Source organism: Lactuca sativa, chromosome 2 (genome assembly GCF_002870075.4).
Source record: "Lactuca sativa cultivar Salinas chromosome 2, Lsat_Salinas_v11, whole genome shotgun sequence".
NCBI lineage: Eukaryota > Viridiplantae > Streptophyta > Magnoliopsida > Asterales > Asteraceae > Lactuca > Lactuca sativa.
In genome coordinates this window covers 142,630,685-142,774,863 of record NC_056624.2, presented here as the reverse complement: position 1 = coordinate 142,774,863, position 144,179 = coordinate 142,630,685, and the positions used below count along the sequence as shown (strand labels likewise).

The following is a 144,179-nucleotide window of genomic DNA, read 5'->3' as shown; positions in this document are numbered from 1 at the left end:
TCAAGTCACAATCTTGACTCTAAGACTTGATATTGGAACGAAGTATGATTGACTTCTTGATTTAACCATTTCTACAATTCTCGATTCCTCTTCTTAGACATGCAATTGCACTAAGATTCATTGAGAGGATCAATTAAGACATGGTTCTTAATCATTAAGACCTATCATAAAACACAATAAAAGTTACTCTCCCTTCTTCTTAGAATAGAGAAAATTTTATCTTTCTGCCTTCTTGATTCTTCTTATTCGTTCTGCCATTCATTGAAAAATTTTCAATTAACTCAGAGTTACACTTAATCTTATAAGTATAATCATATTTACTAAACTTTAGTAAATCATGATGAATATCTTTATCACTCTTGTGGTGGACTTGATTGATGCACAACATTGTGAACTCGATCTCCTAGTCCTTCACTTGACTCTTTGTCAATGAATTAGTCTTGAATTTCCAATTATAAAGATTCTCATTCATCACACAATTAAGTTGTATGATTCCAAGTTTATGTCCAATTGAAACTTGGGCGATGAGAAACTCTCCCTATTTGGCAAATTCTTTTCATTTCCACAAATAACATAATTAAGAATCAAATCCATTATTGTTAATAATAGAAACCTTCAAACATCAATTTTTCATACATGCCATTGCAAGGATAAATAAATAAGGTAGAATCAAAATTTATTTTATTGCGGAAAAACTTGTCCTTACAATGCAATTCAACTGAAAAACTATGCTATTACATATTTCTTAGCAAACTACCCTAACTCTAAAGTAGCAACTCAAAAATCCGATCTTTGAATCCATGCGATCGAAATCCATTTCTTCGTGATCAGATTCAGCACGCTTCTTCCTTAAGCTTCCTTTATTTTCTTCGATCCTGCAAAACATCAAAATGTAATCTTATCACATCGTGTATTAAGAATCAAAAATAGGAACTTATAAATTTAGTTAATGGATTTTACCTGAAGTAGAGTCATACGTCTTGGCTCTCCCATCTCTTAGATCTCTCAGGTAAACAGGGCAACTTCGTCTCCAATGCCCCATTCTCTTGGCAATAAAAGCAAATGGACTCCTTTGGCATGATACATGGGACAATCTCATGATTAGTACTTTATGGACTTCCAATGTTGCCAACGTCCATTGATGTTTGGGAGTTTGATTCATCAGACAATTTGCTTGACCGGTACGCCAAATCATTGCTGATTCAGCAGCTATAAGCAAATAAGTGAGAACAATTTGGGTCATGTCGTGTTCCATCATATAGTACTCTCTTACGAACTCACTATATGATTCAGGAAGTGACTGAAGAACCCAGTCAACAGCTAACATCTCTGAGATATCGACACCCAACATCCTTAACCTATCAATGTGTGACTTCATCTCTAAGATTTGTGCACACACAGGTTTCCCATCTTCATGTTTACTTTCCAAAAGGGCTTGAGTGAGCTTGAACTTTTCAAGCCTTTGAACTTGTGGGTTAGGGAGAACAATTGGAGGAGGTGGAGGAAGTGAAGCATGACTCTCATTTCCTTGATCGTATCTCGGAACGCCATCTTCATTTGGAAAGCTTGTTCCAAAGGATTTGGGAAGACCATTGTAAGATTCAGACATCTACAAAATGGGAGAAAATTCAAGTCAGTTGATAAGAATCCTTGATGTAACACCCAAAATGAAACATCAAGGCTAGGATCCAACACAATACTCTACAACCTAGAAGAGGGATGCCGTAATCTAGTTGCAGAATATTTGAAGGTAGGTAAATGATGATTTACCAATTTCCACCATGAAAAATGAAAATAAAGTTTAAGTTTTAAATGAATTGAAACTCCTAGATCTTTTGAGATTCATTGAACTTTTCAATGGATGTTTAATCTCGATTATACCCTTCAAGTTTGCGACTGGCATGCCGAGGATCACAAACAAGGTGTGAATAACCAGACGAATCTACGTGGTGCACTCAATGCTACTATCACCTAATCAATGTGCCGGTTAGCCACACACGCTCCATTGATCTATGACAAGCATTGAGTCACCCTTCTCTACCAATGCCATCCCCAAATTAGTGTTCCGGTTTACCACACACGCTCCACTAACGTTTGACAAGGGTACGAAGTGTAATTCCATGGATTAGCATACAATTTCACATTTTGCCTAAAGTAACTATGATTTGGGAATTTGTAAAAGCATTTAGTTACTTTGTACTTCATTATACTTATAATGGAAGGTTTCTGTCCTATTCTACCCGTTTGGCTAACGACCCTCCACTAGTCAAGAGTGTGGTTGGTAAGAGTGGATATCCATTCAATCGCCATTTTATAGGCAATTTCCTTAAACACCCCTTATAGACCAGTTTCGTGAATGAGGCCTACTAACGGTAAGACTGACTGTTTACTCATACATCTATATAATATTGGATTTTTAATGTTATATATAGTATAGGGTGTATTTTACACTTTTAAAATACTAGGTGGTTTAATTCAGTAAATTATACTTTTAATTTAATTAAATGTAAACCAAAACTTTATGGGTTTATTAAATCTCTTTTAATTATACACTTTAATTAATTAATAAAACCATAAGGGTGTGATTTGAACTTTTTCAAATTACTAGGCTTTTAGAATTTAAAATTTCAAATTAAGACTTTTAATTAATTTTAAAATCCATAACTTGAGGGCAAGTTTTGAAACTTTTCAAAACATTAGGGTTTAACTTATTTAAATTTCAAAAAAAAAAACTTTAATTTCAAATTTAAACTATAAAAACTAAAGGGGGTAATTTGAAACTTTTTCAAACTTTATCAAGAACATTCTAGATCAAAAATTCAAATAAGGCAATTAACAACTAATTGGTGGTTATCTAATTTTGACCTAGTCCAATTTCTTGCAAGATAATTCACCAAATAATTAAATTTAATCATATAAGGAAGTAATTATTCAATTAATATGAAGATATCTTTTATTTTGGCAGGGATAATCACCCAATATCATAAAAATCCGATTTCTATCAAGCAAAAATGTTTTGGTAATTATCCCATAGCAAAAAAAAAGCAAGAAAATCGCGAAATATAGCTGTCAGACTCGCTGACTCGTCGAGTCAGCACTAGACTCGTCGAGTACCCAGTGGACTCGGCGAGTTTAGTCATGGACTCCGCGAGTCCAACCCCAAAAGGCAAAAATTTCGATTTTTTTCATTCAAATAAGCATCAAGTTCACTAACAAACATGCCTAGGCTCTGATACCATTGATGGGTTTCGAGCAATCCATCAATCCTATGATGTACATGCAAACCCTAATAGCTTTTGGATCTTGTTTGTCTAATGAACATGCAATTGAATATCCAAAGCTATAAACCCTAGATCTAGCAAATAGTTAATCATATTAACATAAAATAGGGTTTAGATCTGACCTTAGATTGTTATATTGCAATAACAATCAATCCTTAGCTTCAGAAAGCTTAGTGCCTCAAGTGTTGCACCTCTAATGGAGTCACAAACACCACTAAACAACAAGATGAAGAAGAGAAGAGAAGGGAGGCACCAAAAACGGTTGGAAACCCTAATCCAAGTGTTAGCCATGTTTTTGGTGCCTAAGGGCTCCTTATATACTTAGGCAATTAGGGTTATCTAACAAGGAAACCCTAATTTGACTACTTAAGCCCTAAGCAGCCTATGGACCCCTTCTTTAGAAGCCGTGGACGATTTCTAATGGGTTTCCCCATAGAATTCATCCACTCCTCCTTCTATGGTGTCCATAAGCCCATCTATGTAATTATATTATAATTACACAATAAGTCCCTTAAGTTTAATTAATCTCTTTTAGACACAAAATTAATTCTTAATTAATTCTTGACTAATATTAATTAAAAATTATGATTTCTCCTTTAATATATTATTCTTATAATATATTAATAAATCATAATTAAACCTTTCTTGTCACACCCCAAAACCAGGAACGACGGAAACGTTCAGGGGTGGAGGACGTCATGTACAATATCACAACAGTGTAATATAATAAACAAGCAACAACATCATCCATTGCATTATAAGTAGAGTTTCAATACATATGTGTTCTTTCATAATGTAGAACAATAAAATGAATAATCAAAATAAGGCGAGTCTTGTCTGTGCTCCATCTTCTCAAAAACCTGACCACCGCACCTGTCTAACTGATGACCTGAGAATACAAGTTATTTTGAAAGTGAGTATCAGCTTTAAAGCTGGTGAATTCATAAGAAATTAAGTGTCGTTGTCTTGCTTATGAAAATCTATTATGAAGGCCATGTAAACCTTTAAATGAAAATGTTGAGGTAAGTATGAAATCCCTAGAAAAACCCTTATTTTCTATAAGTATGAAATGTAGTCTTCTACCAAGACCCGAATGTTTTGTAAGTAAAATGATAGTTTTCCCTTGGTTGTTTAGTACTAAAGTTCTTAGTCTAACTCATCGTTTATGTGAATTTATCACAAAATAAAGTAAAATAGGAAAATGATATGATAGTCTTCTACCAAGACCCTAATGTTCTGTTATGACTAAGTAGTCTTCTACCAAGACTCGAATGTTATGTTATGACTAAGTAGTCTTCTACCAAGACCCGAATGTTCTGTTATGACTAAGTAGTCTTCTACCAAGACTCGAATGTTCTGTTATGACTAAGTAGTCTTCTACCAAGACCCGAATGTTTTGTAAGTAATATGATAGCTTTTCCTTTCTATTGACTAGTACTAGAGTACTTAGTCTAACTCATCGTTTATGTGAAAGTATCACAAATTAAAGTAAACAGGAAAAATATAATCATGTAAGTGTTAGCCGGAGGTACTGGTGCTAACAATACATCGCGGTAAGCGAAATAAATAACCTAATGAACCTCCGAAGATGGTCCAATTGTCCTCTGTAGCAGCAGCAGGTTGGAGGAAGGGTTAGTCCCGTAAAGGTACTCCTAATATAAGTAATAACCGTAGGCATCCGTAGATGTTCATCACCCACTGTTGCTAACAGATGAGTTCCGGAATGGTTAGTCCCGTACGTATATCTCGAGGTACTGTGGGATAGAGGCCCATCTAGGTATCCTGAGGTACTATGGGATAGGGTCCTGTCTTAGATATCCCGAGGTACTGTGGGATAGGCAGGAAGATTTACACAGAAGGTACTAATAAATCATCCTCATAGTTCTAAGTACAAGTATCCAGGTAAGTAAATACATGATAATGCACCTAAGTAACAGTCTTCCTGTATGGTATTCATGTAAGTGTGTTCATGTATCAAGTAAGTATATGTGAACATATTCATGTATCAGGTAATCCTAAGTAAGTGAACTCATGTATCATGTAAGGTATTGGTATGGACTCATGAATGAACTGACTCTTGTGTGATTCCTTGTAATTAGTAATAATGTTTGATATCTTCTGACTATCCCTATGATAGCTAACTGGAAGGTAATTGGTTGTTTACGTAGGTTTATGCACTCTTGCTACCCAAGAGTATTGGAAACTAAATGAAGGGTGAAAACTATAATCTCTAACATATATATGAACATATGCACATAAGTATAGTTTGATTCAAGAAGGTAAAATAATGGTTTTGCAAGATATCTAGGAGTTTTGAACAATAATTTAGAGTGACTTGATATCATTAAACATTTCAAAACTAATACTTTTGTTATCAAGGTATTTTAAGATAGAAAACCACTTCATGTGTCACCTTTTGAAATATGTGAAGTCTACTGAGTGAAAACACAGTTACACAATACATAAGATTGATTTAATAACATATTGTTTTCTACTTGTATTCCCCCCCCCCCCATTAAAACATTTAAAATCATTTAAAACATGTATTAAGGGGTATGAACTCACCTGCTGTAAGTGACTGGAATTGAACGGACTGTTATCATAAGGAAGGATCGGGCAAGTGCTTGGTGTCAAGCGAAGACTTAGACACACACAATGATCCTAATTACATATGAAACATATGTATATAGATAATTAGTGATTAAAACACTAATTATATAAGTATAAACATTTAAACGCGAGGAAAACACTTTTGGTCAAGTGCTAGGAGGCTAATGGGTTGCAACAAAGGAGTGCAATGCCTCTAATGGGAGTTTAAGGTCTAATGACCATATTCATTGGAGGTTAAGGCCCAGGGGAGTAAACTCCTGGCCGTAAACTCTCAACCAAGGCTTTAAATGGTGCTTAGAATTACTACAACTCTAGTGGTGAATTGTTTCAAGGCTATAACAAGTGTTTGGGTACCATATTGACTCCTTTGGGGAGTTTACGGCCCAAAGACCATATTCCCTTGGAGTTTACGGCCGTAAACTCCCTTGGGAGGGTTTTATGGTGTTTTCAAGTCTCAAACATTTCTAGGAATTAAACCAGGCTTTTGTACTTGGCTTTAGAAGAGTTTATGGCACCATTTGGCACCATTTTATGGAGTTTACGGCCCTGGAACCTTTTGGGCCGTAAACTCCCTCACTCATGGAGTTCTAAGTGTTTTAACTAGTCCTTAACTCATTTGGGTACATGCCCAAATTTATCTCTTGGCTTAAGGAAGGATTTAGGGTGTCATTTGACCCCTTTATAGGAGTTTACGGCCTAAGAACTACTCTTGGCCATAAACTCTTCAACACTTGTGCTTTCTTATGTTTTCTAGGTTCTAAACACTTTAGGGTACATGTCTATAATAAAGTGCAAGCCTTAGGTGCCTTAAAAGCACCATTTGTGCATGTTACAAGGGAGTTTACGGCCTAAGCTATTCTTGGGCCGTGAACTCCTAACTTGGGTGGTTTTTGGATGATTTCTTGTCCCTAACACACCCCTATACAAGTCCAAGGTAGTTACTAATCACGGGGGACAATCTAGGCTTGGTTTCGGGAGTTTACCGCCCAAGAACACCTTGGGGAGTAAACTCCTAAATCGGATGATTTAGCTATGTAATCTATGTTATGAACACATTTAAAGCTTTCTAACACTACTAGAAAGAGTTACTCACAATTTGGGATAAAAACCCGAAGATCCGTGAGAGAGAATTTGGCTTTTCTCTAAATGGAATTCAACTAATGAACCAATTTGGTTCAGAATTCTATTTATAGTCCTGAGATTTTTGGCAGAAAATATTTCTATTCTAGGAATGAACTCTAATGTCCTAGAGTATTGGAATTACAGTGTTGCACAAAACCCTAGTGCATCCGCTCTCCTAATACCTTCTTAAGTGTAAAATCCTGAAACTGCCAAACTTATATTCGAAATCTGAGTTTTCACTGTAACCTTTCTAATATCTATTGGATTGAAATGGTTTGTTCAAAATGGAATTTTCGGGTTGTCACATTTCTCTCCTTAATTCATCCTACATATTGCTATGGTGAAGGCAACCCAAAAGGACCATGCTCATAATCGGGTCAAGTACATACCAAAATAGTTATGGACTTAGACACTAATCCAACAAATACGACGTGTACGATCAGTCGGAACGAGTAAGTAGACCCCAAATTACCACACAGTTATTTGAGATTATGTTTTGATATGTTAGAACAACATGCTAGTGTTAGGATATGGATCTTTAGGAACTATATAATAGAATTGCTTGATATATGATGCCTATCTCTTATAGAATCCTTGATTGATTGTTGTATGACTCTTTCACATGTGAACTGGCTATTGTATGGATATGCTAAGTCACATGCTACATGGTTTAAATGAAATTAGGATAAGGAATTTGGTCCTGCTATGCAGCTTTAGTCTGAGTCCAACCGTTGTGGGATTGAATCTTTTAGCCTAAGATTTTTAATATTATGCAACATGTGATTGTATTCATGCGATAGTCATTTGGCACCAGTGGAGGGTCGTGTGGAAGTTAGTGGTAGGATGGGTTGTGTGGGGCCGGCCAGTCTCGAGATATGTAGCCTTCCTCTAGGGTGTAAGTATTTCATGTGTGCGCATGCTAGTATGTATTGTTAGGGTTGTTGTGATGATCCTCGAGACAAATATGGGTAGGTTTGGAAGGTAGTATGGGCCCGTACTACTTAAAGCACAGGACCCGTACGTGTAGCAAGGAAGTCACAACCCCTAGGGATGTATTGGGAGTTGGTTACCCTGTTATGATATGAGTGTTATCTGATATCTCCCTGGTATATTTTTAGTATGGTGACAACGAGATGATTTGAGACTGGATCTGAATTGGGATCGGGAACTTGCAGTCAGGGTGGGCCAGTTGTGTATGGGGACAGTATCAGGGAGATCCTTCACGAGGAGGTTATGGATATTGTCCGGGGTCAGATACAGGAGCTTTTTGGGTCTATCAAGACCGCGATGATAGGGTTCTTTGATGACAAATATGATGCTTTGTATGAGGCTGCTGCAGCCGTTGCGGCTGCATGGATTGGCACTGGGCGAGTTTTTCAATATCGGGACTACGACAATACGAATCCCCCCGACTTTCTATGGAGTTTAGGACCCAATCGTAGCCATGGGGTGGTTAACTGATGTTGAGGGATGCTTTTTAACCTGCTCTTGACCAACTGACCAGAAGGTCAGGTGCGTTCTGAACCTCCTGAGGTCCGGAGCAAAGGATTGGTGGAGACTTGTTATGAGATCATATTCTGCTGAGTACAGAGCTACTGTATCTTGGGAGTAGTTCTCGAATATGTTCCTTACTAGATATGTGCCGCGTGTGGAGCACGAGAGGTTGGCCCAGGAGTTTTTAGACCTGAGGCAAGGGACAGAGTCGGTGACGGAGATCACCAAGATATTTACAGAGAGGGACATGTTCTTCCGTGAGTTTGCTTCGGAGCAGGCTCATATGAAACGTTACTTGAGTATGCTCAATACGGATATCAGGCAATTTGTTTCCACCCAGCGATATGATTCTTTGTTGGAGATGCAGGAGGCCACGAAGCGGTGTAAGATTGAGATAGAGTTGCGGATGAAAAAGCAGAGATCGGCCATGGCGCAGTCGTGGCCATTGCTGAAGAGGTTCAAGGCCACTGATTCTAGATCTAGGGGTCAGATAGGCCGCACTTGTGGGAAGTATGGTATGGTTCATGATGGGGCTTGTCGATCATGAGCTGGGTGGAACAAATGTGGTAAGGAGGGGCACTATGTGAGGGATTGCCGCCAACTGGCCCTAACTCTGAGTACCAGGATCTGCTATCATTGTGACCAGGTTGGCCATGTGAAGGTCAAATTTCTATTGCTTTCCACCAAGCCGACATAGGCCCTAGCACCAGCTACTTTGAGGATCACAGATGGGCGCCAGGGGAGGGTAGAGTCCCCGAGGGCTTGAGGTCGCACTTTTCAGCTCACTGCCAAGGAGGCCAGAGCAGCTCCAGATGTTGTGACTGGTATGTTTCTATCTGTTATCTTGTTAATTATGTTTTGTGTTATGCTTATATATGTGCCTCTGTTAGGTACGTTCCTAGTGAACTCTTTTCCTGCTCTTGTGTTGTTAGCCTCGGGTGCGAGTCGGTCCTTTGTATCTCGTTCATTCTGTAGAGAGTTTAATATGCCTATTGGAGAGTTAGAGTGTCCGTTGTGGGTTTCTATCGCCAACGAACATTGGGTTTCTGCATCATCAGTTTCAGGGTTGTGTATTGGAGATCTTCGGGGTGCCTTACCTGATCGATTTGATCCTTATTCCCATGGAGTATGTTTGTGTGATTGTGGGCATGGATTGGCTTAGCCAGTTTGGTGCTATGATTGATTGTGAGGGCCAGAGGGTGGTGGTTCAAACCCCAAGTGGGGGAGAACTAGTTATCTATGGAGAGGACACCAGGATGAGTTCATGGTTTTGTTCTGTGGTTAGGGCTAGTCAGTATATTCAGCATGGGTGTGCGGGCTACTTGGATTATGTGGTGGATAAGCGTGTTGGGGACCAAATTACAATTTTCAAGGTTCCAATGGTCAGAGAACTCGTAGATGTATTCCCAGAGGAGTTGCCCGGTGTGCCTCCCAAGAGGTAGGTCGAGTTCAGGATTGACCTTATGTCATGTGCGACCCTGATTACCAAGGCGTTGTACCGTTTGGTACCGCTTGAGATGCAGGAGTTGTCAGCTCAGCTGCAGGAACTGCTAGGCAAGAAGTTCATCAGACCGAGCAGTTATGACAACCCGAAATTTTCATTTGTACGAACTCTATAGTCAAACACTTCAATTAAAAAGTCAAATTCGTTTCTGCTAATTTTTAGCTCGGTCTAAAGTCTGTTTGGGTGTTTTAATATTAATTCTTCGAGAGAACAAACGAAAGGAAGTATACTTTAGGATTATTTGTGCATCATTTGAGTCGCAAAACTCCAAGAGTTTGGAGTTTTCGGCCCAAAATAGTGTTAGGGCCGAAAACCCTAAAGGGTATATAAAAGACACTTAGTCATTTTTATTATTTTTCCCATTTCCAAGTCAAGAACAATTCTCTCTCAAGTATCATCCAAATTTTTTTCGAGATCTTCAAGATTGTAAGTGTTTCCTTCCTTGTTTGGTCAATCTCTTCCATTATCTAGTGATCTTACATGATTTCATCCATGAAATCATTCCGTTTTCTTACATCTTCAAGTGTTCTCCAAGAACACCAGGAAGACACACTAGTCTTTTGGGCCAAAAACACCTTTCTTTGCTTCCATATTGTAAGTATCTATCTCATATACTTGTTATCTAGTAATGATAATTGATTTAGGGCCTAGAAATCATCATTTACCCAAGAACAATAGGGATTTTCGGTCTAGTACATCTCCTTAGACCAAAAACCCTCATTAAGGGGGGTTCTTATAGCCTTAAACCTTCCTAAGGCTAAGCTTGAACCCTAGAGACCGATCCCATTGAGCATAACCCTTGAAAAACATCATTGTTACAAGATTTGATGAGTTTTCGGTTGAACCTCCTTAGACCGAGAACTCCATGACCGAAAACCTCTTGGACCGAAAACCATATGGACCAAAAACCATATGGACCGAAAACCACAAGAAACATACCACTTGGACCGAAAACTCCCTTAAGTGGCTATACAACCCTTAGATGCAACCCTTGGTACTTCTAGCACTTGATTCAAAGTGTTTTTCATGTCCTAGGTTGTCTTAACTTGGTTAATTAGTTGTTAAATGACTAATTGGATACATATATGTGTTATTATATGATAAATAGGATCCGTGTGTGTGCTCAAGTCTTCACTTGACACTTAGCATCCTATGCCATCCGTTCATCCAAACCACTCACTACAGGTGAGTTCATACCCCTTAATCAACCTTTTAAATGATTTTAAATGCTTTTATGGGGGGGGGGAATACAAGTTGAACTATTATAGTTATTATATCAATCACATGTGATTAATAACTATCAAACATATGGATTTGCTTACTTTTCAAACTGTGTTATCAAACAAACTACTTCAAACTGTTTTACATGTTAAATACTTTCATTAAACTCTTTTAAACTTATACTTTGTCAAAGGTGTATCTATATAGATATAGTTATATAAGTAGGATTGAAAGGACTTAAGACTGCTAGCTCATCTTACTTCCCGTTCCTTGTTTGGTTGTGGACTTAGGGTATCGGTTATTTGTCCGAAGGTCGTTTGATTTCTTAGTTATATATTATGTATATGTGTATAGATATAAAAGTTCCTTCATTCAGTTCAATACCTTTGGGTAGCAAAGGTATACAAACATGTTCATATATACAAACAACATTGCTAGTAAACTATAATAGGTATAGTTTAGGAAGTTACAGTACTATTACTAGAATAATGAAACATACAATGAGTCAGTTCTTACATGAGTCAGCACATACTATAACGAGAAACAGATAGAGAATACTATGATGAGAAACAAACAATAACATATAGAGAGAACCTACATACATACTAGACAGGGAGAGAGAGAGAGCATACATACATACTAGACAAAGGGAGAATATATACATACTAGTACATACTATACATTATACAAGAGAACATACTATTATGAGAAAGAGAGAGAACATACATACATACTAGACAAAGGGAGAATATATAATACAACTAGTACATACAATACATATATAAGAACATTACAACTGTTATGTGAGCCACGTAACGGGGCATGGCATCACCTGTCATGGCTCGTTTTGTATCCAGAATCTCCTTAACTGGAGAGCGTTGAGTTTGTGTATAGATCTATACTGAATTGACTAACCTACACCTTGCTGCTCGCTATAGTGGGACTTGCAAGTCTACGGGTGCCAAATGCCATTTCTTCCAATCTCTTTCATCGTCGTGTTTTTAGTCAGTAGTATGGTACATGCATATCACATGGTACTTTAATTAACAATTGGATTAAGGTAGTTAGTACAGCAGTAGTTACCTAATACAACACTACAGTACTATTTTATTTACCCATTGCATTTACTTGTGATCTTCTCACAATGAATAGTAATGTAAAAACTATATTTTTGGTTAATGATAGTCAGAATTGGGAAAATACATACTCTTACAAGAGATATACATACAAACATTTGATGCCTTGGTATAAGGCTACTTTTAGTAGAAAACATAGGGTTTTCTAAGAGAGTTCAAATATTTACAAACTTATACATCAAGTGCATACAAACACTTTTATACAAACAATGACACTAAAATAATTATGATCTCACCAGCTTTAAAGCTGATCAACACTTTCAAAATAACTTGTATTCTCAGGTCATCAGTAAATAGGTACCAATGCCAGGCTTTTGAGAAGATGGAGCACATTCATGACTCATCTCATATTTTGATTTACTTTTGGTGTCTATTAAACTTAAAAGAACACACTTGTATTAAATTATATTTTTAATGCAATGGATGATGTTGTTGCTTGTTTACTACTATGCATTGTTGTCATACTGTACATGACGTCCTCCACCCCTGAACGTTTTCGCCATTCCGGTTTTGGGGTGTGACAGCAGTTCTCCGTGGGGAGCGTCAATACTGTTCGTCAAGAAGAAGGATGGTTCACACCGGATGTGCATTGATTACCAGAAGTTGAACAAGTTAACAGTGAAGAACCGTTATCCCCTCTTGTGGATTGATGACCTCTTCGATCAATTGCAGGGTACATCTTGGTTCTCTAAGAGAGATTTGAGGTTTGGGTATCATCAAGTTAGAGTGAGGGAGGAGGACGTGGAGAAGACCACGTTCTAGACTTGTTATAGGCATTACGACTTTGTGGTGATTCCATTTGGGCACACCAATGCGCCTGCGGTGTTTTTGGATTTGATGAATCAGGTATGCAGGCCAATGCTCGATCATTCAGTTATTGTGTTTATCGATGATATCTTAGTGTATTCCAAGAAAAGAGAGTAGCATGAGGAGCATTATCTCAAGCTTCTAGGGGGTTTTGAGACGAAAAAAGGCTCTATGACAAGTTCTCGAAATGCGAGTTCTGGTTTTAAGAGGTCCAGTTCCTTGGGCACCTCGTTAACCAAGAATGGATTTTGGTCGATTCAGCCAAGATCGAGGCCGTGATGTAGTGGGTGGTTCCGAAATCTCCCTCGGATATCAGGAGTTTATTTGGTTTGGCATGGTATTATTAGAGATTCATTTAATATTTCTCCAAGATTGCAGTAGCCCTAACTCGTATGGTGAGGAAGGGGTGGATTTTTGATGGGGCCCTGAACAGCTGTCGGCATTTGAGACCCTTCGGTAGAGATTATGCAAGACCCTCGTATTGACCTGTCACAACTAGAATTTTGGCTAGGAAATTCAATCTATATGTAATCAATTCTTGATGTATCATGTAACTTCAAGTTTAAGGATATACATGTTATTCATTTCAAAAACAACTATTCAAATCAAAACTCACTCATGAAGCCCTAAACCTAATTCAATATACTACATTCACTCGACTTTGAGTTGTAACCCTAACTTCCCGGTTCAAACGTATCATTGGGCGACGAATCATTTATTGGGCCTAATGGGCCAATAAAATCTCAATTGGATAATTTGGGGCTAAGAATCCTCATTTGGGCCCTAAATGGACCAACATTCATTAAACTATAACATTTTGGGCCATAAGACTTTTTATGGGCCTTATTGCACCTAAAATGTCTCACTTTGCTTTCATGGGCCTTATTGGGCCGTAAACAACTTCCTTGGACCTCAATGGGCGTAAAACCCAATTCTTTTGTCATATGGGCTGTAAACACCTATGTGGGCTCCCTTGGGTCAAAACTCCATAATGGGCAAATTCCAAGAACAAGCCCAAGGCCCATATTTTCCTTTTTCCCTCTCATCCTCGGTTTTAAAACAAAAAAATAAACAAATAAAAAATAAGAGGATAAGTAGGGTGTTGTCACCTCACTGATGTATAGTGGTAATGCAAGCACCAAATCCCATATTTCTAGAGCTCAAACCCTTCATGTAATAACCACTCCATTCTCTCTCTTTCTCTCTTCTTAACTCTTGGTTAAAGTGCATCCCACCACCCTCAGTAAGGATCGACCAGATGAGAAGTACATGAGGGTAGGATCATTTTAGTATATATCCATTTTGAAATCCAACAACCCAAGCAATAGTTCAACTAGTCACCTCTCCTGTAAGTAGTCATGAAGTGGGGCAATTAATATTAATACTTATTATTAGGCTTAGAGGGCTAAACCTAATCAAAGTGTAGTCCCAGATTATAGTTCTATATCCTAAGGAATTACTAGTTTGCTATAATCTATAGCTCTGATACCAATCTGTCACACCCCTGGACGGCAGTGGAAGCGCCAAGCTTTGCAACGTTACGATGTTGGGATTTCATGCCAAGATATGCATTGAATAATACACAGGATGTACTAGACAACATAGTTATTTATTCATTAAATAAAAGATATTACATAATTGTTCGAGGTACAAGTAGGTTACGAAAGAAAAGTACAAAAGTAAAGCACATAAGTTCCAAGTTGCATCACCGGGATTATCTCATCCTTCAGTCAGGTTCATTCTCTTGAGAATACAAGTGGTTTGAGAGGTCAACATAATGTTGGTGAGTTCATAGGTTTTATTGTTATAAAACATGTGTAGGTATTTTAGTTATTTTATTTATACTAAACTCACATCCTTGAGTTTGTGAGTACTATCACTACTTCCATAGTAGGTTCCTAGTGGTAGTCTTAGATAGTTAGAGGTTGGTTGACATAAACTCGCTTCCTCGAGTTTGTGTGTACTATCACTATTTAGTTAGTTCCTAATAGAATTTAATGATAGATAGTGTTACTTTGCCAAAGTTACAATGATTTCCTATACTCGAGCTATGATTGTTGATCCCAAAAACTCATGACACTTCATCGGACGTCGTTGTGTTCAGAAAGTTATGCCAGCTTCGACTTACCGTCGGGTTGTAGTTAGCAACCATAGGTGGGAGTGTCAATTACATATAGATCTATACATATCTCTCTTGCTCACTTAAGAATTAACGATTATAGGTCGGGTGTTAGCTGAAAATATATCAGCATGTTGATGAATCGTGTCTCATCTAACTCTTTTCGTGGGGGTCTCCCCTGGTCGGTTGTGTTGTTATTTACCGTGAAGTCCCGGAATTTAGGTCAAAGACTGTAAACGGTCAAGTTCATCGTAAATCTCTTAGTAATTTGACTCATTCACTTTTAGTGAATCTTATGTAAAATAAATTAGTACATTTCAATTATTATAAGATACTAGATGGTATCTTACTTCCAAATGTGTAGGCTGACAAACGAATCAAACAGCTCAAACTGAAACAATAGTTAATGCGTCTAAAAAATTAAAATTTCGTACAAAGTAGTTGTGAACAAAACAAACACTCTACTCTCGTAGTACATGTTTCCCTATTTCCAAAAATAAAAAAACATCCAAAATAGAGTTTGTATGCAAAATATACGACCGTTTTAAGAATTCAAAATAGTATGATACCGTTTTTATTAAAACTGTAAAAATTGTTTCTATCCGTTGAGGGACTTGCACACCTCAGATGGAAATTCTGATAGCATTTTTGGACTCAGGTCATAGTCTATTATTTAATTCCACATTTGTAATATTTTTAGTAAATATATTAGACAAAATTGCAAAAACGGTCCCTATGGTATGAACTTTTTTGGGTTTTAGTCCAAACCACGACTTTTTTGGATTGGTGTTCCTTTTGAGCTAGTTTCTTTGCGTTTTTGGTCCCTCAGTAAACTGAAAAGACTATTATGCCCTTCTGATATATTTTTTTTAAATGTTTTTTCTATTTAATTTAAATGAAAAATAAAATAATTACCTAATTTGGGGCCCACATCTCTCTCTCTCTCTCTCTTTCTCTCTCTCTCTCTCTCTCTCTCTCTATATATATATATATATATATATATATATATATATATATATATATATATATATATATATCTTGCAGAGTTTGTACCTTTAAGTAATTGTTGTTGTTCTTGTTAGTATAATTGTTCAATTTTATCTTTAATTTTTTTTGAAGAGGGATCAGGAGTCAACACAGGGGAGAATGAGGGGATTTGGGGGCAGATTCTACTGGGGGAAGAAAAAAGAAGAAGAGGACCAGACAAAAGTGTCACACCCCAAAACCACGAACGGCGGAAACGTTCAGGGGTGGAGGACGTCATGTATAGTATCACAACAGTGTATAATAGTAAACAAGCAACAACATCATCCATTGCATTATAAGTAAAGTTTTAATACATGTGTGTTCTTTCATTGTAATAAGACACCAAAAATATACAATCAAAATAAAAGACGAGACTTGTCTGCTTCGTCTTCTCAAAACCTGGCCACTGTATCTGTCTACTGATGACCTGAGAATACAAGTTATTTTGAAAGAGAGCATCAGCTTTAAAGCTGGTGAATTCATAAGTATTTAAGTGTCATTGACTTGCTTACTAAAAGCTGTTTTAAAAGTCATGTAAACCTTTAAATGAAAATGTTGATGTAAGTATGAAAAGCCCTAGAAAATCCCTTATTTTCTATTAGTTTGAGATGTAGTCTTCTACCAAGACCCGAATGTTTTGTTATGACACTGTAGTCTTTTACCAAGACCCGAATGTTTTTGTTATGACAATGTAGTCTTCTACCAAGACTCGAGTGTTTTGTTATGATAATGTAGTCTTCTACTAAGACCCGAATGTTTTGTTATGATAATGTAGTCTTCTACCAAGACCCCCGAATGTTTTGTTATGATAATGTAGTCTTCTACCAAGACCCGAATGTTTTGTTATGATAATGTAGTCTTCCACCAAGACCCGAATGTTTTGTTATGATAATGTAGTCTTCTACCAAGACCCAAATGTTTTGTAAGTAAAATGATAGTTTTTCCTTTCTATTGACTAGTACTAAAAGTACTTAGTCTAACTCTTTGTTTAGGTGAATGTATCACAAAATAAAGTAAAATAGGAAAATGATATGATAGTCTTCTACCAAGACTTAAATGTTCTGTAAGTAAAATGATAGCTTTTCCTTTCTATTGACTAGTACTAAAAGTGCTTAGTCTAACTCATCGTTTATATGAATATATCACAAAATAAAATAAAATAGGAAAATGATATGATAGTCTTCTACCAAGAACCTAATGTTCTGTAAGTAAAATGATAGTTTTTCCTTTCTATTGACTAGTACTAAAAGTACTTAGTCTAACTCATCGTTTATGTGAATATATCACAAAATAAAGTAAATAGGAAAAATATAACCATGTAAGTGTTATCCCTGGTTACCAGGACTAACACGCCATCGTAATAAGCGACATGTATAACCTAATGAACATCCGAAGATTGTACAATTGTCCTCTGTAGCAGCAGCAGGTTGGAGGAAGGATTAGTCCCATGGCCGACTCTTAATACAAGCGTTAACCTAATAATCATCCGAAGATTTTCATCTCATCCACTGTTGCAACAACAGGATGGAGGGATGGTTAGTCCCGTTACTGACTACTAATATAAGTAACAACCTTAGACATCCGTAGATGTTCATCACCCAGTGTTGCTAACAACTGGGTTCCGGAATGGTTAGTCCCGTCTTGACATCCCATCGAACAGGGATAGGCAGGAAAATTTACACAGAAGGTACGAATAAATCTTCCGTAGATGTTCATCACCCAGTGTTGCTAACAACTGGGTTCTGGAATGGTTAGTCCCGTCTAGACATCCCATCGAACAGGGATAGGCAGGAAAATTTACACAGAAGGTACGAATAAATCTTCCTAATATAAGTGATAACCTTAGACATCCGTAGATGTTCATCACCCATTGTTGCTAACAGTTGGGTTCCGGAATGGTTAGTCCCGTCTAGACATCCCATCGAACAGGGATAGGCAGGAAAATTTACACAGAAGGTACGAATAAATCTTCCTAATAACTCTAGGTACAAGTATCCAGGTAAGTGAATACAAGATAATGTATCTAAGTAACAGTATTCATGTATGGTATTCATGTAAGCGTATTCAGATAAATGTATCTATGTAAACGTACTCATGTATCATGTAATCCTAGGTAAATGTACTCATGTATCATGTAAGCATATGTAAGTGTACTGGTATAGACTCATGAATGAACTGACTCCTGTGTGATTCCTTGTAATAGGAATGATGTTTGATATCTTCTAACTATCCCTATGATAGTTAACTGAAAGGTAATTGGTTGTTCAAGTAGGTTTATACACTCTTACTACCCAAGAGTGTTGGAAACTAAATGAAGGGTGAAAACTATAATCTCTAACATATATATGAACATATGCATATAAGTATAGTTTTGGTTCAAGAAGGTAAAAATAATGGTTTTGTAAGATATCTAGGAGTTTTGAACAATAATTAAGAGTGACTTGATGTTATTTTAATAAACATTTCAAAACTAATACTTTTGTTATCAAGGTATTTTAAGATAGAAAACCATTTCATGTGTCACTTTTTGAAATATGTGAAATCTGCTAAGTGAAAACACAGTTATAAAATACATAAGATTGATTTAATAACATACTGTTTTCTACTTGTATTCCCCCCCCCCCCATTAAAGCATTTAAAATCATTTAAAACATTGATTAAGGGGGTATGAACTCACCTGTAGATGGTGATTCGGATGAACTGAACGGTGTAGGATTGTTAGGTGTCAAGTGAGGACTTGTACACACACTACGATCCTAATGAACATGTAATCACACATATATGCACTCAATTAGTCTTAAATTACTAATTGATAATGTTAAGACATCCTAGAACAATAAACACTTTATATAAGTGTTTTAATCCCTAAGGATTGCATCTAAGCTATTGTGGGACAAGGTACTTGGGTTTAGGGTTCCAAAGGACCCCATATATGAGTTTACTCTCCATATAGCATCACACATGGAGTTTACGGTTGTAAAATCCTGAGTTTACGGCCTTAAACTCCCAACCTTGGTGGTATTTTGTGTTTTGAAGTTCTAAATGATTCCTAGAATTATTCCAACTTGGTGGTTAAATCCTTGGAAGGGTTTAAGGCCTAGAAACACTCCTTAGAGGAGTTTACGTCCCCAAGGCCATTTCCTTTGGAGTTTACGGCCGTAAACTCCCTTGGAATGGTGTTTTTGTTGCTTTCAAGTCTCTTGCATATGTAGGATAGGTTCTAGACTTTTACCTAAAGCATATGAAGGCATTAGGCACACTTTGGTGCCCTTCTTTCATGTTTATGGCCCAAGAACCATGTCTTGGCCGTAAACTCACTTTGGAAGGTGATTTTGATGTGTTTTGGTCCTTGATTTAAGTGGGAACAATTCCTAGTAAATGTCCAATGCTTTAGGTGTCTTAAAAGCACCCTTTTGTGCATGATTTTGGAGTTCACGGTCCAAGATCCTCTTGGGCCGTGAACTCCCATATATATGTGTTTCTTTGATGTTTTCATGTCCCAAATACACTTATAAACAAGCCTAAGGCAGTAGTATATCGCAGGGGAAAGTCTAGGCTTTGTTTCGGGAGTTTACCGCCCAAGAACACCTTGGGGAGTAAACTCCTAAATCTCGTTATTTAGCTATCTAATTCATGTTATTAACACATAATAATCATTCTAACACTACTAGAGAGAGGTACTCACGATTTGGGATAAAAACCTGAAGATCCGTGAGAGAGAGAAAATGGCTTTTCTCTAGTTGGAAATGTGAATAATGAATGAATTTGGTTCAGAATTCTATTTATAGTCCTGAGATATTTTTGGCAGAAAATATTTTTATTCCTGAAATGATTTCTCATATAACAAAGTGTTGGAATAATAGTGTTGCACAAAACCCTAGTGCATCCACTCTCCTGATATCTCCTGAAGTGTAAACCCTGAATTACTCAAACTTACACGAAAAGTCTGAAAATTAACTGTGACTGCTATAACTTCTATTGAAGTGATATTGTTTGTACAGAATGGAAATTTCGGGTTGTCACATCATCCCCCTGTTAAAGGGAATTTCATCCCGAAATTAGAATTTAGGCAAGGAAGTATGTATGAATGATCGAGTCGTTATGTGAACTTCCTAATCGATTGGTTCTCGCACTCCTAAGTGAAATCGGGTTCTCGGTTGGTATCCCAACGAACCTTCGCTAACGGGCGATGGCGTTGCTTCGTCCGCTTGGCCACTCGGTCGAGGGTCACTATGGTTCTAATACGAAGGCAAGGATCTCCTAAATCTCGATCTCATCGAGAGGGATTACGCAAGTCCTAACGGAAAGATATTGTTTCAAGTTCGAGACGTGAAGGGGAAAATGTATGTTATTGCGTACGTTCGCGGAGTAGGTCTAATTTGTGAGATGCAGGACCGATTCTGGTAAGAATCTCGGAGGTCCTAACTATATTGGATTTAACTTTCCACGCTTTACGAAGAGTATTAAGCCGTTCCAGAGTGAGGTTTCCTAAAGAATTTGGTCTCTCACTTGGAATTCCAAAGGTTCTTCCTCTCGCTTACTTCCCAGTCAAGGGCCATCCCTTGCTGGGTCAAAGTCGAAAGGGTTCCTGAAGTTTGTGGGGGATTCCGAATGGACTATGATAGTAGGTCTGTAAGACCTAGAATTTGGCAAATTTTTCCGTCGGTGACTACGGTGCCGACAAATTCCCAACGGTTTTGGATAACTTGCCAGAGTACTCAAGAATTTCCACAACACTAAAAGTGTAGCTCAGGAAATTTGACTCTAAATTCCAAAACTCTTGTTCAGAGAACTTTGCGGAAAGTATCTCCGAGGGTAATGTTTCTATGGGCTCTTTCTTACTACGAGGGTAGATAAGTAGGTCATTTCATGGAGAAATGACGAACTAATCCCAGTAAGAAAGACATACTCCACTCATTTAGGTCATGAATACTGTGGGCGTATAGATCCTATTCGAGGGGTATCACTACGGACTTGAAATGTCCGCATCGAGTTCGGAGGATAGTCTTCAGGACATCCTTCCCTATCACTCGAACTGGTGATATTCGGATCTCAGGTCCATTTCTGAAAGTAACTCTTTCCCTGTGCTTGCTCAGTTAACTCGCCTAAGCGACGCAGAGACAACGATTTCTAAAGGAAATTGAAATGAAGTCCCCGATCGTCGAGGTACATATGATGCACTCCTTCGACTTCTGGTACGAATAAGACCGGAGCTCTCAAGGGTGAAAAGCCTGGTCTTCTAATTCTATTGTTAAGTAGTTCGCTATATTGTCCGGGCTGTTCTTGTATCTTCCGTAGATGTTTAGACTGAAAGCGATCTGGTTATAAGAGTCATACCGGGTTCTAAGTTTGTTCCTATGCCAATGCAATTACTCGTACTCCTGGACAGTCTCCGTCCTGAAGTTCATATTAGAATTCATACGTGATTCAATGATCACAATTTCGTGTATACGAGTTGTATATAATTACGACTGAAAAGGTAGTCGAATAACTGATTCTTCCTTAATCTCACATCCCATCGAGGGAAAAGAAGTTAAAGTGGAATCATCAATTCTAAACCTGTAGAACATTGATTATATATCACTCTCATGTATACATTCTTCAGTGATAGATCAACCGTATGAATCCTGGAATTGAACTTGACGTACTGCACGAGTAATACTGTGGGGATTCCTTCGGAAAGGAAAAGAACTATAAGGTACTCCTTGTATGAGTACTTCGGTGTTCTGATATGACGGCTTCGCTAAGAGACGATTTCTGAGAAAGAGATGTACTTATGAAGCTGGTATTGCGAGGATCGAATTTACTCGAGTCACATGATAAAGTCGGAATCGTATGGAAACTAAAGACATTAGATTTTGAACATAAGGCGTTACATACAAAACACAATAGTGCAACCATTAACATAGTTACTGTACTTAGGATTTACTACAAGACTATTGCTGCGAACAAGGTATACTACAAAAGACAAGTATACGTAGCACGAGCATCCCTAAACGGGTGGGATCCCGTAAAAGATAAGACTCTGGTTGCACTAGTTTTGGGATGGTTCATAAGTCTGTTACAACGAAACGTCTAAATTACATTAACGTGGGTCCGGAGTAGACTCTGCTGCGGCGGTGGTCGGTAGCATACTGCCGTGTGTGCCAGGATTTGCTGCCTCTGGGTAGTTCCTTTTGTAATGACCTACCTTGCCACAACCGTAGCAAGTTTGGTTCACACTGGTGTTTGGCACTTGGGCAGGCTGAACTGCTGGAGTCTTGCAGTAACGGGTTGTATGCCCTTTCCTGTTGCAGTGTGAGCACTGCATCTCCCTACAAGGTCCATGGTGATGAAAACTGCATTTAATGCATTTTGGGAGATTTCCAGCATAAAGCTTGGCTGGTTTAGGGACCATTGGTATGCCCGAAGGGATGGTAGTTGGAGGTGCTGATGTCGTGGCTATGAAGGTTGTTACTGGTGGTTGTTTCCTGTTTTCCCTTCGAAGCGACTTGTCCTTAGGTTTATTCCAAGACTTCCGTTTGTTACTTGGATTGGAATGATTGTTAACAATCTCGCTAACACTTGCGTTGTTAGCGTTCAGGTGGGTCAGAATAGCTAACACGACAGCCGAGACTACAGCTTGAAAGGTAGTTGCATCAATCTGAAGAGTTGGTGTTTGGTTGATGGGCTGATCGTTTTTCTTGGGTGACATGATTCTGTTACACCGAAAGAAAATGAATTTGTGAGCGAGAATGGTTGAACCTAGGCGTAGTTTGATCGCTCATGTAAAGAATAGAAGTATGTTCTCTAAGGTTCGACCTACATCCCTATGATGCAATCCTAGCACGGAATGGAAGTATGTACATGAAGGTTTGATCTACATCCCTATGATGCAGTCCTAGCAAAGATCGGAAGTAAGTTCTTACAATGGTCTCAAGATGTTTGTTGTGCGAGTCGAGGTATCGTTGGTTGGTGAATAACATGATCCAACCGTTACCAGAGACTTGGAGATGTCTCCGGAGTTAAATGGCTATAGTCCAATGATTTGACTAGAGCATGTTTCAAATAGACTCTAATGAAAGTATGATAAGAGTATTTTAATAAAAAATGACTTAGAAGTTAGCCGACTATCAATATCTTTGATATTCATGACGTACAGGTTCGGGAAAATGACCTTGTAAAAAGGGCTTACATCATATCCAGAGAAGATAGTTCCTGACAGTATAAAGACCTAACTATAGTACTTACAGTACAACATAGTTTCATAGAAAATGCCACACCGGGCATAGACATGAACACGATTCCTTTCTAACAAGGAATATAAAGTAAAGCATCTACTACTTGCGACGGTCATCCCTCTGGTGAACTCTCAGTTCAGCCAGTTGGCGTTCCACATCAAGTATGTGTCTTTCGTACACTCTCTGGCGTACTCGAAGTTCCATGACTTCGGCTAGTGATTCAGCCAGTGCTTGCAGTAGGGTTTCATGGTCTCTCTCAGACCTCTCACGAGCATGTTCAAGGCGACTGGTGCGAAGCATATGATGGGTTTTGGCCATATGAACATTCCTATGTGCACATACAAACCCTAATGCTTGGATCTAGGTTTCTCTAATTAAACATGCATTGGATCCAAGACTTCTAATGGCTAATAGAGTATAAGAACAATACAAAATCAGAGTTAGAAGTATACCTTGAAACACTTGTTTGATCTTCTAGTTCTTGGAGCTTTAGAGTCACAAATGTCACTCCTCTAATGGCTTACAAACACCAACTAGCAAGAGGATGATTTGAGAGAGAGGAGAGGGAATAGAAATCGGCCAGGGTTTCTTTGCTTTAGCAGAGGTGCCGATTTCCCTTGCCCCAAGGGTCTATTTATACTTGTAAGGCTCCTAAGGTTTTACCCTTAAACCCTAGTTGGATAATCTTTACTCAAAGCAATCCAAATCCTTTCCAAGATAAGCCCTCGGACGATTGATGGCTTATCCTAAGCCCTAGAAATCGTCCAACCCTATCCATGAAGGATTTACAGCCCAAAGTGTAACTATCAAACAATTGACAGTTTATACCCTCTTATTTAATTAATCTCTTTAAGTCTCCAAATTAATTCAAATTAATTTATGACTTATATTAATCAAATAACAATATTATTATTCCCATAATATATTAATAATATTTATTCTCTCATAATAAATCATCCTGTCAAGTTGCTATGGTGAAGGCAACCCAAAAGGACCATGCACAATCGGGTCAAATACTTGCTTAATATAGTTGCAGCCTTAGACACTATTCCAACAGTCTCCCACTTGGATAAGTCTAGTAACTATATGCACAAGTACAATTCGATTTGCAATCGTAGCTCTCAAAGGCGCTGTCAAACTCTGATCTAATCAATCTTGTCCTTTAGATAAGGGATAGTACAGTCCTCTGTTAGATATCATGCTGACAATTCTATGGAATAATTAGTCTAGCATTTTGGTTTCTCGATCTCCGATTCATTTGACATAGAACTTAATCGAACACATCAATTCAGTTCTGACCGGGCCCGGCACATAAGTAAAATCAAATCATCGAGCGGCCGAGATATCGCTTTTACCCTCTTGGGATAAAAGTTACAGATAAACTTCGACTTATATGCATTTACTTATTCATTAATCAACTATACACAACAATGCATTTTATGACACCGAGTTACTGATGCGTTTTCGCATTATCAATGTACAACCAATTAACAAATAACAAACCATATATCTAGGTTTTAAGGCTATATGATATTATCGTCTTGCGATCACCCTTTTATATCATATTCCATAAGGTGATTCCAGCGAGCACGGGTTTGTTCCAATGCTCAAAACCAGTTCATAAGCACTCATGAACGTTGCCGCAACCCTTTGCTATGTCTAAAACCATTTAGACAATCTACACATCGATTCATGACAATCTTCATTCATATCTACTTCCAACATATGAACGATTGTGTACAATTTGAATAATTCGATTATTCTTAATAAACTCAATTATTCTGGAAGTCAAAACATGCAAAATGAAACAATAGTTAAACAATTAACATAAGACAGTAACATTACTCATAAATAATACTCTTTTATTTAATCATCAAATGTTAATTACATTTATCTATTACACGTTTCTACTACTATCTAATCTATGCTAATATCATCCTTCAGCCCAACACTCCTAGCATGCTGCAAGTGCTTAACCCTACTCAGTCCCTTCGTAAGCGGATCTGCTGGGTTATCTTCTGATGATATCCTCTTCACTACGAGTTGTCCTTCTTCTACAGGATGTCTAATAAAGTGATATTTTATGTCGATATGTCGAGATCTACCATGATCCCTTGGTTCCTTGGTCAAGGCAACCGCTCCTTCATTGTCACAGAAAATCTCCATGGGCTCCTTTATGGCAGGTACAACTCCAAGATCACCGATGAAGTTCTTCAACCATTTTTGCTCCTTCGTTGCTTCGCTCGCTGCAATGTACTCTGATTCGCACGTTGAATCAGCTACGGTTTCCTGCTTGGAACTTTTCCAAGTCACTGCTCCTCCATTCAGGGTAAAGACCCAGCCCAACTGCGAACGGTAATTGTCCCTGTCGGTCTGAAAACTGGCGTCACTATACCCTCGCACCTTCAAGTCATCACTCCCTCCGAGGACTAAGAACCATTCCTTCGTCCTCCGAAGGTACTTAAGGATATTCTTCACCGCAATCCAATGGGCTCTGCCAGGATTCCCTTGATATCTGCTAACCATGCTCAAAGCAAAGGCTACATCAGGGCGAGTACAAGTCATAGCATACATGATTGAGCCAACTGTGGAAGCGTATGGTACTCGGCTCATTTCTACTATTTCAGCTTCGGTACTCGGACTTTGAGTCTTACTCAACTTCGCATTACTTTGTATCGGTAATTCTCCCTTCTTCGAGTTTTCCATACTAAAACATTTTAGTACCTTCTCTAAGTAAGTGTTCTGACTAAGTCCTATTAGTCTCTTACTTCTTTCTCTTACTATCCTTATTCCCAAAATATAAGAAGCCTCTCCGAGGTCCTTCATAGCGAAGCACTTCCCGAGCCAGGACTTAACCTCCTGCAGAGTCGGGACGTCGTTTCCTATGAGTAATATGTCATCGACATATAGAACAAGGAAGCTTACTATACTCCCACTGGCTTTGACATATACACACGATTCATCTTCGCTTTGTACAAATCCAAACTCTTTGACTTTCTCATCGAATCAAAGATTCCATCTGCGAGATGCTTGCTTAAGTCCATAAATGGACTTCTCAAGCTTACACACTCTATTCGGATGCTTCGGATCCACAAACCCCTATGGCTGAGCAATGTAAACATCCTCAGCCAACTTTCCGTTAAGGAAAGCGGTCTTGACATCCATTTGCCAAATCCCATAATCACGAAATGCGGCAATTGCTAGCATCACTCTAATAGATTTTATCTTCGCAACTGGTGAGAAGGTCTCATCATAGTTAACTCCGGGAGTTTGAGTAAAGCCCTTCGCAACCAATCGCGCCTTATATGTGTGTACGTTTCCATCCACGTCGGTCTTCTTCTTTAATATCCATTTGCACCCAACGGTCTTACGTCCGGGCACATTATCAACCAAATTCCAAACTTGGTTATCATACATGGATTGGATCTCACTATCCATCGCCTCTTTCCATTTCGCAGACTCCGGGCCTGCCATGGATTCCTTATAGCTACTAGGTTCATCAAGGTTTATTAGTGTACCATCACTAATATACGTGTCCTCTTCGGTAGTAATATGAAAACCATAAAACTGGGGTTGAACTCTAACTCTTTCAGAACGTCTAAGAGGTAAGGATTCATTAATCAGTTCAACCGGAGTTTCCTCCTCGGGTTGAGTGCCAGTGGTAGAGGTTCCTTCATCTATCGATTCTTGAATCTCTTCAAGATCGATTTTCCTCCCACTGTTTCCTTGGCTTATGAGTTCTCGCTCTCGGAAAACTCCTCTCCTCGCAACGAAGAAAACATTGTCCTTCGGTCTATAGAAGAGATATCCAAATGATTTCTGCGGGTAGCCGATGAAAATACATCGCTCACTACGAGCTTTGAGCTTGTCGTGAGTATCTCGTCTTACGAAAGCCTCGCAACCCCAAACCTTGATATGTACCAACGAGGGAGTTTTCCCTGTCCACATCTCGTGAGGTGTTTTGGCAACCTTTTTAGTAGGGACTCGGTTAAGGATATGGGCGGCAGTCTCTAAGGCATACCCCCAAAAAGAGATTGATAGTGAAGCACGACTCATCATAGAGCGAACCATGTCCAACAAGGTTCGATTACGCCTTTCTGCCACACCATTCAATTGTGGTGTCCTAGGTGGCGTCAATTGTGAAACTATTCCACACTCCTTGAGATAATCGTGGAGTTCAAGACTTAGGTACTCTCCTCCTCGATCGGATCGAAGCATCTTGATTTTCCTGCCCAATTGATTCTCCACTTCATTCTTGAACTCTTTGAATTTTTCAAAAGTTTCTGACTTTTGCTTGATTAAGTAGATATACCTATATCTACTATAGTCATCGGTAAAAGTCACATAGAAGCGGTTCCCATCCTTTGTGGTTGATCTAAACGGTCCACATACATCGGTATGTATTAGGTCCAATAGACCCTCACCCCTTTCACATGTACTTTTGAAGGGTGACTTAGTCATCTTTCCAAGTAAACAAGACTCGCATGTGTCATCTTCCCTAAGGTCGAATGACTCCAACACTCCATCCTTTTGGAGTTGGGCTATGCGCTTCTTGTTGACATGTCCAAGACGACAATGCCACAAGGATGCTCTATCCATACTATTGGAAGAATCCATGCATAAAACATCATTTCCTAAGTTATCTACAATCATAACGGTTTCATAAATTTCATTACATGGTATAGCTTCAAAATAAAAGACACCATTTAGATAAGCCAAAATAGAACCATTCTCATTATTAAAAGAAAATCTAAAACCTTGTCTAAACAAACCATGAAATGAATTGATGTTTCTAGCCATTTCTGGCGAGTAGCAACAATTGTTCAAATCTAAAGATAACCCATTCCTAAGGACTAAAGAATACACTCCAATCTTGGTTACAGGCGACGATCTTATGTTCACCATGATTAGATTTATCCTTCCAGGCTCCACATCCCTATTTCTTCTTAGTCCCTGCACATTAGAACAAATGTGGTAACCACAACCGGTATCAAGAGCCCAAGAAATAGCATGAGATGAATCGTTAGATTTAATTGTGTATATACCTGCCAAAAGACGGCTTGATCTTTCCTTCCTTGATGGCTTGCAGGTACTCTGGGCAGCTTCTCTTGCAATGTCCTATCTTGTGGCAGTGGTGGCACTCTGCCTCCTTTGGGTTACGGCAGGGTTTAGCAGGATCAGCTTTGGTCCCACTAGAAGAGGCACCATCTCGGGACTTAACCTTGCGATGGTTCTTAGATGAAGCCTTCCTCTTCTTTCCCCTTCCTTGTCCAATAGCCAAAACAAGAGCAGCGGGTGGATTGGGAGTTGGTGCAACAGACATGTCCTTGAAGTTGCTCTCAACGACCCTCAAGAGACCTTGGAGCTTGCTTAGGGTGACCTCTTCTTTGTTCATGTGGTAGGTCATCCTAAATTGATTGTAACTTGGAGGCAAAGAGTGAAGCACCATGTCGATCGCCATGTCTTCCCCAGATTCAACATTCAACTTGCAAAGACGGTCGACATACCTTTGCATCTTTTGCAGGTGCACGGTAAGAGACTCTCCATGACCCATTTTAGCGGAAATCATGTTAGTGAAAATCTCATCACGCTCTTGTCTCGCGTTTTGGTGGTATCTCTCCAACAAGTCTTAGTGCATCTCGTACGGGTACATGTCCTCATAGGACTTTTGGAATTCGGAGTTCATAGTGGCTATCATGATGCAATGTACCTTCGTTGCATCACGCTCGTGAGTTTCAAAAGCGGTCATTTCAGCCGGAGTAGCGATTTCAGGGTTGATTTTCTCGAGATTCTCACCGAGGACATACTCCTTGTCCTCATAGCGAGCAATAGTGCGCATGTATCTTATCCATTCGCTAAAGTTCATCCCATCGAAAGTGACCTTTTGACAAAGGCTCATCAATGTGAATGAACTAGCAGCAACGTTGTTTGCGTTCGACATCTACAAATAGAAAGGACAAAGATAGATTAGAATATGAATCCCTAATTATCACCCAATAAGAAAATTAGGGCTAGGATCCAACAACAATATTTACATATTAGAAAAGGGATGCCGTAATCTAACATGCAAACAATTTGAAGGTAAGTGAATGACGATTCACTAATTCTCCACCACAAAACATAACTTTAAGTTCTAAATGTATTGAGAATTCCTAGGTTTAGATGAGATTCATTGAAACTTTTCAATGGCATTTTTAAAATCCGATATGCCCCTCTTGTTTGTGACTGGGATACCGAGGATCACAAAGCGGGTGTGAATTACCATGCAAATTTACATGGTGCCTTCATTGTAACGATCACCTATTCGATGTGCCGGTAAACCACACACGCTCCATCGAACTATGATAAACAATGAATCACCCTTTGCCACCTTTGCTTAGAACCAATTAGTATGCCGGTAAACCACACACGCTCCACTAACTTCTTAGCAAGGGTGCAAAGTGTAATTTCATGGGATTGCATCAATTCACTTTTCCTAAAGTAACTAAGATTGGGAAATTTTTTTAAATACATGTAGTTACTTTGTATTTCATATTATACTTTTAATGAGAGATGAGGTTGCCCTATCCTACCCGGTCGGCTAACGACCCTCCACCGATCAAGCAAGCGGTGGGTGTGAGTGTACACCCATTAAGCGCCATTTTATAAGCAGCAACCTTATACCCACCTTATAGACCGGCTTCATGAATGAGGCCTACTAACGGTAAGACTAGCATTTTAATTTTACATTTATATATATATATATATATATATATATATATATATATATATATATATATATATATATATATATATATATATATATATATATATTAATCTTGTAATATTATATTAGTATAGGGTTGGATTTTAAACTTGTAAAATTCTAGGGTTTGAAATTTAAATTGTCTAAATTAAACTTTTAATCACAAAACATAAATTTCAAAACTTGAGGGCAAGTTTTAAACATTTAAAACATGGAGGATCAAATAACAAATAAACTTAATTAACAATTAATTCCATAATTATCCATATTTGATTTATTTAATGATTTCTTGCAAAATAATTTACCAATTTAATCAAAATAATTAATTAATTATCACATAAGGAAATTAAATATTTTATTAATTGATAAATATCTTTAATTAGATCAATATTATAGTCATATATATCAAAAAATAGGATTAGGGTTGATCTAATATGATAAAGGCAAGTTTCCATAAGATAAATATCAAAAAATCCCGATTTTGGCCCTTCCTGACGGTCGGACTCGCCGAGTTCCCAACTGGACTCGTCGAGTCAGGCCAACTCGCCGAGTCCACCATGGGACTCGTCGAGTTCATGACACAGAACCACAAAATTTGAATTTTTCAAGCAAGAAACAAACAATCATGCATCAATTTAATAGAAACCAATCTAGGCTCTGATACCACTGATGGGTTTTGGCCATATGAACATTCCTATGTGCACATACAAACCCTAATGCTTGGATCTAGGTTTCTCTAATTAAACATGCATTGGATCCAAGACTTCTAATGGCTAATAGAGTATAAGAACAATACAAAATCAGAGTTAGAAGTATACCTTGAAACACTTGTTTGATCTTCTAGTTCTTGGAGCTTTAGAGTCATAAATGTCACTCCTCTAATGGCTTACAAACACCAACTAGCAAGAGGATGATTTGAGAGAGAGGAGAGGGAATAGAAATCGGCCAGGGTTTCTTTGCTTTAGCAGAGGTGCCAATTTCCCTTGCCCCAAGGGTCTATTTATACTTGTAAGGCTCCAAGGGTTTTACCCTTAAACCCTAGTTGGATAATCTTTACTCAAAGCAATCCAAATCCTTTCCAAGATAAGCCCTTGGACGATTTGTGGCTTATCCTAAGCCCTAGAAATCGTCCAACCCTATCCATGAAGGATTTACAGCCTAAAGTGTAACTATCAAACAATTGACAGTTTATACCCTCTTATTTAATTAATCTCTTTAAGTCACCAAATTAATTCTAATTAATTTATGACTTATATTAATCAAATAACAATATTATTATTCCTTATATTATTCCCATAATATATTAATAATATTTATTCTCTCATAATAAATCATCCTGTCAAGTTGCTATGGTGAAGGCAACCCAAAAGGACCATACACAATCGGGTAAAATACTTGCCTAATATAGTTGCAGCCTTAGACACTATTCCAACAGCATATGCATTCCTCCATTTGTATCAACTTCTGCGATACGTTGTAGAGTTGTCATGCCCTGAATTTCGTTTCGGGCAACTCTTCGGATCAGAATTGGCATGATTCTATCTGCTGAGCCCCCATTGCTCAGGTCATAGAAGCTTCGGTCACCATTAAATGGCATGGGATGATCTTGTCCTTGGCTCCATGCCTGTGGTAGGTTCTTAACCTCGGGTTCGGAGATGGCATCGCCTGAAAGGCCGTCAGCATGGTGATCATTCAGAGGGATTGGATGATCATCATCTAGTTCTTCTCCAAACCATCCAGCAATAACCGCGTTCGAAAGGAACATGTTGTCGTGGGGATGGAATCCAGCCATGTTATCTACGCGAGAATTTGGGGTAAGAAAATAATTATTAGACGAACTATCTAGATAACTATTTAGGAAATCTTCATTAGTTCCATTGCTACTTGTAAAGTGCATACCGGTTATATGTAATCAACATAGGATAGGCCTTCGAATAAGTGACCTCAACTCCAAATTCACAAGGAATAGGGGTAAAGCAAAAATTTCAACTATTCTAAGTCTATAACATCCTAGTTACATATAACTTTAGCGTATCCACTTACCAATGATCAACTTAGAAATGAAGATTCCATTTTAGTTCTCAAGTATAAAGTACTTATAGGAACACAAAACACCCCTATGGTATTTTAGACTTAGGTTCTATTAAAATGTTCTCATTGTGGTAATTTTGGTAAGTTTTGAGACTTGTTGCCATATCACAACCATTCTTGGGCATGTGCTAATCACTCCTTGGAACAGCATAGTTGATCAGGCTATGCCACTCCCAAGACTGACCATACATCCCCGAGCTTAATTGTGATATTCAACAATAGTAATACTTTTGTTCTTGTCATTGTGACACTGATTTTAGTATGAAAGCAGGCATGTATACTTACTTAAATATTTTATATTTAAAAGTATAATTCTTAGATAGAGTGTTTTAATCCCCATGTATTTATAGTTAGTATATCTTTTATGGGTTAATATACTATATTCACTATAAACAATGCTCTGATACCAATCTGTCACACCCCAAAACCACGAACGGCGGAAACGTTCAGGGGTGGAGGACGTCATGTACAATATCACAACAGTGTATAATAGTAAACAAGCAACAACATCATCCATTGCATCATAAGTAAAGTTTTAATACATGTGTTTTCTTTCATTGTAATAAGACACCAAAAATATACAATCAAAATAAAAGACGAGACTTTCTGCTTCGTCTTCTCAAAACCTGGCCACTGTATCTGTCTACTGATGACCTGAGAATACAAGTTATTTTGAAAGAGAGTATCAGCTTTAAAGCTGGTGAATTCATAAGTATTTAAGTGTCATTGACTTGCTTACTAAAAGCTGTTTTAAAAGTCATGTAAACCTTTAAATGAAAATGTTGATGTAAGTATGAAAAGCCCTAGAAAATCCCTTATTTTCTATTAGTTTGAGATGAAGTCTTCCACCAAGACCCGAATGTTTTGCTATGACAATGTAGTCTTTTACCAAGACCCGAATGTTTTGTTATGACAATGTAGTCTTCTACCAAGACTCGAATGTTTTGTTATGATAATGTAGTCTTCTACCAAGACCCGAATGTTTTGTTATGATAATGTAGTCTTCTACCAAGACCCGAATGTTTTGTTATGATAATGTAGTCTTCTACCAAGACCCGAATGTTTTGTTATGATAATGTAGTCTTCCACCAAGACCCGAATGTTTTGTTATGATAATGTAGTCTTCTACCAAGACCCAAATGTTTTGTGAGTAAAATGATAGTTTTTCCTTTCTATTGACTAGTACTAAAAGTACTTATTCTAACTCTTTGTTTAGGTGAATGTATCACAAAATAAAGTAAAATAGGAAAATGATATGATAGTCTTCTACCAAGACTTAAATGTTCTGTAAGTAAAATGATAGCTTTTCCTTTCTATTGACTAGTACTAAAAGTGCTTAGTCTAACTCATCGTTTATGTGAATATATCACAAAATAAAGTAAAATAGGAAAATGATATGATAGTCTTCTACCAAGACCCTAATGTTATGTAAGTAAAATGATAGTTTTTCCTTTCTATTGACTAGTACTAAAAGTACTTATTCTAACTCATCGTTTATGTGAATATGTCACAAAATAAAGTAAATAGGAAAAATATAACCATGTAAGTGTTATCCCTGGTTACCAGGACTAACACGCCATCGCAATAAGCGACATGTATAACCTAATGAGCATCCGAAGATTGTCCAATTATCCTCTGTAGCAGCAGCAGGTTGGAGGAAGGGTTAGTCTCGTGGGCGACTCTTAATACAAGCGTTAACCTAATAATCATCCAAAGATTTTCATCTCATCCACTGTTGCAACAGCAGGATGGAGGGATGGTTAGTCCCGTTACTGACTACTAATATAAGTAACAACCTTAGACATCCGTAGATGTTCATCACCCAGTGTTGCTAACAGCTGGGTTCCGGAATGGTTAGTCCCGTCTAGACATCCCATCGAACAGGGATAGGCAGGAAAATTTACACAGAAGGTACGAATAAATCTTCCTAATATAAGTGATAACCTTAGAAATCCGTAGATGTTCATCGCCCAGTGTTGCTAACAGCTGGGTTCCGGAATGGTTAGTCCCGTCTAGACATCCCATCAAACAGGGATAGGCAGGAAAATTTACACAGAAGGTACGAATAAATCTTCCTAATAACTCTAGGTACAAGTATCCAGGTAAGTGAATACAGGATAATGTATCTAAGTAACAGTATTGTCACACCCCAAAACCGGAACGACGGAAACGTTCTGGGGTGGATGACGTCATGTCAAGTATCACAACACATGCATTATAGTAATCGAAGTACAACAAAACATTACATTAATAGTAATAGTTTTACATGGTTACATTACAACAATTCAAGGTATACAAGTAATAGAATAAATACAGCGCAGTACTAAGCTATCTTCATCAACAGCTCCGGGATGTACCTGTCTAATGCTAACCTGAGAATACAAGTTATTTGAAAAGCGAGTATCAGCATTTTTACAAATGCTGGTGAGTTCATAAGCATTTAGTGACATTTCATTCAAATAACTTTATAAAGTAATAGTTTAAGTGTTTACAGTGTATTAGAGTTCTTTCCAGAAAATCCTATATTTTCTTTAATCAAAGCAGCCTTCTACCAAGACTGGTCAGTGTTATGTGGTAAAAAGTGGTTTTCCCTTAATTGCTATCATTATCAAAATACTGAATTCAATTATTAAAGAAGCAAGGGACGACAGGGAAATAACATATGCCTCAGCAGTGAGGACTGCTGACTAAGGCAAAGAACCATAGACTCCAGGAAAGTATCAAACGAACGACATGCCTGGTTCAGTCTAACAAGTGGAGACACAGACCCCAGAAGGTACCAAATGAAAGGTACAACTAGTAAGGTCTACAACAGTGAATACAGACCGCAGACAATATCAAACGAAAGATACGTCTAGCGAGGTCTAAAACAGTGAACACAGTGAATTCTATGAATACAGTGGATATAGACCCCAGATAGCATCAAATGAAAGATACGTCTTGTAAGGTTAAAACAGAGGAGACAGACCCCAGACAGTATCAAATGAAAGATACGTCTTGTAAGGGCAAAACAATGTGACTCTGAAAATGAATTACCAGCATACAGTGTAAATTGCCAGTGAAATACCGTTACCTTAAAGCCATGAATTATAAGGTAACCCGGGATACTCGTAACCATACTAACCGACACTAGAGTACCAGACGCCCTACAAGCGTCTATATAATGTGACATTTGTCACCCCTTGGCTTGGTGAGCCGTGGACTGTAGCTAGCAGTCAGGGTGCAGGGGTGTCAATCCCGTATAGATCTATACACACAATGTCCGCTCTCCCTACAGGAGACTCTGGTTACCAACTAGACGACAGAGAAGGCCGTGTCCTGAAGATGCATCCCAAATAGTGGGTTTCTAATGAAAGTGTTGAACTAGAGGTAGAGACTTCCCAATAATGGGTTTCTAATGTAAGTGTAGACTTGAGGTAGAGACTCTTAACTGAACTGACTGAAGTAACCCATATGCCTAAGCTTGTATACATAGTATATAACTAATGAATCAAATGACCTTCGGATGGACATCCGATCCCACCAGACCACATCTCAACGAAGAAAAGGAAATAGGGGGGACAAACCTTCCTAAGTCCTTCAACCATTATTTATATGCATCTACACAAGCACAAATATACATCTAACTATGCTTGAGTGGGTATCAAGTAAAAGTGATTCTCGTGAAGTAGGAGTGTCTAACAAGTGAAGTAAGAGCGGTCGCAAGTGAAGTATAAATGTCGAATAAGTATAAGCGTATCGCGAAGTAGAGACGACAATAAGTGAAGTAAGAGCGGTCGCAAGTGAAGTATAAGTGTCGAATAAGTATAATCGCATCGCAAAGTGGAGATGACAACAAGTGAAGTAAGAGCGTATCAAGTATAAGTGAAGTAGAGTCGATCTCAAGTATAAGCGAAGTAGACTTGTATCACTAAGTAAGAGTGTGAATAAGTATAAGCGTCATCAGGTATAAGTGACTTCAGGTATAAGTGAAAGCGTTACAGAGTAGGAGTATAAAATAAGTAAAAGCGAAGCAGCAGTAACTAACAAGTAAAAGTATACATGAAAACCTTGGAAAAACCTTTATACTTAGGAAAATCACATTTGTATTCTTTGGTAAAATAAGTGTGAAAACCTTAGAAATCTTTGGGAATCTTTCATAAATCAGTTTGAAAATGGAACTTTGATAAAGCAATAAAAGTAAGAACTTGAACAAGTGAAAACCCTTTTTGAAAGCCATTTATAGTGTCCTACTCGGTAAAAAAGTGTTCAGTGGTAAAATCTTGTGCATGCAGGTTATCAATCACATGTGATTGGTATGATAACTGGCATGTTTAACTTGTATTCCCCCCCTATAAAACATGTAAAAACATTTAAAAGGTTCATTCAGGAGTATGAACTCACCTGGTGTAAGTAGGTCCGACGAAAGTGTCGTTTGGGCGTTCCGTGTCACGCAAGGACTCGATCACACACAATGACCTATTTAACATATGATAACATATGATAACATATGTTCACATATAATTAGCATATATAATACTAATTAAACATATAAACGCGCTCACAGGAGCGGAAAACACTTTGGCTAAGTGTTTGGGTGTCCCGGGTAGCGTTTAAGGGTGTGTATGGCTAAGGAATGGAGTTTACCTTCCAAGAATAAACCCTTATAACATAGTTTACGGCACAGGGACTACTCACCATGAGTTTACAGCCGTAAACTCATGGTGATGGGTTCTAGGGTGTTTGATGCTTCTAGCTTGTTCATTGAATTATTCTAAGCATTTTTCCTAAAGGGCATGAGTGGTTTTGAGGCTTCTAAGGGCACTTTATAGGAGTTTACGGCCTAGAGACACTCCCATGGGAGTTTACGGCCGTAAACTCTCAATCTTTGAGTTAAGTCAAGTTTTAAGCCCCTATTACCTTTCTAGCAATTTCTAATGAAGTGTGATGCTATTTTGGGGGATTAAAACAATCATTTGAGTGTGTTTTGGGGAGTTTACGGCCTAGACACTAGCTTGGGCCGTAAACTCCTTTTTACCCCTCTATTTCATGTGTTTAAGTGATCAAAACCCCCATTATTGAGTCCCTAAATTAAGTGTTAAGCCCTAGTGTGGTTTGGGAGTGTTTTTGGGACATTTTGACATGATTAAGAGGGGTTTACGGCCTAAGCATGTGCTTGGGCCGTAAACTCACTTTTATACCCCAATTCATTGTGTTTTGATGTTTAAACACTCCTAGGCTAGATCCCCTATTAGTTTCCAAGCTTAAGGACAAGTTTAAAGGCATGTTTGGCACCATTTTGGGGGTTTACGGCCCTAGAGTGTTCCTGGGCCGTAAACTCCTTATCTCATGCCTTCTTGGATGGTTTTTGGGCTATAATTACAGCTAGAAATGTTTAGAACTAGCTAGGGTAAGCGGACTTGCAATTTGGAAGCGTTTGGTTGCGGATTCGGGGCGAAAACGGGTCTAGAGAGAGAGTTTAGAGAGAGAGAGAGTGTAAAAAGTCTCCAATGGACTCCACTCACCCTTATATAGGTTTCACAGTCGGGGCTCAGTGGAATTTTACCCGATACTGCCGTTAAACGGGGCTTTTGGTCGCACCCGATTTAGTGGTCGTAATAATAAAACTTCACATTTTCCCAATAAATGGAAATGTGTGTCCTGTGTTTTTATTTCCTTTTATCACGACTTAACGGCATGCTAAATGTAACAAAATGGAATGCTTATTAATATTGACGCCCTCTAATTAACGGAACTTTTATACAGTGGAATATTCCGTTAACGGTAACGGGAAATGTAACGGGACAACTTGGGTTGTCACAAGTATTCATGTATGGTATTAATGTAAGCGTATTCAGACAACTGTATCTATGTAAACGTACTCATGTATCATGTAATCCTAGGTAAATGTACTCATGTATCATGTAAGCATATGTAAGTGTACTGGTATAGACTCATGAATGAACTGAATCCTGTGTGATTCCTTGTAATAGGAATGATGTTTGATATCTTCTAACTATCCCTATGATAGTTAACTGAAAGGTAATTGGTTGTTCAAGTAGGTTTATACACTCTTACTACCCAAGAGTGTTGGAAACTAAATGAAGGGTGAAAACTATAATCTCTAACATATATATGAACATATGTGTATAAGTATAGTTTTGGTTCAAGAAGGTAAAAATAATGGTTTTGTAAGATATCTAGGAGTTTTGAACAATAATTAAGAGTGACTTGATGACATTTTAATAAACATTTCAAAACTAATACTTTTGTTATCAAGGTATTTTAAGATAGAAAACCATTTCATGTGTCACTTTTTGAAATATGTGAAATCTACTAAGTGAAAACACAGTTATAAAATACATAAGATTGATTTAATAACATATTGTTTTCTACTTGTATTCCCCCCCCCCCCCCCCCATTAAAGCATTTAAAATCATTTAAAACATTGATTAAGGGGGTATGAACTCACCTGTAGATGGTGATTCGGATAAACTGAACGGTGTAGGATTGTTAGGTGTCAAGTGAAGACTTATACACACACTACGATCCTAATGAACATGTAATCACACATATATGCACTCAATTAGTCTTAAATTACTAATTGATAATGTTAAGACATCCTAGAACATAATAAACACTTTATATAAGTGTTTTAAGCCCTAAGGATTGCATCTAAGCTATTGTGGGACAAGGTACTTGGGTTTAGGGTTCCAAAGGACCCCATATATGAGTTTACTCTCCATATAGCATCACACATGGAGTTTACGGCCGTAAACTCCCAACCCTGGTGGTATTTTGTGTTTTGAAGTTCTAAATGATTCCTAGAATTATTCCAACTTGGTGGTTAAATCCTTGGAAGGGTTTAAGGCCTAGAAACACTCCTTAGAGGAGTTTACGGCCCCAAGGCCATTTCCTTTGGAGTTTACGGCCGTAAACTCCCTTGGAATGGTGTTTTTGTTGCTTTCAAGTCTCTTGCATATGTAGGATAGGTTCTAGACTTTTACCTAAAGCATATGAAGGCATTAGGCACACTTTGGTGCCCTTCTTTCATGTTTACGGCCCAAGAACCATGTCTTGGCTGTAAACTCACTTTGGAAGGTGATTTTGATGTGTTTTGGTCCTGGATTTAAGTGGGAACAACTCCTAGTAAATGTCCAATGCTTTAGGTGCCTTAAAAGCACCCTTTTGTGCATGATTTTGGAGTTCACGGTCCAAGATCCTCTTGGGCCGTGAACTCCCATACATATGTGTTTCTTTGATGTTTTCATGTCCCAAATACACTTATAAACAAGCCTAAGGCAGTAGTATATCGCGGGGGAAAGTCTAGGCTTTGTTTCGGGAGTTTACCGCCCAAGAACACCTTGGGGAGTAAACTCCTAAATCTCGTTATTTAGCTATCTAATTCATGTTATTAACACATAATAATCATTCTAACACTACTAGAGAGAGGTACTCACGATTTGGGATAAAAAACCGAAGATCCGTGAGAGAGAAAATGGCTTTTCTCTAGTTGGAAATGTGAATAATGAATGAATTTGGTTCAGAATTCTATTTATAGTCCTGAGATATTTTTGGCAGAAAATATTTTTATTCCTGAAATGATTTCTCATATAACAGAGTGTTGGAATAATAGTGTTGCACAAAACCCTAGTGCATCCACTCTCCTGATATCTCCTGAAGTGTAAACCCTGAATTACTCAAACTTACACGAAAAGTCTGAAAATTAACTGTGACTGCTATAACTTCTATTGAAGTGATATTGTTTGTACAGAATGGAAATTTCGGGTTGTCACAAAAAGCATAGTGGTTATATTCGCTTGGATGTCGAGTCCAGATAAGCATTTGAAGAACTATGTTGACCTTTACTCCTCTATTGGTTGGGATTCCCTTATCTTCCATTCGCAATTTCTTAATTTGTATGTGTTCTCCAACCCTAATTAGATTCTTCTATATCCTAATCTTCATCTAGAGTTAGTCCTAATTCCCAGTTTTGAGTTTGGTACTCCAATTTTTACATAATTAATATCAGATCGATGGTCCTGTATCCCTGGAACGTTCTTTCCTTGATCAACTTCATGGTTTAACCTTCAAAGTATCTCGGTTTGAACCTTCATCATCTGGGTTTCAAAATTCTAATCGATTCAACAAGCCTATTCTTGTTTTAATCGTGTAAATCGAGGTGGGATTTGAAGTCAGGTGGTAGATTCTTTTTAATTTCAGTTATCATGCTTAGATTTTATTTATAATTTGAGTTGCAGGTTAGATTTTAAGTTTAAGCTCTTGTTTTTTATATGAGGCCAAAATTAGATTTCAACAATGGTGGTGGATGTCGTGATTTGTAATGCCTGTGTTTCGGGGCTAACCATTTTTAGACGATGTAATAGTCTAGGTCAACTATTGTAACTCTTTTGAAGTAATAAAGATGAAATATTTGAATACTATGTGAATTATATGTATTTATGTGCTTATTACTTATTTATAAACCTATAATAAATAAAGAATAAAAATAAGCATCAAAATTAAAGTGTGAGATAAGCCTGATATCTTTACATAAAGTCGTAGTGGTCGAAACAAGGATTCTGGGGATATAAAGAACGCCGAAATCCGAGTTATAACGAAGAAGATATGACTTGTCGAAGTTTCGCGACGGAACCGACACGATATTGGGAAACGTAAATAGTGAATATATGATAGAGCGATTTTTAGCCTTAGCGATCTCAACGAAAGTCGTAGAATACTTTAAACCGAGAGTGTCCATAAAAAGAACGCCCAAATCTAACTTCGTATGTGGAAGTTACGATTTTTTGAAGTTTCGGCTTAGCAGTGTACAGCCCGAAGTTTGAATATTAGATCGAGCGGTTTTTAGCCGACACAACCTAAACGAGAATCGAAGATCTCGTTATTTTTCGCGTAACAATAAAAAGACAGACGAAAACGGACGTCGGAGGAAGAAGTTATGAATTTTTAACGGGCCAATCCTGTCCCGGCCTGTTAAAAATATAACTTTTAAAATAAATTCAAAATTAGCCAATAGAGTCTAAACGAAAGTTGTAGAGTACGTTCCCGCCTACGCGTGGATATAAAGAACGTCAAAAACGAAGCTCGTATTTGAAAGTTATGATTTTTTAAAGTCGAGTGGACAATTTGCGAAATATGATGCAAGATACGATAACATGGCACGATCCCAGCCTTCCCTTGCTCCCCACGGTCTAGCTTCGGATGAAGGACATGTCGCCCTTCGCTACGCCCCGCTTTTGAGGTTGGGTACGCCCAGTGTACCTCGGCCTTATCTCTTAAGAGCCACATGCGAGATAGCTGGATGCGAGGTGGCACCCTTATTCGAATTACCCCCAGCGTGGTCCGAAGTTCCAGCACTATAAATAGGAGTGCGAGGATGCCATTATGCTTCACTCATTTCTTCATTCTTTCTCTCACTAATTTCTCTCTCTAAGGTTCCTAAACCTCTCTAAATCCTAGGTGAAAACCCTAGCACCCGAAGGAAGCCCCGAGGCTCCCGGAGTCCCGAGAAAAAGGGTCTTTTGGTTTAGAAACGTTGCTCCGAGCAAAGCCCAATTTTCTTTAAAACCCGCTGTAAGTGAGCTACGCCTATGAAATTTTTAATATAGCTTTTAAATAATTATAGTAAGGTTATTAGGTCGTTAGAATATTTAATTAGGCTATTATTATGAGTTATATAATTCCGTTATAATATCTTTTAACCACTCGCGGTACAGAGGTTCCGGTTTAGAGGGTCGCTTGGGTTGCTGGATTCAGAAGTGCTTATATGCCAAAATGATCCTGCCCAGCGGTGTTCCATGTTTGGCCTCGTCTGTATATAGTGGGTGAAAAGTATTGTGTTGCGCTTATATAATAGTAATAATAGTTAGACTATTAATTAGTCGTGGTTAACGTCAGACTAAACCCTAGTGATACTGATACTAGGTTTTGTCGAGGGATAACTATTTTGAGATAACGAAGCATTGTTCGAGTACAGAGTCACCACCTTTTAGGTGAGTGCATAGTTACTTTCAGCTTATACATAGATATGAAGTATTTTATATAAATTAGGTGTTGTGTGTGCATATTATCTGTATACTTGCTATCTATGCTGGATGAACGATTTTATACATGTTTTAAATTGTATATCTATTTTATATCTACAAAATCTGTTGGGTAAAACATGGGTAGATGTAATAGTTGATGTGTGACAAAATAAAATAATAAGAGGCCTCGTTATAGCGGAGTATAGATGACGACCACAGACTATTCTAGACAGTCCAGTGGAACGCTAGCAGACTCGCAACTTGTAGGTGTTTATTTGAACTATGTGTTTACCAGCAGTACTCCATCCCCCACATGGTTACCTTATTTGATATGAATTGTTGAGGAATCCCCGAAGCTTGTCTTTTCACCCCAATAAAAGTCCTTAGACTAGGTCCCTTGTGTTAGATGTTTTAGGGACGTAAAGTGAGGATAACGGGAACGGGTAATCGGGTTTGTTTGGTTTGGTAAAGTTAATAAACTTATTTATTGTGGGTTGAAAACCATATGTGCTCACCAGGCTCCCAAGCCTGACGCACTCAGTTTCTTGTATTACAGGTAGTGGCGCATGAGCATAGATGTTTGCATGAGAGATAAGGGATTATAGGCCTGTAAATACAGAATAATGTAGTAAGGCCTATGTTGTATTGTTTATGCTTATGATCAGTATCGAACATGACATCCCGAGTCTTTTAATGAAATACATTTCTATGGAAATGCTTTTGATAAATCTTTATCATATTTTTGTATTGGGACAAATTCCGCAACTCTTTTATTTAAAATGTTAGTATGATTTTCAAACAAGCATAAACAAAATCGGTCTTTTCAGGCCGTGAAAATGGGGATGTCACATGATTGGTTGTTGTTGGCGGAGGTGAACTGTGGTGTTTGTTGGAGGTAAACAATGGTCTTGTTCAGAGGCGAACGGTTGTCGGAGATAGTTGAAAAGAGGTTATCGGGGGAGGTGAACGATGGAGGGGAAGGGGATTATGGGTAATGGTGGAACCATATATGGAGGTGGCAGACGGTGGTAGTGATAGACTAAGGTAGTGACGTACAGTGGTGGAAGCAGATGGTGGTGAAAGGGTGGTGGTGGTGGCGGACAATAGTCAAAGGGTGGTGGTTGTGGAAGATATTCTTAAGTTCATGAATATGTTCTTAAGTGTTCTTGAGATTATGAAGATGTGTTCTTGAGATTATGAAGGTGTTCTTGAGTGTTGGGAGAGAGGGGGGGTTCTCTAATATTTTTTTAATTGTTAAAATAAAGATTAAATTTTAAGAAAAATGAAAAATAAATACCCCAAGGGTATTATAGTCATTTCAATTTTCAGAGGGACTATTTTCACATACAAACCATTCCAAAGGACCATGAATCCAAAAAACTCAAGGTTTGGACTAAAACCCCAAAATTTTGCATACCACAGGGACCATTTTTGCAATTTTGTCAATATATTATAAAAGTCGAAAAATCAGATGTTTTTGGATTAACGCAAATTGTTAAACGCGCTTTCACAGAGTTCTATAACTTAAAAAATTAATCCGTTTGAATTTTTAAAATTCTTGAACTAAACTCTAACATTCACCATTTTCAGGTATATATTTAAAATTAGGATCAACGACACACAAATAAAAAAAAAAGAAACTGTTTTGTAAAATTTTAAGTGTCACGAGTGTGGCATTACCTATTTTGGTACCATAACTCATAAACTTTGACACAAATATTCAACCATATGTTATTGTGTATTCTTTTTACATAAACTTTATCCCTTTTTCTACCATCTAATTTTCAAAAAAACACAAAAATAAATGTTCAATCCTTTCTAATAAATGAAAATAATTTTGTCACTTGTCAATCTCTTATCATTTTTGATACTTGTCATTTTATGATACTTTTTAAATAAATAATATCCACATGTTCAATCCTTCCTAATACACGAAGAAGAACGAAATCAATCCAATTCCAATTCCCAAATAGCAACCAAGACAACACTCAAACACAACCCACGTATACTTTCTTAACAAAATCAATCCAATTCCCAAACTTAAATCACATTTAAACGATTTCAGTCCCTCCCTTGATTTAATTTAACCAAAGTAGTCCTATTTTGGTTAATTAAATTACCCCCCCCCCCCCCCCCCCCCCCAATAGTTTAAATTCGTTACGAAACGGTCCCAGAAATATTTCAAAGTTCAAGAAACGTGACTTTTTTGTTCCTCACTTAAATCCAACGACTCTTACATATCCCTGTAGGTCTCGTCATTCTCTACAACTTTCCTTTTGGCTGTTTTGTGTAGTTTTGACTTTTATTTTTCGACATTTTTTATTACCATTATAATTTTATAAAAATCATAACTCTCTCGTGTTTTTATTACCAAACACGCAACATAAACAAACTTTACGACCTTCCGAGTTAAAAAATAAATAAATTAGAGATAAAACGTATAAATTACCCAAACCCTAGGAACCATTCGTGAATTGTAAGACCTTCCGAGTTAAAAAATAAATAAATTAGAGATCAAACGTATAAATTACCCAAACCCGAGGAACCTTTCGTGTAATTTACTCTAACTGTTATAACAATCAGAGAATAAATGATAGAGAGGAAAAGATTATACTGTGGATTTTCATAAAGATGAATGTTGGCTTGGGTTTTATTGGCTAGTATGAATCAAAATTCTCCTGCACTAGGGATGGTGATCAATTAATTTGTCCCTATAGGGATGGTTGTTAATTCATCTCCAATAAGAATGGATGGTTTTTGTCCATACGGGAGATGGTAGCTCATGAAACACTTGAGACAACGCTGAAGAGTAATTACCTTATAGATTTTTTTTTGTCATTAGTAAAGTCCATTTAGTTGACGTTTCAAAATTATGCTCTTTTTCAATACTTTTACACATATTGCATAGATTGTTTTAAAGTTACTCACAAGCTTCATATAACTTATGTCGTGGTTGTATTCCGTGAATGTTGGTTCATGTAGTAAATGTAAAGACTTGGCTTAAGTACAAGTAGATTATCTAGCCGTAGAAGCTAGATCCTTTATAGTTTCTTTCATAAGTAATGTAATGTAACACATGGTTTGGGTTGCCACATAATATAAATAATGGTTGTGATGCACTTATATACTTCTGTTAGTACAAGTATACCATATATGCATATAAAATGTTCTAAGATAGAATTTCCTTTTTGTGTATTTTCTTCTAGTTTCGGGTGTTACGAATTTCAGACAAAAAACTATTCAAAAATTTCAAAAAAAGTTGTCCAAAATTTGAAGAATGGTTTCAAAATTTCGATAAAATACTTTCCTTTTAGACTGAAATATGTTAAAAGAGCATAACAAATAGTAGAGAAATATGATACAAGGCATAAAATATGAGTTTTGCTTGAAAAATGGATGATATTAAACATTTTTCCAAAGATAGGTAGAAAGAGTTTTCCAAAACGTATAGTGTTATCGAGAAAAAAAATTTATATTATATATCATTGAAATCAGAAATTATCATTTAAAAAATGATGACAATTTTCACAAAAGTTTAAAAATCCCTCATTTCTTTTTATTTCCCAAAATTCCGTGGTCCTTTTGGTGAATATTTCTACTATGGACAAAATTACATAAACGGTCCATGTGGTATCCTAAATAGGCAAGTTTTGTCGAAAACGTTTTTGTTACATATATGGTCACCGTGGTTTCAAAATATTGTGCGATTGATCCCTACCCCATATAAAATGAATTTTATACCTTTTTTGTATTTTATATTTTCTTTTAACTAATTTTAACAGAATAATTAAGAAACCCTTATTAAACCTAACCCAAGAAACCCTTATTAAACCTAACCCTACCCAGGAGACAATGTCATCTTCCCCATCTCAATTCTCGTCCTTTTTTGGGTTTCCATCAGCCCCATATCTTCTTTTCCTCTTTACCAAAGAAACACTACAAAATTGATCAAACAGATGGCTGGCATTCAAAATTAAAGTCTAACCACTTCATTCCATTAATCGATCTTCTACGATGTACGTTCATCGATCTCAAAAGACTAGGTAATTTTAATTGATGTATCCTCCATCGATCTTCAATCAATCTTGTTTGGTGTTCCATCATCAATTTAAAAAAATAGGTAATTTTCTTGTCACGAATCACCATATTGCTCCCTCCTAAAACGTCCCTATCAAGCATCTTGATCTATTTTCATTTTTTTTTTCAGTTAGGGTAGATGATTGACTCATAAGTCTAATGGAGAAATAGTTGTTTCGTGTTTCCTTTAAATCGAACGCTAACGCCTTGTTCCTGAATTTTTTTTTGTTAACTCAATAAATGAAAGGGATGGAAAATATTGATAGAAAGAAAGGGAGATGAAGGAAAAAATTTCTTATTCTGTGTTCATGAGTTCGAAGAAAATTAAAGGAAAATTTTAAGTTTTTGTGTTCCCGTGTTAGGAGGGAAAAAATAAAACTAAATTTTTTTCCTTCCCCTCACATTCTTCCAGAATCCGCTTAATTTTAGAGGAAATTTTGGAAGGAAAATATGGCTTCAAAATTCTTTCATTCCCATCATTTTCCTTCCTTCAATTAAACTCGGGAACAAAATTTTCCTTCGACATCTCTCGTCTTCCCTCCATATCCATCCATATCCCTCCTTAAGTAGAACTAGGGAACAATGCGTAAGAGATGACCATGTATGCTTTACCCTTACTGTGACAACCCGAAATTTCCATTCTGTACAAACCATATCCAGCCAATAGAAGTAGAACAGTTACAGTGAATCTCCAGACTTTTGGGTATAAGTTTGAGTATTCCAGGTTTTACCCTTAAGGAGATATGAGGAGAGAGGATGCACTAGGGTTTTGTGCAACATTGTTATTCCAAAACTCTATGATATTAGAGTTCATATCGGGAATAAAATATTTTCTGCCGAAAATCCCAGGACTATATATAGAATTCTGAACCATATTTATTCATTAGTTACATTTCTCGCTAGAGAAAAGCCGAATTCTCTCTCAAGGATCTTCGGACCTTCGTTCCGAAAAGTGAGTACTTCTATCTAGTGTTGTTTTAAATCTTCTTATATGCTTAATACACTAGAATCATAGGAAAACACTAAGATCTGAGAGTTTACCGCCCAAGAATACTTTGGGGAGTAAACTCTTTTAAAAGGGCCAAAGTGTGCCCAATGTCCCTCCAAGCCTTGGAAATCAACCTAGAAGCTACCATGACATGTTTAGACCACAAAATCATTAAGAAACAAAGGCTAGAAGTGAGTTCACGGCCAAGGATGTTCTTGGGCCGTGAACTCCATTTTTAGGTGCCAAAACACCCTAAAAGCCTTCCTTAAGCCAAGAGACTAGTTTAGACATGTACCCTAATGAGTTTAGGACTAGAAAACACCATTAGAACACCAAGAGTAAGGTGTTCACGGCCCAAGAAGTTCCAGGGCCGTGAACTCCAATCAATAGTGCCAAAGGGTGCTATAAACTCTTCAAAAGCCTTGTATACTAGCATAGTTTAGTTCCTAGTTAAATTAGGGACTTGAAAACACCAAAAACACCCATCCAAGGAAGATTACGGCCGTAATATCCATGGGATTTGGTCCTAGGGCCGTAAACTCCTAAAAAGAGTTATATAATGCCCTAAACTCTTCCATAGACCAAGCCATTAAGTAAGAATGCTTCTTAGGGCCTTATAGTGCATCAAACATCAAATGGTCACATAAGTATGAGCTTACGGCCGTAAACTCATGAGTTTACAAACGTAAACTCATTTAGTAGGATCATTATGGCCGTGAATCTCATGGTGGAGTTATCCTTGAGCCCTACACACAATAGCTTCCCCTACAAACACTTAGATACAATCCTAGAGGCTAATAACACTTGATAAAGGTGTTTAGCATGTCCTAGGGTGTCTTGACTTGTTTATTAGTTGTTTATAGACTAATTTGTTACATATATGTGATATTATATGTTAACTAGGATCATAGAGTGTGTTCAAGACTTCACTTGACACCTAGCAGTCCTACCTCTTCAGTTCATCCGTATCACCCACAACAGGTGAGTTCATACCCCTTAATCAATGTTTTAAATGTTTTTAAATGCTTTATGGGGGGATACAAGTAGTATCATGCTACTTATTATATCAATCACATGTGATTAATAAGCAGCATTCAAATGATTTACTATTCATTAGCCATTTTACCAAACAGTTTTCTTCAAATGTGTAACACCCGGATTCCCAGGTATTATTTTTTTATTCTTTTATTTTTGGGTGATGTGAGGAGACTCGGCGAGTTGGAGTCTAAACTCGCCGAGTAGGATCGCGGTTTTGCACGCGGGTTCGCGTCTGGACTCGGCGTGTCCAAAAGTGGACTCGGCGAGTCCACGCTGTTTAATGAAACCCTAATTTCCAGGGTTTGAGACCTATTTAAAGGGGCTTAGGGCCGTCATTTGCGGCCACCAACCCCAGAGAGAAACCCTAAAGAGATCTTGAGCGTTTTGGGAGAGAGAGGAGGCCATTGTTAACCTTTGAAGCATTGTTCGGCAAGGCAAAGGAGATTCTAGCTAAGAGGAGGCAAGGGAGGTGGACATCCTTCGAATTTGGAGCTCAAAGCATCACTTTGGAGGTATATTTTGGCTCCTTTTTCTATTATTATGATAATCATGGGGTTTTAAGGTTTCTTGACCCCTTTGTTGGTTAGATTTGATGTCCATTTCATCCCTATTTGTGATGAGGCTTAAAATGGGATCCATAGAGATCCAGATTTATGAGGATTCATGGGAGTTTTGACCAAGGGTTATGAGATATGGGGCTAAAACATCATATAGGAGCAAATAGATGTTATTTGAGCATCAAGTTTTGGACTTTACGTGATTATCATGCTTGGGGAGGCCAGATCTATGATTTCATGGAACAGATCTGACCTTAGAAGTGGGTTTGAGTTTGTGCATGGCATGAACTTGCAGAGTCTGAAGAACAGACTCGGCGAGTAGCATGAAGTTTGCCCATAACCACTCAGTGAGTGGTCTTGCCGAGTTAAGGGAATGACTCAGTGAGTCAGGGTAAGTCGGGGGGACTGAGTCAAGCCGGAACTTGCCGAGTTGTTCTTGAGACTCGGCGAGTTGAGTCGTGGTGGCCCCGTGATTCTTGCCAGGTGGAACTCGTCGAGTCAGAGAAGTACTCGGCGTGTCAAGAGAGGATCCAAGAGAGTCAGTGGACACATATAGACTCGCCGAGTCGCCCTAGTGCACTCGCCGAGTCCGGTCAAAGTTGACCGTTGACCTTGTTGACTTTTAGGGTTGAGTGCAGTTGTATTTATGAGTGTATTACTTTGTGTGATTAGGCGGAGGCTAGATCACATTTATTTCGAAACAGATACTTACCGAGACATCGAGGTGAGTCTTCTCACTATACTTACCTAGAGTGGTATATTGTGTAGACCAGAGGGTCTTATGTGTTATGTATGAGATTATGTGTTATGTGTATGTTGTTATAGACTGGACCGAAGGGTCCAACGATACAGACCGGGCCGGAGGGCCCAACGAGCTATGACCGGACCAGAGGGTCCAACGAGCTACGGTACTAGAGGGTCCCGCTGAGACATATCGACCGGAGGGTCTTATTATAGCCTTGAGTGGCGTATGTGTTGTATGCGGTATATTTGGGGAACTCACTAAGCATTTATGCTTACAGTTGTTGTGTGATGCGTTTCAGGTACCAGTGATGAGCGTGGGAAGGCGCCGGCATGATCCGTACACACTTGAGGAGTTTTATGTTTTGGATTCTGGGGAGATGTCCTTGTGATAAAAACAATTGAAACAATATGTTGATGTTATTTTGTGAAAAATGATTGTTTTGAAAATGAAAATTTTGTTTTGAAAATTTACGTTGTTACAAAATGATTTTCATAAATACTTTATATGTTTAAAACTCCTTATTAAACTGTACATTTTACTCTGTATGTTTCATTTCAAACTCATTTACAATTGTGTTTCAAACTAATGTTTCTTTATACTTAAACTGTTTTATCAAACCCATGCTTTCAAACCATTTTATAGATTGACATCAAGTCGATCTTTTCTTAGATAATAATTATATTCAAAGGTTTTACAAAACTTCTTTTATGCTTTTATATTATAAATTGCATGCCTATATATGTATAGTTATATAATAAATGTTTAAAAGACTTAGGAAGGCTATCCACCCTATTTCCTTTTCGCGCTTGAGATGTGGTCTGGTGGGACATCGGGTATCCGTCCGAAGGTCGTTTAAATATTAGTTATATATCATGTGTACATATATAGTCATAAAGGTTCACCCAGTTCATTCAATACCCTTGAGTAGCAAGGGTATACTTCCATGTTCATATGTACCAGTTACATTACTAGTAAGCTACCATATGGATAGTTTAGGAAAATACTAGAATGTGATATCATACAATGAGTCAGTTCATTCATGAGTCAATACTTGCTAGATAGAGAGAGAACACACATTACAGTTAGTACACGCAGTACATTACTATACATGCTAGATAGAGAGAGAACACACGTACAACTAGCACACGCAGAACATTACAGTACATTTACATTAGTACATTTACATGAATACGTTTACATATATACGCTTACATGAATACATTTATAGATGTATAGATTATGTTGTATAATCCTCATCCCTATCTTCACTTTGTGATACAATCACATAATCGCCGAGATAGGTGGGATTTAATTTCCTAGTACCAAAGGATACTTTGCGGGACTAACCATTCCTAGAATCACTGTTAGCTACAGAGATAAAAGCACATCCACGGATGTCAACGGTTGATACCATTACAGGTATACTTTAAGGGACTAACTATTCCTATACCCAACTATTAGCAACAGAGGTAAATGTACATCTACGGATGTCTTCAGTTGGCACTGTTAGTTATCCTAGTAGAAAAGGACAATTCTTAGTTTATTTATATTATTACCTCTATCTTGTGACTCATTCACATAACTGATGAGGTGAATTATTTGAGCATCCTAGTACCAAAGGATACAAATTCTTATAATAATAATAATAATAGCACAGTTGGGTCTTGGTAGAAGACTACATTTAGAACAGTTAAGTCTTGGTAGAAGACTACATTAGAACAATTAGGTCTTGGTAGAAGAATGCCTTTTATACTATCAAGAATCATAGGGATTTCTAGGGTTTTTCAAACGTTTACAGTTTTTTACAAATATTTTCATACTTACACGAACTTTCTTTCAAAACATTTTCAAGTCTTTCATTTCATGTCATACAAACACTTATATTTCAAATACACACAGATACTTACATTTCATTCGTACAAATTCTTACATACAAATTAAGAAACTAAAATACTTATGATCTCACCGGCTTTAAGCTGATACTCGCTTTCAAAATAACTTGTATCCTCAGGTCAACGATAGACAGGTACCGATGCAAGGTTTAGAGAAGATGGAGCTCGTTCAAGACTCATCTTTCATTTTCTTTATTCTTTAGTGTCTATTATATATTGACAGAACACACTTGTATTAAAATTATATGATTAATGCAATGGATGATGTTGTTGCTTGTTTACTACTTTCCATTGTTGTGATACTGTACATGACGTCCTCCGCCCCAGAATGTTTCCGCCGTTCTTGGTTTTGGGGTGTGACAGATTGGTATCAGAGCATTGTTTATAGTGAATTAAGTATATCAACCCATAAAAGATATACTAACTATAAATACATAGTGATTAAAAATACTCTGACCAAGAGTTTATATTTTAAATAGTAAAATATTTAATTAAGTATACGCGCCTGCATTCATAATAAAATCAGTGTCACTAGGACAGTACAAAAGAATTACGATTGTTGGGCAACATAGGTGGACTTAGAGACATATAGTCAAAACTGGGAAGATATAGCCTGATCAACTATATTATCTGAGGGTTGACTAGCATGTGCCTAAGTGTAGTTGTGTGGTTGCAACAAGTCTAAAATCTTACCAACAATACCACAAGGAGAACAGTAGAACATAACATTAAACTTAAAATACTATAGGAGTATTTGGTGTTACTATAAGTACTTTATACTTGAGAACTAAAACGGGATCTTCATTACTAAGTTGATAGTTGCTAAGGGGATACACTAAGGCTATACGTAATTAGGATGTTATAGACTTAGAATCTATGAAAATTTTTGCCTTACCCCTATTCTGTGTGAATTTGGAGTTAAGGTCACTTATTCGAAGGTCTATCTTGTTTCGATTACATATAACTGGTATGCACTTCACAAATAGCGATGTAAATAATGAAGATTTTCTAAATAATTATCTAGATAGTTCGTCTGATAATTATTTTCTTACCCTAATTCTCGCGTAGATAACATGGCTGGACTCCATCCCCACGACAACCAATACCTTCCGAATGAGGTCATTGCTGGATGGTTTGAAGAAGAGCCAGAGAATGATCATCCTATCCCCGTGAATGATCACCATGATGAAGACCTTTCGGACAGTGCTAACTCCGAACCCGAGGTTGAGAATCTACCCCAGGCAGCTCCCTTTCCAATTTCTAGCCCTCGTCTGGCTTTTCATGGCCCGACGCCTGAGTGGGTGGAATGCTTAGAAACATGGAGCCAAGGGCAAGATCAGCTCATGCCATTTAATGGTGACCGAATTTTTTATGACCTGAGCAATGGGGGCTCAGCAGACAGAATCTTGCCAATCTTGGTCTGCAGAGTGGCCCGAAATGAGATTCAAGGCAGGACAACCCTACATCAGTTCACTGAATTTGTCACCGAAGCGAGAATGCATACCCTCCGCACCATTCGTCTAGAAGATGCTCATGAGAGATCTGAGAGAAACCATCAAACCCTACTACAAGCACTGGCTGAATCACGAGCCGAAGTCATAGAGCTCCAAGTACGCCAGAGGGTGTACGAAAGACACCTACTTGATATGGAACGTCATCTGGCTGAACTGAGAGTTCACCAGAGGGATGACTTTCGCCAGTAGTAGATACTTTACTTTATCTTCCTTGTTTGAAGGAATCGTTTTTCTGTCTTTGCCCGATGTGGCATTTTCTATGAAACTATCTTGTACTGTAAGTACTTTTGGTTAGGTCTTTATGCTGTCAAGAACTATCTTCTCTGGATATGATGTAAGACCTTTTACAAGGTCAATTTCCCGAACTTTTACGTCATGAATATCAAAGATATTGACAGTCGGCAAACTTCTATATCATTCTTTATTCAAGTACTCTTATCATTCTTTCATTGGAGTCTATCTGAAACATGCTTTAGTCAAGTCATTTGACTATAGTAATTTAACTCCGGAGACATTTCCATGTCTCTTTTAGTGGTTGGATCATGTTATTCACCAACCAACAATACCTCGGCTTGAACGAAAAACGTCTTGAGACCATTCTACAAACTTACTTCCACCCAGTTCTATGACTGCATCATAAGGATGTAGGTCAAACCTTCGTGAACACACTTCCATTTCGTGCTAGGACTGCATCATAGGGATGTAGGTCAAACTGTCAAAAACATACTCTTACTCTTTTCCTGAGCGATCGAAGTACATCTAGGATCAACCAGAATCACTCACAAAATCCTTATCTTTCGTGTTACAGAATCATGTCGTCATCCAGAAACAATCAGCCGAACAACGAAACCCCTGCCTTTCCTATGGACGCCGCTACCTTTCAAACCAGAATTACAACTGTCGTGATGGCCGCCGTGACAACTGTCCTTGTGCACCGTAGCGCTATCAGCGCAAGCAATGCTGATGTTGGGGTTGAAAATTCCGATCGTAGTATCAATCCAGGAAGTCATCAAATAGTAACAGTCACAGGCTTGCAAAGCATAAAATCAAAGAACAAGAAACGAAAGCGTCAAGCCCAAAAAGAACGCAAGAAATCCCAAAGGCTGGTCATGCAACAGCAGCAAGTGGAAACCCCTGCCATCCCCGTACCAAGCAGATCATACAAGGGAAAACTCCCGAAGTGTGATAAGTGTAGTTTCCATCATCATGGGGCTTGCCATGAGATGCAATGTTGCAATTTCCTAAAAATAGGGCACCATGCTCATAGTTATGGAGCACCGGCATGACCCATCACTCAAGCCCCTGACATCAGAGTCAACCAGGCTTATGATGGTGGTGTTAATACTAGACCCTATGAAAAGAAAATTTCAAAGTGGATGAACAAGGAGAACACTCGTTTCCACGTCACTCTAGCTTGACACATCACTCCCGCCACCAATGCAAGTACTAGTCAGTCATGCCACCAATGCGGTGAGATAGGGCACTTCAAGAAGGATTGCCCTATTGCAAAGAACTCTGGCGCAGATGGGAAGATTCTCAGGATCACAGCTGCAGGAGAACCTGCTCTGGAAACACGTTAATGTAACTTAGGCGTGTTGTTGTAACAGACTTATAAACTATCAAGAACTAGTTCAACTAGAGTCTTATCTTTTGCGGAATCCTATCGGTATAAGGATGCTCGTGCTGCGTATACTTGTCTTTTGTAGTATAACTTATTCGCAGCAATAGTCTTGTAGTAAATCTAAAGTACTGTAACTCTGTTGATGGTTTCACGTTTGTGTTTTGTCTGTAAACGTCTTATGTTCAAATCTAATGTCTTTAAGTTTCAGTATGATTCTGACATTATCATATGACTCGATTCAATTTGATCCTCACAAAAACAGCTTCATACGTACATCTCTTTATCAGTAAACGTCTTTTTAGCGAAACCGTCATTTTAGAACACTGATGTACTCATTCCTGGAGTACCCCATAGTTCTTTTCTTTTACGATGAAATCCCCGAAGTACCACTCGTGCAGTACGTCAAGTTCAATCCAAGGATTCATACGGTTGATCTATCACTGAGGAATGTATACATAAGAGTAATATATAATCAAGGTTCTACAGGTTTAGAATTGATGGTTCCACTTTAACTTCTTTTCCTCGATGGGAGGTGAGCTTAAAGAAGAATCAGTTATTCGACTACCTTTTCAGTCTTAATTATATACGACTAGTATATATGAGATTGTGATCGTTGAACCATATATGAATTCTAATATGAACTTCAGGACGAAGAACTGCTCAAGACTATGAGTAATCGCATCGTCATGTGAACAAAATTAGAACCCAGTACGACTTCTGTAAACAGATCGACTTTCAGTCTAAACACCTACGGAGATACAAGAACAGCCCGGACAACCTAGCGAACTACACAGAAATAGAATTAGAAGACTAGGATTCTCACCCTGGAGAATTCCGGTCTTTTCTTCCAGAGATCAACGGATTGCATCGTATGTTCCTCGGCCATCGAGGACTCCTTTCAGATTTTCCATTAGAAACCGTTGTCTCTGCCCCGCATAGATGAATTGGTTGAGCAAACGCAAGGAAAGGATGACTTTCAGAAATGGACCTGAGATCCGAATATCACCAGTTTGAGTGTTAGGGAAGGATGTCCGGAAGACTACCTTCCGAAATCGATGCGGACACTTCGAGTCCGTAGTGATACCCCTAGGATAGGACCAATACGCTCATAGTATTCATGAGCTAAATGAGTAGAATACGTCTTTCTTACTTGGATCGGTTCGCCATTTCTCCATGTAATGACTTACTTATCTACCCTCGTAGTAAAAAGGAACCCGTGGAAACATTACCCTCAGAGATACTTCTCGATAAGTTCTCTGAACATGAGTTTTGGAATTGAAGAGTCAAAATTTCCTAAGACACACAATTAGTGATGTGGGAAATTTTGAGTACTCTTTCAATTTGTCAAAACCGTTGAGAATTTGTCGACACCAGAGCCGCCGACAGAAATTCGCCAAATTCTAGGTCTTACAGACCTACTGTCATAGTTCATCCAGACGTCGGATCTCCTCATTCCCAAATGGGGATATTTACGACTTTGACCCAGCAGGGGGTGGCCCTTGACTGGGAAGTTAAACCAGAAAAAGAAACCTTGGGGATTCCAAGTGAGAGACCAAGTTCTTTAGGAAAACTCACTCTGGGAATGGCTTAATACGATTCGTATCACGTGGAAAGCTAAATCCAATATAGTTAGGATCTCTGAGATTCTTACCAGAATCGGTCCTGTACCTCACAAACTAGACCTACATCGCGAACTCAGTAGCGTACATTTTGCCCTTCGCGTCTCGACCTTGTAACCGTACCTTTCCTTTAGGACTCTTGTAATTCCACTCGACGAGATCGAGATTTACGAGATCCTTGCCTTCGAGTTAGAACCGTAGTGACCCTCAACCAAGAGATCAAGCAGATGAAGCAACGCCGTCGCCAGTTAGTGAAGGTTCGTTGGGATACCAACCGAGGACCCGATTTCACTTAGGAGCACGAGAACCAATCGATTAGGAAGTTCCCACCTCATGACTCGATCATTCGTACCTACTTCCTTACCTAAATTCTAATTTCAGGACGAAGTTCCCTTTAACAGGGGGATGATGTGACAACCCAAAATTTCCATTCTGTACAAACCATATCCAGCTAATAGAAGTAGAACAGTTACAGTGAACCTCCAGACTTTTGGGTATAAGTTTGAGTATTCCAGGTTTTACCCTTAAGGAGATATCAGGAGAGAGGATGCACTAGGGTTTTGTGAAACACTATTATTCAAAAACTCTATGATATTAGAGTTCATTTCGGGAACAAAATATTTTCTGCCAAAAATCCCAGGACTATATATAGAATTCTGAACCATATTTATTCATTAGTTACATTTCTAGCTAGAGAAAAGCCGAATTCTCACTCAAGGATCTTCGGACTTTCATTCCGGAAAGTGAGTACTTCTATCTAGTGTTGTTTTAAATCTTCTTATATGCTTAATACACTAGAATCATAGAAAAACACTAAGATCTGAGAGTTTACCGCCCAAGAACACCTTGGGGAGTAAACTCTTTTGAAAGGGCCAAAGTGTACCCAATGTCCCTCCAAGCCTTGGAACTCAACCTAGAAGCTACCATGACATGTTAAGACCACAAAATCATTAAGAAACAAAGGCTAGAAGTGAGTTCACGGCCAAGGATGTTCTTGGGCCGTGAACTCCATTTTTAGGTGCCAAAACACCCTAAAAGCCTTCCTTAAGCCAAGAGACTAGTTTAGACATGCACCTTAATGATTTTAGGACTAGAAAACACCATTAGAACACCAAGAGTGAGGTGTTCACAGCCCAAGAAGTTCCAGGGCCGTGAACTCCAAACAATAGTGCCAAATGGTGCTATAAACTCTTCAAAAGCCTTCTACACTAGCATAGTTTAGTTCCTAGTTAAATTAGGGACATGAAAACACCAAAAACACCCATCCAAGGGAGATTACGGCCGTAATATCCATGGGATTTGGTCCCAGGGCCGTAAACTCCTAAAAAGAGTTATATAATGCCCTAAACTCTTCCATAGACCAATCCATTAAGTAGGAATGCTTCTCAGGGCCTTATAGTGCATCAAACATCAAATGGTCACATAACTATGAGCTTACGGCCGTAAACTCATGATTTTACAGCCATAAACTCATTTTAGTAGGATCATTAGGGCCGTGAATCTCATGGTGGAGTTTTCCTTGAGCCCTACACACAATAGCTTCCCCTACAAACACTTAGATACAATCCTAGAGGCTAATAACAATTAATAAAGGTGTTTAGCATATCCTAGGGTGTCTTGACTTGGTTATTAGTTGTTTATAGACTAATTTGTTAGATATATGTGATATTATATGTTAACTAGGATCATAGAGTGTGTTCAAGACTCATAAAGTCTCCACCTTTGGGGTTTTTAACCGTAGAAATGGCACATGCAACAACAAACCAAAAGAAGAAGAATGTTTTGAACTTTATACCTCTAAGTGTAGCCCCTTTCTCTGTAGATCTCAGATCCAAACTTGCATTTCAAGCTTTAGCCTCCAAAAGCTCCTTTCCTTCTTCTTCACTAACTCAGCAATGCAGTATTAGCTCCAACAACTCTCACACACTCACTAAGAACGATGGGAGGCTCTCTCTTAGGGTTTCACTCACTGATATGGAGGCTGAGAAATGACCCTTAGCACCCTTTAAATAGTGCACAAGTCAGAATAGGGTTTTGCACCTGGGTCGGGTACGCCCGGCGTAACTTTGGGTACGCCCAGCGTACCTTGGCGACTTTGCGTCCAAAATAAGTGCATGAGTACGCGCAACATACTCCCGAGTACGCCCAGCGTACTCATTTGCCACATATTTCCTCTAAAGGGCTAAACTTGACAAAAAGAGAAAAGAAGGAGGATTAAATAGATGTACCTGAATCTTGGGATGTTACAATTCTACCCCGCTAGAACCAAACTTCGCCCTCGAAGTCTCATACTGAAAACAACTTCGGATGTTGCTCCTGCATTTCTGACTCTATCTCCCAAGTCAGCTCGGACCCCCTCCGATGTTGCCACTGAACCTGAACTAGGGGCACCTCCTTGTTCCTCAGAACCATGATCTTTCGATCCACAATCGCGATTGGCCTCTCAGTATAATTCAGGCTCACATCCACTTGAATATCCTCCAGTGGCACCACTGCCACCTCATTGGCTATATACACTTTCTCAGCTGGGACACATGGAAGGTGTCGTGAATCTGGCTCAACTCCGCAGGTAGCTCCAAACGATATGCTACCCTGCCCACCTTCGCGATCACTCTAAACAGACCAATATACTGGCGCCCTAGCTTGCCTCTCTTCCTGAACCGGATCACTCCTTTCCAAGGAGATACCTTCAGGAGCACAAAATCTCTGACCTGAAACTCAAGCTCGGACTGACGCCTATCCGCATAACTCTTCTGGCGACTCTGAGCGGTCAACAACCTCTGTCTGATCTATTGTATCTGCTCTATCATCTGAGGCACTATCTCTATACTACCCATCACACATTGCCCTACCTCTCCACAGCAAATGGGAGTCCGACACCTCCTCCCATACCACAGCTCAAAGGGTGGCATACCGATGCTCGAATGATGGTTGTTGTTATAGGAAAACTCTTGTAACAGCCCGGATTCCTAGGTATTATTCATTTATTTATTTTTGGTAATTTGTGAGGAGACTCAGCGATATGGAGGCTGAGAAATGACCCTTAGCACCCTTTAAATAGTGCACAAGTCAGAATAGGGTTTTGCACCTGGGTCGGGTACGCCCGGCGTAACTTTGGGTACGCCCAGCGTACCTTGGCGACTTTGCGTCCAAAATAAGTGCATGAGTACGCGCAACATACTCCCGAGTACGCCCAGCGTACTCATTTGCCACATATTTCCTCTAAAGGGCTAAACTTGACAAAAAGAGAAAAGAAGGAGGATTAAATAGATGTACCTGAATCTTGGGATGTTACAATTCTACCCCGCTAGAACCAAACTTCGCCCTCGAAGTCTCATACTGAAAACAACTTCGGATGTTGCTCCTGCATTTCTGACTCTATCTCCCAAGTCAGCTCGGACCCCCTCCGATGTTGACACTGAACCTGAACTAGGGGCACCTCCTTGTTCCTCAGAACCATGATCTTTCGATCCACAATCGCGATTGGCCTCTCAGTATAATTCAGGCTCACATCCACTTGAATATCCTCCAGTGGCACCACTGCCACCTCATTGGCTATATACACTTTCTCAGCTGGGACACATGGAAGGTGTCGTGAATCTGGCTCAACTCCGCAGGTAGCTCCAAACGATATGCTACCCTGCCCACCTTCGCGATCACTCTAAACAGACCAATATACTGGCGCCCTAGCTTGCCTCTCTTCCTGAACCGGATCACTCCTTTCTAAGGAGATACCTTCAGGAGCACAAAATCTCTGACCTGAAACTCAAGCTCGGACTGACGCCTATCCGCATAACTCTTCTGGCGACTCTGAGCGGTCAACAACCTCTGTCTGATCTATTGTATCTGCTCTATCATCTGAGGCACTATCTCTATACTACCCATCACACATTGCCCTACCTCTCCACAGCAAATGGGAGTCCGACACCTCCTCCCATACCACAGCTCAAAGGGTGGCATACCGATGCTCGAATGATGGTTGTTGTTATAGGAAAACTCTTGTAACATCCCGGATTCCTAGGTATTATTCATTTATTTATTTTTGGTAATTTGTGAGGAGACTCAGCGAGTTGGAGCCTAGACTCGCCGAGTATGATCGCGGATTTGGATGCGGGTTCGCGTCCGGAATCGGCGAGTCCAAGAGTGGACTCGGCGAGTTCACGCTGTTTAATGAAACCCTAATTTCTCAGCTCTGAGCCCTATTTAAAGGACCTTATAGCCCTTCATTGCGGCTACCTTCGACCTTGAGAGCACCAGAGCATCTGAGAGTCCTTGTGAGTGAGAAAAGAGGCCATTGTTCACCATCCTTGTGTGTGTTAGCAAGAAGGGAAGAGGAAGGCCAAGCTAGGAGAGTTGGGGAGCTTGGATCTACTTTCATTTCAGCAGAGGAAGCTATTTGAGGTAATATTCAGAGCTTATTCTCGTGTTTTTATTGATATAGTCAAATCTAGGGTTTCTTCATGCCTTGTTTACCTTGTAATTGGAGTGGGAGAGGTCCCATGGGGAATTTGTACCTAGATCTGGACCTTAGTAGGTCCAGAGAGTCCCAAATGCTCTACTTTATGCCTTTCCTTTTGAGTTGTGGACTTAGGTTACCATTTTAGATGTCATTTCACCAAAAGAAGCCTTGTAGGCGTTGCATGGTAGCCAAGATAGTGACTTTACGTAATGAATGAACTTGGAAGGACTGGATCTATGAGTCTTTGGAACGGATCTGACCTCAGGAGCGAGTTTGAATGGATGCATGGCATGGACTCGCCGAGTCTGAAGAACAGACTCGGCGAGTAGCATGAAGATTGCCCAGAACCACTCAGCGAGTGGTCTTGCCGAGTTAAGGGATTGACTCAGTGAGTCAGGGAGAGCCAGAGTGGGTTGACAGGTGGACTGAGTCAAACTGGAACTCGCTGAGTTATTCTTGAGACTCGGTGAGTTGAGTCGCGGTGGCCCCGCAACTCATGCCAGGTGGAACTCGTCGAGTTAGGAAAATACTCGACGTGTCGAGAGAGGATCCCAGGGAATCAGAGGATACGCGTAGACTCGCCGTGTCGTTATTGTGCACTCGCCGAGTCCGGTCAAAGTTGACCGTTGACCAGTGTTGACCTGTGTTGACTTGATAGGGTTAGTCAACCTTAGTTGTGAAGTGTTATTTAGAGATTGATTGTGTCATAGGATGGCTGTAGATTGAGGGATCAAGCACGAGTGATTTCAGGGATTTGCGAGATATCGAGATACGCGAGGTGAGTCTTCTCACTATACTTTACCTTGAGTAGGTAACCAGAGTTATGTGATAGAGTATTTGTATGTTATGTATGTATGTGTTGTATTGCATTATTTCTATGTGATTTATGCTATGCATGTTATCAGAGTAGAACCTGAGGGTTCACAGAGTTTGGGTGCACGGACCCACAGAGTTATAGCCTCGAGTGGCTAATAGGTGTTATGTATGGTATTTTGGGAAACTCACTAAGATTTGTGCTTACAGTGTTTGGTGTTATTTATTTCAGGTACTAGTGATGACCGTGGGAAGACGCCGACTTGATCAGTACACACACGGGATTTCATGTTATATGATCTTGGGATTATTTATAAGTCATGGATTGGTGTTTCAAACATTAATGTTTTATGAAAATTAAATAAATATGTTTTTTTTATATTATGCAAAAAATTATTTTGAAATTCACGATGTTACAAGTTGGTATCAGAGCCTTGGTTTGAGGGATTCGAGTACACCTTCGGGCGTATTTGAACTCAAACTGAGGATTTGGGAAATATTTTCAAAAATAAAGGGTAAAAGATTTTTGAAAACACAGAGCAGAGTCGTGTGTACGATCAGCCAGCGCCCGAACGGTGATTTCCCAGAATACCCTCATGATAAGTGATTATCAGAAATGTTATGTTATGCTATATGATGAGTATGATATGCATGCTAGAGCAGACTAGGTATTCTCATTAGGACTAGGGTGTACGATCCAACATCGGCCTGCACACTCTGTTCATGAGATCCATGAACGCTGCCGGTGCATTGGTGAGCCCGAAAGGCATCACCACGACCTTGTAGTGCCCATAACGAGTCCTGAACGTTGTCTTCTGGATATCCTCATCTCTTACTCTCATCTGATGATATCCAGACCTCAAATCAATCTTGGAAAACCAAGACGCTCCCTGCAACTGATTGAACAAATTGTCGATCCTCAGTAAGGGGTAACGGTTCTTAACCGTCAGCTTGTTCAACTCCCGGTAGTCAATGCACATCCGGTGTGAACCATCCTTTTTCTTGACAAAAAGGATAGGTGCTCCCCACTGTGAACTACTCGGATGATTAAACCCCCTTCCCCAGCAGCTCCTAAAGTTGTGAGGATAACTCCTGCATCTCTGGAGGCGCAAGGCGATAGGGTGCCTTGGCGATAGGCGCAGCCCCCAGAACAAATTCGATACGGAACTCTACCTGCCACTCAGGAGGCACACCCGGCAACTCCTCCGGGAAAACATTTGCAAACTCTCGCACTATCGGAACCTCATAAACTGACATCCGTCTCTCTGAATCAATCCTCGCATCCATCACATACGCCACAAACCCACTACAACCCTGTTGTAGACTCTGCCTTGCTCTAGCGGCCGAACAAAATGCAGACCCCGAACGTGTACCCTCGCCGTACACAGTAAGAACTCCCCCACTAGGGTCTCGTATGGTCACCAGCTATCGCTCGCAGCCGATAACCGCTCCGAATCTACTCAACCAGTCCATGCCCACGATGACACAAACATCTCCCATCGCAATAGGAACTAAATCAATCGGGAACTAAACATCGAAAATCTCGAGTACACACCCTCGGATCACCTCTGTTGCATACACCGCCCTCTCTTCAGCTATGGAAACTCTCAGAGGCCGACTCAACGCCTCTCGACTAACACTGATGTGCTGACTAAAAGCCAAAGATACAAAAGACCGACTCGCACCCGAGTCAAATAACACCAAGGCAGGTACATAACTCACAAGAAAAGTACCTACGCATAACATAATATAAACACAATATCTCAACATTAAAATAAATACATGAAAGAATACATACCAGCCACGACATCGGGCGTTGCGCGGACCTCCTCCGCGGTCAACTGGATGGCTCTCCCACATGCCTTCAGTGCCTTGGCCTTCACTGGCCGATTGTCTGTAGCTCTCACTGCAGCAAGGGCAGATCCCTGAGATGCTCCCTGTGCTGACCCTCGCAGCTGTGGACACTCTGCCTTCCGGTGTCCGGTCTGGTTGTAGTGAAAACAAACTGCAAACCACTTGGGGAAATCCTTGGCCATATGCCCCTCCTTACCACATTTGTAGCAAGAACCTGCTCTGCACACCCCCTCGTGGCTCTTTCCGCACTTGCCACAAGTGTGGCCCCTCTGGCTCCTAGATCTCGAATCGGCGGGCTTGGCCCGCTTGGCTGCTGGCTGTGACTGTGTCGGTCGCCGATCTCTCCCCTGAGACTCAGCCTCCTCCCTAGCCTGAGTCTCCAGCTCTATCTCCCTCTTCCAAGCATTTGCCTGAAGCTCAGCAAATGTCCGGTATGTCAAGTTCGTGACGAACTCTCGTATATCCCTCCTCAACACACTCAGATATCGGCTCATACGTGCCTGCTCGGAGGACACGTGCTCTAGGCAGAACATCGCCCTTTCATGGAACATCTGAGTAATCACTGTAACAGACTCGATACCCTGCTTGAGGGTCAGAAACTCCTGTGCCAAACGCTCCCTCTCCACCTAGGGAACGTACTCATCTCAAAACATAGCAGTGAACCTCTCCTAGGTTACTGCAGCAAGCTCAGCAGGCGTATAGTGTGCCGTTACAAACTTCCACCAGTCCTTCGCTCCCAAGCGAAGCTGGTTCAGCGCGAACCGGACTCTCAAATGCTCTGGAGATGAGCAAGTAAAGAAACACCCCTCTATGTCTGAAATCCACCTCATCGCTGCAATCGGGTCCTGGGTCCCATCAAACTCCGGTGGTTTTGTGTTGCTGAACTCTTGGAACAGTAACGCATCACCACCCTGCGGCCTAGTCGCAGTTATAGTTGCAGTGGCCGCAGCAATAGAAGCCTCCGAAAGAGCAGCGTATCTCTCATCAAAAGTCTCTATCAATGTGGTCTTGATAGTCCCAAACATCTCTGGTATCTCTGCCTTGATGGCCGCAACCACCTCCTCATGGACGATCCTACGGATCTCCTCGTCACTCGTACCGCTGCTCTCTGGTGTGTGGCGTGTCCCAACCATGATCTCTCTCTAAAATACAACATAAAATATCAAGGACTCGCTCGATTATACTCACACTCGAATAATCCACCCTACTTGTTCCTTGGCACTCTAAGGATTCTTACTTGGACTGTGCACTGACCCTGTGTCTTCAGTAGTATGGGCCCAATACTACAGTCCACACCGCATCAACATTCACCCCAAGTCCTCCTCCTAAAGTCCCAAATCCCAAGTACTCTACTCTCTCTAATTATATGCTACTCGCTAGCAGATCTCTCATAAGCTCCTCGCTGCTATCTAAACACTCTCAAGCATCCCTAGTCTACTCTAGCATGCATAATATAACTCATCTTATTTTTGGATTAGTGTCTAAGTCCATTACTATTTTGGTATGCACTTGACCCGATGATGCATGGTCCTTTTGGGTTGCCTTCACCAAAGCAACTTGATAGGATGAATTATGGAGAGAGAAGATTAATTATGATTTATTAATATATTATGAGAATAATATATTAAAGGAGAAATCATATTGTTTAATTAATATTAGTCAAGAATTAATTGATAATTAATTTTGTGGCTAAAAGAGATTAATAAAACTTAAGGGACTGGAACTGTAATTATAAGATAATTGCATTTGGGCTATGGATTACCTTGGAATAATAGGTTGGACGAATTCCATGGGAAACCCATTAGAAATTGTCCTAGGGATATTCTAAAAGGGTCCATGGGCTGCTTAGGGCTTAAGCAGTCAAATTAGGGTTTCCTAGTTGAAAACCCGAATAGCCTACATGTATATATAGTACCCTTAAGCCCCAAAAACGTGGCTAACAGTTCCACTAGGGTTTCTGGACGTTTTGGGCAGCCTCCTCTCTCCTTATTCTTCATCCTCTTGCTCCTGGTGTTTGTGAGCCATTAGAGGAGTGACACTTGTGACTCTAAGCTTTCTGAAGTCATTACAAGGAGGATTTGAGATTGTTATTGCTACATAACAATCAAGGTAAGATCTAAGAACCCTTTCACATGTTAATATGATTAATTGTATGCTAGAACTAGGGTTTAAAGTCTTGGATGAATTGCATGTACAATAGAGAAACCTAGATCCAAGCATTAGGGTTTGCATGAGCATATAGGATGTTCTTATGGCTAAAACCCATCAGTGGTATCAGAGCCTTGATTGGTTTTTATTGTATTGATGCTTTTGTTATTTGTTCAAGATTCAAAATTGATTTTTTGGCTCCCTGACTGATGAACTCGGCGAGTTCCAATGTGGACTCGGCGAGTTGCTCCAACTCGGCGAGTCCATAGAGGAACTCGGCGAGTTCGAGCGTCAGTTAGAGCAGATTTCGGGATTTCTTGTTGTTTTGCTTGAGGATACTTGCCTTAATTGTTTTGAGTCTTTAATATTTGAATTTTATCTTATATTTGAGTATATCCTTGATTAAACAAAAGATAATTACCAATTGATTAGATAATAACTTCCTTATACGATTAAAGATTGATTATTTGTATTAATTGAGTAACTTATCTTGCAAGAAATTGAAATTAGGTCAAATTTAGATAATCATTAAATTAATTGTTTAACTTAAATTATTTGCTATTTGATCCTTGATGTTTTGAAATGTTTCAAAACTTATCCTCAAGTTTTGCAATTTAAAAGTTGATTAAAAGTTTAATTTAGAAATGTTAAAGTCTAAAACCCTAGTATTGTTTTAAAAAAGGTTCAAATCACACCCTTCTGGTTTTATTTATTAATTAAGGTGTATAGTTAGAAGGGATTTAATAAACCCATAAAGTTTTGGTTTACATTTAATTAAATTAAAAGTGTAATTATTAAATTAGACCACCTAGTATTTTAAAATTGTAAAATACATCCTATATTATATATATCATTAAAAGTCTAATATTATATATGTATGAGTAAACAGTCAGTCTTACTGTTAGTAGGCCTCATTCACAAAGCTGGTCTATGAGGAGTGCTTAAGGAAATTGCCTATAAAATGGCGATTGAATGGGTATCCACTCTTACCCACCGCACTCTTGACTAGTGGAGGGTCGTTAGCCGAATGAGTAGGATAGGACAAAAACCTTCCATTATAAGTATGATGAAGTACAAAAGTAACTAAATGCTTTTACAAATTCCCAATCTTAGTTACTTTAGGCAAAAGTGAATTGATGCAATTCCATGAAATTACAATTTGTGCTCTTGCGAAGACGTTAGTGGAGCATGTGTGGTTAACCGGCACACTAAATGGTTCTAAGCAAAGGTAGCAAAGGGTGACTCAATGTTTGTCATAGTTCGGTGGAGCGTGTGTGGTTAACCGGCACATCGAATAGGTGACTGTAACATGTGGGGGCACCATGTAAGTTTTTATGGTTATTCACACCCGCTTTGTGATCCTCGGTATCACAGTCACAAACTAGAGGGGCATATCGAGATTTTAACATGCCATTGAAAAATTCATTAAATCTCAAAAGATCTAGGAATTTTTAATAGATTTAAAACTTAAATTTCTTTTTCGTTTTTGATGGTGGAAATTAGTGAATCGTCATTCACTTACCTTCAAATATTCTGCAACTGGATTACGGCATCCCTTTTCTAGGTTGTGGAATATTGTGTTGGGTCCTAGCCTTAATATCTCATTTGGGTGATTTATTAAGGACTCAATCAATCAACTCACTTGATTTTAATTTTTCTCCCATTTTGTAGATGTCAAAGTATGACAACTATGGTCTTCCCAAATCCCGTGGAACAAGCCTTTCGCATGAAGATGATATTCCACGATTCGATCGAGGAACACGAGATCATGCTTCACTTCCTCCACCACCTCCTATTATTCTCCCTAACCCACAAGTTCAAAAGATTGAAAAGTTCAAACTCACTCAAGCCCTTTTGGCAAGTAAACATGAAGAAGGAAAGTCAGTGTGTGCACACATCCTAGAGATGAAGTCACACATTGATAGATTAAGAATGTTGGGATCTGTTGTCTGTGAGGAGCTGGCTGTTGACTGGGTTCTTCAGTCACTTCCTGACTCATATAGTGAGTTCGTAAGAGAGTACTATATGATGAACCACGACATAACCCTCATTGATCTCACCTATATGCTTATTGCTGCTGAATCAACAATGATTTGGCGCACTGGAAAAGCAAAGTTGATTAGTGGATCTGCCTTCCAGACCTCTATGGATATAGGCAATGGCAATGAAAGGCATGCCATGATCGAAAAGTTTGATCATAAGAGAAAGGCAAAGTCAGAAGTAGTTCTGTGTGCTATTCCAAAAGAGTCAATTTGCTTTTATTTCCAAGAAAAGGGGCATTGGAGACGAAGCTGCCCTATTTACCTAAGAGATCTAAGAGATGGGAGATTCAAAACGTATGGCTCTGATTTAGGTAAAATCCATTAACTAACTCTTTTAAGTTCATATTCTAGATTCTTAATACATGATGTGATAAGATTACATTTGGTGTTTTGTAGGATCATAGACAATAGAGGAAGCTTAAGGGAAGATGTGAGCGGAATCTTCATGAAGAAATGGATTTCCATCACATTACTTGAATATTAGAATCTTGAGCTACTACTTGGAGTTAGAATAAGATTGCTGAGAAATATGTATTAACATAGTTTTTCAATGAATTGCATTGTAAGGACAAATTTTTCCGCAATAAAATAAATTTTGATTTTATATTATTTATTTATCCTTGCAATGGCATGTATAAAAAATTGATGTTTGAATGTTTCTATTATTAGCAATAATGGATTTGATTCTTAATTATGTTATTTGAGGAAATGTCAAGAATCTACCAAATAGGGAGAGTTTCTCATCGCCCAAGTTTCAATTGGACAGAAACTTGGAATCATACAACTTGGTTGCATGATGAATGAGAAATTTCATATTTGGAAATTAGACTAATTTGTTGACAAAGTGTCGAGTGAAGGACTAGGAGATCGAGTACACAAGGTTGTGTGTTGATCAAGTCCACCACAAGAGTAACAAAAATATTCGTCATGATTTACTAAGGTTAAGTAAATATGATTAAACTTATGAGATTAAGTGTAATTCTGAATTGATTAAAAGAGTTTCAATCAATAGCAGAACGAATAAGAAGAATCAAGTATGCAGAAAGATAAAAGTTTCTCTATTCTAAGAAGAAGGGAGAGTACCTTTTATTATGTTTTATGATAGGTCTTAATTTTTAAGAACCATATCTCAATTGATCCTCTAAGTGAATCTTAGTGCAATTGTATGTCTGAGAAGAGGAATCAAGAATTGAAGAAATGGTTAAATCAAGAAGTCAATCATACTTCGTTCCAAAAAAACAAGTCTTAGAGTTAAGATTGTAACCTTGAGTGAAAAGTCTTAAGAAGGTAGAATTTGAAAAAGGTTTTCTTATTCTTGCACATTTGAAATTGGAAAGTTGTGATGTCTTGGATAAGACAAAGATCAACTAGGACCAATTTTGTGAAGTGTTTTTGTCTTGATAAAAGCTACACTAACTCTTGAATATTTGTTTGTCGAGAAATGGTTATTGACAAAAGAATCTTATGTCTCAAGGAGCCAGTGGGAGTCTTAATGGTCTTGAAAAGTTTCAAGAACTAATCAAGAATAAACCTTATCAATCATCACTAGCACGCGACTTGAGGTTTACAACCTATCGTGTTGACACTATCTTGTTTTTGTGCCGTTCCAGTTGAGTTAATTATGCATGTGAGTTCTATGAGTTCTCATTTGAATGCATAAAAGGCAAGGACCTTAATCAATGAAAAGTACATTGATAAGAAAGGATGAGCTGCTTAACTACTTGGAAGACATGGTGGGCAGTCGTGTTACCATAAGGCAAGAGATAAAGATGAGAAGGTTCAGTCCATATGAGTTTGGATTTGTCCCAAACTTTGGTTTTGACAAATTCGCATGGATAGGAACACATATACCATTAAAATCTAAGTGTCACAAGATTCCCTCCTTCATGAAGATGACTGCGAGGAAATACTTTCACTAAGAGAGATTTTAAGAAAATAGTGATTGTGAAATTGTATTCTTAAATTCGATTATGGTTACGATATCCCTTTCCATATTTCGAATATTGAGATTTGGCAATTAGTTTGAATTGTTTAGACACACATATGAGCTATCTTAGGAAAAGGTGTATAAGTTTAAGAAGCTTAGATAAAGGATTATCATGTCAAAGCTAGTGGGAGCGTAAGTGTTATGCTTATTTAATAATAATCATCGTGATAGTGGGAGCATAAATGTTGTGCTTGTATGATTATTAAGGCAAGTATTGCAAGTTAGCAATATTAATTATAGAAAACAAGAGTTATACTTTGCAAAGTCGTAAGGATTGAAAAGTTGTTTTGCTATAATTAAAGGAGATAATATTATGCTTCATTTCAAATCTAACGGCTTAGGTTGTGGAACGTTAATAAATTTAGTCAAGAATACATAGCATGTAAGACATTATCCATCGTATCCCATACGCTTCGGATATAGGGTCGATTGCAAATGCTATTATATTTGACCATTCTAAAATTTTCCAAATGTATAGCGCATTTAGAGGGAAAAAGGACTAGAATCGGTTTTGACTAAAATAATTAAACAACTATCAAAGGACGATCCAAAGCTCGCTGAGGATTGGTCGCTTGTGAATAGTTGTCGTATGGCAAAATATGGAAATGTTTCCATATTGGGAGTTGGATATTGAGAATCTATGTCTAGATTAGAAACTTTTATGCATGAAGGATGTTCAAAGGAATGTACTTTGAGTGATAGACATCATATCTATAGAATTGTTTCTGATAGAGATTGGCCAAGTCTTGATGATTTTGAGCTATGAATTTACGAAAGAATCATTGCATAAAATCTTAGAATCTAGCATATTCTATAAGTGGCAAGAGTTTGATATTCTTACACTTGTGATAAGGATTGGGAGTTGTGAAATGAGTATGATTGGAAATGTGTTCATTTGATCTATTTCACAAAGTAAGGATAGTAGGTAATGTGACAACCGAAATTTCTAGTTTACATTCTTCATTTTTTTTATCAAAGTTAGCTTCGTTTTACCATTTTATAATGAAGTATCGAGTCTAAAAGAGCACTTTAGGTTTAGTATAATTGAAATACGCGTCGGAGGATGGGTTAGTTTGGGTGTAGCATTGGAAAAACGAGCCAAACACACCAAACCAGGTGTGTGCGGCCGCACACTAGTGTGTGCGGCCAGCCAGCCGCACACAGGCCAACCACACACACCTCCAACCACACACACCCTCCTATATGTACTATACTTGGTCATTTCGATCATTTCTTACACTCTTACAAAGCTAGGACTCGAAAATCCTCTCAAGTATCATCCGGAAAGGTAACATCTTTCACCAAGAACACCATGTTTTCTGGCAGCACACATGGCCACACACACGTGCTGGCAGCACACATGGCCGCACACACGTGTTGGCAGCACACTTGGCCGCACACATGGCCGCACACACACATTTAGTGTGTATTCAGGCCATACACTCTCTTGTATAGCCTTTTAACCCTTTGTACAATCATTTATGGTTGTAACACTTCAACATAAGTGTTTACTAGTCCCTAAAGTGGTCCCAATTCAATAGTTAGTTGTTCATAACACTAATTATATTCATATATGTATCAATATGTGATAAATAGGATTTGCGTGTGTACTCAAGTCACCACTTGATACTTAGCAACAGATCCAACATTGTCATCAGAACCACTCACTACAGGTGAGTTCATACCCCTGAATGAACCTTTTAAATGTTTTTACGTGTTTTATAGGGGGGGAATGCAAGTTAAACATGCCAGTTATCATATCAATCACATGTGATTGATAACCCGCATGCACAAGGATTAACCACACTGTTAACTGTTTTACTGAGTTTGATACTGTAAATGGTTTTCTAAAATGTTTCCACTTGTTTAAATCTCTTACTTATATTATTTTATCAAAATTTCATTTAAAACTGATTTATGAAAGGTTTCCAAAGAAATTCTAAATGTTTTCAAACTTATTTTACAAAGGAATACCCAGTCGTGTTTTTCTTAAGTATAAAGTTTTCTTCCATGTTTTGATACCCCACTCGTTATATACCACTTCCTTGTTATACTTTCACTTAGTGGATACTTCTACTTAGTTAAATGATCATACTTGTTTACACTCTTACTTAGTGATACGCTTCTACTTCACTTATACTTGATATCGCTTTTACTTCACTTACACTCGATACGCTCCTACTTCACTTGTTGTCGTTTCTACTTCGTGATACACTTCTATTTGGTGACACTTATACTTCACGATTCGGTTATTCCACACTATACACTTATACTTCACGATTCGGTTATTCCACACTATACACTTACTCTTCACGATTCGGTTATTCCACAATGTACACTTATACTTCACGATTCGGTTATTCCACACTGTACACTTATACTTCACGATTCGGTTACACATCACGATTTGGTTATACTTCATGATATGATTCCACTTGTTACACACTCAAACGTAGTTAGATGTATGTATGTGCTTGTATAGATGCATATAAATAATGATTCAAGGACTTAGGAAGGCTTGTCCCCCTATTTCCTTTTCTTCATTGAGATGTGGTCTGGTGGGATCGGATGTCCATCCGAAGGTCGTTTGATTCATTAGTTATATATTATGTATACGAGCATAGCGATATAGATTTACTCTAGTCAGTTCAGTTATGAGTCTCTACCTCTAGTTCAGCACTTACATTATAAACCCACTACCCACTAGAAACCCACTACCCACTGTTTGGAAGTCATTACCCACTATTTGGGATGCATCTTCGGGACACGGCCTTCTCCGTCGTCTAGTTGGTAACCAGAGTCTCCTGTAGGGAGAGCGGACATTGTGTGTATAGATCTATACGGGATTGACACCCCCGCACCCTGACTGCTAGCTACAGTCCACTGCCCACCAATCCAAGGGGTGACAAATGTCATATTTTATAGACGCTTGTAGGGCGTCTGGTACTCTAGTGTCGGTTAGTATGGTTACGAGTATCCCGGGTTACCTTATAATTCATGGCCTTAAGGTAACGGTATTTCACCAGCAATTTACACTGTATGCTGGTAACTCATTTTCAGAGTCACACTGTTTTGACCTTGCTAGATGTATCTTTCATTTGATACTGTCTGCGGTCTGTATTCTCTGTTTTGACCTTGCTAGATGTATCTTTCATTTGATATTTTCTGCGGTCTGTATTCTCTGTTTTGACCTTGCAAGATGTATCTTTCATTTGATACTGTCTGTGGTCTGTATTCTCTGTATTAGACCTTATTAGATGTACCTTTCATTTGGTACCGTCTAGGGTCTGTGTCACCTTTTGGTAGACTGAGCCAGGCATGTCGTTCATTCGATACTTTCCTGGAGTCTATGACCCCTTTTGCCTTAGTCAGCAGTCTTTACTGCTGAGGCATATGTCATTTTCCCTGATCTCCCCTGCTTTCTTTAAAAGTCAAATTCTGTATTTTGATAATGATAGTGTTTAAGGGAAAAACTACTTTTTACCACATTAACTCCGTCCAGTCTTGGTAGAAGACTACTTTTATTAAAGAAAATATAGGATTTTCTGGAAAGAACTCTAATACACTGTAAATTCTTAAACGACTACATTATAAGGTTATTTGAATAAAATGTCACAAAATACTTATGAACTCACCAGCATTTGTAAAAATGCTGATACTCACTTTTCAAATAACTTGTATTCTCAGGTCAACATTAGACAGGTACAACCCAGGAGCTTCTGTTGAAGACCATTTTTGTGCCAAGCTGCACCTATATATTTACTTGTATTACCTTGATGTATTGTAAAGTAAATCATGTAAAACTATTAATTATTAATGCAATGTTTTGTTGTACTTTGATTACTATAATGCATGTGTTGTGATACTTGACATGACGTCATCCACCCCAGAACGTTTCCGTCGTTCCGGTTTTGGGGTGTGATAGATTGGTATCAGAGCATTGTTTATAGTGAGCTAAGTATATCAATTCATAAAAGATATACAGCCTATAAATACAAAAGGGATAAGACACTCTGACCAAGAATAATATTTTAAAATAGAACCATATTTTACCAAAGTATAATAACATCCAAAACCTAAACACTCGAACACAAGTATCACAAGAAGAACAATAATAAAAGTCTTCGGATGTTGAGCATTACCGTCAAACCTGGGCAGTTATGTAATCGTAAGCTGGAATAAATGTAACCTGATCAACTACATTTATTCGAGATGTGATGAACATGTGCTTGGGAGTGATAGTGGTGTGCAACAGGTCTGAAACTTACCAACTAGGAATGCTAGAGCCAAACATAAAGTTAAAATTCTATAGGAGTATATTGGAACACTAAAAGATTCACACTAATCCCAGAATCATATCCAGAAGATAAGAAACCAACAAGAATTAAAATACCATAGGGGTATTTTAGGAACCATAAACAACCTTGTGTGAAGAAGTAAAAGGATCCTTGTTGGTATACCTACAACTACAAAGGGTATACTCCCAAGGTTATATATAATAAGGATCCCATAGGATAAGAATGTGTGGTTTCGCTCTACTTCCTTTTCCTCGTTGGGATGTGGATATAGAGTAGTATCACATATTCGAAGGCCTATCGGATCTAAGCTATATATGATTTGTATATCCTGTGTAATCGTAGCAGGACTCGATATGGATCATCCAGTGAAATGTTAATAATCTCTTAGGATTCTTTAGACATTTCCATTCTCGCACGAACCCTGTAGACAACCCTATCCACTTCAGTACTCGGCAGAAGAGTTGATTCAGACCCAAAAGAGGTTCATTGAGAAGATTTCATGTTCGGAAATAAATGAATTGGGTTGAGACTATTGAATTCACCAAGTGCCTATATCTTCTTAGGGACATCGGTGAGAAATTCGCCTAAACTTCCGAGATTTCCAGTCATCCATCATGAAGTGATGACACCCAGAGTGGGAATCAGAAGGAAGGCGGAGTTGAAATTCAATATGTCCATACGAGGAGAGAACCCTAGGTAACTACCCGAAGGAAACCAACGCCGATTCCAGTTAAAGATACGAGGCAGATAGAGGGAGCCAGTACATGGAACCCGAGAAGTGTCTTACCCTCGTGTTCGTCACACTAATAAACCCTTAAAATAATACAATTTAGTGAGTTAGTGGTTAAACTACTCACGCTAAGTGTTAGGTAAAATCGACGTTTCCTGTTGCCAGTTACACGATTAGAGTGGATCTCCGCACCTCTATTGAGAATGTTTAGCCATAAGCCTTCACAAGCCTCTCTTTCCGCAGTTTCGTTCCGAACTGTTCTCAAATCTCTCCAGGCCGGAGAATGAAACCTTTCCCAGTATAAAAGGTAACTTAGTAGGAACTACTCACATCTTATGGCCTTTCTCCGATACTCATACTCCTACCTTGATTTCCAGGACAACATCATAGGGATGTAGGTCGACACTCATACAACCAGTACCCTAGGCACGGGAAAAATTTATGCCTAATACAGTCAGGACAGATATGTCCAGGGCTAGCCATCGTCTCTCATTATCTTGTATTCCTTTCCGTGTAGGAAAAACCATGCCACCGAAGAAGCGTAACCAGTCCACAAGCAAGAAACCTAATCTTTTATTCGATGAAGCTACGTTCCAAGCTGCAGTCTCAGCAGCCGTAGCAGCTGTCATGGCTCAACTGAATGCTAACAACGCTAATGTTAATAAGAGCCCTATCAGAAATTCTGATCCTAGTAGTGGACAGCAGCAACCAACCTCTGCATACCCAGCCGCCCAAGAACCTCACTCAAATCCACTAAAGAGAAAGATCAAGATCGAGGAGGGAAGTACCTCGGCTCAAGGACCTTCCGAAGGGCGACGAGATGAGATGGTCAAATTCCCTACCAACCCTTCCATCCCTACACCTAGGAGACCATACTTAGGAAACCTTCCCCATTGCAGCAAGTGCAGCTACCATCATCATGGTATCTGTCGGGAGCTCTATTGTGATAGGTGCCACATGTTGGGACATACTGCTCACGTCTGCAGAACCCCGGTTGAGTTCATTACATCAACCACCAATGTGGCGACCCGTACAGTTTGCCACCTATGTGGCAAAGTGGTACACCTCAAAAGGGATTGCCCAACTGAAGGAAACAATAAAGACACAGGAAGAGCCTAACTCTACTGCTTAGGGAGAAGCGTCGAGGAACTTGTTAGGTTTTGGTACGTCTATCGATCTCGGATGACTAAACTAAAAACAATAAAAGACTAATTCAAATGTAAATTTTTCCCAGTAAGGCGAAAGTCGCAGCACTATTAAAAAAAAGTTAAAATTCATCAGGTAAAACTATAATGGCTAAACATATACATTACGGCCATGTATAGTTAAGATGGACAGACCTAGAGTGAGTGAATGTCGCCTCATTTCCTGTTCCTCGTTTGGTTGTGGATTTAGGGCGGAGTCGCTCAGTCAACAGTCCTCCCCACCTTAAATATACATGACTAGTATATGTTAGGCTATTATATAAATGCCTTGTGAGAATCCATTCATGAAAAGGTACTCTATTCGGAAACACTTAGGACTCTCTATAGTTCCGCGTCGACTCTATCGGTCCAAGTATCCCGTGGTAGTGATACACAGGACGAAACCCTAGACGCCTAGAACTTGTGTGGCTGTTCGGCACATGACTCTATCGATCTTCATTATATATCATGTCAGAGTGTGCCAACTTCGACGACTCTATTGATCGTGGTTCGACTTCGTGCAACCATGTGTACATTCTTAGTGCTGTGTAAAAAGAACTTTCTCCATAGCCCTTCGGCAAATAAAGGTTCTTCCGAACCTAAGCATAATACAAATAATCAAACCTAATACGATCTGTCAGTCGTCCCTCTTATCTCAAACCTTCCGAAGTACCTAAGAGAAGAGTATCGCGCGCTGTTGACCGACCCCTCTTAGTCAGATAGAAACCGAAGCGAAAGACACTGCAAGATACCCTAGAAGACAATAACCATCCGGAGCATACTCCGAAGAATCCCCAGAAAGACCCTTCGCACCTCGCACGTCAGGTTCGTAAACCTAGAGATTAGAACTCATAAGGAAGAACCACTATAACCAGGTATATGCATAAAGGTGGTATATAATTGAGATCAAAAAGATTTAAGGTGTGTGTTTCCTCCGTACTCCCTATTCCTTGTTGGGTTGTGGGTTTGGGGTGGAGTCACACAGCTGAACATCTTGCCGACCTCAATTATATACTGCTTGCATACACCAAGTATTGGTGGTTAAGCCAGGTATGAGCTCTATCATGAACCTCTTAGAAAAGCCCTTCATCCTATTCCATAAAATAGGAGTTGGAGTCAAGAGAATCACTGCGGGTTGAGCTATTAAAGTTCCGAGTGATGAGACCCTATACTCACTAGAATTGACCTAGACCGAGAAAACTCAGAACCTTCGGAAGAGTAGTTGCAGTAGATGCTCGTACTACTCAGGCACTTCGTCCACCCGTTAACGACGAGCAGTGCCTAGGATCCTCCGCCCTCTCGCATAGAGGAAATCGTCGTCGCCCTGTAGACGATAGACTTCATTCTCCGAAGTAAACACTAGAATACCGAGAACCACAGGATAACCTCCGCAATCAAGAATACTTGATCAAAGTGTGAAAGTAGTTGCGTTAAGCCTCATGACCCAGATCCCGAAGAGATTATAGACTTGACATCAGCCTTGGTGTTAGTCGAAGGGTTATGCAGGAGCATGCGCTTTCCGCACTAGAATAAACCAAAGTCTTAGAGATTCATTGGACTATTAGGTGTTCCACGAATACTATCTCACGCAGAAATAGTAGAACCACCTCCCGAGATAGTCCAACACTTATCTAGTGAAACCCTATCTCCCTAACCCTGAGGGTTTCCGTTGGGAATATCTCAAGATTCATTCGTACAGGTTCATTTTACACAAGATTGAGATAGCTACTCTACCACAAAAAGATACCGTAGACACGCAACCCATTCGACGATCTAGAAAGCCTCTAACAACCAGTTGACGGGAAACGCGAAACCAAAGACAACCTGAGCTTCCTAAGAACCAACATGAAGGACTATACATCCAGTACGAGTGAGAACGTTAGGAACTTCGGGATGGTGATCACGCCAGTGATGATCTTGCCATAGAAGTACACTATGTTCTAAGCACTGAAAAGCTTTACCCTTCCGAGAGCTTAGGACCATATGAGAATCCTCGTGGAGATTTGGTCCAACCTTCGACAGACCACTACTCCCTTCGGATACTCCACAAGATTCACACCCGATCGATCCACTTATTAGACTTGATACGTGATTGCCCGACGTCACTCTTTGTATCCCACTCATTGTGAGAGAAACCATTGAGAACCCTAACCTCGTAGATACACCAGTCGGAACCCACTAGCTACACGAGACGAAAATCCGCATCCCGTACGTGAAGGTCTGTTGGAGTGACAAACACAGACCAGAGTTCACTTAGAAATGCGAGGACAAATAGAATAGGAAGTACTCTCTTACCTCTACTTGGTCATTCATACCTACTTCCTTGCCTAAACCTGAATTTCGGGATGAAATTCCCTCTAACGGGGGGATGATGTGACAACCCGAAATTTCTAGTTTACATTCTTCATTTTTTTTATCAAAGTTAGCTTCGTTTTGCTATTTTATAATGAAGTATCGAGTCTAAAAGAGAGCTTAAGGTTTAGTATAATTGAAATACGCGTCGGAGGATGGGTTAGTTTGGGTGTAGCATTGGAAAAATGAGCCAAACACACCAAACCAGGTGTGTGCATTTAAGGGAAAAACTACTTTTTACCACATTAACTCCGTCCAGTCTTGGTAGAAGACTGCTTTTATTAAAGAAAATATAGGATTTTCTGGAAAGAACTCTAATACACTGTAAATTCTTAAACGACTACATTATAAGGTTATTTGAATAAAATGTCACAAAATACTTATGAACTCACCAGCATTTGTAAAAATGCTGATACTCGCTTTTCAAATAACTTGTATTCTCAGGTCAGCATTAGACAGGTACAACCCAGGAGCTTCTGTTGAAGACCATTTTTGTGCCAAGCTGCACCTATATATTTACTTGTATTACCTTGATGTATTGTAAAGTAAATCATGTAAAACTATTAATTATTAAGGCAATGTTTTGTTGTACTTTGATTACTAAAATGCATGTGTTGTGATACTTGACATGACGTCATCCACCCCAGAACGTTTCCGCCGTTCCGGTTTTGGGGTGTGATAGGTAAACATTGTGTGCATGCTGAGAGCACAGGACAAGTGTAGTAATAATTCAAGTAAGAAGTTTATTACCTGAAACAACAAATAATGAGTAATCAATATGGTGATTAAATAAAATGTTTTATTTATACCCAGAGTTTGGGGTCATATGGGATTAGTATTATTCTTGTGTTTCACTTTGCATGTTTTGACTTCCTGAATAATTAAATTGGTTCAGAACAATCAAATTATTCGAACGGACCACAGTCGTTCATATGTTGGAAGTAGGTATGAATGAAGACTATCGTGAATTGGTGTGTGGATTGTCTAATGTGTATTAGACATAAGCAAATGTTTATTGCAACGTTCATGAGTGCTTATGAATATGATTTGAGCATTGGATCAAACCCACGCTCACTTGGATCACTTCATGGATTTTATCACAAGTGATTGGTGAGACGATAACATCTTATATTCTTGAAACCAAGATGTGTGAGTTGTATCTTGCGAGTCAGGTACACATTGATAATATGTAAACGCACCAGTAACTTGGTGTTATAAAACATATTGTTGTGTGTGATTCGGTGAGTGAGTGTAAGCAAGCATTGAATCAAAGTTTATCCGTTCCTTTTATCCAAAGTGGGATAAAAGCGATATATATGGGCCCCTCGATGATTTAGTGATGGCGCCTAAGCGCTTGGCCAAGCCAGGACTAATTTGATGTGTTCAATTGTAGTCTGTTGTCAGTCTTCATAAATCGGAAATTGAGAAACAACACATAGACAGAGAGAATGATTTAAATCCATGTCTCAGTCTATACGATATCTAGAATGGAGGAATATATGATCCCTTATCTAAAGGACGCGTTTTTGATAATATCAAAGTTGACAGCGGCTTTTGAAAGCTACGATTGCAGATCAGGATCTGAAGTCATATGCATAATAGTTATTAGACTTATCCAAGTGGGAGACTGTTGGATTAGTGTCTAAGTCCATAACTATTTTGGTATGCACTTGACCCGATGGTGCATGGTCCTTTTGGGTTGCCTTCACCAAAGCAACTTGATAGGATGAATTATGGAGAGAAAATATTAATTATGATTTATTAATATATTATGAGAATAATATATTAAAGGAGAAATCATATTGTTTAATTTATATTAGTCAAGAATTAATTAATTGATAATTAATTTTGTGGCTAAAAGAGATTAATTAAACTTAAGGGACTGGAACTGTAATTATAAGATAATTGCATTTGGGCTATGGATTACCTTGGAATAATAGGTTGGACGAATTCTATGGGAAACCCATTAGAAATCGTCCAAGGGATATTCTAAAAGGGTCCATGGGATGCTTAGGGCTTAAGCAGTCAAATTAGGGTTTCCTAGTTGAAAACCCCAATAGCCTACATGTATATATAGTACCCTTAAGCCCCAAAAACGTGGCTAAGAGTTCCACTAGGGTTTCTGGATGTTTTGGGCAGCCTCCTCTCTCCTTATTCTTCATCCTCTTGCTTTTGGTGTTTGTGAGCCATTAGAGGAGTGACATTTGTGACTCTAAGCTTTCTGAAGTCATTACAAGGAGGATTTGAGATTGTTATTGCTACATAATAATCAAGGTAAGATCTAAAAACCCTTTCACATGTTAATATGATTAATTGTATGCTAGAACTAGCGTTTAAAAGTCTTGGATGAATTGCATGTACAATAGAGAAACCTAGATCCAAGCATTAGGGTTTGCATGAGCACATAGGATGTTTTTATGGCTAAAACCCATCACTTATAATAAAGCATATCATATCTCATAACACTTATTGTAATGGTATTTGGGAAATCACCGTTCGGGCGCTGGCTGTTCGTACACACGGCTATGCTCTGTTTATCTCGAAAGCTCTTTTTACTCTTTTGAAAATTATTTTATTATCGAAATTTCCTCAAATCCTCAGTTTGAGTTCAGATACGCCTGAAGGTGCGTCCGAATCCCTCAAACCAAGGCTCTGATACCAACTTGTAACACCGTAAAAATTAAAACAATTTTTCACATTTTCAAAACACATTTTTCATTCACAATTATTAATAAAATCTCATTGTATCATATCTCTGTTCCACAAAACATTTCCCAAGATCGAAATACATAAACCTCCATGTGTGTGTACGAATCATGTCGGCGCCTTCCCGCGATCGTCACTAGTACCTGAAACACATAACACTATAAGCATAAATGCTTAGTGAGTTCCCCAAAATACCACTCCGAAACATATTAGCCACTCGAGGCTATAACTCTGTTTGACCCTCTGGTTAATGTATCTCAGTGGCACCCTCCAGTCCCAACTATCTGTGGGCCCTCTAGCCCTAACTTTGTGGACCCAAAGGTCCTAACTCTATGGACCCACTGGTCCGAACTCTGTAAATTCTGAATCATGCATATCACATATCACAATAATAACAACACATAAATAGCATGCAAATACACTGGCACCTAACTCTGAAATACATTGTCACATACTTTGTTTACCACTCTAGGTAAAATATAGTGAGAAGACTAACCACTGGTAACTCGGTAAATCTCTGACTCGGTAAACGCTGGTCTAGCCTCCGCCTAATCACATGGAATAAATACCCTATTTAATATAACTCTCAAAGGCTAGACTATGTCCTCTTATGACACTCTCAAAAGGGTAAAAGACCATTTTACCCCTCTCATAACTCAAAAGGCCCCACTATAGACCATACCCTAAAAGTCAACCAAAAGTCAACTTTCTGGGTTACGTTGCGTGTACCAGATATGTACGTTGAGCGTACCCGGCTACCTCTCAGAATCGGGGAACGCCACCCAGTACGTGACACGTACTGGGATTACGCCCGGCGTACTCCCCTGCTTCAATCCTTTAGCTCTTGAGGTCTTAAACAGTTTAGACCCATGTCCAACTTCTAGATCTATCCACTTCTAAGTCTCTTAATCCATAAAGTTTATGACTTTAAGCCTTTGCATGGCTGAACAAGTCACCAACTCCCATAATATTCCATTCTCTAACTCTAGAAGGCTCATTACTCAACCATGACCTCATATCAACAACCAAGATGAAAACTTTATGGATCTAAACAACTAATACCACTAAAAAGGGGCAAATCTCGGACCATGGAGAACCTTACACTCATAAACTCTCCACCTCTGGGGTTTTTAACCCTAGAAATGGCACATGCAACAACAAACCAAAAGAAGAGGAAAGTTTTGAACTTTATACCTCTAACTGTAGCCCCTTTCTCTATAGATCTCAGATCCAAACTTGGACTTCAAGCTTTAGCCTCCAAAAGCTCCTTTCCTTCTTCTTCACTAACTCACCAATGCACTATTAGCACCAACAACACTCACACAGTCACTAAGAACGATGGGAGGCTCTCTCTTAGGGTTTCACTCACTGATATGGAGGCTGAGAAATGAGCCTTAGCACCCTTTAAATAGTGCACAAGTCAGAATAGGGTTTTGCACCTGGACCGGGTACGCCCGGCGTAAATCTGGGTACACCCAGCGTACCTTGGCGGCTTCGCATCCAAAATAAGCGCATGAGTACGCGCAGCGTACTCCCGAGTACGCCCAGCGTACTCATTTGCCACATATTTCCTCTAAAGGGATAAACTTGACAACAAGAGAAAAGAAAGAGGATTAAATAGTTGTACCTGAATCTTGGGATGCTACAGTTATTTTATATGATTTATAGGCCAACTACGAAAGAAATTAAAACCAAAAATACCATCCATGTAATGAAAAAAAAAAAACAAGGGATTAAACTTCTGAATCTTGTAAAAATCATATGGGTCCTTTATGTATTTTTTTTTCTTTTAATAAGAGAAATGAGGCAAGAGCTATTTAAGAAAAAAAAATTAATGGAGAAAAATGTCAAATAAGGAATAGCCAAGGGATGATTTGTATAAAGGGGTGTTTGGCTAAGGACTTATTGATGTTTTTATATCTCTAATAATTGTCAGAGAACCCCATATTCCACCTGATTTTAGAAAAATGTCATTATACTTACGATTACAGTATCGCCTCTCACTAAAACCTGTTCAAGAGCTTTCTTTCAACCAGGAAGGTGTTGTGATGTAGTTGAAAATGGCTTCTCTGAAAGTTTTAATGTTGTAAAAGTATATGCTAGGAAGAAACCTATAATTTGTAATGCCTAGTTCCTGGTATGTATTTAATTCATAATTATTCATTTTTGTATAGAAACTCGACGATTTGGAGGCCCCAAACTCGTCGAGTAGAGATGGATTGGGACGCGGGTTAAGAAGTCTACTCGGCGAGTTGAGAAGCCTCAAATCAACGAGTAGGCTGGCAGAATGAAACCCTAATTTTTAGGATTTTGCACCCTATTTAAACACCTTAACCCCCATAATCTGGCCTCATTTCCAGCCTCCATTGTCCCAAACCCTATCCTAAAAACCCTAATTCACTTTTGAGAGTTTTGTGCCAACTTTTGTGCATTCTTGGTGATTTTGAAGAAGAATCTACTTGAAGAAGAAGCAAGGACGTGTAGGAGGAGAGTAGATCCAGAAGTTGGGCTTCATTTCTGGTTCATCTGAGGTTTAAAGATCCTACCTTGTCTATATCATGCTTAGATCTAGCTTTAGGATGCTTTCTTCATTTTTTGGTCCAAGTATGTTGGTTTTTGGGATTTGGACGTCCTTTGTGGGCACACCCTTCAGATCTAGGGTCCTGAGGGGACTTCATGGCATAAAGGTGCCAACTTTATGGCCATGGAAGTCCCATGCAACTTTTAGACAATCTTTTTGGTCTTTTGAGTCAAGTAGGCCATGCATGCAAGTAAAGATAGGAACTTTACATGACCAAACCGCCCCTAGAGTCCAGATCTATGACCCCATATTTTGAAGTTTTGATGGCTTTTGGAGTTGGATCTAAGCCATTTTGAGTTAAGTTTAGAGCTCATTTCTTCTATTATGGGTATTAATGGGTAAAGTCGGAAACTTTACCCTCCTAGATGTGTATTCGACCCAGATCTGGAATATGAGATTTAGATTCGAAGAATAATGGCTCAATGCATTAAGAAGGCTTAACAGACTGAAGAACTCGACGAGTTCATAGAGGAACTCGGCGAGTTGAGTTGAAGTGTCTCGATTTTGTTAGAGGAAGGACTCGACGAGTTAATTTGGAAAATCTCGATTCTGTTGATAGGAGGAACTCAACGAGTTGGATCACGATTTCAGGGTTTTATGATTTATGGACTCGACGAGTTGAGTCAACTCAGAATGTTGACTTTGACCAGGGTGTTGACTTTAACTTTAACCAAAGCTGAGCCTTAAGGGGTTATGAGTATGAAAGGGTGATTAAAGGGAATCTTTTATGTGTAGGAGTTTGAGTGGGGTTGATTTCAGAGTCGGGGACTATTCAGCTACTTTACAATATTTGAGGTGAGTTACCTTCCAATAGAAGTGGGTCAAAGGAACCAATACCGGCCCACTAGTAGCTGATTATAGTAGAGATGATTGTCTTTGTGATAATTGTCTGGTATGCCACTATCTATTGAGATTTATGTGCTTGTATGCTATGTTATTACGTGGTAGTGGTAGGGGTGAAATAGTCCCTGTAGCCGGTCGAAAGACTAAATGGGTAGGCCAGCACCCAGATATGCTAGGCAGTATGTGATTATGCATTTATTGTTGGGTTTTGTGCATTTTAACACTCCTAAGTGTACACGCAACCCTAAATACATTGGATCTATGTTTTCTCTATTATACATCCAAATATGTACTTTCCAAGGTATTACCCTATCTAGCATACAATACTTGATACTTGGGTAATCAAATGGATAGAATACATACCTTTGTTTGATGTAGCTTGTCTTCATGACGCTTGAGTGCCTAGTGCCCCAAGTGTGACACCTCAAATGGTTCACACAACACCAAATACACATGGAATGACTTGAGAGAAATGGAACACTCCTTGAAATCGTCTAGCCCTCATATTCACACCCTAGTGCACGATTTCTTGAGCCATGGGATTCTTTTATATGGTGGCTATTAGGGTTACACCATGTAACTCATAACTTTACCTATTCCTTATGCTCCATGGATTTTAACCTCCATGGAGTATCCATGGGTCACCCAATGGACTTAGTCCAACATAAGGAATCTTGGATCACAAGCCCATATATATAAGAATGAATGATTTACACAATCAACCCATATATTTAATTAGTCTCCTTTTGATCACTTAATTAATTCCAAATTAATTCTTGATCAATACTAATTAAATAACCTTATTAATATATTAGAACTTATAATATATTAACCAACCTTAAGTGTTATTTCTCTCATTATATTCTATCCAAATGCATGATGCCATGCAACCCAAATGAACCATGTTGGGTCGGGTCAAGTCTTACCAATTATAGTTATGGACTTAGACATTAATCCAAAAGTCTCCCACTTCGATAAGTCTAAAACTATTATTACGTATGACTTCAAGAACCGACTGGCAATCGTAGCTCTCAAAAGCATCTGTCGAACTCTAACCTTGCCAATGATCTCTGACCTTTGTCAATGACTTGTCCATTAGATAATGGATCATATATTCCTCCATTCTAGATATCATATGGATTGATACATGGATTATAATCATTCTCTCTGTCCATCTCTTGTTTCCCAATTTCCGATTCATGATGACTGACTGATTGAACAAATCAAATCAGTCCTAGCTTGGCCAAGCACTCACATGTATCATCATTAAATAATCGAGGGGCCCACAAATATCGCTTTTATCCCGAAGGTAAAAGGAATGGATAAACTTCGACTCATATGGCTTCTTATACGACTTGTTGAATCACACACAAAGGCATGTTTTATAACATCGAGTTACCGAATGCGTTTTCGTGCAATCAATGTACAACCAACTCATAGTAAAAACTCATATCTCTAGGTTTGAAGAATATAAGATATTATCATTTCATGATCAGTCGTGATAAAATCCATGAAGTGATTCCAATGAGCGCGGGTTGAATCCAATACTCAGAACTTATGAGCACTCATGAGTATTGTAGCACAACTTTGTCCACCAACTTGGACCTCTACAAGCCAACCCATGACAGTCTTGATTCATATCTACTTCCAACATATGACCGAATGTGGATGGTTTGAATAACTTAGTCATTCCGGAAGAATAACCTAGTTTATTCTGGAAGTCAAAACATGCAAAATGAAACACAAGAATAATTAAATCTAATATGGTATCAAAACCTATGAACATAAATAAAACACCTTTTATTTATCACCATATGATTACACATTATTCATTGCATACTATTTCAGCTATCAACTTTATTCTTGAATTAAAACAATAGTTGTGCTATGCTCCGAGCATGTACACTATGTTTTTTTTCTAAACAATAGCTTTGCCATACACCAAGTATGCACTCTATGTTTGTCTATGATCCTTACTTTGTGAAATAAACCAATTGACCAAACTTTCAATGATTCTAATTTCACACTCCCGAATTCTTATGGAAAATGCAGGAATTCCAAATTCATGCCATTTTACCGAAATCTGTTAGATTCTAAACTTATATGCAATGATTCTCATGTAATGATTATGCACAAAGTCACAAAGACTTGACAACAAACATTACAGAGCATTCCAAAGGAGATAAACTCCTTGGAAACATCCTTCTTTCATTAAGTTTCCTAATCTTACACAGATTTATTGAGCAACTTCCACCAATGGGATCATTTCCATATTCCCCTTTTGACTATCACTTCTGAATAAGAGTTGCCTCTTTTCAGAATATGTCAATATGGTCCTTCTAACAATTAACACTATACTTCCAACTGTCCCTGAGCAACCAATCTTTGGTAAACCTTAGATTATCCTCGACAGTTGCTTAATCGTTTTAGTCATATCCAGTTCTAGACCTTTTCCTTTCTTAATGCCCCAGGCATTTGGAGAATTTTAGAAAGGATGAATATAGCACATGTAATCGATCCTATATCTGAAGCATATGGGACACGATTCATGATGTCTCACATAAAGACTAAACCAGTCTTTTGCTATAATATTTCCATTTCTATTTGCCAAGTTCTCATAATTCAGATTATGAAAAGGGATTCCGTAATCATAATCGAATTTTAGAACGCAAATAATGAACCCATATATAGAATTTCCTTATGTTAAACCATTCCAACATGAAATTCATATATATTCTTGACTAAATTTGATTAAAATCTCAATCTAAGCTTTTAGAATTGAAATGAAGTACAATTTCCTCTCTTTTAATTATAGCAAAACAACTTTTTCAACCCCTACAGCCTCACGAGTTGAAACTTTTTTTCTATAATTAACATTGCTAACTTGCAATACTTATCATAATTATCATGCTCCCACTAACATGATGATTATTAGCATAACACTTATGTTCTCACTAGCATTGACATGTACTCAGAAATCAGCTGGACTTCCAAGAAAAACAATACTTTATTGACTTTCTTACCAAAGTTCAGATTTCTAATACTAGATTGCTTTGATAAAACTTTATCAAAATCATACACCTTTCATTAGATAGCTCACAGGTGTGGCTAAACAATTTAAGAACTATGAAAAAGGATGTCGTAATCATAGTCTCAATTCTTTAGAACTTTGCCACTTCTCATAAGTCCAGGTTACTGTGTCGGTTAACCACACACGCTCCACTAACGACTTTGAGAATGCAAATATCACAATTGTTATCTAGTTAAAATCTACTTAGTGAAAGTGTTTCCTCACCATCATTTTCATGAATCGGAGAGAAACCTTATGACACTTAGATTTAATGGTGTATGTGTTCTTTGTTGGAATAGTGTCTAAGGCTGCAACTATATTAGGCAAGTATTTGACCCGGTTGTGCATGGACCTTTTGGGTTGCCTTCACCATAGCAACTTGATAGGATGATTTATTAAGAGAGAATAAATATTATTAATATATTATGGGAATAATATAAAGAATAATATATTGTTATTTGATTAATATAAGTCATAGAATTAATTGGAATTAATTTGGTGACTTAAAGAGATTAATTAAATAAGAGGGTATAAACTGTCAATTGTTTGATAGTTAAACTTTAGACTGTAAATCCATATAGATATGTATTGGACGGATTCTAGAAGCTATGGATTGCTTCAAATCGTCCAAAGGGTTATCTAAGGAATGGATTTGGATAGCTTTAAGAGAAGATTATCCAATTAGGGTTTAGGTAGTAACCCTTAAGGAGTCTACAAGTATAAATAGACCCTATGGCAAAGGGAAATCGGCACTTCATCTAAAGTATAGAAACCCTGGCCGATTTCCTCCCCTCTCCTCTCTCTCAAATCATCCTCCTTGCTATTTGGTGTTTGTAAGCCATTAGAGGAGTGACAATTGTGACTCTAGAGCTCCAAGACAACAAGATCAAACAAGAGATTCAAAGGTATGATTCTAGATCTGTTTTAACATTGTTCTTACACCTAAATAGTCATTAGAAGTCTTGGATTCAAAGCATGTTTAATTAGAAAGCCTAGATCCAAGCATTAGGGTTTTCCATGCGCACATAGGAAAGTTCTTATGGCTAAAACCCATCAGTGGTATCAGAGCCTAGCTTGGTTTTCATTAAATTGTTGCTTATTTGTTTGAAACTTAACTGCAAAATTCGATTTTTGTGTTTCTGAGTCATGGACTCGGCGAGTTCCATAGTGGACTCGGCGAGTTGGCCTGACTCAGCGAGTCACTTGGTGCACTCGGCGAGTCCAAGCGTCAGGAATGGCTAGATTCGAGATTTCTTCATGATTATCTTATGGAAACTTACCTTAATCATATTAGATCAACCCTAATCCGATTTTTTGATATATATATGACTATTATCTTCATCTAATTAAAGATATTTATCAACTAATAAAATATTTAATTTTCTTATATGATAATTAATTAATTATTTTGATTAATTTGGTAATTATCTTGCAAGAAATCTTGAATAAATCAAATATAGATAATTAGGAAATTAATTGTTAATTAAAATTATTTGTTATTTGATCCTCCATGTTTTAAATGTTTAAAACTTGTCATCAAGTTTTGAAATTTATATTTTGTGATTAAAAGTTTTAATTTAGACAATTTAAATTTCAAACCCTAGATTTAAAAATGTTTAAAATACAACCATATACTAATATAATATTACAAGATTTATATATATATATATATATATATATATATATATATATATATATATATATATATATATATAACTAAAATGCTAGTCTTACCGTTAGTAGGCCTCATTCACGAAGCCAATCTATAAGGTGGGTATAAGGTTGCGACCTATAAAATGGCGCTTAATGGGTGTACACTCACACCCACCGCTTGCTTGATCGGTGGAGGGTCGTTAGCCGAACGGGTAGGATAGGGCAACCTCATCCTCTCATTAAAAGTATAATAGGAAATCCAAAGTAACTACACATATTTTAAAATTTCCCAATCTTAGTTACTTTAGGAAAAGTGAATTGATGCAATCCCATGAAATTACACTTTGCATCCTTACTAAGAAGTTAGTGGAGCGTGTGTGGTTTACCGGCACACTAATTGGTTCTAAGCAAAGGTGGCAAAGGGTGATTCATTGTTTATCATAGTTCGATGGAGCGTGTGTGGTTTACCGGCACACCGAATAGGTGATCGTTACAATGAAGGCACCATGTGAATTTGCATGGTAATTCACACCCGCTTTGTGATCCTCGGTATCCCAGTCACAAACTAGAGGGGCATATCGAGATTTAAACATGCCATTGAATAGTTTTCAATGAATCTCATCCGAACCTAGGAATTCTCAATACATTTAGGACTAATAGTTAGGTTTTATGGTGGAGAATTAGTGAATCGTCATTCACTTACCTTCAATTTATTTGCATGTTAGATTACGGCATCCCTTTTCTAATATGTAAATGTTGTTGTTGGATCCTAGCCCTAATTTTTCTTATTGGGTGATAATTAGGGATTCATATTCTAATCTATCTTTGTCCTTTCTATTTGTAGATGTCGAACGCAAACAACGTTGCTGCTAGTTCTTTCACATTGATGAGCCTTTGCCAAAAGGTCACCTTCGATGGAATGAACTTTAGCGAATGGATAAGATACATTCGCACCATTGCTCGCTATGAGGATAAGGAGTATGTCCTCGATGAGAAGCTCGAGAAAATTAACCCTGAAATTGCTACTCCGACTGAAATTACCGCTTTTGAAACTCATGAGCGAGATGCAACGAAGGTACATTGCATCATGATAGCCACCATGAACTTTGAATTCCAAAAGTCCTACAAGGACATGTACCCGTACGAGATGCATCAAGACTTATTGGAGAGATACCACCAAAACGCGAGACAAGAGCGTTATGAGATTTTCACTAACATGATTTCCACTAAGATGGGTCATGGAGAGTCTCTTACCGTGCACCTGCAAAAAGATGCAAAGGTATGTCGACCACCTTCACAAGTTAAATGTTGACTTTGGGGAAGACTTGGCGATCGACATGGTGCTTCACTCTTTGCCTCCGATGTACAATCAATTTAGGATGACCTACCACATGAACAAAGAGGAGGTCACCCTAAGCAAACTCCAAGGTCTCTTGAGGGTCGCTGAGAGCAACTTCAAAGACAAGTCTGTTGCACCAACTCCCAATCCACCCGTTGCTCCTGTCTTGGCTATTGGTCAAGGAAAGGGAAAGAAGAGGAAGGCTTCGTCTAAGAACTATTGCAAGGTTAAAGGCTGAGATGGTGCCTCTTCTAGTGGGACCAAAGTTGATCCCGCTAAGCCCTGCCCTAACCCTAAGGAGGCAGAGTGCCACCACTGCCACAAGATAGGACATTGGAAGAGAAGCTGCCTAGAATACCTGCAAGCCATCAAGGAAGGAAAGATCAAGCCATCTTTCGCAGGTATATATACAATTAAATCTAACGATTCTAATCATGTTATTTCTTGGGTTCTTGATACCGGTTGTGGTTACCACATTTGTTCTAATGTGCAGGGACTAAGAAGAAGTAGGGATGTGGAGCAGGGAAGAATCAATCTAATCATGGGGAACAGAAGATCGTCGCCTGTGACCAAGATTGGAGTGTATTCTTTAGTGCTTAGGAATAATTTATGTTTAGATTTGAACAATTGTTGCTATTCGCCAGAAATGGCTAGAAACATCATTTCATTTCATGGTTTATATAGACAAGGTTTTAGATTTTCTTTTAATAATGAGAATGGTTCTATTTTGGCTTATCTAAATGGTGTCTTTTACTTTGAAGCTATACCATGTAATGGAATTTATGAAACTGTTATGATTGTTGATAACTTAGGAAATGATGTTTTGAACATAGATTCTTCCACTAGTATGGATAAAGCATCCTTGTGGCATTGTCGTCTTGGATATGTCAACAAGAAACGCATAGCCCAACTCCAAAAGGATGGAGTATTGGAGTCATTCGACCTTAGGGAAGATGACACGTGCGAGTCTTGTTTACTTGGAAAGATGACTAAATCACCCTTCACAAGTACGTGTGAAAGGGGTGAGGGCCTATTGGACCTAATACATACCGATGTATGTGGACCATTCAGATCAACCACGAAGGATGGGAACCGCTTCTACGTGACTTTCACCGATGATTATAGTAGATATGGGTATATCTATTTAATCAAGCAAAAGTCAGAAACCTTTGAAAAGTTCAAAGAGTTCAAGAATGAAGTGGAGAATCAATTGGGCAGGAAAATCAAGATGCTTCGATCCGATCGAGGAGGAGAGTACCTAAGTCTTGAATTCCACGATTATCTCAAGGAGTGTGGAATAGCTTCGCAATTGACGCCTCCTAGGACACCGCAGTTGAATGGTGTGGCAGAAAGGCGTAATCGAACCTTGTTGGACATGGTTCGCTCTATGATGAGTTGTGCTTCACTATCAATCTCTTTTTGGGGGTATGCCTTAGAGACTGCCGCCCATATCCTTAACCGAGTCCCTACTAAGAAGGTTGCCAAAACACCTCATGAGATGTGGATAGGGAAAGCTCCCTCGTTAGCACACATCAAGGTTTGGGGTTGCGAGGCTTTCGTAAGACGAGATACTCACGACAAGCTCGAACCTCGTAGTGAGCGATGTATTTTCATCGGCTACCCGTAGAAATCCTTTGGATATCTCTTCTATAGACCGAAGGACAATGTTGTCTTCGTTGCGAGAAGAGGAGTTTTCCAAGAGCGAGAACTCATAAGCCAAGGAGACAGTGGGAGGCAAATCGAACTTGAAGAGATTCAACAGTCGATAGATGAAGGAACCTCTACCGCTGGCACTCAACCCGAGGAGGAAACTCCGGTTGAACCGATTGACGAATCCTTACCTCTTAGACGTTCCGATAGAGTTAGAGTTCTACCCCAGTTTTATGGTTTTCATATTACTACCGAAGGGGACACGTATATCAGTGATGGTACACTAATAAATCTTGATGAACCTAATAGCTATAAGGAAGCCATGGCAGGCCCGGAGTCTGCGAAATGGAAAGAGGCAATGGATAGCGAGATCCAATCCATGTATGATAACCAAGTTTGGAATTTGGTTGATAATGTGCCCGGACGTAAGACCGTTAGGTGCAAATGGATCTTCAGGAAGAAGACCGACGTGGATGGGAACGTACACACATATAAAGCGCGATTGGTTGCGAAGGGCTTTACTCAAACTCCCGGAGTTGACTATGATGAGACCTTCTCACCAGTTGGGAAGATAAAATCTATTAGAGTGATGCTAGCGATTGCCGCATTTCATGATTATGAGATTTGGCAAATGGATGTCAAGACCGCTTTCCTTAACGGAAAGTTGGCTGAGGATGTTTACATGGCTCAGCCAGAGGGGTTTGTGGATCCGAAGCATCCAAATAGAGTGTGTAAGCTTGAGAAGTCCATTTATGGACTTAAGCAAGCGTCTCGCAGATGGAATCTTTGCTTCGATGAGAAAGTCAAAGAGTTTGGATTTGTACGAAGCGAAGATGAATCATGTGTATATGTCAAAGCCAGTGGGAGTATAGTAAGCTTCCTCGTTCTATATGTCGACGACATATTACTCATAGGAAACGACTTCCCGGCTCTGCAGGAGGTTAAGTCCTGGCTCGGGGAGTGCTTCGCTATGAAGGACCTCAGAGAGGCTTCTTACATTTTGGGAATAAGGATAGTAAGAGAAAGAAGTAAGAGACTAATTGGACTTAGTCGGAACACTTACTTAGAGAAGGTACTAAAACGTTTTAGTATGGAAAACTTGAAGAAGGGAGAATTACCGATACAAAGTAATGCCAAGTTGAGTAAGACTCAAAGTCCGAGTACCGAAGTTGAGATAGCATAAATGAGCCGAATACCATACGCTTCCACAATTGGCTCAATCATGTACGCTATGACTTGTACTCGCCCTGATGTAGCCTTCGCTTTGAGCATGGTTAGTAGATATCAAGGGAACCCTGGCAGAGCCCATTGGATTGCGGTGAAGAATATCCTTAAGTACCTTCGGAGGACGAAGGAATGGTTCTTAGTCCTCGGAGGGAGTGATGACTTGAAGGTGCGAGGGTATAGTGACGCCAGTTTTCAGACCGACAGGGACAACTACCGTTCGCAGTCGGGCTGGGTCTTTTACCCTGAATGGAGGAGCAGTGACATGGAAGAGTTCCAAGAAGGAAACCGTAGCTGATTCAATGTGCGAATCAGAGTACATTGCAGCGAGCGAAGCGTCGAAGGAGGCAATATGGCTGAAGAACTTCATCGGTGATCTTAGAGTTGTACCTGCCATAAAGGAGCCCATGGAGATTTTCTGTGATAATGAAGGAGCGGTTGCCTTGACCAAGGAACCAAGAGATCATGGTAGATCTAGACATATCGACAAAAAATATCACTTTATTAGACATCGTGTAGAAGAAGGACAACTCGTAGTGAAGAGGATATCATCAGAAGATAACCCAGCAGATTCGCTTACGAAGGGACTGAGTAGGGTTAAGCACTTGCAGCATGCTAGGAGTATTGGGCTGAAGGATGATATTAGCGTAGATTAGATAGTATTAGAAACGTGTAATAGATAAATGTAATTAACATTTGATGATTAAATAAAGGAGTTTTATTTATGAGTAATGTTAATGCCTTATGTTAATTATTTAACTATTGTTTCACTTTGCATGTTTTGACTTCCAGAATAATTGAGTTTATTATGAATAATCGAATTATTCAAATTGTCCACAATCGTTCATGTGTTGGAAGTAGATATGAATGAAGATTGTCATGAATTGGTGCGTAGATTGTCTAAATGGTATTAGACATAGCAAAGGGTTGCTGCGACGTTCATGAGTGCTTATGAACTGGTTTTGAGCATTGGAACAAACCCGCGCTTGCTGGAATCACCGTATGGAATATGATATATAAGAGGTGATCGCAAGACGATAATATCATATAGTCTTAAAACCTAGATATATGGTTTATTATTTGCTAATTGATTGTACATTGATAATGCGAAAACGCATTCGTAACTCAATCTTATAAAACGCATTGTTGTGTATAGTTGATTATTGAATAAGTAAATGCATATAAGTCGAAGTTTATCTGTAAATTTTATCCTAAGAGGGTAGAAGAGATATCTCGGACGCTCGATGATTTGATTTGACTTATGTGCCGGGCCCGGTCAGAACTGAATTGATGTGTTCGATTAAGTTCTATGTCGAATAAATCAGAGATCGAGAAACCTAAATGCTTGACTAACCATTCCATAGGATTGTCAGCATGATATCTAACAGAGGACTGTACTATCCCTTATCTAAAGGACAAGATTGATTAGATCAGAGTTTGACAGCGTCTTTGAGAGCTACGATTGCAAATCGAATTGTACTTGTGCATATAGTTACTAGACTTATCCAAGTGGGAGACTGTTGGAATAGTGTCTAAGGCTGCAACTATATTAGGAAAGTATTTGACCCGGTTGTGCATGGTCCTTTTGGGTTGCCTTCACCATAGCAACTTGATAGGATGATTTATTAAGAGAGAATAAATATTATTAATATATTATGGGAATAATATAAAGAATAATATATTGTTATTTGATTAATATAAGTCATAGAATTAATTGGAATTAATTTGGTGACTTAAAGAGATTAATTAAATAAGAGGGTATAAACTGTCAATTGTTTGATAGTTAAACTTTAGACTGTAAATCCATATAGATATGTATTGGACGGATTCTAGAAGCTATGGATTGCTTCAAATCGTCCAAAGGGTTATCTAAGGAATGGATTTGGATAGCTTTAAGAGAAGATTATCCAATTAGGGTTTAGGTTGTAACCCTTAAGGAGCCTACAAGTATAAATAGACCCTATGGCAAAGGGAAATCGGCACTTCATCTAAAGTATAGAAACCCTGGCCGATTTCCTCCCCTCTCCTCTCTCTCAAATCATCCTCCTTGCTATTTGGTGTTTGTAAGCCATTAGAGGAGTGACAATTGTGACTCTAGAGCTCCAAGACAACAAGATCAAACAAGAGATTCAAAGGTATGATTCTAGATCTGTTTTAACATTGTTCTTACACCTAAATAGTCATTAGAAGTCTTGGATTCAAAGCATGTTTAATTAGAAAGCCTAGATCCAAGCATTAGGGTTTTCCATGCGCACATAGGAAAGTTCTTATGGCTAAAACCCATCAGTGGTATCAGAGCCTAGCTTGGTTTTCATTAAATTGTTGCTTATTTGTTTGAAACTTAACTGCAAAATTCGATTTTTGTGTTTCTGAGTCATGGACTCAGCGAGTTGGCCTGACTCAGCGAGTCACTTGGTGCACTCAGCGAGTCTAAGCGTCAGGAATGGCCAGATTCGAGATTTCTTCATGATTATCTTATGGAAACTTACCTTAATCATATTAGATCAACCCTAATCCGATTTTTTGATATATATGACTATTATCTTGATCTAATTAAAGATATTTATCAATTAATAAAATATTTAATTTCCTTATATGATAATTAATTAATTATTTTGATTAATTTGGTAATTATCTTGCAAGAAATCTTGAATAAATCAAATATAGATAATTAGGAAATTAATTGTTAATTAAAATTATTTGTTATTTGATCCTCCATGCTTTAAATGTTTAAAACTTGTCCTCAAGTTTTGAAATTTATATTTTGTGATTAAAAGTTTTAATTTAGACAATTTAAATTTCAAACCCTAGATTTTAAAATGTTTAAAATACAACCCTATACTAATATAATATTACAAGATTAATATATATATATATATATATATATATATATATATATATATATATATATATATATATATATATATGTATAACTAAAATGCTAGTCTTACCGTTAGTAGGCCTCATTCACGAAGCCAATCTATAAGGTGGGTATAAGGTTGCGGCCTATTAAATGGCGCTTAATGGGTGTACACTCACACCCACCGCTTGCTTGATCGGTGGAGGGTCATTAGCCGAACGGGTAGGATAGGGAAACCTCATCCTCTCATTAAAAGTATAATAGGAAATACAAAGTAACTACACATATTTTAAAATTTCCCAATCTTAGTTACTTTAGGAAAAGTGAATTGATGCAATCCCATGAAATTACACTTTGCACCCTTGCTAAGAAGTTAGTGGAGCGTGTGTGGTTTACCGGCACACTAATTGGTTCTAAGCAAAGGTGTCAAAGGGTGATTCATTGTTTATCATAGTTCGATGGAGCGTGTGTGGTTTACCGGCACATCGAATAGGTGATCGTTACAATGAAGGCACCATGTGAATTTGCATGGTAATTCACACCCGCTTTGTGATCCTCGGTATCCCAGTCACAAACTATAGGGGCATATCGATATTTAAACATGCCATTGAATAGTTTTCAATGAATCTCATCCGAACCTACGAATTCTCAATACATTTAGGACTAATAGTTAGGTTTTATGGTGGAGAATTAGTGAATCGTCATTCACTTACCTTCAATTTAATTGCATGATAGATTACGGCATCCCTTTTCTAATATGTAAATGTTGTTGTTGGATGCTAGCCCTAATTTTTCTTATTGGGTGATAATTAGGGATTCATATTCTAATCTATCTTTGTCCTTTCTATTTGTAGATGTCGAACGCAAATGTACAGGAGTAGAAAAACTTTTACTCTTACATTTGACTAGCATTTTAAACCTTTCTTTAAGATATTTCACTCAACTTACAGTCTTGGAGTATGACTCTAAGACTTGTTTTGGAACGATGTACGACTCGTCTTCTTGATGTGACCACTTCAACAATTCATAACTCTTCTTCTTAGCTATCAGAATGCACTTAGAGGATGAATTGTCATAAGGTCTCTTAATCATTAAGATGATCATATGGCATGATACTAAAGTACTCTCTCATCTTTTCAGATTTGAGAAACTTTTATCCTCCTGCCTAATTTGATTCTTCTTATTCGCTTTGCCATACATTGGAACCTTTTCTAATGTCTCAGAATTACACGTAAGCTTGTAAGTATAATCATATTTACTGAGCTTTAGTAAATTATGACGAATAATCTTATCGATCTTTTGTGGTGGACTTGACCAGTGCACAAGAATGTGTACTCGATCACTTAGTCCTTCACTTGACTCACATATACATGTGAATAAGGAACTAGTCTTAATTTTCCAAAGATGAAAAAATTCTCATTCATCATGCTATACAACTTGCATGATTCCAAGTTTCGGTCCAATTGAAACTTAGGTGATGAGGATCTTTCCTTATTTGGTAAATTTATACATTTCCACTAATGAAAGAATCAATTTCATATTTCCACTCTTGCAATTAATGGAATCATATAAACAACATTTTTTCCCCAAATGCCATTGTAAGGATATTTTAAAATAAATAAAATCAACATTTTTCCTTTTATTTTAAAAACTCTGTGGAAAACTATCCTTACAATGCAAAAGAGCATGAAAACTTTGTTGTTATCTATTCCTAAGCAATGTATCATAACTCCTAAGAAGTAGCTCAAGAAACCGATCTTCAAACTATGTGATAGAAATCCATCTACACGATCAGATTCAGCATATTCTTTCTTTAAGTTTCTTCACTTTTCTTTGATTCTCACAAACATCAACATGTGACCCAGTCACATCATGTATCAAGAATCTCAGTATTGAAACTTAGCAGAGTTAGATAGTGGATTTTACCTGAAGTAGCGTCAAACTTATTGGCTTTAACATCCTTAGGTAAAATTGGCAGCTTCGCAACTAATTCCCCTTCCTTTGGCAATATAAACATATGGACCCTTTGGTAATGGTACCAGTACTATCACAGACTTAGCTTTTCTCTTTACCATTTGGTCAACCGAGTTGACTATGGCCGATCCCTTTCCATTAGGAAGAGAATGTTTTTTCTGGATTTCCAGTGTCTTCATTGTCAATGTCCAAAAAGTTTTAGGAAGTTGATCTTAGCAAATAGATAAGATCATTAAGGGTCTTGTCATAGTCTGTTTCATAGGAGTCCCAAAGGAACTCACCATGTGACTTAGAAAGTGATTGAACCACCAACTTTCTCAAGACTTTGACACCCAACTCTCCCGGCTTGTCAATATGTGACTTCATCTCCAAGATGTGATCACACCCAGACCATGCCTTGCCAATAGGGCATGAGTGACCTTGAACTTTGTAGGTTAGGGAGAATAATTGGAGAAAGTGGAGGAAGTGAAGTTCCAAAAGATTTGGGAGGATCATAGATGTCTAAACTAGACATATTTTGGGAGATATTCAAGATAGTTGATTAAAAATCCTTAATATAACACCCAATATGAAATATTAAGGCTAGGACCCTACAAACTATTTTATAACTCGGAAGAGGATGTCGTAATCCAAGCTATAAAATATTTGAAGGTAGGTGAATGACGATTCACCAATTTCCACCAAGATAAACGAAATGTATTATTAGGTTTTAATTGGTTTTGAAACTCCTAGATTCTTTTGAGATTCATTGAATTGTTCAATGTCATGTTTCATCTTGAGTGTGCCCTTCAAGTTTTGTGACTGGGATGCCGAGGATCACAAAACAAGGGGTGAAGTAACCATGCAAATATACTTGGTACCCTTAATATTTACCCCTTAATCGATGTGCCGGTTAACCACACACGCTCCACCGATACTATGATAAATATTAAGTTACCCTTTGCCTACCTTGTTAAGTCCATGTTAGTGTGCCGGTTAGCCACACACGCTCCACTAACGGCTTAAACAAAGTGCAAAGTGTAATTTCATGGATTAGCACCTTATTCACTTTTTCCTAAGTAACTAAGATGTGGTATTAATAAGAGTTTAGTTACTTAGTATTTATCATTAATACTTTTAATGAAGGGAGAATTCTAGTCCTTGTCCTACCCGTTCGGCTAACGACCCTCCACCGGTCAAGGAAGCGGTGGGTGAGAGTGGACACCCATTAAACTGTCATTTTATAGGCAGTAACCTTATACCCCCCTTATAGTCCGACTTCGTGAATGAGGCCTACTAACGGTAAGACTGACTTTACTCTTATATATATATATATATATATATATATATATATATATATATATATATATATATATATATATATATTATTAACTTATAATATTATAAAGTATAAGGGTTGAATTTTAACTTTTTCAAATTCCAAAACTTGAGGGCAAGTTTTGAAACTATTCAAAACTCATTAATTCCATAACTTATGTGTTTAAAGTAGGTTTAATTAAAAAAACTCGTCAAGTTCCATAACTTGAGGACAAGTTAAGGAAGACTTTAAACTAATTAAAGAATGTAACTTTTCTTTATTTTGTAACTTATGAAATTAATTAAGGTTACATTTTATTACTTAATGAAGTGACTCTTGAACCTCCATAACTTGAGGACAAGACTCTTCATTTTTGTAACCATTTCCAACTTTTATGAGTTTTATGAAACTTAAATGTGACATTTCATGTAACTTGAGGACAAGTTACACAAACACATTTTAGAATCATCTCTTAGATTAAAATGGATTGAAAACACATAATCAATTAACTTTTCTATTAATCTAAGCAGCTCATAAGAACAAGATAACTAAAATCAAACTTTTTCATGTAATTAGTCTAAACCTTAAACTAATAAAATACATGAATCTATTGGCAATTATCTTTGAAATTGTATTAGCATGAACATTACCACATCAAAAACAAGTTTATAAGTCCAAAAACATCTTAGGGTAATGTTCCTAGTCCAATTCCAGCCAAAACAATTGAATATATGCTGTCTGGGGGTCCAACTCATCGAGTGCACGAACCAACTCGGCGAGTTGGATGCTTTTGCCTTGGAGCAGCACCAAAATTCGATTTTTAAGCCAATTTTGCAAGTATAACAAGAAAACAAGCCTAGGCTCTGATACCACTGTTGGGTTTTGCGCATTCTAACACTCCTAAGTGTACATGCAATCCTAAATACCTTGGATCTATGTTTTCTCTATTATACATGCAAATATGAACTTTCCAAGGTATTACCCTATCTAGCATATAATACTTGATACTTGGGTAATCAAATGGATAGAATACATACCTTTGTTTGATGTAGCTTGTCTTCATGAAGCTTGAGTGCCTAGTGCCCCAAGTATGACACCTCAAATGGTTCACACAACACCAAATGCACATGGAATGACTTGAGAGAAATGGAACACTCCTTGAAATCGTCTAGCCCTCATATTCACACCCTAGTGCACGATTTCTTGAGCCATGGGATTCTTTTATATGGTGACTATTAGGGTTACACCATGTAACTCAGAACCTTACCCATTCCTTATGCTCCATGGATTTTAACCTCCATGGAGTATCCATGGGTCACCCCCATGGACTTATTCCAACATAAGGAATCTTGGATTACAAGCCCACATATATAAGAATGAATGATTTACACAATCAACCCATATATTTAATTAGTCTCCTTTTGATCACTTAATTAATTCCAAATTAATTCTTGATCAATACTAATTAAATAACCTTATTAATATATTAGAACTTATCATATATTAACCAACCTTAAGTGCTATTTCTCTCATTATAGTCTATCCAAATGCATGATGCCATGTAACCCAAATGGACCATGCCGGGTCGGGTCAAGTCTTACCAATTATAGTTATGGACTTAGACATTAATCCAACATTTATATGCTAGGATATTATGTGGTAATGTTAGGGGTGAAATAGTCCCCATAACCGGTTGAAAGAGACCGAAGGGGTAGGCCAACACCCAAATATGCTAGGCAGTTACTGGTTGAAAGAGACCGAAGGGTTAGGCCAGCACCCTGATATGCTAGGCGGTTACCCGTTGGGAGAGACCGAAGGGATAAGCCAGCACCCAGATATGCTAGGCAGTATGTTTATTATATGGTATATGGTATGATGGGGGAACTCACTAAACTTTGTGCTTACAGTTTTCAGTTTTGGTTTCAGGTACTTCTTGTTTGAAAGGAAATGAGTCGGCATGATTGCAGCGCATCACACCATGATTTCCACGTGAGATCTTTAGGAGTTATACTCTGATGTTGTTTTATCGTGACATGTTTTGACTATTGATACATTGGTTTTGATATGACATGATACTATGGATGTTTTCATACAAATGGTTTTATGATTATTAAATTAAAAATGAAATATTTGGTCTAAAATTTGTGGTTGTTACATAATCACCATGTTAGAGGAGTTAAGACTGTACATGATCGACAGATTATACAACATGAAATTAAAGGGATAACAATGGGGAAATCATATTTTTCCATAGATAAGGGATAAGGTGAATTTGCTTCAAAAAATGCAAAGGCATTATCAGGTACTACCTAGTGGATTAAACCAGTTTGAGGTTAAGGGTGCAACTGATGCATATGAGGTGGACTTAAAAAGGAAAATATGTTCATGTAGGTTATGGAAATTGAATGGATATAGATGTGCTCATTATGTAGCTAGCACATCCTATCTTAATAGGGATATTGTCACACCCCCAAACCAAGGATGGCGGAAACGTCCGGGGGTGGAGGACTTCATGTAGAGTATCACAACAACGAGTATAATAGTGCTCAAAGTAAATATAACCATCATAAATATAATTGAAAAAGTTACACCAAAGTATAGGTTTACATGATTCAAATCAATTACATTATGATACAAAATGAACTGTTCGACGATTTATCATCCCATCCTCAAAACGTGGTTGATTTCCAGTTTCACTGAATTCCTGAGAATACAAGTAGTTTTTGAAAAGTGTCAACACAAAGGTTGGTGAGTTCATAAGCTTTTGACAGTAAGAGTTTGAAAATCGATCTTTGTAAAGAGATGTATGTTACCAAGAAAAATCCAATATTTTCTTTATAAAAGTTATGTAATGTAGTCTTATAACCGAAGACCAAAATGTATAAGTAACCTCTCTTACTAATAGAAAATGATATGTGTTTAAATTGACATAAACGCGCTTGAATTAAATGAAATTCCCGTAAATTCTTATGTTTGTTAATACTTTATGTATATGTAGTCCTAAATCTCAGGACCGAGAAAATAACAAGTATTGTCCATACTTAAAGTTATAAATGTGGTTTCAAATGATGTGTAGTCATAAATACCAAAACCGAAAGTGTACAGTAATATTTGTACTTATTGAGATAAAAAGTGATTTTAAAATCGACATAAAACCCATTTAAGTTTTATAAAAATCCCGTAAACTTTATGTATTGTTATATCCCTATGTGAGTCGCTATAATCATACTATGACTAAATGAACCTGCCACGACGTTTCTCAGGCATCGTAAAACTGAAATGACATTTGTCACCCGTAGACCTGCAGGTCCCACTGTAGCTAGCAGCAAGGTGTGGGGTGTCAAACCCAATATAGATCTATACACAACTATCACGTTCTCCCTCCAGGAGACTCTGATTATAACTAACAGGAATTTATATCCCGCACTCGGACGTACGGAAAGAGATTGTCTCACAATTTAGGTTAACAAGTTTACGAGTTGTGTGCGTGAGTGTAAAACCTTTCTGTATGAAATGTACCCTTTTTGTACGTGTGTGTTATGTGATGTATCATAAACTATACCTATTATAGTTTTATCCAAAATGTTTGTAATATATAAGAACTCTTTTATGAAAAAGCGTTAGTGTTATGAAATCCATTAAACTATGCTTATTATAGTTTATATACGTGTCCTAAATGAATGAATAATCTTATCATGAATGACTTATTTTCAGTTTATGATGATAAAATTTACAAAGAAACACATTCAATACTTAGAATTTATTATTATACACTTTGCTCAACATAATACAAAGTGTTATGAAAATTATATGATGTTAACTAAATTAGACCTTCCTGCACTGTTTTAGAAAAGCCATAGAAAAATCATACGAAGTCAAAACTAAATCCGTAACTTCTGAGAGTTCCCAAAATGTGTCTAGTTTACTCATAATTTTTATCATGATTTTTAATGATCTTTAAATTGGGTGAAAAGGTCCATAATCACAGACTGGTCCGGATTGGTGTCTGAAATGATAGGCAGTTTTGTAAAATTCACCATAAATTGTAGAAAAATCGTATGGAGATGTGCAAGTAGTCATTTTAAAGCTAAGAACTTGAACTACTTGCACCTAAAACAGTTTTGAAAACAAAAATGTTTAAGTCATCCAAAACAGTCCGTGAATGGAGTTGAACGTTTCTGATGAAGGCTGTTAGAAAAGTTTAGTTATGTTCCTGGTATTTTAACTTGTATTCCCCCCCTAAAAACTTGAGAAAACATGAAAATGTAGGGGTATGAACTCACCTTGAGTGATTTCAGTAGATAAGTGTTGAAGAAGAGAAGTGTTCAACCCAAGAACACTTGAAGAATCCCTTGAAGATTCGAAGCTCTAACACAAATTTAATGGAGTTTGTGTAAGATATCCATGATTTGAGTGGAAATAATTGAGATAATCATAAAGAGAATGGATTATGCTTACCAAATGTGGAGGAAAAACTCAAGATCAGCCCTTGAATCTCGAATTTCTAGAGAGAGAAAGTGAGAGAGGAAAGAGTTTGATCTTCTTGTGAAATGAGAGCAAATGAGAGAAGTGAGGAGAGAGGATGAATATTCAGCTCTCAAAAACGTGGGAAAGAGTGATGATTGAGTGGAAAGGACATTGATGTGACCTAGGTAAGGTGGGGAGGTGTGGCTGGTCATAGAGTGGGTGTGGGAGTGGTTGCTTGTGTCATAAGGTAAAGCAAAGTCAACACTCCACCTCTTTGTACTTTACCCACTTGCTTTTATTATTTAAATAAAGATTTTTATGAAAATATGATTAAATTGTGAATATTTAGGGTTTATTATGTTAAAATATGATTTTGGGTGAAAATCCCGCGTTAAAATAATTAAAAACGGGCCTTAAACGTAAAACTACGCGAAAACCGGGAGAAAATGAGTTCCCAGCGAGACCTCTCGGTCCTAGGCCGAGGTTCGGTCCCTAGGCCGAGACTCGGTCCATGCTGAGGATTGTAGCCGGAAACGAACAGAGGGAAACGAAGGGGCGAGGAGGCGAGAGGAGGCGAGGAAGCGAGAGGCGACGGCGAAGGCGAAGGCGAAAGCGAGGGTTCGGTCCGGAGATAAAAGGCGAGGGTTCGGTCCGGAGATAAAAGGCGAGAAGTCAGACCCGAAATGAACCGAATGAACAGTAGTGAACAGTACCTTCGGGTTCGGTTCTTCCTTTTAAGCGAGGTTCGGTTCCTTGCTCTCGGGTTCGGTTCCTTGCTCTCGGGTTCGGTTCCTCCTGGGCGAGGTTCGGCCCTGAGAGGACCTTCGGCTCAGGAGGGTTCGGTTCCTAAGAGGGGTTTCGGTTCCTAAGAAGGGTTTCGGTTCCTTAAGTCCGTTTTTCGCATAGACTTTCGTTTTCGGACTGTTTTCGCCAAATTCGAGGGTCGGGATGCCCCGAGTGATTATAGAAAGTTGGGAGAGATTTCGAGAGAGATTTGAGAGAGATTCCACATACTCAGAGAGATTTGGGAGAGATTTGACATACTTGGAGAGATTTCACATACAAAGAGATATTTGGGAGAGATTTCGCATTCTTAGAGAGATTTGGGAGAGATTTGACATACTTGGAGAGATTTCTCATTCAGAGAGAGATTTGGGAGAGATTTCACATTCTTAGAGAGATTTGGGAGAGATTTCACATACTTGGAGAGATTTCTCATACAAAGAGAGTTTTGGGAGAGGTTTCACATACTCAGAGAGATTTCAAATAGAGATAGATAGATTGAAAACGATTGAGAGAGGTTTCGAGTGTGGCATTTGTGAGTGTCCGGCTTCGCAATGCAAGGTCCGTAAACATTGTTAAGCCTTGTTTAAAGATCTTACACACTCCCGATGAGTATGCAACATTGTTTTATCGGTTTGGCTAGCCACGTACCACAGTTTTTTTGGTTAAGGAGATCTAGATGTTCGCACTTTTTGATTTATGATCTCTCATTAGAATAGAGAGTTGTGTAGAAATTTCATAATGTAAATTCTAGTACCCAAGGGAAAATTGAGTCAAACGGTTTGACTTGTTGACTTTAGTTGACTTTGACTTGATCGAAATTTGACAGTTGTCACAGATATAGAAGCCCATGTAGACAACATGTATAGCCCACCACATTTAGGAAGGCACAAAGTTACAGAATTGCCCCCATGAATGGAAGTGACATGTGGCCATAGACAAATTATACTCCAACATTGCCTCATATTAGTAGAAGGATGTCCGGTAGGCTAGCTACTAAGAGGAAGAAATCCACTACAGAGAATAAAGGAAAAACCAAGGTTTCTAAGGCTGGAAAGAAAATTAGATGTAGTATATGCAAGGAGGTAGGTCACAACAAGGCCACTTGTCCATAGAGAAGACCCCAACAGTTAAATGTGAAGAGGCAGAAGAAACAAAAATTTTGTGTGAAGCAAAATGCAGAACATGTAAAACCATTTAAAATTAAAGTTTATTTACATATGATTTGCCACTAACATTATTATATCATACCATATAGGGTAGTAGAAGTGAACCTCAACAACATGAAGAGGTTGAAATGACTCTAATTGAGATGGATACTACTCAAAATGATACGAAAGCTACTCATAATGATGTTGAATCCAGTAGTGCATGGTATTTTAGTCAGTATATGCAAGTTACTCCACCGAGAAGTTATGAAGGTGAGGAGGTTGTTGTGGGTGGGGAGGCTGAGGAGGGTGGTAATGTTCAAGATGATGAGGTTATTCCTAATTTCCAAGTTGTTGATAATGTTAAAACTCATGAGGTTGTTCTTATTGTCCAGGTTCAGCAGGGAAGGGTTAGACCAATTTCAAAGATTTTGAATGGGATAAGGAGAAGAAAGTCAGAGAGAATCTTGAAGCTGAAATTAGGCAAGAGAATTGGTGGTGTTGATGATCCAGGAAATTCTAAGGGAAAAGCTCTTCTAATTGATTAGTGTTAAATTTGTCTTTGTGTTATTTGGATTTAATGTATATATATTAGGATGATGGTAATTTTCAATTGAGTTTAATGTGTGTTTATCTGGATTTTTGTTTGAATTTAAGGTAGTTGTCTTTGTTAAGTACTTGTGATGTGAAAAGGGTATTTTGGTCACTTATGAATGCATGTTGCCTTTTTAAGAAAACTCATGATATAAGAGGGTATTTTGGTCACTTATGAATGTATGTTGCCTTTTTAAGTAAACTCATGACATAAAAAGGGTATTTTGGTCACTTATAAATGTTTGTTGCCTTTTTAATAAAAACTCATGATATAAGAGGGTACTTTGGTCACTTATGAATGTATGTTGCCTTTTTAAGTAAACTCATGATATAAGAGGATATTTTGGTCACTTATGAATGTATGTTGCCTTTTTAAGTAAACTCATGACATAAAAGGGTATTTTGGTCACTTACGAATGTATGTTACCTTTTTAAGTAAACACATGACATAAAAGGGTATTTTGGTCACTTATGAAAGTATGTTGCCTTTTTAAGTAAATTAATGACATGAAATGACATTTTGGTCACTTCTGAAAGTATGTTGTCTTTTTAAGTAAACTCATGACATATGGCTTTGAATATTTCTGCATGAAAAAATTTGAAACAATGTGGATGCATGTGAATGTGTTATATGGACCCATATATGGTTCTATAATTAGTTAAAAGGTCCCATTTTCCATTATAAAAACACCCGTTGACTATTAACTACAAACAATCCCCATACATAGTGTACTTCCACATTAACTACTTTATACTTTATTCCTAATATAATACCATGCATATCAACCAATTTAATTATACATAATAAAAGAAAAACAAGCCATGCATGTTTCAATAACATAAACATTTCCAACATCTAATTATACAAATGCCCTACAATTGGGACTTTTAATTTGGTTTTACATTAGTTATAAAAGGCCCTTTCATTAGGGACTTACCAGCTTACAACATCAACACACCAAGGTTGACAACCCCAAATTCTAATTAAAAGCAACTTCAATACATACAAAATGCCAATCATTACTGACTTTCTAGTCTGCCTTTACAAAAACACACAATAGCTTACACCAACCACCCTAACTAACTACAGTCACTCCCTAACTTCAAAACACAAAAGACCAAGCCAATAAACAACAATGCAACTATCATCATGTACCTGCCTATTGCCTTCCTTAAATCAGAAACATCTTTCTCACTCTTTGCTACCTTACACTTCTCATATGACAGCAGGAACTCCACTTCAACAATCCTTTTCCTCAAATTTGTCATCTCAAACAGATCCTCTTTAGCTTCCAGTTTCTGCTTCAGAGAATATATAATGTTTTTGTAGTACCCTTATTCATGTTCATCGTCTTTCCATTCAAAGAAGTTACATTCCTTCAACCTAGTCTATAAATAGCTAATCCATAAAAAATGAAAATGCTTTGATTTAGATAGTAAATAAAGATTAAGGAAATCAGCCGCCTTTAATGTACTAATGAAATGGGTTTGATTCACGATCACAAATATTCCTCAAGAAGAAAATAAAATTAGGGTTTTTTTTTTCAAAATACAAATCTAGCATGATCGGCTTTACACGAAGAAACACCACAGTCAAAACCTAAAATACGAAGGTAGCATGATCAGGATTATCGGGACCTACCAAATTGTTTTAACAATTCCAGAAACTCCTCCTAGGTTTTGTTATCTTCCAACATGTTCGTTCTTTAGCTGGAACGCCGCAATCACAAAGCTTTACCCCTTTTTGCACTTGAGCACGAGTCACTTGTAGCTGATTGCTTGAAGTGGATGAGCTCGAAGACATTGTTCTTGAGGATGGCATGAGTCGGTGGAAAGGACTTGACTTTTCAAAAAAGGGTAAGAAACATTTGAATAATGGTCTGATTCAAGGTTTCAATTAATAAGGGTTATTGGACGAGTAAGCTTTTTCGACATATCAATATCCCACGTAAGCTTATTGGACACATCACCCTGACACATAAGCATTGAAACCATTAAACCATCTAAATTTTTTTGGATAATAGTGTAATTAAAAGATAAAAATGAAGTTTGGTTGTCTCATATACAAAAAAAAAAAAAAAAAAAAAAAAAAAAAAAAAAAACTTTAATGACGAAATTTATCAAATATCAAAACTTTCATTAGCTTCAGTGTCATTTTGCTGTAGAAAAAAAAACTGATATGGCATGTCTTTAGCATGAGCATTAACAAGAAAACCCCTCAGAAACCAATATGTATGTGTGTATTCCATTTTCCAATTCCATTTATCATTCTTTTGTATTTTTATTTCAGTTCATAAGCAGAGAGATATAATTCCATTAGACCTAGATGATGATGAAAATGATGAGGATGACACATTAGCTGCAAAAAGTAAGATCAATTGACCGATTTAAGTTTTGAATGTCTCATACTTCTTTCTAATTTTGTTTTCTTAAATCCGAAGGGCATTCAGATCTTGATCACCCTGTTCTTGCTCGCCTTGTGGAGATTAAGAACTTGTTAGACAAGGTTAGTGTGTAAAAATTACCATTCTACCCCTTTTGTATATTCATAAAAATAACAAGTCTAGTCTATTTCCCTATCGTTGCAGATGAATCCATTCTGATGATGAATTGATGATATGAAAATTGACGAAAATACCCTTGAGGCTAATGGAGTAGATGATGACTCAAATAAAGATGGTGAGACTGAGACTGAGACAGAATTAGAGACCGATCTTTACAAAGAAACCAAAATAAAACGTGATGCTAATTTAGCTGCTAAAGCACAAAAGTATACTAGGTATACTATTCATTTGTTAATATACGAAAGTACAAGGACCAAACATGCCAATATACAAAAGTCTTCTGGTGAAAGTTTGAAACCCAAAAGTTCTAGGGACCAAACGTGCTAATAAACCAAAATTGTTGTGGCCAAAGTATGAAAGCTAAAGGTATACTATACATTTGTTAATATACGAAAGTCGTGGGACCAAACTACCAATATACAAAAGTCTTCCGGTGAAAGTTTGAAACGCAAAATTTATAGGGGACCAAACCTGCCAATATACAAAATTATTGTGGCCGAAGTTTTAAAGCTAAAAGTATACTAATTTTGTGGAGTTGAAACACAAGAAGAAAGAAGTTGCTAGGAAAGGGCAAGTACGTGCACACAGGAAGCCAACACATCCTTATGGTGGTGAAGGGTCTGGTATTAATAATACTCTCAGCCGAAGTATTAGATTCAAGAGTTGACCATTTTTTTATACTAAAATTTAAGTTGATGTGATGAAAATGAAATTACCACAAATTTTGTTGTTAGATGTATTTTTAAATTGTTAAAACTTGTTAGATTGAAATCGTGAAAGTATTTTTAAGTAACGTTATTGATGAATCTTCATTGGTTGATGTGAGTGTGATGGAATCATAATCTTAAATGATAATTAAAGTGATTATAATAAATCAGAAACACAATGTGAGCTCCATAATCAAAATCCGGATAGCATGTCTCAAATGTTTAATGGTCTGATATTCACGTAACGCCAACCATTAATTGATTTCTCAAATATACCATATTATATCGCATAATGAACACCCAAACATGTGTGTTATTAATTGGTTTTGACTTCATCAACTTCTTACGTAAAACATGAAAATTCTTTCCGAAGTGTGTCCTAATATAAGATGCAATAATCATCTTAGCCGTTTTCAAACGACAAATGTGTCACTAATAAGAGTGTTTCCATCGATAAAGTACAAATTGTTTCGAGCCTATGTAACTTCAAATTTCACCAATTGCTCTTCACTTATCTTCATAACATCACAATCTAGTATTGACTTGCACCCAATGCCATCTTATTATCCAAGTCCCAAGATATATAATGATTTGGGCTGTACATAGAAAATATGTAATCTCATGTCGGGATGAAACATTAGATAGGTTAATAGAGCTTGACCCTAACCTTATCTGTTTAACTATCGTGTCGTGGCATGTCAACCCATTTATCTCATGTCGAGTTTGTATTGGGTTAACGCGTCTAGAGTTTAGATACTGTAAATGTGTCATGTCGTACATGGTTGAAACACAAAATATGTGGAAAGCGTGGGATTTTGGCAGGCGGAAAGGAAAAATATAAAAAACTAGGAGTAGTAGTTGGGGAGGTGGAGGTGGAGGAGCGAAATTCATAGTAAATTTAGAAGACAATGTGCAAAAAATATGAGTTAGGGAGGTGAAGGGGTTGGGGTCATGAGGAGGAGGGAGTGCCCAGGTGTGACTACGGAGTTTGTGAGAGAAAGAAGAAACAAAAAAAAAATGAAAATGAAGTTTTTATTCATACAGTCAAACAACTTAAACATTATAAAACCAATCAACCCAAAATTTCAATTTATATCTATTTTTGGTTTTGGACCAACTAAATTTACCTAAAGAAGCAAATAACATGCATATAAATAAACGTGTCATTTTCGAGTTCAAATTTTGAACCCTAACCTTCCACATTTAATTTTTGTGTCATTTCGTCTTTTGTGTCAACACGTTTAATTAAGCATGTTGAAATCTCATACTTACACATAGTTATTTGGTGTCGAGTTCATACACAGTTATTTGGTGTTGAGTTCATGTCGGGTTAATGTATGGATATAGTGTGAAGGTGATAATTATTCGAAACACTCTCGCATTCTAATTTTCATACTACATATACTAACATATTTGCATTAAGATAATAATATGTTACCTTTTTTATTCACCGAGTGTTGAAAAGAATTCTCAGGTTATAACATGGTGTGCGTGATCTAGATCTCCCTTTCCTGTCTTTCAGATCATTAGACGGACCCTCTCAACGTTCAAATTGTGACTAGCAACTTTTCTATCCTCGTCTAATCATTTCACTTACTCAACTCTTCACTAAGCAAAGCGTTTTAACATCTTCCATATTAGTAGTATAGTATGTATACCACAAATTAACGGATTTGCAATACCAAACAAAAACTCGAGACAGTTAAAACTATTACACACAATCTACACGAGATGTCACTAAACCCAAAATATAATATCCCTCAAATGTCGTGGCATAGGTTATCGTCTAGGGAGCTATCTATCTTATTTTCGTCACTTCTAAATGTAAAAGTCTCGTATGAATTCTATACTAATATCCACTTTAGTCCATTGCTAAGTAAACATACTCCTGGGAAACATGTTACGTAGAATAGAAACCATAAAACATTCGTCCACTAAGATACATAGGTTTTAGCCTTTTAGGCACAAAAAGCATTTAATCATTTTCGATTCCATGTAATTCATTTGAAGTCATATTCATCATAAAACATATGTTAATAAACATATTTCTATGTTATATTCAATGATATGAAGTGCATGCATGATTTCCAAGCACATAAGTTTTAGGGAATCCACGTTTACGTCCTCATGTTAGGTCCTTTACCATTTAGGATGACTTATCAATCCTTCATGGTCTTGTTCTTCTCAAAGTTGCACCATCCCCTTGGGGTGAGAATGCTTCGAGTTTGAGGTAAACAAAACCCAAACTGTAAATTTGGGTTTTATGGGTTTAAAAACCAATTGGTTTCGTTTTTATGTGTTTGGTTTCTATATTTTTCAGTTTGGGTTTTCAGTCTTCCGATTTGAACCCATAGATTTTTGGTTTATGGATTTCACAATATTTTTTTTAGTTCAACCCATTGAAAGTATGTTGTTATAAACCAAATTAGATCTTATCATTTTTTTTTAAACAAACAACCATATATAAAAATAAAACTACTCTAGCAAGGAACTAGATCATATAAAACATTACAAATTGTTCAATGGATGTTGCATCCAATAAACCCATTTAAAACCACACTTTCTATATCTATTACTGAACAGAAAAAAAATCACGTCTAGAATAAAAAATTCTATCTTTTCTCATATTCCACCTCCAAAGACTTTATCTGTAACACCCCGAATTTCAAATGTTCAATGAAGGGCCAAAACTGTAAATTTAGGAAAGGGACTCGACGAGTAGGTCCGCTTACTTGCCGAGTCGGAGCGGGATTCTGACATGGTTTAAGTGACCAACTCGCTGAGTCGGCGGCTTGGACTCAACGAGTTGGTGCTGAAGAGAGAAAACCCTAATCCCGGGGGTTGTGCCCTATATAAAGCACATTATAACCCACCCTCAACCTCTTTGCTGCCCTTTTGAGATCCAGAAACCCTAAACCGTGAGTGAGAGCCCTTGGAAGCAATTTGTAGCCTAGATAAGTGATTTTGGTGGAAAGTGGCTTGAAGATCAAGAGGTTTGCTGCTAAGGAGTGGTGTAGATCCGGGACCTACTTTAATTGGAGCTTCTATTGGAGGTAATAATCTGTTGCTTGGGCTCTTTTTCATCTAGATCTATTATCCTTTGAGATTTGGGGCACTTTTGGTATGATTGAGAGCTATTTCGAGTTAGAGGCTTAGATCTGAGGTTGCTACTTCAGATCTAGGCTTGTGATGGTCCAAAATGTCATAAAGCTTATGTCTAAGAGTTATTGGTGAAGCCCCTTTGTCATAAACCGTAGCCCTAGTGTGTTTTGGGCCTATATCACGTAAAGTTTGCAACTTTATGTGAGGGTTAGGTTGTAGAAGGGTGGATCTATGGATTGGAGTCCCTGCATGGCTTAAAAAGCCTCTATATGGGTTGAGAACTGAGGAGAATCGGCGAGTCACATGGGTGTACTCGATGAGTTGTATGAACTTGTGCATGGACTCGGCGAGTTGGAAGAACAACTCGGCGAGTCTGTTGAAGATTGCCTTGGACTCGTCGAGTTTGTTCCTGGACTCGGCGAGTCTGGTCGTAGAACCCCAACCTCTTGTGGTTAAGCCTTGGATTAGTGAGTCGAGGAACGACTCTGTGAGTTGAGCAGGATGGGACTCGGAGATCACTGGACTCGACGAGTCTTGGGGTGACTCGGCGAGTTGAGTCGTGTTATGGGAGTTTTCTAAGTATAAGAACTCAACGAGTCGACGGGTTGACTCGGCGAGTAGAGTCAACCAGGAAGGTTGACTTTGACTGAGGACTTTGACTTTGACCAAGAGTTGACCAGTTTAACTTCCAAGGGTATTTTGGTAATTTTGGTATTTTTGGAATTGGTTCTTTGGTAGTGTTCTATGGTGAAGTTCGTGTCGGTGGTCGGAGCAGCTTGGTCTTATCTCTTCAGTCAGCAATTGCAGGTGAGTTATCCTCACTATATCGACAGGGTCTACGACACCAAATTCGGCACTTTATCGGATGGAAATCCAGGTATTGTTTGTTATGTTATTGCTTTGCTAGATCTGCATCCTGGTATTTAGGATGGTGTTATGTTAGTGACCTGGTTAAGGTCGGTACCCGGTATATAGGGTAATGTTATGCTAGTGACCGGTTAGGTCGGAATCCTGGTTAGGATGTTGCTATGTTACTGATATATACTAGATTTCATCCTGGTTTAGTGTGACATCCCCATTTTCTCGGCCAGAAAAGACCGATTTTGTTTATACTTTATAAAAATCAGAGTATCTCTTTTAATAAATAGGTTGCGGAATTTGTTCCCAGTAAAATATGATAAATACATTATCAAAGCTTTTCCGAAGAAAAGTATTTTTATTCATTTTAAAACATTTGGGATGTCATCGTCAATACAGAAACATAAGTATAAACAGAACTTACATTCATTATTACTAGTGATTTACATCTCCTTAATCTCTCAGTGTAATGTGACATCATAACAACACCTGTGATATAAATAAACTGAGTGGGCCAGGTTGGGAAACCTGGTGAGTACATAGGGTTTTCAACCCATAATAATATAATTACTATGTTTAAACAATCAAGCAATCAACCCAATTACCCATCCCCACTATCTTCTTAATTCTTAAGGGTCTGCCCTAAGAATCAGTTATTTCTCGTTCACTCATTCCTAAGGATCATCCTAAGGAATCGGCACGAAGTCCATCATTACCACGGTTTACACAACGGGCACTAAGTCTGCATAGTCGCCATGGTTTAGGCATCAAGTCTGCATGATCACCAAGTTTTAGGCATCAAGTCTGCATGATCACCAAGGTTTAGGCATCAAGTCTGCATGATCACCAGGGTTTAGGCATCAAGTCTGCATGATCACCAAGGTTTAGAGTACACCGGGTGAACACATCGTTCACAACACTTATAGGTTGCGAGCCTACTGGTGTTCCACTGGACTGTCTAATAGTCCGTGGTTGTCAACCATACTCTGCTGAATGACGGGGCCATCGTTTGGGAAAAAGGCTTCTCACATCGTCCACCTCTCACCCTCACCTCACGGTCTATAACACCTCTCAACTCATCGTCCAACTCATATTCCATCTATTACATCTACCCATGTTTTACCCCAACATTTTCGTAGATCTAAAATACATATACAGTTTAAATCATTTAAAACGTGTATAAAATCGTTCATCTAGCATAGACAGCAAATATTCAGATAACATCCACACACATAGCACATAATTTATATAAAATAATTCATATCTATGTGTAAGATGAAAGTAACTATGCACTCACCTGATAGGGCGGTGACTCGGTCCTCGGACAGTACTTCATAACTCTTAAAACAATTTTCCTCGACAAAACCTAGTATCATTACCACTAGGGTTTAGTTTAATATTCACCTAGACTAATTTAATAGTCTAGCTATTATTATTATTATTATTATTATTATTATTATTATTATTATTATTATTATTATATAAGCGTTAAACAACACTATATAACTCATAATATTAGCCCACATAATTATTTTAAGGTCCTAATAATGTTACTATAATTAATTAGAAGCTATATTTAAAATAGTGTAGGCGCAGCTCACTTACAGCGGGTTTTATCAAAAATCGGGGTTTCGCTTGGAGCAGCGTTTCGAAACCGAAAGGCCCTTTTTCACGGGACACCGGGAGCCTCGGGGCTTCCTTCGGGTGCTAGGGGGTTTATCTAGGCTTAGGAGGGGGGGGGGGGGGGTTAGGGATCTTAGAGAGAGAAAGAAGTTAGAGAGAAAAGTGATTTTGGTGCAAGAAAGCCGACTGCCTTCGCTGCCTTTTAATAGCCTGCGAGGCCTCGGTACGCTGGGCGTACCTCGGACCTATGTTGGGCGCAGTGCTTCGTTCGTACAACATGTGTTGCGGCTTCGGTGGGGCGACGTGGCTTCTCCTGGACCGAGGGATGCAGCTATACGCGGGGCGCAACTCCTTCCGACGCGGGGCATACTTCGCATTCTCAAGGCACCCTTCAGACTACGTAGGGCGTTCTCGGATTACGTGGGGTGTAGTCCTCGCACCAACTGTCACCATCCGAAGCGAGGCGGGGGCAACAAGGAATGGATGAGATTTGGCCATGTCATCAATCTTGTATCAGATTTCACAAATTCACTTTCCGGCTTCTAAAAATCATAACTTTCGCATACAAGATCCGTTTTTGACGTTCTTTATATCCACACGTAGGCGGGAACGTACTCTACAACTTTCGTTTAGACTCCGTCGGCTAATTTTGACTTTATTTTAAAATTTATATTATTAACAGGCCGGGACAAGATTGGTCCGTTAAAAATTCATAACTTCTTCATCCAACGTCCGTTTTCGTCTGTCTTTTTATCGTTACGCTACTATTAACGAGATCTTCGATTCTCGTTTATGTTGTGTCGGCCAAAAACCGCTCGATCTAATATTCGAACTTCGGGTTGTACACTGCTAAGCCGAAACTTTGAAAAATCATAACTTCCTCATACGAAGTCATATTTGGGCGTTCTTTTCATGGACGCTCTCGGTTTCACGATTCCTAGTGGCGTGTCGGTTCCGTCGCGAGACTTCGACGGGTCATAACTTCTTCGTTATAACTCGGATTTCGGCGCTCTTTATATGTACGGAAACCTTGTGATATATTCTAAAACTTGGTTAAGATTATTTATTCTAAATAATCTTTTATCAAAAAGTCGTTTTCGACCCCTATTATCTCTAAATTGACTAGCCCGGATCTATGGGCGTTACATTTAGGATGGTTGCTATGTTACTGATATACTAGATTTCATCCTGGTTTAGGATGGTTGCTATGTTACTAATATGCTAGATTTCATTCTGGTCTAGGATGGTTGCTATGTAACTGATATACTAGATTTCATCCTGGTTTAGGATGGTTGCTATGTTACTGATATGCTAGATTTCATCCTGGTCTAGGATGGTTACTATGTTACTGATATACTAGATTTCATCCTGGTTTAGGATGGTTGCTATGTTATTGATATGCTAGATACATCCTGGTTTAGGATGGTTGTTATGTTACTGATATGTTATATGATCTGCTAGACTGTTTGTCTGGTTAAGGATTGTTATGCGATTAATTGTTTTATGTGCACATGGTTGTTTGACGGGGGTTGGGTTGAGTCGGGTCCTGCTTTGTGCTGTAGGCCAACATACCCAGGGTGGACCGGATATTCTGAAGGCCCGGTGAGCGGTCCGGATAGGCTGAGGGCCCCAAGAGGGCGGACCAAACGTGCCGAGGCTCGGAGAGTAGACCAGGCCGATTGAAGGCCTGGTTTGGGCGGACCAGTCATAATGTAGACTCGGAGAGTGGACCAAGTGGATTGAAGGTCTGGTGCGGGCGGACCAATCACACTATAGACTCGATGTACATGGCTAGACTCGGAGGGTGGACCAGGTGGACTGAAGGCCTGGTGCGGGCGGACTAGTCACATAATAGACCCGATGTGTGTGGTTGTTCTATTTGTGATATGTTATGAGTATGTTTATGTGTGGTTGGTATTTTGGGGGTAACTCACTAAGCTTTCGGGCTTACAATTCAGTGTATTGTTTCAGGTACTACTGGAGATCGTGGCAAGGCGAAGTCGTGATCGTACCGCTCCTCATGTTTTATGATTTATGTGAAATGGTTCTGGGGGATACTCTGATGTTTAAACTATTTTGAAAACACGATGTATGAACTTAATGGTTTTTGAATGAATTAAAATGTTTTAATTTGGCTCAAATTTTATGGGTGTTACATTATCATTTTGAAATTGTCACATGTACCATAACGTAGTGCATACCACCGTAACAATACCGATCTTCTTTTCAGCGCTGCACTTAATACCGTCAACCTGATCGAACAAAAGAGAAGTAGAATTAAACGAGTTGAATTAAATATCGAGCCATTTAAAAACTACATCCTATGTTCTAGACGCCACCTCACATGTAAGAAACAAAGGCTCCAACTAATTCACTTCCATATTACAAATAGGACACATAATAGAAGGAACATCAATGCCCTGATGATATAAATTCTTTCGAATATGAAATCTATCCAAAAGAATCCTCCATACAAGAATGTTCATTTTACAACGAATAAAACAGTTCCACCTAATTTACCAATCAACACAAGGAAAAATCTTCTTATCAATCCACCTTGTAGTTACTACAACTATAAACTCCCCATCATCACCTATATTCCAACTCCAACTATCCAAACGATCTGACAATGAGACTTCCAAAAGAACAACCATCATATCAAATAACTGGGTACTCTTTTCCCCTCCCTTAATCAGCCTATGTCATTTCCATCTACTACTTTTCTCTCAGCGATGAAACAATCATGATTTGTTTCAAGATGAAAGAGCAGGGGAAAACAAATAGACAACATTTTATCTCCAAGCTAGATATCCTTCTAAAAATTTATAGCCAAACCGTTTCCGAGTCTTCTCTTTACCATTGAATGGCCAAAAAAAAACCTTTCTCCTCAAGGCGAGAAATAGCAGAAAAAATGTTAGCCTATAGACCATTTTTGTGTCTTCTTTCCCCAGAGGCGGAGCACGGCCATAAAAAATAGGGGGCTGAAACCAAAACACAAAAAAAAACTATATACACAAGTTTTTCTTTTAAAAATTAGATTATTTTTCCATGTTAATATACCCTATATACCAAAGAAAACTAACACTTAAAACAATATAATAAAATAACAATCATCAAATACATTTTGCAATCTACTATTTTTTTTTAACATAGTGACGTTCCTTTACAGCATGATTATACTATAGAATCTGCCATTCAATATTTAACCAATATTAAAATAAAATAGTAATTAATAAACACATTTTGATAATAACAAATAAGAAAAAGTTATCTCTAGCTACTTTTAACTTTTCAGATTTCAATAGTTTTCAAAACTATTCACATTCCCTATAAGTTAGGACTTGTAAGTTGTGAAAGAAAGAGAAAAAGATAAAAAGAAATAGAAAGAGAATCTTACATTTTTTTCTCCGGTGAAGAGATGTGTTTGAAGGTAGCTGGTCGAGAAGGTGGCGGGAGCGACAAATGTCGTAAAGCACACATAGTTAGTTGATTTGAGCAGAAAGGGCAGAGATCAATTGGCGAACGGTGGAGGTGTGCTTTCTAGCAGCATGGATATTTTCCGGTGAGATTGACCGCTCTTTTCTTAGTCACAACAAAGATTTGTTAGGGTTTTGTATAATCCCAAATATAAATAAACTAGTATATCTGAATAGTTATTTGCTTTTATATAGTTCTAGTTTCCTAATTAATTGGAATATCTAATAAAAAAGAAATTGGTTTGAAGTTTTAAGTAATTTTCGGGTTCTTTGTTCATTATTTATGCAGTTTCCAAACTTTTAAATCTCCTAATAATATAAGATTGGTATTCTGTTTTCTTTTTTGAAGTTAAAATGCATGTGGAAGTCAAAAATCCAAAAGGGGCCACAATATAAAAATATGATTTTTTGAAGTAGGTTAAATGTAAATACGTGTATTATAAGTCAAAAAATAGGGGGGCCATGGCTCCCCTGCTCACTGTCTTTCCCAACCTAAACCAAGACCCCCATTACCACCATAAATCGCTTTAACAACTCTCGACGAAAGTAGATCTTCATTATTAAGAAAATGTCATCTCCATTTTTGGAGAAGGGAACAATTAAACGCTATCAAGCTTCCAATCTTTAAACCTCCCCGAGACTTATCCGGAAGAACAAGGTCCCATTTAACCCACGACATTTTACGATGATCAACATCTCCACCCAAAAAAAAATTGTCCGACAAGACTCTAAATGTCTCGTTGTTGGAAATGGCGTCTAAGGTCATTGACTATTGGTAATATTCTTAATAATAACATGGTCATCTATGGTTGCCCTCAAGGCTCAAATTAAGTAGAACAAACAAAATGAGGTTTTAGTTTATTAATTATTATGGTATAATAATTAATCAGAAACTAACTGGAAAACATTTTGGGAATTAATTAACAATTTAATGAACTAAAGGGCTTAATATCAATTAATCAATAGTTGATTAATCAAGAATATTCCATAACCCTTCTTGGGAGATATATTGGACGAAAATCCTCTTGGTTAAGAGGGATTTTTGAAATCTACTCCATCCCACATGAGTTTGGAGTATAAAACCTAGGAAGATATCAAAGACTAAAAATAGGGCCTTGGGGATTTATTCTTCCTTGCTCATTTTTTGCTTGACTCTTCGCCATTCTTCTCCCTCCATAGTGTGGATGTACTCTTAGTGAAATCGTCTCCTCCTATTTGTTTTTTATTCTACTCTTTTAAGTTCATTGGGTGTGAACAAAGAGAGGGATTCTAGTTTGGGTCATTTTTCATCCAAACAAGGTACCACATACAAGGCCTCAAGCTTGAAGGTCTTTGGCTGCTAAAGAGGTATGTAGTTCTTCCTTCTTGTTTATGTTTTTCATAATATAGTTATAATTAGTATGAGACTTAGATCCTAGGTTGCATGTACACTTAGGTATATTCTTGTTTGTTTTTTTTGCTACCTAGTTTAAGTGTATTTGATGCATAGAAAACCTAACTGTGGTATCAGAGCCTCGGGTTCATAATAAATAACACCCTTTAATCCATATATTCTATAAATGATTGTTTGAAATTGGAAAAAGAAGTAAAAATTCGAAAATAGAGAAACCTGCTAATCGCAGGCGCGACGCACCTCATTTTGGGCGTGGATATTTCACTATCTGTTCAATGATCTACGACATCACCGTCACTAAATTTGAGATGAACATAATTTGATATTAACATGCCATTGATAGTCAATGAATCTCAAAGATCTAGGAATTTCGTAGTCATCGAAATTGGCAAAGGGCTTTGCCTACCTAAATAACTTTGTGGTGTGTTTACGACATCCCTTTACACACCATGAAGCCAAATATGGATCCCAACCATAATTAAATAATTTATTTAGGGTGATTATTTTTAAGGATTATTATATCAAACTAATTGTAATCTATCTTTTGTAGATGTCGTTCCCGAACAACAACAAAAACAATATTCCTCCTCCTCCATACCAACTATAAACTCTAAAGTTCCCTTCATATCCACCGTTCCTATTGTGAGGACTAAGAGATTTCAAATCACAAAGCTAGTCCTAGTAAAGGTGTATATGAAAGTATTGTTTGAGTAGGTAAAATTGTTAACTATTATTAAATGTTGGATCTTATAATAGTGAATTAGATAAATCATATGTGTGACATTGTCATCATGGTTATATAAACAAGAAATGCAATTTCCAAGCTCCAATTGTATGGGATCTTGAAAGCATTTGACCTCAAGTCAGATGATGTATGCGAATCTTGCTTACTTAGAAAGATGACAAAAACGTCATTCATATGTCACTATGAAAGAGGTAAGGATTTATTGGACCTCATCCACACATATGTTTGTAGACCATAATGAACATTCAACAAATCCTTTCCTCTTTCACATTGACCACCACATGCCATCCACAGTGAACGTTCAGATCCGCCACATGACATGGTGAGAGATATGTCGTGACTTTTACAAATGATTTTAGCATATATGGATATATCTATTTAATCAAGCACAATTCATAAACCTTTGAAGTGTTCAAAGAGTTTCAAAATGAAGTAGAGAACCAATTGGGAAGAAAGATCAAGATGCTCTGATCCAATAGGGGTGGAGAATATCTAAGTATTGAGTTATACAAACATCTTAAGAATTGTGGAATTGTGATCCAGGATCCAAGGAGGAGGACTTGGGGTGAATGCTGATGCGGTGTGGTCAGTAATATAGGGCTTGTACTACTGAAGACACCGGATCAGTGGGCATTCCAAGTAAGAATCCTTTGGACAACGGATGACGAGTAGGGTTGCATCATCGAGTATGAGTGTGCTCGATCGAGTCTCTAATATTTATTGTTGTATTTCAGAAGCATCATGGTTGGGACTCGACACACACCTGAGAGCAGTGGTGTCAGCGACGAGGAGATCCGTCGATTGATTCATGAGGAGGTGGCTGCTGCCATCTGGGCTGAGATTCCAGAGATGTTTGGGGACATCAAGACCACATTGATTGAGACCATTGATGAGCGGTATGCAGCACTGACTGAGGCTGCGGCAGCTACAGCTACGGCTGTTGTTGCTGCTGCCAGACCTCAGGGAGGTGACTCGTTGTTGTTTCGAAAGTTCAGCAACACGAAGCCACCAGAGTTCGATGGGACGCAGGACCCGATTGTTGCGATGAGATGGATCTCTGACATCGAGGGATGTTTCTATACGTGTTCTTGTCCGGAGCACTTGAGGGTACGGTTCACTCTGAACCAGCTCCGCTTGGGAGCGAAGGATTGGTGGTAGTTCGTGACGGCGAACTTCACTTTGGCAGAGATTTCTGAGGTGACCTGGGAGAGGTTCACCGCTATGTTCAGAGACGAGTATGTTCCCCCGGTGGAGAGGGAACGGTTGAATCAAGAGTTCTTGACCCTCAAGCAGGGTACTGATTCTGTGGCAATGATCACCATGAAGTTTCATAAGAGGGCGATGTTTTGCCCTGAGCAGGTGTCTTTTGAGCAGGCTCGTATGAGCCGTTATCTAAGTGTTCTGAGGAGAGATATTCGGGTGTTTGTGGAAAACTCGACTTACCGGACATTTGCTGAGCTCCAGGCAAATGCCCGGAAGAGGGAGATTGAGTTGGAGACTCAGGCCAGGGAGGAGGCCGAGTCACATATGGTGGATCGGCGACCGGCTCAGTCTCAGCCGGAAGCCAAGCGGGCTAGATCCGCTGATTCAAGATCTAAGGGAGCGAAGGGCCGCACTTGTAGGAAGTGCGGCAAGAGTCATGAGGGGTCGTGTAGGACTGGAGTATGCTACAAGTGCGGGAAGGAGGGGCATATCGCGAGGGATTGCCCCAAAGGATTTTCGGTTTGCTTTCATTGCAACCAGACCGGCCATCGGAAGGCCGAGTGCCCTCAGCTACTTCAGGGATCAGCGCAAGGATTTGCGCCTGCTGCTAGGGCTACCGAGGTTCGGCCAGTGAAGGTCGAGGCACCGAAGGCTCGTGGGAGAGCTTTCCAATTGACTGCGGAGGAGGTCCGCGCGGCGCCCAATGTTGTGGCTGGTATGTATTCTATATTCATCTTTTATTTGAGTTGAGTTATTGTGCTTATATGATGATGTGCGTAGGTACTTTTCTTGTGACTTCTGTGCCTGCTTTGGTTATTTGACTCAGGTGCAAGTCGGTCGTTTGTTTCCGTAGCATTTAGTCAGCACATTAATATCCGTCGAGAGGCGTTGGATCGACCTCTGCGAGTTTCCATAGCTGATGAGCGAGCAGTGTATGCTTCAGATGTGATTCGAGGATGTGTCCTTGAGATCTTCGGTGTGGAGTTACTGATAGATCTGGTTCCGATTGCGATGGGGGATGTGTTTGTTATAGTGGGTATGGATTGGTTGAGCCGATATGGAGCTGTGATAGACTGTGAGCGTCAGTTGGTGATGATACAAGACCCTAGTGGGGGAATACTTACAGTCATCGGTGAGGGAACCCAATGTGGGTCAGCGTTTTGTTCGGCCGCCAGGGCGAGGCAGAGTTTGCAGCAAGTTTGCAGTGGATTCGTAGCTTATGTGACAGACACACGAGTGGCCGTTGGGAGGCCAAGTTCGATTGATGAGGTTCCGATAGTGTGCGAGTTTCCGGATGTTTTTCCCGAAGAACTACCGGGTGTGCCTCCCGAGAGGCAGTGGAGTTCCGTATCGATTTGGTTCCGGGAGCAGCTCCTATCGCCAAGGCGCCTTATCGCCTCGCGCCGCCAGAGATGCAGGAGTTATCCTCGCAGCTTCAGGAGCTGTTGGGGAAGGGGTTTATTCGACCAAGTAGCTCACCTTGGGGAGCGCCGATCCTTTTTGTCAAGAAGAAGGATGGTTCACATCGGATGTGCATTGACTATCGGGAGTTGAACAAGCTAACGGTCAAGAACCGTTATCCGTTGCCGAGGATCGATGATTTGTTTGATCAGTTGCAGGGAGCGTCTTGGTTCTCCAAGATAGACTTGAGGTCGGGTTATCATCAGATGAGGGTTCGGGATGAAGATATCCAGAAGACAGCGTTCAGAACTCGTTATGGGCATTACGAGTTCGTGGTGATGCCTTTTGGGCTCACCAATGCACCAGCTGCGTTCATGGATCTCATGAACAGGGTGTGCAGGCCGATGTTGGATCGTCGGTGATCGTATTCATTGATGATATTTTGGTGTATTCGAGGTCTAGAGAACAGCACGAGGAGCATTTGAGGGAGATCCTTGGAATTCTGAGATCGGAGAGGCTTTATGTCAAGTTCTCCTAATGTGAGGTCTGGTTACGAGAGGTTTAGTTTTTGGGGCATCTCGTCAACCAGAATGGGATATTGGTCGATCCGGCCAAGATTGAGGCAGTCATGAGGTGGGAGGTGCCCAGATCACCCACTGAGATCAGGAGCTTTCTGGGTTTGGCCGGCTATTATCAGAGAATTATTAAGGATTTCTCCAAGATCGTCGTGCCACTCACCAAGTTGACCCGGAAGGGTGCTGCATTTTCTTGGGGTCCAGAGCACCAGACCTCGTTCGAGACACTTCGCCAGAAATTATGCAAAGCCCCAGTGTTAGCCCTTCCGGAAGGGATGGAGGATTTCGTGGTATATTGTGATGCATCGATATCCGGATTGGGAGCGGTGCTTATGCAGAGGGGGCATGTGATAGCATATGCATCGAGGCAGCTTAAGCCTCATGAGTCGAGGTATCCCACTCATGATCTGGAGTTGGGAGTGGTAGTGTTCGCCCTCAAGATCTGGCGACACTATCTGTATGGGGTTCGGTGTACGATATACACGGACCACAAGAGCTTGAAGAATTTGATGGATCAGCCCAACATGAATATGCGCCTGAGGAGGTGGTTGGATGTGGTCAAGGATTATGATTGTGAGATCCTGTACCACCCGGGCAAGGCTAATGTTGTAGCCGATGCACTGAGCCGTAAGGCGGAGGACGCCCTGATACGAGATGTTTGTTTGAGATTGAAAGTGATGACCCTGTTTTTGGACGCTATTCGTGGGGCCCAGGCTGAGACCGTGAGGCCAGAAAGCCAGAAGAGAGAGCGAGTTGTCGGGCTGGTATTAGAATTCGTTACCGCTAGCCAGGGGCTTATGACATTTCAGGGTCGGATATGGGTATCATCTGTGGGCGGGACGCGTACCATTTTGATGGAAGAGGCTCATCGATCGAAGTTCTCGATCCATCCTGGGGCCACTAAGATGTATTTGGACCTGAAAAGGGACTATTGGTTGCCCTGTATGAAGAGGGATGTCGCATGGTTTGTAGAGAGATGTTTGACCTGTCGCAGGGTTAGGGCCGAGCACCAGTGTCCACATGGTAAGCTGTAGCCGCTAGATATTCCCGAGTGGAAATGGGAATAGATTACCATGGATTTCATCACCAAATTTCCAAGGACTGCGAGAGGTGTCGATGCAATTTGGGTGATTGTGGATAGGTTAACGAAGAGCGCTCACTTCCTTGCTATCAGTGAGAGCTCTTCCGTAGAGAGGTTGGCAGAGATGTACGTGAGAGAGGTGGTATCGCGGCATGGAGTGCCGATCTCGATTGTCTCGGATCGAGATGTATGTTTCACTTCCAGATTCTGGAAGAAGTTTCATGAGGAATTAGGTACGAGACTGCATTTTAGTACCGCAAACCACCCATAGACTGACGGGCAGAGTAAGCGGACGATTCAGACGCTCGAGGACATGCTCCGAGCATGTGTGTTGGATTTCAGCGGGAGTTGGGACACGTACTTGCCCTTGGCAGAGTTTTCCTACAACAACAGTCATCATTCGAGCATTGGTATTCCACCATTTGAGCTGTTGTATGGGAGGAGGTGTCGGACCCCCATTTGCTGGGGAGAAGTAATGCAGCGTGTGATGGGTAGTACCAAGATCATGCTTCAGACGACAGAGCAGATTCAACAGGTCAGACAGAGGTTGTTGACCGCTCAGAGTCGTCAAAAGAGTTATGCGGACAGACGTCGGTCCGAGCTCGAGTTTCAGGTCGGCGACTTCGTGCTCCTGAAGGTCTCTCCTTGGAAAGGAGTGATTCGATTCAGGAAGAGGGGCAAGTTGGGGCCCCAATATATTGGTCCTTTCAAGGTGATCGCAAGGGTAGGCAGGGTAGCCTACCTTTTGGAGTTACCTGCAGAGTTGGGTCAGATTCATGACACTTTCCACATGTCGCAGCTGCGAAAGTGTATAGCCGACGAGTCGGCAGTGGTGCCATTAGAAGATATTCAGGTGGATGCGAGCCTGAATTATGTTGAGAGACCGGTGGGGATTAGGGATTGGAAGATCAAGGTTTTGAGGAACAAGGAGGTGCCTCTGGTGCAGGTCCAGTGGCAGCATCAGAAAGGGTCAGAGTTGACTTGGGAGCCGGAGTGTGAGATGCGGGAGCAGCATCCAGAGTTGTTTGCAGAGTAAGACTTCAAGGGCGAAGTCTAATTCTAATGGGGGAGAATTGTAACATCCTGATTCCCAGGTATAATATTTTATTCCTTTATTTTTGGAAGTTGAGAGGGGACTCAGCGAGTTGGTGTTTAAACTCGCCGAGTATGGTCGCAGATTCTTATCCGAGTTTACAACTGGACTCGGCGAGTTCATGAGTGGACTCGGCGAGTCCATGCTGTTTAATGAAACCCTAATTTCCTGGGTTTGGGACCTATTTAAAGGCCCTTAGGGCCGTCATTTGCGGCTACCAAACCCCAGAGAGAAACCCTAAGAGATCTAGAGCGTTTGTGAGGAAGGAGAGGCCATTTGTGATCATTTTGTTGGTGTAATTGCAAGGAGGAAACCAAGGCAAGAGGAGGCTGAAGGAAGTGTGATTCTGGTGATTTCAGAGCTCATAGACTTACCGAGACACCTGAGGTGAGTCTTCTCACTATACGTACCTAGAGTGGTATTATATGTTGACCAGAGGGTCCTACTTGTTATATATGAGATTATGTGCTATATTTTATATGTATGTTGTATGATGTTATAAACCAGACTGGAGGGTCCAACGATACAGACCGGGTCGGAGGGTCCAACGAGCTATGACCGGACCAGAGGGTCCAAAGAGCTACGGGACTGGAGGGTCTCGTTGAGACTCATCGACCGGAGGGTCGTATTGTAGCCTTGAGTGGCGTATGTGTTGTATGCGGTATTTTGGGGAACTCACTAAGCATTTATGCTTACAGTTGTTGTGTTATGTGTTTCAGGTACTAGCGAGGACGGTGGAAAGGCGCCGGCGTGACTCGTACACACTAGAGAGAGAGTTTGATTTTTATGATCTTGGGATATGTTATGTTTCAAAAACTATTGTTGGAAATATTTGAGAATGTTTTTATATGAACTTGGTTGATGAATAATGAAAATTTTATTTTGAAATTTACGTTGTTACACCACTAGCTTTGAAATATACATAGGACTCATCTTCACTCGTAGAGAAAGCAAAGATTTTGACTTTCTCATTAAAGCAAAGATTCCATCTGTGAGAAGCTTATTTCAATCCCCAGATGGATTTCTCAAGCTTACACACTCTATCGGGGTATTTAGTATCCACAAGACCCTCCGGTTGACTCATGTAAACATCTTCAACCAACTTTCTATTAAGGAAATCGTTTTTGACATCCATCTGCCAAATTTCATAATCATGAAACGCAGCTATGGCTAACATAACCCTAATAGATTTAATCTTAGCTACCGGTGAGAAGGTCTCATCATAGTCAATCCTCGGGGTTTGAGTAAAGCCCTTCACAACCAGTCGTGCCTTGAATGTGTGTACCTTTCCATCCATGTCGGTCTTCTTATTGAAGATCCATTTGCACCCAACTGTCTTATGACCTAACACATTATCAACCAAATTCCAAACTTGTTTGTCATACATGGACTGGATCTCGCTGTCCATTGCCTCTTTCCATTTAGCACTCTTAGGGCCCACCATGGCTTCCTTGTAGTTAGAAGGTTCGTCCAAATGTACCAGTGTATTATCACGGATAAACATATCACCATCCATAGTTATATGGAAACCATAAAACTCAGGTGCCATTCTAACTCGATTGGAACGTCTAAGATGTAATGACTCGTCAATAGGTTCAATAGGAATTTCTTCCTTGGGTTGAGTACTAGTGTTATAGGTTCCTTTATTTCTTGACTCATGAATTTCTTCAAGATCAATTATACTCCCTCTTTCTTCTTTTCATATGAGTTCTCTCTCGTGAAAGACTCCCCTTTGTGCTACGAAGACCACGTTTTCACTAGGTCTGTAGAACAAGTATCTGAAGGATTTCTGTGGGTAGCCGATGAAAATACATTGCTCACTTCGAGTTTCAAGCTTGTCGTGAGTCTCTCGTCTAACGAAAGCTTCACAACCACAAACCTTTATATGTGCCAGTGAGGGAACCTTCCATATCCACATCTCATGAGGTGTTTTGGTAACCTTCTTTGTCAGGACCAGATTTAGAATATGGGCGGCAGTCTCTAAGGCATACCCCCAGAATGAGATTGGAAGTGAAGCTCAACTCATCATGGAATGAACCATTTCCAACAAGGTTTGCTTACGCATCTCATTCACACCATTAAGTTTTGGTGTCCTAGGAGGTGTCAGTTGTGAAACAATTCCACATTCCTTGAGGTAGTTGTGGAACTCGATACTAAGATACTCACCGCCTCTGTCGAACCTAAGCATCTTTATCTTCCATCCCAATTGGTTCTCGACTTCTTGCTTGAACTCTTTGAACTTTTCAAAGGTTTCTGACTTATGCTTGATTAAGTAGATATAGCCATATATGCTATAATCATCAGTAAAAGTCATGTATAATCGATTTGCATCTCTTGTGGTGGATCTGAAGGGCCCAAACACATCCGTGTGTATGAGGTCTAGCAATCCTTCACCTCTTTCACAAGTACCAGTGAAAGGTGATTTAGTCATCTTTCCAAGCAAACAAGATTCTCATGTATCATTTGGCCTTAGTTCAAATGATTCCAACACTCCATCCTTTTGGAGTTGGGTAATGCGCTTCTTGTTGACATGTCCAAGACAAAAATGCCACAAGCATGTTTTGTCTAAACCATTAGACGAATCAATTTGAAATACACTATTTCCTAAATTGTCTACAACCATCACAAGCCAATGCTTCAAAATAAAATACATCATTATAATAAGCATTAATAGAACCATTCTCATTATTGAAAGAATATCTAAAACCTTGTCTGTACAAACCATGAAAAGAAGTAATATTTCCCGTCATCTCTGAAGAGTAGCAACAATTGTTTAAGTCTAAACACAACCCATTACTAAGCATTAAAGAATAAACACCGATCTTGATAATAGGTGACGATCTCCTATTTCTCATTATCAGGTTCATCTTCCCAAGCTCCACATTCCTACTTTCTTTTAGTCGCTGCAAGTCAGAGAAAATGTGAAAACCACATCTTGTATCAAGGACCCAAGAATAGGATGCGATGAGTTTTTAGACAGAATAGTGTAAATACTTGTCGAGGTAGGCTTGATCTTTCCATCCTTAATATCCTGCAAGTATTTGGGGGAAACTACTCTTCTAATTCCCCTTGTTGCCATTGCTTGACAACCCGGCATGGGACTTTCCCTTTCAGTTCTACTTTGAGGGACCTTTCCTCTTCTTCCCCTTCCCTTGCCCTATGGTCAAGACAGTAGAAGCAGCAGTAGGAGTGGATTCGATACCCTTTCCCTTTAATCCACTCTCAGCGGTTCTCAACAAAGCTTTAGAGCTGACTTAACGTGACTTCCTCTTTGTTCAAATGATAAGTCATTTTGAACTTATCATAACAACTAGGCAATGAGTGCAAAACTATATCAATAGCCAATTCCTCATCGAAATTCACGTTAAGTTTCAGTAAATGATCCACATAGCGCTACATGCATTGTAGGTGGGTCGTAACGGACTCTCTGTCCTTCATCTTGGTGGTTATGAGTGACTTGACTATCTTATACCTTTCTTGACGTGCTCTTTAATGGCACTTCTCCTTCAAGTCCTTACACATCTCATAAGGTCAATAGTCCTCATAAAACCGTTGTAGCTCAAGACTCATAGTTGCCACCATGATACACGACACTTTGGTCGCATCTTTGTAGTGGGCCCTATACTCAGGTATTTCTTTAGGAGTAGCTTTAGATTCATCTAACTCGTTCAACTCTTTGTCGAGGACATATTCCTTGTCCTCGAATTGCAAGGCCATCCTAATGTTGCGCATCCAATCATTAAAGTTGGAGCCATCGAATGTGACCTTGGCATAAATGCTCAAGAGCAAGAAGGTGTTCGAGGAGTTGTTGTTGGTCCCAGAAGCGTTGTTTGAGGTAGACATCTGAAAAGGGAAGAAGGACAAGTTTTGATTAGATATGAAAATCCTTAATATGACACCCAAATGATATATTAAGGCTATGACCCAACTAAATATTTCACTATTCAGAAGAGGGGTGTCAAAATCTAATTGTGATATATTTAAAGGTAGGTACATGACGATTTACCAATTTCACCACGAAAAACTAAATTTAAACGAATTAGGTTTTAAATGAAATTCCTAGATCTTTTGAGGTTCATTGAACTATTCAAAGGCATTTTTAATCTCGATTATGCCTTTTCCATTTGTGACTGGGATACCAAGGATCACAAACAAGGTGTGAATAACCATGCAAATTAGCTTGGTATTCTCGATGTCATTTATCACCTAATCAATGTGTCGGTTAACCACACACACTCCATTGATCAATGATAATTTACGAGCTACCCATTCCCACCCTTTATTAGTCCATATTAGTGTGTCGATTAACCACACACGCTTCACTAACGACTTTTATAAAGTGCAATGTGAAATTTCATGGATTAGCATCAAATTCACATTTTTCTAAACTAACTAAGATTGGGAATTTATAAAAAAAATAGTTACTTTATATTTTCATTATACTTATTAATGAGAATTTAATGTTCTATCAAACCCGTTCGACTAAAACCCCTCTACTGATCAAAGAAGCGGTAGGTGAGAGTGGACACCCATTCAATCGTCATTTTATAGGCAATTTCCTTATACCCCCTTATAGACCAGCTTCGTGAATGAGGCCTACTAATGATAAGACTGACTTTTCTTATACATACATACATACATACATACATACATACATACATACATATATATATATATATATATATATATATATATATATATTAGACTTTTAATTTTATATAGTATAAGGGTGTGTTTTAAACATTTAAAATACTAGGGTTTTTAATCTAATTTAAAATTTTAAATAATAAAAACCTTGATTTAATAATTATCTAAATTAAAAAATCAATTTAAATTATTAAATCATATAAGGATTATCCATTAAATTAAATAATTAATTTAACCTAATCCCTTATCCCCTAGATTTCGAAATTTTGGGAAGGGATATTTCAAAATCTCTAATTATCCTATTAAACACTTAACGAGATAATTACCAAAGATAATACCTACCTAAAACCCTAGATTTTCAAAGTCTAATCTTGGGGTGTAAGGCAAGTTTTTCAACATTGCCTAATTTTCGAAAACCCTAGGGTTAGGTAACCCTAGATCTCAAAAATATGGAGGCCAAAGGAAAGGGTTTACAAATCCTTAGAAATTTTCGAAACTAGGGTCATGAGGGCTGGAGGGTCTATTTATAGTTGAGGCAACTAAGGTTTTAAGGTAGAAAACTCTAATCCCTTAGCTTAGGGCCTAAGCAGCCCATTGACTCCCTTCCTTAAGGCTTGCACGAAATTCTTTAGAATATTGTAAGGATTTCCGTCCCTCCCCAATAAGGTGATCCAAGAGCCCAAAACCACAACTATCAAATAATTGCAAAACAGACCATGTACTTTTAATCAGTTCCTTTAATCCCAAAATTAATTCCAAATCAATTTCTGATTAAATATTAATTAATAATATGATTTCTAATTATATATTATTCTCATTACATATTAATAAATCATTTCATATACCAATTTATTATTCCAAATAATAAATTTAGCCTCTTTCTCCAATAGTCATCTTGTCTAGTTGCCAGTTGGAAGGCAACCCCAAAAGAACCATGCTACTATCAAATCAAGTACATACCAATTATAATTATGGGCTTAGAAACCTAATCTAACATGTTACACTATGGATACTTAATTTAATTTCTTTTCGGTTGGCACGACATTGACTAGTTTTTATTGGAACTTATTATTCTCACACATTGGCCCTATAATCTTTCGATTCATACCAGTTTCGTCTTGAATAAGTTAAATTAGTCATTCAAGTTTGTCTAATTGATGGTTTTGGTCCCTCAAATTCAAAATTTTATACATAGATACATTGATTTGGAAGCTAACTAGTACCTTGATATTTTCTTAGAAAACCCTTCCCCATATAAGTTATGACTATCGAGTTTTACTTGGTCAATAAAGAGTCAATTCTCAACTTTAATGATGTGGCAACTTTGGTCCTTAATCATCATTTTTCTTAAATTTGGCTCATTTAAACACCTAGTTTTTTTTCCAACATCATATTTATCATATATTTTATTTATAAACTTTTAGTTACTTCTTTTTATTGTATTTTCCAAAAAACGATCTCACTAAAAAAAGGCAGAACTTCTAGGCCCATTTTGAGGATGTTACATATAAGGATACTCTAGTGATGTTTCTAAATTTGTTGATGTTCATATCTATCCCATCAGATGATATTTTTTCCTTAGATGGTCAGTCTTAGAATATTACAATTTTCTACATGGTTTTGCTTAGTTGGAGTACTTAGAGAATGGCGTTCCAACGAGAAACTTTCAACTTAATTAGAGACAAAAGATGTAGTGGTGGTATGTCAAGTATTTTTGCTATGAGGATAAAGTGCTTAAATGAAAAGAATGTTGCTTTAGGAAGCTGTTTTTGGAGAAAAGAAGGAATGAAATTTATGCCCTCTAAAAGACTATGAATAAGTCATTTGAGAAAAGCTAGAAAATAATGGGTGACTTTTAAATACCAACGTCAATAATGTCATTAAGAAGTAGAAAATGAAGACAAAAGAAAGGTATTAGTGATTAAGTGAAGATTTACAAATGGATTGATACTCTGAGTATATGAATAAAGAATTTTGAAACTTGCTAATAACTTAAGAATTGAATTGGAAGCAATATGAGAGCAGTAAGGAAATGTAAAAGTGAAATAGTATTAGAGGTTTGTTATTATAACTAGAAAAACCAGTTAGGGGTGTTCGTTTGGATGGATCGGTTTGATCCGATCCATTCTAGTGAATCCAAATTGATTTCAGTTTTCAAAACATAGATTCAAATAGTCCAAACTAAATTCAAATCGTTCCGAACCAACCAAATTATAATTCAGTTGGATCGATTTTTACAATTCGGCATCAAGAGGTTAGGCATTTAAAAATATATATAACTTGATATTAGTCAACTCCAAACAAAAATATTTTTTGTTATGAATTAAAATTTATGAGCAACTATTAAGAAAAAATATCTAATAATTTAACATTATATAGCTAAAAATCTTTTGAAAAGTAGATATTAAGGATTTTATTGGGTAACACTTTCTAATCTATTTAAAATACAATTGAGTAAATTAATAAATAACTAAAAGAAGAATATTAAAACAAAAAAAAAAAAGATAAATAAATAAATAATAAATTTCTATTCAGTTTTTTTGGACAATTCAGATTTTATTTTATAAACCGAAATCAATCCAGGATCCAAAATAATAATTCAGTTTTGCTGAAAATCAATCAAGATCCAAAAATCTGAACCAAATAATCTAGTCCAAATTGTTTAATTTGACAATTCACTTTTATCCAAATACTGAACAACCCTAACAACCCTAAAACCAACAGATGGTCTAAAATTAGTAAAATATGATGGAAAAGAAAAAAAGAGATTTATAAGAATAGCTATAAAGAGTTGAAAAATCAAACAAAAACAATAAATGAAGATTGTTAAACTTTAAAAGTATCATAAAGCAGATGAAAAATGACACAAGAATGAATATACTTCAGATTATAAGTTTCAAAGCAGTTCTAAGAGTAGGATTGGAAATGAAGGATACAATTTTAAATCAAGGATTATAGATGGTACAAGTCTGTACTAATTGAAAACAAAACCTTTATAACATGTAAAATGGGGACGAAGTTATGGGTTTTGTTAAGAATCAAACCCAAGTGTTAACCATGTTGAAACAAGTTGTCACATGCTTAACAATAAGATATGATATGTGAAATGGTGCAAAAAATTTAATCTTGTAAGGTGTGCAAAAGTAGATTACCAAAAGTATGCAAAACAAGATAGAATTGAAGTAATCTTAAAAAAAGGATTTTGATGTATGAATTACATCAAACATATTGTAGACTATGAGAAGACTTCAAGAACAAAATCCTTTTAATGGGAATGATTGTAACATCCCTTAAAGTTTGAATGATAACATTGCATGTGAATTATGATGTAAAAAGGCAATTTGGTCAAAAATGGTAAAAGTCATGAAATTTTAAGTATCAAGTTGGTTAACACATTTTCACATGATAGAATGATATTTAGAAATTGTTATTTGATTATTTAAATATAGTTTTAGTCCTTTGATAGTATTATGTGAATTATAAGGGTAAAGATGGAAGTATTGCTAAGTACCAAGTTGCGGTGTATAATCTTGTGTTACATGACGCACAAAGCATGTTTGATGTAGAACAGTGAAGTATGTTGCTATAATAGGAAATGATATCCTATTATGAGCTATGTGACATGTATTTAGAGTGTTTCATGACTGTTCAAAGTGTGATGTTATATGCAAAAGGAGACATGACACATGTTGTGGATGGTGTATCGCAACTTAATGAAGAACATGCTGTGTCCATGCGAGTGACACAACACTTACACTGTGACAAGATCATGTCTTTATTAAGGTTAAGATCGGCCTTTTTACCTCATTTCTCATATTATATATAGGCTCGTTTAGGCTCGCGGGCCTAATCGAGATTAATGACATAGGCTCGAGCTCGTTTAATAAACAAGCTTAATAGTATGCTTGAGCTCAACTCGGGCTCGTTTAAAATCGGTTTCGAGTTGAGCTTTTAACGAGCCGATCCCGAGTAGCTTGGCTCGTTTGCACCCCTAGTTGGATGAGATTATGGCACTATCTTGATATGGAAGGCGGGGCCCCGCATCGAATGTCATAATTTTATTGAACTCAATCATACTATGATCTAAACTTACTAAGTAGTCATCCGGACACCAAATTATGGCGACTTTCTGTAAGTTACAAAATATTGATTAGCTTAAGATCTTTCCTATATGTCATTTTCAGAATCACAACCCTTTAACTATCGATCTTAGCCATGTCAGAATTGATCTTGAATACCTTGTCTCCGTTTTCAACATATATGTTTGTAACAAAGAGACTTTATCTAAACATAATCGATAGGTGGCTACGATGACATACCACCGTTCTCGAGTTTGAAGTCACTAGGCTCACTTTAGAAATAATGGCTACAAAGTCTATGTTTGCACTTTACCATACCCTTCTCGTCCGAGGGCTTTCCTTTTCCTTTGTATGCTTTTGATGACCTACCCTTGTGTAAAATTCAATATAAACATGTACAATGTCATACCAATATTATTTCCGAAGTATTTGTGGAAAGCTATCATATAGATTTAGAGTTTTCAAGTTTTGGATTTTTCAAGATACATAACTATTATAGGTCAAAATTTAGGTTTAACGGTAGATAGTTTGTTTCCTATTCAACTGAGCACTATTGTGTTAAACAAATAGTTTGTTTCCTAATCAGCTAAGCACCATTGTGTTAAACATCGTATAAAATTTATGCAATATCGGAATGAAGGGATGCAAAGTTCTACATAAACCTAAGACATGTGCTCACAACTTTCGTGTTTTACATTTTCCAAAATTAAGGCACTTTGTGGGCGGTTTCTATTTTGTGTTTCACTAGACCTGTTTTTTTCATAGAAGCTAAAATATAAAGTTGGAATTTTTTTCGTTCCTTCATTTTAAACTCGATAATTAAAGAAACTAAAAATAAATGTGATTTGTCTAACCTCAACAAAAATAGAAACATGAGTTAAGACCACATAATGGTAAGTGTTAACTCTTACCTTTTATGTATGTGTTCACTTTTTGGGATGAACGGAAGTCTGTGTTTAACACGATTTTCTTAAAACATGATTTTCTTAAAATAAATACGACCTTCATTCCGCACTTGTTTCCGAAAACTACCAAAACTCAATAAGGTCATAATCTTACATAATACGATAACATGAAAGTTCCATAGTAACTTTGGAACTTTCAAGAAAAGAGAGAAAGTAGTTTATTTTCAGTGTGTCATGTCTAAGAAAGTTTGTATTTATATAGCATCCTTGTAACCAAAAATTTAATCTAGTACTAAGCACAAATCCTAACCGAAAAGTAAACACAATATCATAACCGAGATTATATACGATTTCGATCTTAAATACGAAACCAAAACCAGAACTTGATTCCAAAACCGAAAATTAAGTTAATATCAAACACAAATTATACATAAAAGATCATAACCTACATTATATTCAAATTGGTTCTTAATTACACAACCAAAATAGGCAAAACTCATTTCCCTATAATAGGATAAACCATTTTACCAACATGTGCAAGCTTATGCTAATCCACACACTCTGATTGGAGTATCAGCTTTGGTATTTATGAGGTGTGTCCAAATCTGACCTCGTACAGATACAGGTGGTGGGACAAGGTTTTGCTATTGCAGTTTGTCGGGATGTCCCCTCTACACTGTTTAGTACGGTGTAATATGGCTCCATTACCTTCGCAATGTATATCCTTCTGAGCCTATCTTGTCTTCTTCTATAATGTAAAATGTGTTTATAAACTTATATTACTTGTTTTCACATGTTATCTAATCCATATATAATGACAAATTTCAAAAAAAAAAAAAGTTACATATTTTGTCATTTACTTGAAAAACGATTTGTCAACTTTTTTTTTTATAAAAAAATTACTGATAATACAATATCAAGATTAATGGGTCGAAATTTTTTGGTTATCAAGTCGGGTTGTGAATATCTAAAACAAATATAAGATCAACTTTAACACCAAAATCAATCGTATCAAATTTATATTTTTGTATAATTTCCTTATACATTTATGGGTCAAGAATCAAAACAACATATCAAATTTATGAACATATTGTAATTTCCGTTTTTGTCATTTTGTGTAACCCTATTGGTTTCCTTTTTTTGTAAACTAAATTAAAAAACCAAGGGAGTCCATTTTTTGTCCCACATGATCCAAGAAACACAGAAACAATAAAAAGCAAGCAAATTGTGTTAAAAACAACAATTTTTCATACCAAAAACATCTGAAAATAAAATAGTCTCAAACTTTCCATATTCTAAATCTACATTTCAAATAGGTAACTTGAACCCCGAATGCATTAAAACAAACACCATAAGAAAAAGAAGAAACATATAACACTTTCATCTCCAACTTCACTTGTCGCGTATATTTTTAGATATTTTGTGAAATTACTATTTAGTGCATGGTAGGGCGAGGTGCACGTGGGCGAACCGGAGTCTTTGAAGGACTCACCCTACATCAAACCAAACATAAATTTCATAAATGAAAAAAAAAACATTTTTTTTTATTTAATGAAAAAAAAAAACATAAATTTTTTGATTTTTAATCAATCAATCAATCACCTTATGGGAAGTGATCCCAATACTGCACCACTACAGTTGAGCGCTGTAATTGCACTTTCTGCCTGTAAAATTAAAAGGGCAAATAAGTAAAATCGGTTGGTGACTTAATACATTAAGCCACGTTTTTTGGGGTATTATTGGAATTTCACTTTAAGCAAGAAAAAAGGAAATAAAAAAAATTAGAAAAAATCACCATAACAAACTCCACAAATGCTATACGAGTTGAATGATGATAGTCTCCTAGCAACCTCAAACGATAAACCTATAAAACATTAATTTCAATAAGATATAATTAATTAACAATTCACGTTACAAAATCGTTATTTAAATATTGTAAATGAAATTATGAATTAACAAATTAACAAATTAACAACCACAAACCTCTCCACAAAATGACTCGAAAAAGAGCTTAACATCTGCCTGAGTAACCTGTGTTATACAAAATAGAAAATTACACATATGCCCCCATATTTATTATGAATGTAAAGTAAAAACAATCTTAAATTTACCTTCTTATCAATGTTAGTACAATAGATAGTTCTAGCACACATTTCCCTTTCATCTTCAGACTAAAATAACACAAAGATAATGATGTCAAAACACACACACACACACACAGTAAAAACACATTCATAATCATAGTTTTCTCCAAAAGTGAAAGAAACTTACTCGAGGTAAAAAAGTGGGATTCACTGGTGCAATTGCAGTTTTTGAAGGAAGAACCCTAACTGGGTAATACCCAAGCATAGTTCCAGCAAGATTCAATGCATTTCTTGCTCCTTCTGCAAACACATAATAAAAAAAATGTTAAAATGAATCACAGATTTGATATATTAGAGAATTAGCATATACCTTCATTAGTAAACTCAATAAAGGCAAAACGAAGAACAGAATTAGGGTCTCCACATATACGACAATCCACAACCTATTAAAGTAAAAACAGGTTGAGTTAAGAATCATGGAGTCATAAATCATGATAATGATATAAACAAAGAAATTATGATGATTTGGTTGATGTATTTAGGGTTTACCTGTCCACAAGTGATAAAGAGAGCAGCAAGTTGTTCTTCAGTTACCTGAATTCATGTCAAACAGAATAAGGTTTGAAAGATTGGATAGATTTGTGGAAAAAACTCAAAGAAGATAAGGAATTAAGGATCTTAACCTGTTGATCGATGTCAGAGACATGAACAGTTCTCCTAATCACATCTTCTCGTTGTGCCATGGTGGTTCTGTTATTCATCCTTCGTTTCCCATGAGTAAAGTTACCCTTCTTCTAACCATTAACATAAGAAACTCAGAAGAGGTGTTTGTTTTGGAAATTATCATCAATGAAAAGAGAAGACGAGAAGACGAGAAGACAAAAGACATACCCTTCTAGTGGAAACGCCATTGATGTTTGGGAAAGGGGTTTGGTTAGTTTGAAGGAGGAAATCGTTGACGACAGAATAACCGAAGTGAGCAGCAGTAGCACCAGATGGGGGAAGAATTAGAGCTCCGGTGTAATTGTTGTTGGTGAGTGAAGGGGGGACGAATTCTTCAGCCATGGGATTCAATTTCGACAACATTTCAGCCAAATCCCTCATTTCTTTCTTAAAACCCTCTTCCTCATGATCATGATGATCGACACCGTTTACCTTCATCTGATGATGGTGGTGATGATGATGATGATTTAGACCGGTGTTTCCGTTTCCATTTCCATTAGGTATCATCTTCTTCTGCTGATGAAAACTGGAAATCGAAATCGATGATTTCGACTGATCAACATCGCCTGATTCGACCCGATTGTTCGACGCAACATTCTCAACAAGAGTCATGATGATGATGTTGTCGATCGACGACTCACCGACTGACAGTATCACCAAAAGGGCTTTTTGATTTTTTCTCTCCTTGTTTTTTAACCCTTCTGCGAATTCAGCTGATTGTAGCCATGAAAATCCAAGATTTGACTTTGATTAAAAAACAAGAAGCTTAAAATAATCAAAAGAAAGAAGCTGAAAGTATCGAGTTTAGAGAAGAAATTACCTGTTGGAAGAGTATTAAATCATTGAATTCAACTCCGAAGATCGACCCTTGAGAGAGAGAAAGAAGAGGGGTTACATCAGTTGCATATATATTAGAAGAAATTGGGAAAAAGAACATTACTTTTTTTTCTTTTAATGATGAATCACCATTCCCAAATGTTTGTCTTCTTCGGATCGTCGCTTTTTCGCACATTACTTTTGAGACATGCCACAAACACCCAAAACATTTTCCATTATCTAATACTAAATACTATATATTTTAATATATTTATGTTTTATCAATTACAAAAGTTTGTCACATTATTTATATGGAATCTAATATACATACTTTCTAACTTTCTATATATACATACTTTGCACTAGTGATAGTTTTAAATAAAATACTGTTACATTGATTTCAATTTATATCGACTTATGATCACAAGATCATGTATTATATGCTTCTTTGGTATATAAATGATTAATAAAGTCGTTATGGGAAAACTAGGATGCTTTTGTAAAGTGATAGTTTTGAATAAAATATTGTTACATTGATTTCAATTTATATCGACTTATGATTATAAGATTATGTATTATATGTTTCTTTAGGTATATAAATGATCAATAAAGTCGTTATGGGATTTTTACATACATTTATGTCAATTCACAAAATCAGGTATAACATTTTGTTACATAAACACGTTTATGGATCATTTTAGTGTGAAAAATATAAAAGTGTCAATTATTTGAAACCGACCAAAGTTCCCTTGATCAATAATATGTTCTTTTTTATTTTAAGAATATCGCTTTCATTAAAGAAAGTTTCTAATAAGGGTCTCGTTATTTTTTAACTCCAAACTCTATGGTCAATGTTTCCTAATTTATTGAGTTCATTTCCTTATTTTTCTCAAGCAAACATGATGTTAGCTCATAGGCAATGTATCCCATTAAACTCAAGGGTAAATAACGATTCATGGTTTTTCTAGAAGTGACATTCGTGATGGTTTTGGGCCTTCTGGTTCCTTTTTCTTTCATCATTTCTTCCACTATTTAATTTGTTTCATTTAATAATTATACATAAGAAATTGTAATTATTTCACATAGCTTGGTTGGCAAACCATAATCAGTGTTGAGTATGTGCATATGTATAACATATTGATGTTACTATCAATGGTATCATATTGCATATGTTGCACAAATTAAAAGAAGCAACAAAACACACATCCAACTTTGCCGAGTAGAAAAACATTACATATTGACTCAAAATAATATTCGTTCACAAGATTTATAAAAAAAAAAAAAAAAAAAAAAAAAAAAAAAAAAAAAAAAGTATAATGTAATGCATGATGTTGACTTACATATCTAAATACCAATTCAACTCGTGAAAGTCATATTTTCCTTAAGATAGTGGTTTCCCCAAGAACATGCTTGTATGATAACACAAAAGCATACACGACAAACAAATGTCATATAGGATTGATGGTGGAGTTAACTACCGAATAGTAGGTAGCATTTAAAACACAACCACACGTTCCACAAGGGCTTGCAAGACTGATGAGCCTCATTATGTGATGACCTTTTAAAATAAATTCCAGTAGAACTTCCCTTTACTTGTATATTGTCAAATTGTTTGGACCATGCTTTGTTTATTCCTCCATAGAGCTCATAACCCTTATGAATGAATAAATGCAACATGTACATGATTTATGCAACCGTTTAAGATGGCTAGGAATGGGCAACGGGTTCTCCCGCTATTCCAACGTGGCGCCAAGAAAACGCCGGTATAACGGCGCAAACACCGCCCCCCTTAGCCGTTATACCGCGTTATGGTAAAACACGTTGTGATGATAACGTGTGCAAACGGGTTAGTTTCGATCGAAAACAATTCCAACGTTCATATTTTGAACCGTTTAACAATGGTCAAAAAAATTAATTTTTTCAATCTTTTACCTATTTACACCTAAAATATCAAGGTATTCTATCATGTCGCTTTTAAATATCTTAAGATTGATTATGCAAATTCATCTATTTAACAACTTTAACATTATAATTTTCTCAATTACTTCAAATACACACGTTTATATTTTGAAATAGATTAGCATTATTAAACAGTTTTCTAAATACCACTGTGTACTTCCCAAGATCTTGGGTATGAAACAATTTGGCGTCATTCGTAGGACAAATGGTGTTATTATATTTTTTCATAAGATTATTCAAAAATCCTTTTCTCATATTTTTAATTACTTATACATTTTGCACTTAGAGGGTGTTTTAAGAGCCTTAAGAGAGGTTCAAACATGGACTTTGATGTAGAAAATTACTCATAAATAATAATTAGAATTGAAGTGTAAGAAAGCAAGATCTTTTTGACACCAAATAGGAAGCAATTGACCTACAATTCCAATTAATTTCGCTAAAAATTGAAGTAGGAGTACATGAGGGAATAATACCAAGAACTTACCATGTTGGGTTTTAATTGTTCAAGAGTTGAACAATGGAGAGGATCTAGAATGCTCTTATGATGACCAGTTTTTGGGAGCCCTAGATAGGTTTCGGGAAGCCTCTATTTGATAACTAGGAAACTAAATAATTACATGTTTTGAAATATTATAATTATATGCTCAAATCTAGGGTTTCTAGGCTTTCCAGTCATCTACAAATACAAATAGAGTCTTAACCCCTTGAATTTTCGACTGACCTATTCTAAAGAGCAAATCTGAAAATCCCTTCTCTCTCACCTCTCTCCTCTCAGTCTTATAGTTTCTTGTGTTGTAGGTGTGAAACATTAGAGGCTCACACATTATTGGAGCTAGGTTTTCCAAAAAGAAACAAAGATTTTGATTAGCTTGTTTGGATCTACAAAATGTATGTGTTCCAAACATGAATTTCGATTTATAGGGTTTAGTTTGTGTTTTTTCATAAGTATGCTGCTATTAGATGTGAAAATACATAAATCCATTTGAGGTTGTATGTACCTTTAAGTGTTCAGATAATTTTCTCATGTATTTGTAACCTAAAATTCCCAATATTTGTAACATCCGGATTTCAGGGATATTATTGTAAAGGTTAATCTTGGGTTTCAAGGGGGGGGACTCGACGAGTTGAGGGTCCAACTCGCCGAGTCGAGTCGGGATCCTTCGGGGAATTTAATGAGTGGACTCGACGAGTCAAAAGAGGGACTCGCCGAGTAGATACTGGTCCGAGAAAATCCCTAAGTTCCGGGTTTGGAGCGTATTTAAAGGAACTTATGACCTTGGGTGCGCTTCATATCCTCTGTGAGAAACCCTAAATCACCATGGGAGCTTGGGGTGAGTTCTTATGATGAAATCAAGTGATTTAGTGAGTTATGTGGAAGAAAAGGTGCATAAATCAAACAAGGAACAAGATGAAGGTTGTGGATCTAGCTTATCTTCTCATGGAGCTGCTGTGGAAGGTATGACCTTGCATCCTTTTCATCTAATTGTGATTAGACCTCTAGATCTTGGGAGTTTTAGAGCTTAACTCCCCTTATTTTATCTTTGAGCTAAGTGAGACATGATCTGAGGTGGGAAACCTCAGATCTGAGCCTTGAGAGGTCCATAGAGGCTAGATGCCTCGGCTTTAGTGGCCCAAATGAAGGTTGTTGAGCAAAAACCTTCATGAAGAGTGTGTTTTGGTGTTTTGAAGCTATAACACCGTGCATTAGCGTAAAGATCGAAACTTTACGAAAGTATTAAGCTTTGGAATGATAGATCTATAGATTATAGTGTTAGATCTGGTTGAAATCGTCTGGATAAGGAAAATTTTGAATGAACTCACCGAGTCAATGAGCTAACTCGTCGGTTTCATGTCTGGATTGAATCACGATGTAGCCCGGCGAGTCGTGGGCTCGACTAGACGAGTTAAGCTGGATCTTCAAGAGACTTCGGGAAGGTGGGTGAACTCGACGAGTCACAAAGGTGTACTCGCCGAGTCAAGCCAAGTAGGACTGTTGACTTGAGGTGACTTCTGTTGACTGTGGGGTCTTGGTCAACATAAGTAATAGAGACCATGGAGGGGTAAAATGGTCTTTTATCCACTTCCTAATTAGAGAGGGAAAGAGTAATCGTCGGTTTAATTAGAGATATTTGCCTTATGTGTTAGGCGGTGGCAAGTTCGAGATTCGAGTGTGAGGATAACTGCTTTCTGCTTGCCAGGTGAGTCTTCTCACTATATCTTACCTAGAGTGGTAATTAGAGTTATGTGACAGAGTATTTTGTATGCTATTTATGTGATGTGATGCACTGCATTATTTCTATGTGATTTATGTTGTGTGTGTATGTTCTAGAGTATACAGAGTAATGACCGAAAGGTCCACAGATTTAGGACCAGAGGGTCCATAGATTTATATCCTTGAGTGGCTAATATGTGTTTTATGTGGTATTTTGGGGAACTCACTAAGCTTCGTGCTTACCGTGTTATGTGTTATGTATTTCAGGTTTTCCTCTCGGAATCGCGGGACGGCACCGGCTTGATTGTATACACCAGAGAAAGAGTTATGAGGATCCTGGATTATTAATGGGGTTGTGCTTTGTAATTGAATAAAAGAGATTTTTATACGAGATCTTATAAAGAGTATGCATTTTAAAAATGAAA

The 144,179-nt window shown here is 38.1% G+C and overlaps 1 protein-coding gene across 2 annotated transcripts; it reads right to left on the bottom strand.

Moving 5' to 3' along the window:
* Positions 1–137,185: 137,185 nt before the first annotated feature.
* On the bottom strand, positions 137,186–139,743 carry LOC111887816 (polyadenylate-binding protein-interacting protein 12). Of its 2 annotated transcripts, none has more exons than XM_023883962.2 (11): positions 139,588–139,743; positions 138,936–139,480; positions 138,728–138,838; positions 138,594–138,638; positions 138,415–138,487; positions 138,232–138,344; positions 138,072–138,131; positions 137,944–137,991; positions 137,756–137,824; positions 137,563–137,624; positions 137,186–137,453 (listed from the first exon to the last, which is right to left on the bottom strand). In XM_023883962.2, the coding sequence occupies exons 2-11, from the start codon at positions 139,377–139,379 to the stop codon at positions 137,396–137,398; spliced, it is 1,083 nt and encodes a 360-aa protein (XP_023739730.1). In that variant the 5' UTR covers positions 139,380–139,480; positions 139,588–139,743; the 3' UTR covers positions 137,186–137,395. The 2 variants fall into 2 exon arrangements, with proteins under 2 accessions (XP_023739730.1, XP_023739731.1); XM_023883963.3 differs by having other exon boundaries at positions 138,728–138,835.
* Between the last annotated feature and the right edge of the window lie 4,436 nt (positions 139,744–144,179).

Coding starts and splice junctions, on each gene's coding strand:
- LOC111887816 (XM_023883962.2), bottom strand. CDS start 139,379: ATGACTCTTGTTGAGAATGTTGCGTCGAACAATCGGGTCGAATCAGGC. Junction 138,839..138,935: donor ATGGCGTTTCCACTAGAAGG/GTATGTCTTTTG, acceptor GTTAATGGTTAG/AAGAAGGGTAACTTTACTCA. Junction 138,488..138,593: donor TCTTTATCACTTGTGGACAG/GTAAACCCTAAA, acceptor TTACTTTAATAG/GTTGTGGATTGTCGTATATG.